At 39.2% G+C, this 144,179-nt stretch overlaps 6 protein-coding genes and 3 pseudogenes across 6 annotated transcripts in view; 6 read left to right on the top strand and 3 right to left on the bottom strand.

Moving 5' to 3' along the window:
* Positions 1 to 414: 414 nt before the first annotated feature.
* On the top strand, positions 415 to 17,899 carry LOC136702718 (uncharacterized; annotated as a pseudogene).
* An 892-nt stretch (positions 17,900 to 18,791) lies between these two features.
* Positions 18,792 to 25,910, top strand: nsl1 (NSL1 component of MIS12 kinetochore complex). The gene is made up of 6 exons (XM_066677681.1): positions 18,792 to 19,041; positions 20,351 to 20,429; positions 22,190 to 22,320; positions 24,126 to 24,180; positions 24,330 to 24,397; positions 25,194 to 25,910. Exons 1-6 carry the CDS (start codon positions 18,877 to 18,879, stop codon positions 25,437 to 25,439), a joined length of 744 nt encoding a protein of 247 aa, XP_066533778.1. The 5' UTR covers positions 18,792 to 18,876; the 3' UTR covers positions 25,440 to 25,910.
* Positions 25,911 to 29,861: 3,951 nt separating this feature from the next.
* Positions 29,862 to 34,253, top strand: batf3 (basic leucine zipper transcription factor, ATF-like 3). The gene is made up of 3 exons (XM_066677690.1): positions 29,862 to 30,051; positions 31,336 to 31,440; positions 33,054 to 34,253. Exons 1-3 carry the CDS (start codon positions 29,977 to 29,979, stop codon positions 33,222 to 33,224), a joined length of 351 nt encoding a protein of 116 aa, XP_066533787.1. The 5' UTR covers positions 29,862 to 29,976; the 3' UTR covers positions 33,225 to 34,253.
* Positions 34,254 to 48,147: 13,894 nt separating this feature from the next.
* atf3 (activating transcription factor 3) lies at positions 48,148 to 52,184 on the bottom strand. Its single transcript, XM_066677381.1, has 4 exons — positions 52,054 to 52,184; positions 50,709 to 50,952; positions 50,364 to 50,471; positions 48,148 to 49,786 (listed from the first exon to the last, which is right to left on the bottom strand). Exons 2-4 carry the CDS (start codon positions 50,949 to 50,951, stop codon positions 49,526 to 49,528), a joined length of 612 nt encoding a protein of 203 aa, XP_066533478.1. The 5' UTR covers position 50,952; positions 52,054 to 52,184; the 3' UTR covers positions 48,148 to 49,525.
* Positions 52,185 to 58,680: 6,496 nt separating this feature from the next.
* LOC136702719 (antifreeze protein Maxi-like) lies at positions 58,681 to 59,454 on the bottom strand. Its single transcript, XM_066677866.1, has one exon. The coding sequence runs from the start codon at positions 59,452 to 59,454 to the stop codon at positions 58,681 to 58,683; it is 774 nt and encodes a 257-aa protein (XP_066533963.1).
* A 23,722-nt stretch (positions 59,455 to 83,176) lies between these two features.
* LOC136702720 (zona pellucida sperm-binding protein 4-like) lies at positions 83,177 to 86,455 on the top strand (annotated as a pseudogene).
* Positions 86,456 to 93,001: 6,546 nt separating this feature from the next.
* On the bottom strand, positions 93,002 to 95,124 carry LOC136701506 (zona pellucida sperm-binding protein 4-like). Its single transcript, XM_066676074.1, is given in 10 exon segments — positions 93,002 to 93,127; positions 93,226 to 93,301; positions 93,375 to 93,423; positions 93,425 to 93,520; positions 93,587 to 93,779; positions 93,854 to 93,906; positions 93,908 to 94,009; positions 94,374 to 94,471; positions 94,565 to 94,752; positions 94,853 to 95,124. Coding segments are annotated over 10 exon segments (1,221 nt in total). The 5' UTR covers positions 95,121 to 95,124; the 3' UTR covers positions 93,002 to 93,029.
* A 30,475-nt stretch (positions 95,125 to 125,599) lies between these two features.
* Positions 125,600 to 127,747, top strand: LOC136701810 (zona pellucida sperm-binding protein 4-like; annotated as a pseudogene).
* A 14,350-nt stretch (positions 127,748 to 142,097) lies between these two features.
* The window catches only part of LOC136701784 (zona pellucida sperm-binding protein 4-like), a 2,160-nt gene continuing 78 nt past the window's right edge, over positions 142,098 to 144,179 (top strand). The window contains exons 1-8 of the mRNA XM_066676497.1: positions 142,098 to 142,389; positions 142,489 to 142,676; positions 142,770 to 142,867; positions 143,232 to 143,389; positions 143,464 to 143,656; positions 143,723 to 143,870; positions 143,944 to 144,019; positions 144,116 to 144,179. The exon at positions 144,116 to 144,179 is cut by the window's right edge and continues 78 nt beyond it. Of these exons, the coding sequence (XP_066532594.1) occupies positions 142,122 to 142,389; positions 142,489 to 142,676; positions 142,770 to 142,867; positions 143,232 to 143,389; positions 143,464 to 143,656; positions 143,723 to 143,870; positions 143,944 to 144,019; positions 144,116 to 144,179 (1,193 nt within the window). The 5' untranslated portion in view covers positions 142,098 to 142,121. The remainder of the gene's footprint in view (positions 142,390 to 142,488; positions 142,677 to 142,769; positions 142,868 to 143,231; positions 143,390 to 143,463; positions 143,657 to 143,722; positions 143,871 to 143,943; positions 144,020 to 144,115) is intronic.

Raw genomic sequence — 144,179 nt, forward strand, 5'->3', positions numbered from 1 at the left:
CGCAGCACTGAATGAGAAACCATCATGCTACTATGATATACAGAGCCACATGGGCTTGTGGGTATTTCAGGCAATAGTTGCGATGATGGCTTGATAATTGAATAAAAAGAGTTAACCATCCATACATGTCACGACTGGACAGAAAGCAGACACTTGCAGTAAGCAGTCAAAAGAGTTTATTAATCACAATCCAAAAAGGGGAAAACAAAATAAGCAAGGGTCGAATACTGGGAACAAACAGTACCTTAGAGATGAGCCAAAAGAGTAGTCAAAAAACATGTCCACAAACCAGAGAGTAATAACAAATCCAAGGGAGCAAGACAAAAACAAGAACCGAAAGACGAGAGGGAGCTAGGGAACAGGATTTCAGAATAGACACGTTACTGGATAACGCTTTGTATGCGGAAATGAATCATGGCAATACTCGGCACAGACTGGTAAGTAAGTGAGGTTTGTATCATGAGATAAACAGGTGTGCAGGGTTAGAATTCCGGTGAGTGAGAACGGTGTAGAATCATGTGACTGTCTGATGCATTCTGGGATCTGGAGTCCTGGGAGACGTGTGACAGTACCCACCCCCACCCCAAAGGCACAGGAGGCGGCCTGGAACGAGGACGACCACGACGACCACCACCAAGCTGACCAACAAGGAACAGTAACACGTGCTGATGGCTGAGATTGCCAGGGTAGAGTGGGAGTGGTATGTGATCTTCTAGGGCGACCTTTAGGACGAGGAGCGGGCTTTTCGACAACCATACCCGACCCCCGATTTTGTATGAGGGAGAATTAGACTGGTGCTTATCTGCCCGCTCTTTATACCGAGAAAGAACCTCTGAAATGTGTTAGTGTGTCTCCTTCCAAACTTCCTCGCTGAACGGAGCTAACGGAGGTTGATAACCTAGGACACACAGAAAGGAGGTGAGCCCTGTGGTAGAATTTACCATGGAGTTTTGTGCTATTTCTGCCCACACCAAATACTGAGACCAGCCCTGAGGATGCTTATGACAATAAATGCGTAAGTATTTACCTATTTCTTGATTCACTCGTTCACATTGCCCATTGCTCTGGGGATGATATCCAGAATAAGACTGACGTTTGCTCCTAAATGTTCAAAGAATGCTTTCCAAACCCAATTCTTCTCCCAAATCTTCTGGAACCCCATAATGACGGAACACATGAGTATATATGGCCTTAGCTGTATCAAAAGCGGTGGGTAGCGACGGAAATGGTATAAATTTTACCCCTCTAGAGAACCGATCAATAAATGTAAGCACAGTGGTATAACCCTCAGATATGGGCAGATCTGTGACAAAGTCCAGAGCTAAGTGAGACCAGGGACGTTCAGGAACCGGTAGGGGCATTAGTTTACTTTTTTAGTTTTTTTAGTTTATTAGCATCTTGGGGGTTTTTGACTGTGCACAGACTGAACATGACGCGATAAAGTTATGAACATCCGCCCTAGTGGATTCCCACCAATAACGAGCAAGGATAAGTTGTGTGGTGCCTCTCTCACCCGGGTGACCAGATGACACGGAAGAATGAGCCCAGGTGATTAACTTGTCTCTGAGTGGTGCCTGTACATACTTTTTGCCTTCTGGACATTCACTGGGCACTTCTTTTGATCTATTTTCATGTTCGATTTGTTCATCGAGTTCCCATCTAATAGCTGACACCGAGACAAATGGCGGTAATATGAAGTCAATGTCCTCCCTCTCTTTAAGGTCATCCTGATTTAAACGGGACAGGGTGTCAGCCTTAATGTTACTACTGCCTGGGCGGAAAGTAATGGAGAAACGAAAGCACGAAAATAGTGACCACCTGGCCTGTCGAGAATTCATTCTTTTAGCAGTATGAAGATACTCCAAATTCTTGTGATTTGTTTTCACTATGAAGGGGTGTAAAGATCCCTCCAACCAGCGTCTCCATTCACCCAAGGCTAATTTCACTGCTATCACCAATACCATAATTCCGCTCAGCGGGAGATAATTCATGAGAATAGAAAGCAATGGGAAATAACTTAGAAGAATCCCCCTTACGCTGAGATAGTACAGCACCAACACCCATTTCAGAAGCGTCTACCTCAACCACAAAGGGAAACTCTGGATCCTGATGTTTTAGAATGGGGCAGTCGTAAAAGCACTCTTAAGACGCTCAAAAGTAATTGCGCTTGAGGAGACCAATACAAACTTTGGGAATTACATTTAAGTAAGGCAGTAAGTGGTGCCGCGATGGAAGTAAAGTTCCTAATGAATCTCCTATAGAAATTTGCAAATCCTAAAAAACATTGGAGTTCTTTAATATTTCTAGGGACTAGCCAGTTTACCACAGCGTCTACCTTATGGTCATCCATAACAATCCCTGACACACTGATAACATACCCAAGTAAAGAAACTGTCTGCTGATGGAATTCACATTTTTCAACCTTGACATAAAGATCATTTTCCTGAAGGCGTTGAAGAACCATATTCACATGAGTAACATGTAGATTAATATCTGGAGAGTAAATCAATATATCATCTATGTAAGCTATCACAAATTTTCCCAACATATCCTTGAATATGTCGTTGATAAAAGACTGAAACACTGATGGGGCATTAGCGAGTCCATAACTCATGACTAAGTACTCGTAATGACCCTTAGTGGTACTTCATCACCCTCCCTAATCCGGATAAGATTATAGGCACTACAGAGGTCCAGTTTAGTAAATATTTTAGCACCTCTTAATTGTTCTAACAACACCAGAATGAGCAAATTTCATTGTGATGTCATTAAAAGCATGATAGTCAATGCATGGCCTAGGTCCTCCATCCTTCTTCTTGACAAAAAAGAACCCGGAAGCTACTGGAGACCTTGAGGGACGAATAAATCCTTGTTGTAAAGCCTCCTCAACATATTGTTCCATAGTCTTCTCCTCTTCTAGATTAAGAGGATAAATACGTGATTTAGGCAAAGGGGACCCCTCAGAAAGGTCTATGGCGCAGTCATATGTTCCATGGGAAGGTAAATTAGTGGCTTTGACTTTACTAAATACCTCTCGATACTTAGCATATTCAGGGGGAATTTGTACAGATGACTCTGAATCAGGACTCTCTATTGAAGTGGTAGAGAAATAGAAATTTGATCTAGGACTAGACAATGGGATTTACAAAAATTGGACCAGGCAGTGATCTCACGATGACGCCATGATATATAAGGGGTGTGTGTCTCTAACCAAGGTAATCCTAATATAATTTGAAAGTCTGCTTTAGGGAGCACCAGAAAAGATATCCATTCATAATGTAAAAAACTGGTTTGAAGCCGAACTGGAACTGTCTCTTGAGAAATGGGATCTCCTCCAATTGGAAAACCATCCAGGGCACGGACCTGAACTCATCTGCACAAAGGGTCCGTCTTGATGTTTAACTGGGTGACAAGGGACTGACGAATGAAATTTCCTTTCAACTCTTGGAACAACAATAGATTTTCTTTGGCAGTATACAGTGACTGGTATTAGAAAAGTTCATGATATTAGCTTTGTTGTGGGTACACTCACTGTATTAATGTGTGAAGCCTTCTCCGGGTGGTGTGTAGGACCTCACTGCGGACGTCTTTTACAATCACGTCTGAAGTGATTATAACCTCCGCAATATAAACACAATCCACCGTGTAGACGATAAAGGCGTTCCTCTTGTGAGAGTCTCAAAACATCACACTGCATAGGCTCAGTAGCAGGACTAGGGCCGGGAATGAAACTTGAGTTCATCATTGGCTTCTTAAAACCATTAACGGATTGACCCTTTACAGTAAGGTGTCCCTGACTTGAGGTCTTGGGTCATTTTTTAAGAAGTTGATCGAGACGGATGGATAGTGAAATTAGTTGTTCCAAGGTCATTCCATCATCTCTATAGGCCGATTTCGTAAGTATATCTGAGTTGAGACCATTCCGGAAAACATTTATTAGCGCTGGTTCATTCCACCCACTACCAGACGCAATAGTCCTAAATTCCAGAGCATAAGCAGCAGCAGTGCGAGACCCCTGCTTAAGGGTTAGAAGGATTTCACCACAGGATTGACCTTCATTTGCCTGATCAAACACCTCCCGGAACGTAGTCACAAACTCGGGATAAGTTTTATTCATAATATTGTCCCAAACTGCAGTGGCCCACTCGAGTGTCTTACACGAGAGACGTGAAATCAAGAAAGTTATTTTTGATTTATCATTACTGGGTGGCGAGTTTTCAAAAAATTATAGAACACTGTAACAAAAATCCACTACATTTGGCCGGATTTCCCTCAAAAACTTCAGGTTTACTGACAGGATAATGCGAAGAGACATTAACAGAGACTGAGGGAGGCTCAGGGCTAGAACTAGGAGCTGGAAAGCGAGCTGTAAGGGCATTAACGCTTTCTAACCCCTTCGAAAGGTGTCATTGCTGGTTTTGTTGTTGTTGAGCGAGAGAGTCTATAGATTGAGTCACTCTAGCTGGCATTTGCTGGTGTTGACCTAGCATTTGGCCCTGACTGCTTAAAGCCGTTCTCATGGCGTCAGAATCCGCTGTCTGCATACTGCAGCCGAGTGTTCTGTCATGACTGGACAGAAAGCAGACACTTGCGGTAAGCAGTCAAAAGAGCTTATTAATCACAACCCAAAAAGGGGAAAACAAAACAAGCAAGGTTCGAATACCAGGAACAAACAGTACTTTAGAGATGAGCCAAAAGAGTAGTCAAAAATAGGAACTAGGAAATTAAATTGACATTGTCTTCTGACATTGAAGATTTTTATTTCTGTGGTCACCTCATTTAGATATACCTCTCTCTCTCTCTCTCTGTTCATGGCAAAGTATGGAACCCTGGAAGGGACGTGGGTAAACAAAAATTAATTGAGTGAATTAAGTGAACAAATTAGTCATTCTTGCGCAGGTTTTAGCTAATTTGAACAAATGAATTTGTAATTTGTGCGCATGTTTTAGTTAATTCAAATTGAACGAAATAACTAATTAATTCACTGGGGGCGCCATAAAATCCAGCTGCCTTTTGCCAAAACTCATATAAGGTGCGAGCCGTGGTACTAATGACTGCAGTCACTGCACATGAAGTCAAATGACCTTAATAAATCCATAAAAACAAAAGATATAAGTTCAGCGTTTATCATGCTGTGTACATATGGATTATGAAGTGAGTGTACGGAAGTTTTGAAGTAAACAGCGTAAATAGCACCCCATTCTAAATTTGGGAGACCACTAAATACATGAAAGTAAACAGACCAAAGCGCTACAAAACTAAACAACTTGAGTTAAAGGTTTCTGTGGAAATTCAAACAGTGAAATTTAAGTCCAGCCACATTTAAACAACAGTTTTTCTCCTCAAACAAACTGTTCCACCTTAAACGATGCAAAGCTTCTGAACATGAACAAACCAGAGAGAACTGCAGTTGCCCACAATCATAGATATTCCTTTTAAATAAATGTTAGTGAGAATTAACTAATTTTATTGTTATTACTGCACTTTATAAAGAATCCCAAATTTTCCGGAAAAAGGATTTGTACCTAAAGCACATCCACTGTAGATACATTAATTTATTTAAAGTATTAAATTAATACTCTGGAGTAGCTCCACATGAGACTAAGGTCAGTATGCCCAGTGACAAGCACTGAATAAAGGTGTATTTCACCCCCTGCATTGGTCTGTTGAGCACTGGAAATGCAGAAATAGCCCCTGATATTCTGAGAAGGTTTTACACTCAATGGGCCTCATTCATGAAACCTTTGTAAAAAATACGAGCAAACTGCACGTGAAGTATGAAGAAATGAAGAAATTCTTGAAAACTTTCCGCCAGATTCATGAATGATGCGTAACCCCCAATTTTTTATCTGAGCAGTAAAATATTATGTGCTCATATAAAAATAAAAACAAATAACATTATTGTTCTTACATAGTGATATTCTCTGTGTTAACGTATTAATTTAAACTTTAACATCTCTCCTTGTGGCTTGAGGGATAAATGCCTGTGGATTTGTTCATGATTTGCAGAAGTTCCTTTAAATGTGTTCGCTACGAAGCCAGTTATAAAACTTCGGAAGTGCACAACAATATGCAGCGACAGGGTGTAGATTAAATGGGGAATAACGGGAATTTACATGTAATTATGGGAATAAAATGGGAATATTCAAAGCTAGGTGAGAAACGTACATATTGTTGGTAAAAAACATATTGAAGCATATTCTTGGCTATAATAATTAGATATGATACCAAAACAGATGAACAGCAATCCCAGGCACATGACACATAACTACTGAGACCACACCCCCTGCACTGTTCATTCCTCCATCACATGTACAGCATATGTGTCATTCCAGAAGTGCATACATTTCATGTCTCCAGATAAATATTTGTTATTTATCATTAAAAGAAAAACTTTTATTGAATCATTTTAAGTATTAATATTAATTATATTAAACTTTCAATAGTAATGATGTTTGATGTAAATTTTAGGCATAAGATATTAAATAAATGACTTCCGTTCTTAATTTATACAATTAACTTGAATTAACATTATATAATTAAGTCTAATTTTCAGATTTTTTGGATTAATTCCATTTATAATGTTAAAATTATATTTTGTGTTTAGTATGTAATTTCAGTAATAAATAATTGTGCTAGTCTCGCAATCACACAGCTCCAGGGACCTGGAGGTTGTGGGATTGATTCCCGCTCCAGGTGACTGTCTGTGAGGAGTTGGTGTATTTTCCCCGTGTCCACGTGGGTTTCCTCCGGGTTCCGGTTTCCTCCCAAAGTCCAAAAAACACACGTTGGATTGGCGACTCAAAAAAAGTGTCCGTAGGTGTGAGTGTGTGAGTGAATGTGTGTGTGTCTGTGTTCCCCTGTGAAGGACTGGCGCCCCCTCCAGGGTGTATTCCTGCCTTGCGCCCAATGATTCCAGGTAGGCTCTGGACCACCGCAACCCTGAATTGGATAAGCGGTTACAGATAACGAATGAATGAATGAATAATTGTGCTTTATGTCTGTCCCAATATTTTTGTCAACTCTGTTACTTCTGTTTTAAAACCACACAAAAACCTGCCAAGTTGGTGTGTTCTCCCCGTGTCCGCGTGGGTTTCCTCCGGGTGCTCCGGTTTCCTCCCACAGTCCAAAAACACACGTTGCAGGTGGATTGGCGACTCGAAAGTGTCCGTAGGTGTGAGTGTGTGAGTGAATGTGTGTGTGTCTGTGTTGCCCTGTGAAGGACTGGCGCCCCCTCCAGGGTGTATTCCTGCCTTGCGCCCAATGATTCCAGGTAGGCTCTGGACCCCCCGCGACCCTAAATTGGATAAGCGGTTACAGATAATGGATGGATGGATGGAAAAACCTGCCAAATTCTAATAAAAGTCATGTGACCTGCACCCAGTGAAGTCACTTACTTTGGTTGGAATCTTCTGAATGTCTTCTGAATGAAGTCATGCATCCATTTCCTTATTTTGTACAAAATGTTGAGTATGCGCCAATAGTAGATTAATTATTTGTCAGTAAATTTCTTTTTCAGTTTTAACAAAATTATAATCTGATGATAATTCATGAAATTTTGTTTTCAGACACGCAGCATAACAGCTGATTTGAGCTTAGCATGTGGAGTTAAAGCCCAAACAGATGAAAAATGTCAGCTCTGTTACTGTCAACTCTGTTACTGTTTATGGTTTAAAATGTTCAACAATTACAGAGTTGACAATAAGTAATAGAGTTAAATGTTCCCAGTTACATTTTAATTAAGCATTTAGTATTATTATACATTTATTATGGATTCTTAACTTTGATGTATAGTCTAGGTTTTGGTTTACCATTCCAGGTTAAGGAAACTGATACATGAGACACATGCGGTTATTATTCAAGTTCATGAAAAATCTTTCATTCAGATGTTATGGATAATATTAAATACTTGTTAAACATATTGTTTAACATATTAAACATTTTAAAAGATTTTAAAGTATTTAAGTCTTTAGTCTTTTAACTATGGTAGTCAACTCTGTTATTCATATTAACTCTGTTGCCATCAATGTCAACACTGTTTATTTAGGGTTTTGCTTTAAAAATGATAATTATATATATTTTATTGATAACAAGTCGAACAGAAGCTGTGTCACAATTATCTTTTTTATACTACATGAAATTTCTAAGCATATCATTCATTTTTAAAGCTATTTTTAGAGAAAATACACACAATCTTGGCAGCTTCTCAGTTAAATATGTAGATTCTTAATCCAGGAGGCACAGTGGCGCAGCAGGTAGTGTCACAGTCACACATTCCCGCTCCGGGTGACTGTCTGTGAGGAGTTGGTGTGTTCTCCCTGTGTCTGCGTGGGTTTCCTCCGGGTGCTCCGGTTTCCTCCCACAGTCCAAAAACACACGTTGGTAGGTGAATTGGTGACTCAAAAGTGACCGTAGGTGTGAGTGAATGTGTGTGTGTTGCCCTGTGAAGGACTGGCGCCCCCTCCAGGGTGTATTCCCGCCTTGCGCCCGATGATTCCAGGTAGGCTCTGGACCCCCCGCGACCCTAAATTGGATAAGCGGTTACAGATAATGGATGGATGGATGGATAAATAAATTTGATTTGATTTGATTTGAAGGCCCTCCATAGCAACTGATGGCCTCCCAGCCAAGTTATGTAACAGCGCATGTCTAATTCCTAAAAGTGAAAGAACACAAAGACACACAAAGCAGTGATCTGAAGATGTCCAAATGAAAACACAGAAGAAGGAGTTTGGCAAGCAGTGCTTACCTTGCTCTTTCATTGTGGCTATGGTGACCTTGGCAGCTGAGTGGGAATGCACATTCCTGATTAGATAAAAGCAGATTTATTACACAGTGGTGATGTTTTATCATTACTTTTACTACTACACATGCACAATGGAGCAAAATTTATCAATCATTTACTTAAGATATTAGATATCATTTACAGTCAAAATATTTATTAATTACAAGCTATTCATTTTTCAAAAAAAAATTTTCAGAGGTTTAGCTAAAAGACCAGCAAAAATGTCACCATCAGATAAATAGTACTTCAAGTATTTTCAGAGGTTTTCAGCCTTGAGAGAAACAAATACCAGTGACACTCTTTTTTTACATCTGAAAAAACTTCTTAGATCTTTCTGTCTGTGCTCCCACTGTGTGAACACACAGAGCAGTGTTTGGGTGTTAGGTCCCTTGCTCAAGGGCACATCACCTCCAACCTAATTTTTTTCAGTGATTACAAACCCCTTTCTGAAAGAGGTGATTTGTTAATTTTCTTGAAATTTTATATGATAAAAATACAGAAAATCTGTTTTTACTGAACATCTTCACTGTATTTTCTATATTTAAACAAATTAAATATTCAATACCTGCAGCCTATTAAAAAAAGTATGGACAGAGGCATGTTAATCACTATGTTAAATTACAGTTCCCATTAATTACATTTTATAGTAATTCAGGGACTGTTTATATGTAATGCTTTTTCCCTGTTTTCCTACTCTGTCTTTCTTCCCTTGTTTGCTATGTGCTAATGGAGCACATGGCTATGTAATGTTATGTTCTAGTCTCCTCCCTTGTCTCTGCCTTTGCCCCACCCTCTCTCCTGAAAGTTTTTCAAGCAAAAATATGTATTACACACCTATGGAGCAGGAATAAAGCAATAAGAGGAAGCCTAGAATATCAGACAGAGCCACTTAGATTTTATACTCATTTACTGACACTAGGGTTTCGTAAACACATTTGATCGTTTTCCAGTGCACAAACAGACTGTTGAGCTAGCTAATGGTGAAGAAACATCTGAATTTTAAGATTGTTTTTTAATAACAATCGTGAACATCTCCTTTAAATTACACTGGTTTTGTGAAATACCCCTGAGCTCATGTGGGTTATGTTTATCACAGTAGCATGACAGTTTCTCTTGCTGATGCGGGAAAACAGGTAGGACCTTGGAGGGCGGGACCATAAAAGCTCCGCACATAACTGGTCACTTCTCAAAGACAATATATACTACTTTAGCAATGCTGTGATAGGCAGCAGTGTTTTAGCTTTGACTGTTTCCTTAATCTATGATCACACACCCTGGACCTTTTATGACTAAGTACAGTAAATATCCTACAGATTGCTCCTTTAAAGGCCAATAACTGCTTGTTATGCTTCTGAAGAGTGAAAGTGTACCAACGATGAAAGTTAAGTCTAATCTTAAACTCAGAGTACACAGCGTTCCAAAATGTCAAAGGTGAGATAAAACAAAGACATAATGTTGTTCTACTCTCAATAAAGGTGAACCATATAAAGATATCAGCATAGTTTATCAATAATCATTATCATTGACTTATCACTGTATCTATTGACAGTCCTGTCCAAAGTTACAGTGAGAGATAATGTGAATCACACATAAAGTGTATAATTTAAAAAACTGTGGGAATGACTTCTTAAATCATTTGTTTTAACAAAGTTGATTCACCTAATTTATGCTGCAATAGAGATTCTATGTACTCATTAGGATTCTAATCTAATTACAAAAAAGATTTATCACTGTGAAAACTCTAATAGTGTTGCTGTGGAAGTGGATATGAACCTTAATGTTGCATGTCAATCCTTGGAAATCCATAACCTGTGTTTAGATGATTTTCTTTACTTACTGAATCATATTTATGGATTTGTTTTTATTGTACTTGCTAAAATTGTGCTGTATTAAACTTTATATTCCTGTTGCTCATTTTTTGCTCTGGTTATCTTAGTTGGTGTCAAATTGCCCTCATCCTAGATTAACTGAGTTGTGCAACTCTGCAGTAAACCTGTTTGGACAAACAATTATTTGGATATTCATACTTTTACATGAACCAGATCAAGAAAATGTCATTTAGACAAAGTATTATAAGTTGATTTCATGTTTTCATTTCATCTTTTGGCCTTTTAAAGGTGGTCTGGAACATAGCAGCTCCTCAATAATTTGTTATGCCTACAGCATGCACTTTTATTTATTAAAATGAAAGAAAAAAAAAGCTGAAATATTTTGATTTCCTATAAACCATCTCATTGTGGTGGTTTTTACAATTAAAAATGTAATTGACTTAGAAAAGCTAAATATTTTTTGCAAGCCCAAAAAAAAACCTATGTAAACAATGTGAACCCTTAATAATTAAGTGTTAATTAGTAATGCAGACCCACCTGTAACGGAGGGTGGATATTACATAAGTGGCCACAAATGCAATATTACAGATTTATTCAAACAAAAGAAAACCAAACCACCAAGCAAGACTAACAGAAACTCATGACAAAAGTAAAGAGCTAAAGTCTTGAAGAGAAACTGACACAGCTAAAGAATGGAAACCTGGTAACTAAGCTAATATAGAGAACAGACAGAACACAAAACAACAAGAAACTAAAGAACTGAAATAAACAAACAAGTGACTGACGAAAGAGGGCTAAATGCTAACAAACAAGCACTAGATTGAACAAACTGGATCACATTAAACTAAAAACTAACAAGAGGGAGTAAAGCAAAAAAAAAAAATACAAACTAAATAGAAGAACAAGACAAAGGTATTTAAAAGACACAAACATTAATGTACATACTGAAACATACTAGAATCAACGATACAAAATTCAGACAGATCAAAATAACAAACACTAGACCAGCCAAGAAGTTCACACAGAGACCAACAAGAGCAAGGATATAAAATGTCCAACAAAGACAGCAGTGAAACAGGGGTCTTATATTTGGGGTGGGCAATATGGCAAAAATAGATTATCACAATATTCATTCATTCATTATCTGTAACCGCTTATCCAATTCAGGGTCGCGGTGGGTCCAGAGCCTACCTGGAATCATTGGGTGCAAGGCAGGAATACACCCTGGAGAGGGCGACAGTCCTTCACAGGGCAACACAGACACACACACATTCACTCACACCTACGGACACTTTTGAGTCGCCAATCCACCTACCAACGTGTGTTTTTGGACTGTGGGAGGAAACCGTAGCACCCGGAGGAAACCCACGCAGACACGGGGAGAACACACCAACTCCTCACAGACAGTCATCTGGAGCGGGAATCGAACCCACAACCTCCAGGTCCCTGGAGCTGTGTGACTGCAAAACTACCTGTAGTATTATATATTATTTATTTATTTATTTATTTATTTGCAGGGTCTCGATCTCTATTTTATCACAAATCTTTTTCATGCTCATTATTAATAACCTCTTAACACTCCAGGTATTTTTTCTACTTTCCACCTGAAATTACATACACAAATCTTGAGGCAGTGATTACCCTGGAGACAATTTTATGAAGTAATTTTACTGAAAAGCATTCAGAATTTTGGTATCCCTGTTCTTAATTGTCCAGCAAACTCGCCTGACCTTAACCCCATAGAATGTCTATGGGGTATTGTGAAGAGGAAGATACAATACACCAGACCCAACAATGCAGAAGAGCTGAAGGCCACTATCAGAGCAACCTGGGCTGTCATATAACACCTGAGCAGTGCCACAGACTGAACGACTCCATGTCACGCCGCATTGCTGCAGTAACAATCCACTACCATTGTGGTTCCGTATTTTTGAGCTTCGAATAAGACGGGTTATTTGTTTCAGACAGAAGCTCTCCCTCAGCAGGAGTGAGGGGCAGATACTGTATGTGTTGGTTGTCCTCTGGTCCTTCATCAGTGACACAGGACACTGCCGGCTGGATGATTTTGGTTGGTGGACTATTCTCAGTCCAGCAGTGACATTACAGCTGCACTGCTGTGTCTGAACCACTTGTACCATTACAACACACACTAACACACCACCACCACGTCAGTTTCACTCCAGCGCTGAGAATGATCCACTACTAAATCACACTTGCTCTGTGAGGGTTCCTGAGCACTGAGGAACAGGGTGAGATGGGGATTAGAAAGTATGCAGGGAAACAGATGGACTACAGTATGTAATTGTAGAACTACAAAGTGCTCCTGTATGGACAGTGGAGCTGATACAATGGACGACGAGAAAATAATGTTGTGTGAAGAAAACCACGTCAGGCAACAAACACTGCTCTCGCAAAGGGGAAAACATTTCCCCGGAGGGAAATACACTTTGATGCACTTTGCGGCTGATATAAATGAAGGCCTATTACCTAAAGCTTATCGTTAATGAGCGAAAATTAATCACAATATATATGAATAGAATTGTATAACCCAGCACTAATTTATGCTATTTTTTAATAAATGTACTCTTTCTTTGTGCTTAATTTATACCCATTTCTAATTCGGGGCCAGGACACATAACTGAAGCATTTTTTTCCTGGGAGTGGGATGGAATGAACACATAGTATAAGATTTGTTCACAAATTTTGGTCATGTACTTGAGATGAATCAGCTAACTGACAAGTTAGTTAGAGGAGTGTAAATGCAAAAAAGCAAAGATTAAATGAAAAGGAGTATAACCAAAAGGAAGAGTAGTTTGACTACATAAAAGGCAGAGTATAGCTCACTGTGAATCATAAAAGTGCAATCAAATTCCCTGCTATAGGCTATGGTATTAGCAGGACTGTTTATAAATTAGACCAAAGAAATTGGATCAAGTTCCTCCATATTTATGATGTTCAGTGTCCCTTTAAACTGGTTCTAGATTAGTACTCCTCCTGAGGTGGTTTGTAAATGTTTTGATTGCACTGTGGATAAAGGTTGCCCACAGCTTTCAGCAACACAGTAAGATTTTATTCACTTATGTAAGTTAGTGATTTATACTTTGCCCTAAAGATCCTTAATTAAGGTGTGTATGTGCTGGTGATGTAGTTATACTTTTGTTTTTTGTGTTTTTGTCTATTTCGTTTACGTTCCAATGTGGCTGGGACAGACCTGGATGAAAATCAGAGAGGATTTTCTTTTTTCTTTTTTTCTTTTTTTTTTTATTATTCCAGATCCAAAGCTTCAAAATATCCTAGTATAAGTGCAGATACCTAATAAAATATAATAAAGTGGAACTGTGAAGTTGGAGTTTTTAAGTAATGTAATTTCTTGGTGCCATTAATTTGCCTTAAAATATTTAACAGTCTCTAAAAATTTGAGGATAATTTAAAATTACAATGATGTCCAGTAAATTTCTGTAAATGACAAGCCAATGCAGTAATTATACTGTAATAATGTAATACACTTGCACAATGCACTGGTTTACCAAATTTACAGTATTGTAAGGGTGTATGTGATGCCAGTATAGTACTGCTTAAATTACAGTATGAAATCTAATGCTGTAATATAATACAGTAAAATGTTGTTTTAAAAAAATACAGTTCAGCTACTGTAAATGTACAGTACTGTACTGGCATTTGTGCTGCCAGTAACTTACTATAAAATTTACAGTAGTTTAGTTAATACCATAATAAAATAATGCAATATCAAACTGTAAATTAAATTTACAGTATTTTTACTGTTAATATACAGTAGTGTGCAGGCTGTTGGAGACTGTCCAATAAACTTCAGAGTCGCCAAGCAGCTGAATAAGGGAAACTAATTCCCCACACGTTCTGCTGTTCAAACACCAGTCCAAACTTCAGTTGACATTTTATTTGACCTTTATTTTGTATCGAATCTTCAAATATCCAAACATTAAAAGAGTCAATGAATCGGTCCACAGACATCTATGACTGAAAACGGCATAAAATCCAAATTCAAGCAATTCACAAGCAAAACGTTCACAAAGGCAAAAGATACAGCATTTTAGACGATCAGCAAAAAGTAGGCTTCCCACATCACCCACTCACTACCCCTCACCTAGCCAGTGAACAGGTGATATTACAAATCATTACCGCCACCAACACCACATGACCCAGTTAGTGCGCGTCATCCCTTAGGTGCACAAACCCCCCCCCCCCCCCCCAAAATCAAACAAAAAAAAAAACAAGCCTATGCCTGTCCTCAACATCTGTGCTGCATACATACCTGGCAGAAAAGGCTTCTGGAACAATCTTGTTCCAGTCTGATTACTAATGTAATTAAACATATGGTATTACATGTGTGTAATTACACGAGAGAGAATATGTTGTTACAACTATGAAGATCCACTTGTGTTATTTCAAAAGACAAATCTGAAGTATCTATTTTCTAATACTTCCAAAAACTGTACAGGGCATAAAAACTTCCTTAAAGATAATACAAGTTCTTCAATAAAGGCCAAAATCACATTTGTTTGTTTAAGAATTTGACGATTCATTTTTAAAAAGCCATTGTTAATTACATTTTTGTTCTTTCTATCTCGCTCTGTTTTTCTGTCTATATCAGGGAGAGGGGGAGAAATGGACTGAGGGCCTCTTACCTCAGTGTCTCTTTGGCATGTTTTTACATAACAAAGAGGTGACTAGTGACCCCGTTGGCTCTCCTGAGGATCCCAAAATGTAAGTCATTGTAGCATTAGAGTGTAAAACATGGGGGGAGCGGACACAAAAAAATAGTAAAAATAATCAGAATATTGTTGCACCTGCACGTGGTTCCACTGCAGCAAAATTTTACGCTGATCTCAGAGGTGTCACTCAGTGATTTTTAACTTTTAATATCTGATATACCAATATACCAAACTTTCTGCAATGGTTATTTTATTTTTAACCGAAATTATATTGATGTTTATTTTTTTTTATCATTTACATTCCTATATTTATAGAATCGCATTTATAGTATCGCAGTCACATAGCTCCAGGAACCTGGAGGTTGTGGGTTCTAGTCCCACTCCGGGTGACTGTCTGTGAGGAGTGTGGTGTGTTCTCCCTGTATCTGCATGGGTTTCCTTCGGGTGACTGTCTGTGAGGAGTCTGGTTTGTTCTCCCTGTGTCTGCGTGGGTTTCCTCCAGGTGAATGTCTGTGAGACGTTTGGTTTGTTCTTCCCTGAACTGGATGAGGGTTACAGATAATGAATGGATGGATGTTATTTAATTGATTCTGAATTGTTATTTCTGTCTACTTTTAACTTTAGATTCATTATGATATAATTATGTTTTAGTCTTTTCATTTTGATATTTTGCTTTTAGTATTGCACATTAAATGTTACTCGGCGTGAAAACAGAAGAGATTCCCCAATGTAAACAAGCACAGTGTGAAAGATATTCCACCAAAAGTAACACTCACAAAGTACATGGCTAAACATTCCCTTTGCATTCTGACCCAAAGTAGACAACCAAAGTAGGCAACGTTGTGACATGGTACTCTAAAATGTAAACAAACTCCTGTTCTTGGCATACAATTTCATATTGCCACTGTAGACACTGTAGGTTGCAAATTAAGCTTGATAGCAATTTGAATATTGTGTGTTCACCAGCAAAGTTGCTGCAATCAGCAGCCGGTTTTCTGACCCTTCTACACAGCCTCCAGCTCTCCCTTCGAATCCTCCTAAACCTACTACTTCCTTCCTTTCTTTCACTCCTCTCACAGAAGATGAGGTATCAAATCTTCTTAGAGGCTGCCGTCCTACATCCTGTCCACTGGATCCCATTCCGACCACCCTACTGCAAACCATAGCTCCATCCATTGTGTCCGCAGCCACTCATGTAATCAATTCTTCATTAACCTCTGGAACATTTCCAAACACCTTCAAGCAAGCTCAAGTAAGACCTCTACTCAAAAAACCTTCTCTTGCTCCTTCTATAGTAGTGAACTACCGACCAGTCTCTCTCCTCCCCTTCCTGTCTAAAATCATTGAAAGAGCTGTCTTTAAGCAGGCAACAAAATTCCTCTCCCAACATAACCTTCTTGACTCAAACCAATCCGGCTTCAAGAGCGGCCTCTCAACGGAAACGGCAATTCTGTCAGTAATGGAAGCTCTTAAAGATGCCAAAGCAACAGGTCAGTCCTCAGTTCTCATTCTGCTCGAACTATCAGCAGCATCTGATACGGTCAACCACCACATCTTACTAAACAAACTTACTGACATAGGCTTCAAGAACAATGCACTCTCCTGGTTTGAGTCTTATTTCACTGGACGATCCTTCAATGTGTCATGGCTTGGACAAACATCAGCGCGACACCACCTCACCACAGGTGTACCCCAAGGCTCAGTGCTGGGTCCCCTCCTCTTTGCCCTGTACACCACCTCTCTAGGCCCAATCCTACATTCGCACGGCTTCTCCTATCACTGCTATGCAGATGACACACAGCTCTATTTATCCTTTCCTCCAGGTGACACTTCAGTGGCAACTCGAATCACTGACTGTCTCTCTGACATGGCTGAAGGAACATCACCTCCAGTTGAATTTATCCAAAACTGAACTACTGGTCCTCCCAGCCAAGCAAGCTATTCTCCACAACATCAGCATCAAGCTAGAGTCCCTATCAGTGGCTCCCACCAAGGTTGTAAGAAACCTGGGTGTCATGGTTGATGACCAACTGACCTTCGCAGATCACATTACCGCTGTAGCTCAATCGTGCCGCTTCTCCCTATTCAACATAAGGAAAATTAGGCCATACCTAACTCAACATGCAACACAGCTCCTTGTTCAGACGTTAGTAATCTCCCGTCTAGACTATTGCACCGCCCTCCTGACAGGTCTTCCGGCCTGTACTGTGAGACCGCTACAGATGATCCAGAATGCTGCAGAACGCCTGGTCTTCAACCAGCCTAAAAGAGCACATGTTACGGCCCTATTAGTTGAGCTGCATTGGCTACCCTTAGCTGCTCGCATCAAATTTAAATCACTAATGATGGCCTTCAGAGTATTCACTGGTTCTGCTCCCATCTACCTCAATAAACTCTTAAAACCATACGTTAGTGCCCGCACTCTCCGTTCCTCAAAGGAGCGCCAACTAATACGACCAACCCCCCGTACAGGTCAGTTGAGGCTATTCTCATCTCTGGTACCACGCTGGTGGAACAAGCTTCCAAGCACCATCAGAGCAAAAGGAACCCTCTCCTTGAAAACCCAGCTCTTCCGAGAGTATCTTTTGCACTGAAAGTCTTTCTTTAATGCATTTATTACTTCCTGGCATATTGCACTTAATGTAAGGTATTTTGTATAATTTGTGCTGTAGTTTGAATGTTAGATCCTCTTTTTGTAAGTCGCTTTGGATAAAAGCGTCTGCCAAATGCATAAATGTAAATGTAAATGCATAACAGAAATATATTACTATGTGCAACATAGGGCATTATAATTCATACTCTAAAAGTAAGCTTTTTACATCAGTCATGGACAAAAAATCTACATATATTAGGTTTAACATCAGAAAATTTGAGGAATGATAAATCTAAAAAAGAGAGACTGATTTAAAAAGAAAATGGTGACAATTCCTGTATTTAAAATGCATACTGACAACTGTATGTTTTATTTTTGGAAAAGCAATAAAATAATCAATGTACTTTTAAGTGTTATGTATTATACAAATAAATAAGATAATATACATATATTTTGGCTTATTATATATAGACTACTAAAGCTCACTCTAAACCTGTGAGGGGAGGAACCTTCACAACGACCCCCACTTCCGCCTGACACCCGCCACGCAAAGAGCTACCCACAAGTGTAAGGACTTCATTATTTCTTTTCATTCAGTTTTCATCCAGTGAAAACTACAATCAAGCACACTTAAAACAAGTCATTACGCAACCGTCCCTGTGCCTCTCTCACTAGCTCCCTATCCATAGTGCACTACACAATCAATAAACTATGGTCTCTACACACTAAGAGGGTTCTAAATATTAGACACGGTGTTATGAAACTTTGGTTCAACAAAGGACTCTTAGAACATCTTCTGTGTAAATGATAAAAGCCGTTATTTCATGACCTACATGGGGAATATACAGTCATTTGGGACGTGGCCTTAATAAAATAGTGAAAAAAGAAAAGCTGTCGGGAGCGGAACGGTTCCCACAGCGCTGTTTCTTCAGGCTGTATTTTGGTGTAACACTTAGTTTTGAAGATTTGGCGGTCGAAATGGAGGAGCGTCAGAAAAAGCAGGATTACAGAGTGAATGTAAAATCCAAGAAAATCGTTCTTCAGCAGCTGGCGAAATATAAAAATCTGCTTCAGAAGATGCTAGATAGTCAATCTAGACTTTCCGAGGAAGACAGGGAAAAGCTGTCCCAGGAAATGCTGAGGGTGAGTGAGACTCCAACAAATCGCAGTTTTTGTTAAAATTACACACGTGTAACGTGCACTGATATTTATATTTTATTATGGGTATGTATTCAACATATAAAACCAGTGTAATGGTAGCGTCGGGTACCTGTATTTATGATTCTTATTGCTGTCTTGTCAGAATGTGTTATTTACTTTTTCAAATTATGGACACCGTCCCAGCTCCATATTGTTTGATCTGAATTGGCTCGTGTACGGCTTTTTTGATAGGTTGTTAAGTTTCCACGTAGTAACAATTTACTGATTCTTCCTACATGAATGAAAAAAAATGTGCGAACACTTCTTATGTCAGTATAGTGTAACACCCAGCCAACGTGGTACCACAGCAATCACATAGCATAAACATTGCAACCACTTGGGACACCAGAGCAAATATCTGAAATACCTTACCAACAAACAGAAACACCGTAAACAACACAGTTGCACCCACTTAGCAACAGTCATCACCTGGAGCGCCATAGCAACCACCTTAAATATCTCTAAAAACAGCCCTTGATACCACATTGGACATAATTGATATCACCAAGAAAAACACTTGCAGCCCCCTAGAAAGCCCTTTCCAACATCATTGCACTTAGCCACACCTTGGAAACCACCTGAAATACTATAACATCTACCAAAGCCATCACCTGAAACACCTAGACAACATCTTGGGGCGTCTAAGCCCCTATATGAAATACAGTTTGATATACCATAGAAAATGCTAAACCACATACCTAAAATACTATAGCACCCACGTATCAAAAAGAGATTTACTGTAGTCATTACTTTGCAGAAGCATAGGAATAGCCTGGACCGGTCAAGCAAGACCTGGGAACCACTTAGATGAACAACCATTCCTTAATTTTTATCAGTGTTTTTATTGTGCATTCAAGGACAAGCCTGGAGTCAGCTATGAATTTCACATACTGGTATGTTACTGAACACTGCACATATTAACCAAGCGTATACTTGCTTGGATCACAAAATACTCTTCCAACTCCTCCCAAAAGTATTGGGTGGAGTGTGATCTTTACGGAAAAGTTAGTTCCACTACTATATAGCCCATTCCTGAGCTGATTTATACCCCTCTAGCTTAAGTTAATGTACAGCTGCTTCAGAGCATACTCTGATTGTACAACCTGTATAAACTGAATACCTGAGTCCGTAATGGGTGCACCAATGGGTAGTTGAATTCAGTAATAAAAAAAAAGTGATTACAATCCTTTGTACATAAAGTGTAGATGCTGTCCCATTATTCTATGACATCTGAAATGTATTGCTTTTTTAGAATTTTGAACATTTGGTGCAAGAAAACATTGCTGTTGATGGTTTATCGTGGGAAGAGGCAGCAGAAGAGAACGGTGAAGGTATGTAAACACAATGTTTTAAATCAGGTTAGTAACATTTGGGATCATGACAGTCTGGTTTAAATGTGAACATAGTTATATTGTACACTCATACAAACAAAAGCTGCACCTACTCCATGTTCAGTTTAAAGGAATATTACACTGTGCTTTTATTTTAAATGACTGATGTTGCCCAGAGCTAGTGCTCTTATAAATAATAATAATAATAATAATAATAAAATCATGTAATATTCTTCAGTAAAATTAATACACTACACAATCATATCATAAATAACATTTAGTGTATTGACACAGAGGTGTTACACATTGTGTCATTGTCACATAGCTTTTGGGTCCTGGGTTAAAACCTAACCATTGTCTGTGAGCAGCTGAAGGCTGGCACCCTGTCCAGCATGTGTGATCTGATCATGATGAAACAGTTAAAGTAGATGAATAAATGAATGAAATAGTTTATTTCACTTTTAGTCTGTCATCATAATTTCAACACTATAAAGTTTGGTCAGCAAGGGGAGCAGTGCACTCAGTATGAAGGCATCCAAGACTGTCAGTCATGCTGTTCGATCAAGAAGCACTGTGAATGTGTGATATACATTTTCCATTTGGAAAGCATCAATTACAGTGGTGTTATAGGGCTAATTGTTTATATATATATATATATATAATTTTGTTAAATGAGATAATTCCGATATTGATAAGAGGGATATAAACAGCCACAGAAAAAGTGCCAAGTACTGAAAGCAACATGACATCGGCATCAAGAAAATACCTCTTGGCTTTGTCACTATTAATATTTTTAAACTAATAATAATAATGTGCAATTATTTGTCATTGTACAAGAAAATGTGTATTCCGCATTTAATCCACACACACACACACATACATACATACATACTAGAGCTCTAGGGGCTGTGAATTCACACCCAGAGTGGCGGGCAGCCATTCCCGGTGCCCAGGGAGCAGTTGTGGATTGACTGCATTTCTCAAGGAGATTGAGGGAGGAGGACAGTGCTGTTCCAGTTTTCCTGCCAGCCATGGTATATATATATATATATATATATATATATATTGAGTGTGCATAAAAACCTGCTTTTCGTTAACATAATCATTCTTGACCAAAGTCTTGCTCAATAACAGTCCGTACAAGTTCAAAGAAATATTTATATAATTTACAATGGACAGTGAAATAATGTAGAGGAAACCCACAGTTTTAGGATTATTAGAAATTGATATCAAATTATAAGCAGAAACCCCAATGCAGCCCTAAAGAACATGTTTTGTGATACACAGTATAACGGTCAAGTTACCTGTAACGGTTTTTACTGTAGGAACTAAATCTTGAAATATTAGGAATTTACACTCAAAACTTTTTAAGCGTAATCTTAAAAAAATGTTATGATATGGAACTATTGCCTATAACAGTGCCATACATCAGTAAACACCTGCTTCAGTTTGAAAGTTTAGTTTTCATGGAAGTGATTAGATATTTTATGTATTTTACATTTGGATCTTGGATGTCCCACTCTTTCTTCTTACAGGCCGCAAGCAAGAAGGCTCATGAGTCAGAATTCCATCTTTTGATTTGATGTCAAAACAACTGCATGAATTAGGGCGTGCATCCTTTAAATATGTAAATAAGGCCCTACTAGGCTGGTGCTTGAGTTCACACACTGAATCAATTATGTTCAAGTCTCCTCTTGATTCCACATCAAATGAAAATTTAATGACGGTTAATTACTAACTATGTATTTTTGATTCTCTAGATTACGAGTTCAGTATATTGGATGATATGCTGGATGAGAATATTGTACAAACCACAAGGAAACGCAGCATTTACCCAAAAAAAATACTTCCATATGTTGTGAGGTGTTTGAAAGCTGAAAGAAAACTCATGGTTAGTTATAATGTTGTCATTAAATTATGTCTACTATTATTATGTACAAACCGGATTCCAGAAGAGTTGGGACACTAAACAAATTGTGAATAAAAACTGAATGCAATGATGTGGAGGTGCTAACATCTAATATTTTATTCAGAATAGAACACAAATCACAGATCAAAAGTTTAAACTGAAAGAATTTATCATTTGAAGGGAAAACTTCATGGCATCAACAAATCCCAAAAAAGTTGGGACAAGGCCATTTTTTACCACTGTGTGGCCCCCCCCCTTCTTACAACACTCAACAGACGTGTGGGGACAGAGGAGACCAGTTTCTCAAGTTTAGAAATAGGAATGCTCTCCCATTCATGTCTAATACAGGCCTCCAACTGTTCAATCATCTTGGGCCTTCTTTGTCGCACCTTCCTCTTTATGATGCGCCAAATGTTCTCTAAAGGTGAAAGATCTGGACTGCAGGCTGGCCATTTCAGTACCCGGATCCTTCTCCTATGTAGCCATGATGTTGTGATTGCTGCAGAATGTGGTCTGGCATTATCTTGTTGAAAAATGCAAGGTCTTCCCTGAAAGAGATGACCTCTAGATGGGAGCATATGTTGTTCTAGAACCTGAACATAGTTCTCTGCATTAATGGTGCCTTTCCAGACATGCAAGCTGCCCATGCCACAAGCACTCATGCAACCCCATACCATCAGTGATGCAGGGTTGATAATAACTTGGGTTATCCTTGTCCTCTCTGGTCCGGATGACATGGCTTCCCAGTGTTCCAGAAAGAACTTCAAATTGTGATTCATCTGACCACAGAGCAGTCTTCCATTTTGCCAAACTCCATTTTAAAAGACCCCTGGCCCAGTGCAAACGTCTGAGCTTGTGGAGCTTGCTTAGAAATGGCTTCCTCTTTGCACTGTAGAGTTTCAGCTGGCAACGGCGGATGGCACGGTGGATTGTGTTCACTGACAATGCTTTCTGGAAGTATTCCTGAGCCCATTCTGTTATTTCCTTGACAGTGGCATTCCTGTTTGAGGTGCAGTGACGTTTAAGGGCCTGGAGATCACGAGCATCCAGTAGAGTTTTACGGCCTTGACCCTTACGCACAACAATTGTTCCAGATTCTCTGAATCTTTTCATGATGTTATGCATGGTTGATGATAATGATAACTTAAAAGTCTTTTCTATTTTATGCCGGGTAAAACCATTCTGGTATTGCTGCACTATCTTTCTGTGCAACAATGGAAGAATTGGTGATCCTCTTACCATCTTGGCTTCAGAGAGACACTGACACTCTGAGAAGCTCTTTTTATACCCAATCATGATGTCAATTGACCTAATTAGTGTTAATTGGTCTTCCAGCTGTTCGTTATATGCTCAATTTCTTTTTTCCAGCCACTTATTGCTACTTGTCCCAACTTTTTGGGATTTGTTAAAACTGTGAAATTTTGAATCAACATATTCTTCCTTTAAAATGTTACATTTACTCAGATTCGACTTTTGATCTGTCATCTATGTTCTATTACGAATAAAATATTGACATTTGCTATCTCCACATCATTGCATTCAGTTTTTATTCACAATTTGTTGTTTGTCCCAACATTTTTGGAATCCGTTTGTATTTTCATGTATTATATAAACAACAGTTGTAATTTTATGTTGTTTAAACAGTGATGTTTACCTCTACCAAGCAACCACTAGATGTCATTAATGAGAATTTTTTTTGGCCATGAGAATTATTCCAAATATTTATGAAATGAAATGTCTCCTGGTGGTGTTCTAATGCATTTAATATAATTTTTTATTTGGTTTAGGGTTTGTTTGAAAATACAGTTAAGCCTCAAGTAGTGAAAAGAGACCCTGCTCAAGGTGTGTATAGTAGACATGTGCATACTCTCCACTTATAGAAATGTAATTTTTGAACAATAATGTTTTTAGTTTTAATATGCAAAATTATTAATTAATTTATTGAGAGCCCCTCTGTCATGAGCTTAAGTTCAGATTCTGTATTTTTACAGACACCATCATGAACAATGTGTCTGCAGCTGCCCCCAGGATGTTCAAAGAAGCATCAACAGTCGTTAAGGTACTAGTTAATGTTTTTGCAGACTGTTTAGCATTATTTTCTTATAATCTCTTTGAATATTTTGTGTGACTGCATCGGATTTGTAGTGTTGTATTTGACTGTAAAGGGAACACTGTAATGTTGTCAAAGGCAAATGTAAACCTTTATTTGTAACTTACAACCTATGTTTAAATATTAGAATACATTCTTGTAACAGACTTGGTTTAGGTATTTGCCACACAAATGCACATGCAATGTAAAATGAAATTTCTGAAATGTCACAGCGTACTTAGTTCTTTGCATCAATGTCATAGTTAACTGGCCATAACATTAAAGCCACCTCATTGTTTCTACTCTAATTATCTATTTCATTTTTGTTAGCCTCCTTTCACCCAGTTCTTCATGACCACACAGAGCAGGTATTATTACTTTTGGGGGGTTGAGATTCCACTGACTGTGGAAGATTTAGGATACCTGCTCTGTGATGGTCCTGTACTTTTTAAGTACAGTGTGAAAGGGGGCTTACAAAATATAAAGTGCAATCCTCAAAAAAGATAGAGGTTCTGGATTGCTCTTCTTACTGCCCAATAAATCTGCTTAATGCAGATCTTAAGCTTTTATCTAAAACCCAGGCTTAATGTCTACAATCAGTATTACAGGCAATTATATCTCCTGACCAAACAGGATTTATTAAAAACAGACACCTCTTTTTTAACTTGAAATATCTGTTTAATACGTTATATGCAAACAGACAACAATCTATAATTGTAAAATTACATCCTAAATCTTATAATAATGTTTTTTGTGTTGTATACAGTCCCTGGCGACCCTGAATCAGAGGGCCGAGGGTCTGAACCAGGTGCTGAACATGCAGCCTTCAGCTGAGACAGTGGAGGTCTACAGAGAGGTGTTTGGCAACGCTAATGGTGAAAACGGTCCAGTCAAATGTAACAGAGCACCTGTCAACAGATACACCATCAAAAGAGCTGTAGCTGAGGCAGAATACAGCATGGACTACATCCCCAAATCCAAGATCCTGACCACAGCTCTTGAAAATGACTGAATTCAGTATGTTTTTGGGTGTATTCCTTCTGCATGGGAAGGAGTGTAAACAGTGTAAAAAACAATCTTGTCTCAATAAGTACATTAGGGTTGATTTAGTTTTGCAAACTATTGTATTATTAACATATTTTCAATAGGGCTTATCATTTAGCATGTAATGACTGTCTGTAGTTTAGTTTAAGTGTATTTTTACCATCGAAAGCTTTTCCAAGCTCTGTGACTTGCGTCTAATTGGAATCTTACTGATAGTGCCTGCTCTCAATCCGCAGCTTTTCATTTTTTTTTTAATTATTTATTATTATCACATAAACTGTACTCAAGTACAGTACCCTCTAAGATTTTAGTGCCCAAAAAGGGGAGTCAAAATGTTGGGACAGGGTAAAATTACACATTGGATACATTTTAATAAATTTAAAGTAAATTATTAAAATAATTTGTCACAGTTATGGTCTCCTCTGGAATTTCTTACTGACTTCTGACTGTTGTCAGAATTACGTATTTTTGCAAAAGTTTGAATGCCCTATTTGAATACCATATTTTTCTAAGTAAAAACAAATGACCAAAATTCTTTACATGGGGACCTATTAAAATACAGCATCTGTTATTATTTTTATTGCACAGTTCATTTTAGTTCAATTTTAATGAATTGGGAAAACATTGAAATCCGTAAAATGTAATAACAATTAAGCAATGATTCATAGATTCAAATTTGCAGAAGAGTTTAAAATGTTTTTCAAAATATATTTTTTGCAGCCATTATAAATTTAAAGATTTCTGAAGTCACAGATCAATTTCACAATGTTAGGCAGAGATCAGATCTAATATGGCTTTCAGAAGCTGTTCTTGTGTCTCTTTGTCCATAATATGACATATAAATGATAGCCCGACCTGTCTACCAGATGTCCAGTGTAGCATGGGTTGCACTACTGACCAAGAGAGAATTTAGTAAGTCCTCCCCTTAAGGAGTGAAGTGGACAGTCAATGATCTTCTGGACAGTATTTATGACTTCTGAAGGGCTCTTCTATCCACTGTTGAGTAGCATGTGTACCACACAGAGGTGCAGTACCTCAGCATTAGAATAGCAGTAGTAGGACACCAGCAGCTTCTCTTGCAGGTCCTCTGAGGTTCCTATCTGAACTCCATCCTGCAAGTGTTTGGATTTGTTGCCTTATCCTCAGAAGTTCAACCACATGTTGGTGAAATGATTGGGGACACAGTCATGCATGTAGAAGGCATAGAAAAGGTGGTTTAACACATACCAGGGTGGGTGCTGGTGCTTTTAAAAAGGCTGGGAAAGGCATTATATTGATTGGTTTTGAAAGGGTTTTTGTCTCACTTGCTTACATTTCATAGTGAGCAAATAAATACTGCAGTTCAGTTCCTCTGCCAGCTAGGGGGTCTCTGTCCACAGTCACGCATTTGATGATCTTATAGTTAGTAATACGCAGGTTGCCCTTGCTGTAGGTCATTGCTCTTAAAGTGTTCGTTTATATTCCTTTTGTAGGCTTCTTTAGTGCCTGTGATGCCTATCTTCTGGTTGGCTCTAGAAGCACTCTACAAGGCTCCATCAACACATGTGAAGGCTTTATTACAGGCGATGTCCATGAGTTTAAATCCTACAAACTTTTTATAAAATGTATATAAAAAAAATAGAATGTTCCCTCAATATTTGTTAGTTCTCAAGTGTATTTGTACACTGGAAAAAATTCTGGTGTTTGTATACAGCCCTGGCCCAGTAAATGGGAAGCAAACAAGTTTCTCTTTCTGAACTGGCTCAATTGTTTTTTCTTCATCTCAGAGTCAGGAGTTTTCTCTTCACATTACCCACCCAGGCACAGCCGAGAAATGGCATTTGGATGGTTGAAGGTCCTCTGAAAGTTTTATGATTGTGATTGATGCTTTTGTGATTGGTGCTGCTTTTACCACTGCATCCTTCAATCCTGACAAAATCATCTCACAACTCACCTTTGCACATTTAAATTCCTAAACTAAATTTGTGAGTAGTAACTCCAGTACCCCTCTCCCATACTTTGCCACACTACTTAAACACTGTGGCATCCCTAGCCACTTCCTTATGGCCTTGATCATAACCCTTTCTATCCTCTCTACTTCTGTGATAGAAACATCATAAACTGTCAAAGGCCACCTAATATAAGGCAGTAAGCCAAACTGCAGACACCACGATTTCAGCTTCCTTGGCAAACATGACCTATCATTGCTATTAACAACCTTCACCAGTTCAGCTTTTAAAATGTTTCCTGTACAAGTTTTCCCTTGACAATCGACAGACTTCTGTTCTTGCTTGGTTTAACTTACAGCCTAGATATTATCTTAGATATTATTTAACTTCTACATCCACTGCCATGTGCAAAACATAGTAGTCATTTGTCATGTCATCCATGTAACCCCTAATTGGGGGAAGCCGAGTACAGTCATGCAAACTCTCCCCGCCTGCGATCCACTTAGAGGCCCTAATTTCTACATCTATTGCAGTTGTAAATGCTAATGGTGAAATAGTACATTCAGTCATTATACCTATTTCTAATTGCTGCCATAATGTAACAAATTCCCCCGTACTAAAGCAAAACTGACTATCCTAAAAGTATGCTTTAACCAGCCTAGTAACCTTATCTGGCACCTGGAAGAATTCAAAAGCTCATAAGTTTATGTGGCACTGAGCCAAAAGCAGTTCTGCGAATGATCCACCACTCAAATCACACCTGTTCTCTTGTGGTCCTGACCAGTGAAGCACAAGGTGAAAGTATGCAGAGAACCAGATGGGCTACAAATTGTAATTGTAGAACTACAAGGTGCTCCTCTATGGTCAGTGGAGCTGATAAAATGGTCAATGAGTGTAGATACATGGTGGGCTTTCCTAATCCAGTGATGTTTCAGTGTATATTTCCAGGTATATAAGCAAATGGGCTTCGAAAATGGGGTCCCAATTTTATGTCCCCTGTTGCATATGCAGTCTTGAAATGTGTTTTTCTTTTTTTTTTTTTTGGCAATGAATGATGACCTAGAGTTCTGATGATGATGAGAGGAAACTGAAAAGAAGGGAGAAGAACAGAGTGGCTGCACAAAGGAGTCGCAAAAGACAGACCCAGAGAGCTGACGAGCTGCATGAGGTGTGTTCACACTTTACACGCTTTGGTTTGCATTTTTCCTTCCACAACACCTTGCCGAGACACAAATAGCTTTATATCAGCTGCCCTGAAATCAGTGCACATATAGATTTGAGGATGGTAAAATTTGGATAAATGAAGCAACAATATGAAGGTGAGAATGTGCACAGGAAATTCACCAGTGTTAAATGTGTTAGATATTTCTAAAATGAAGGATATTAACAATCATAATAATTCTAATCATATTTGAAAGCTTTAAAGGTATATTCTTAGAATAATAATAATAAAGAATAAAAAAAAGAATAATAATTCAAAAGCTCATAAGTTTATGTGGCACTGAGCCAAAAGCATTAGCTAAATCTAGGAAAACGACATGTAAATTTCTACCCTCTTTCTTTGCTGTCTGAAACTGATGCCAGATCTGCCTTTGCATGATGTACCACTTCTTGAATTTCACTCCATTTTGATGGGCTAACCTCATTTGGCTGCTCAATTTTGCGGGAATATCCTATGGCAATTCTAGCTGCTTTGCCTTATCTTGCTCCTCAAATTACCTCTGTCCAACTTTTAAACTCACAGATTTTCACAAAATTAAAAAGGAATCCTAAAGAACGCTGCCCTAGCATGTTCCTTCTTTTTCCTCCTTTTCCTCAAGTTCTCTGCTCTTCTTAACACTGCCAGCCTACCCTTAAGCTCTTTGTTTTCCTCTTCCATTACTCGCCACAACTGCTTTCTAAGAAGACTTAACTTTAGAATTAGTTTACCTATTTCTACTTGCCATCTTGAATTCACACTGTCTTTTACCCTGTTTTTTGCAAAGTACAAAACCTTGCCATTCCATGTTCGTAAATAACTATATCTAAACTATACCTCATGTTTTGCAGAAATTAACATATAGGTTTAATATGTAATAGACATTTAACGTTACGTTTACAATACGTTTCGAATCAAATCTATTGACAACTGTAAAAGGCATAAAGATATATAACAATTACACTGTAAATATTATAAAATATTAAAATCTAAAATTCTAACCCTTGTTAAACATAACGGCCCCAAACTGACCCTCCACTGACTTCGATTATCATAACTGAATATTTAACTGAAAGGAAATAACAAAAAAATCACTCGTTCATTCTAAGAATAAGTTCTTGCAAAGACTGAGTGCACTGGGTCACAGATTCTTTCGCTCGCGATTTCGCCATCTTGCGGTTTCTGGATGTACTGCAGCCTCTAAGGCTGTGTACCACGTGACTTAAAAGAAAGTGAGTGATGGGTAGAGGAGAGTAACGGTAAACCCGGAGAATGTTAGCGAAGGGCACAAACCTTCGGACACAAAAATGCCTTTATCTCCTTTACTGATACATTTTCTTTAGTCTAAGAGTTCTAGCTCTTTCTTTTAAACTGTGGCTATGTCTCTCCCAAGAGAAGACCCTCAGTTCAGTCTCAGAGATGCTCCAACTGTGCTCCAGTGCCGCAGGAGCGAGGTAGAGTACACTCCACTCCATTTTAATTCAGTGTTTCTGCCTTATGTATTTGCTTAGAAAAACTTTTTGTTGACTTTCACTATTAAAAGTCGTCACTTCCTCAACAAGGAACACATTTTAACGGGGTATGTTAGCAAATTCAAGTGCAAATTTCTTATTTAGTCCTTATTTTTAACATATTGGGCAGAGAATAACATAAATCTCCAGGTATAAAGTATGCCATTACTTCTGTGTTGTTTGTTTCCCCCTTAATATGTTCACTGTAATTCTACATTTAAAAATAATATTTGTATTATTTATTTAACCTACATTTAACCTGCCAAGTCTGGTAGAAATAGGATAAGTATTGAGAAATTGGGGCAGCGTGAAATAATTGGCACATTTTACATTCATTCATGTTCTGTTAAGAGTAGTGTCTAGACTCATTGTCCATTTTATCAGCTCCATTGACCATAGAGGAGCACATTGTAGTTCTACAATTACAGTTTATAGTCCACCTGGTTCTCTGCATACGTACACCTTGTGCTTCACTGGTCAGGACCACTACATACCAGGTGTGATTTTGGTGATGGATCATTCTCAGCACTGCAGTGAACACCAATATGGTGGTGGTGTTAGTGTGTGTTCTGCTGATACAAGTGGATCAGACACAGCAGTGATGCTCAAGTTATTGAAAACTGTGTCCACTTCCTGCCCACTCTGTTAAACACATCTTCCTCGTTGTGCCATCTACAAGCTGTGCAGCAGTAGATGTGCGCTGATCTCTCTCTGACCTCATCCTTCCCTTCATCAGTGAACACAGGACGCTGTTGGCTGGGTATATTTGGTTGGTTGACTATTCTCAGTTTACCAGTGAAACTGATGGCTTTAAAAACTATATCAGCACTGCTGTGTATAATCCATTCATACTAGCACACACTAATACAGCACCACGTCATTGTCACTGCAGTTCTGCGAATGATCCACCACTCAAATCACACCTGTTCTCTTGTGGTCCTGACCAGTGAAGCACAAGGTGAAAGTATGCAGAGAACCAGATGGACTACAAATTGTAATTGTAGAACTACAAGGTGCTCCTCTATGGTCAGTGGAGCTGATAAAATGGTCAATGAGTGTAGATACATGGTGGGCTTTCCTAATCCAGTGATGTTTCAGTGTATATTTCCAGGTATATAAGCAAATGGGCTTCGAAAATGGGGTCCCAATTTTATGTCCCCTGTTGCATATGCAGTCTTGAAATGTGTTTTTCTTTTTTTTTTTTTTTGGCAATTAATGATGACCTAGAGTTCTGATGATGATGAGAGGAAACTGAAAAGAAGGGAGAAGAACAGAGTGGCTGCACAAAGGAGTCGCAAAAGACAGACCCAGAGAGCTGACGAGCTGCATGAGGTGTGTTCACACTTTACACGCTTTGGTTTGCATTTTTCCTTCCACAACACCTTGCCGAGACACAAATAGCTTTATATCAGCTGCCCTGAAATCAGTGCACATATAGATTTGAGGATGGTAAAATTTGGATAAATGAAGCAACAATATGAAGGTGAGAATGTGCACAGGAAATTCACCAGTGTTAAATGTGTTAGATATTTCTAAAATGAAGGATATTAACAATCATAATAATTCTAATCATATTTGAAAGCTTTAAAGGTATAGGAACATTTCTGTGAGAATTTGATCACAGCATAGGGTGAGGTCAGGTGCTAATTTTGGATGCTTTGTCACCATTACAACTTGTCCTAAAGGTACTGGTTAGACCTCAGGTCACTCCAGTCAACCCAGTTCTACGGCTCTGTAGCCCTATTTTGGGGATCTTTACGCTCCTCTAGTCTTTGCTTGGCATTGTGTGATGGCATGGTGGCTTTTGTGTGAAAATGTCATGATGAATGGACAAATATTTTCCAAATGCTCCAAAATTACAAGGAATAAAATCTTAACTTTGATATGCATTAAATAGTAATAAGGTATTTTCCTTCTCCTGTAAATTAACTTTTTTTAGAGATACATATTTTTCTTTGGACAGTGACTATATATTAGGCATGCTTTGTCATTTTCCCTCACTTAAATACAAAAAACCCTGTTTTCCATGAGATCCCAGAATGTGTGTTTATGTTATGAAATGGGCAGCATTTTAAAGTGATAGTATGGTAAAAACCTAAATGTACACAATTCTCCACACTCTCTGAGTATGATCAGCCCAGACACATTTAGTGCCCCTGGTTTATTTCTTGGGGTGATTAGGCTAATATATCTAAGATGAAATGGAAGCTTAATGGAAGCTGACTGAAACCAGTTGTTAAATATTCGTAAATAGATTTGTTTATGCGGTTTCTGAAAGTGTGTGTTATACTGTTATATTTAGAAAGTGACAAAAGTTGCACATTTCCTTTTTACTTGCTGCAATTAATATATGGGCAAAAACATGAAACGCTGAGTATTAAAACAACACTAGTAAGGTTTAGTATTTTCCTTTACATCGCTGTCCAGAAATCAAGGGGGAGGGTGGGGTGGGGTGGGTTGGTACCTTACCTTAGAATAGTCAGGATTCTGTTGGCTGCATATTTTTGGTTGTCAGTCCAGCAGTGACACTGTGGGCTTTTAAAACTCTAGCAGCCCTTCTGTGTCTGTTCCACTTGTACCTGGACAGCACACACTAACACACCAACCCCATGTCAGTTTCACTGCAGCTCTGAGAATGATCTACCACCCAAACCATACCTGCTCTGTAGGGGTTATGGCCATTAAAGAACATGGTGAAAATGGCCAAACAAGTATGCAGAGCAACAAATTGCTATAGGTTAAAATGTAGAACTAGAAAGCGCTCCTGTATAGAGTGGATCTGAGAGAATGAACAGAGAGTTTATAAACAAACAGCTAATCTGAGTATATTGTTTTTAAAAATGAGATTTTTTGCGTATGATGACAATGCACTGTAATTATTAATGGCATATGTGACTTTGTGGAGAATTGTTTTAACTGATTTGACTGTGAATATTCTCACTCAGGCCTACGAGAGTTTGGAGCAGCAGAACTGCTTGTTGAAGAAGGAGGTTCAGCTCTTGCTTGAGGAACAGAAATGCCTGGTAGAAGCCTTGCAGTTGCATGAGCCGCTGTGTACGATTCAAAACAGCAGTGTGCTCTCCATGGCAAGGTCCATTGAGCTGATCTCTCCTTAAGTTTGTAGTGAGACAAGATAACATCTGTTATTTCCTCTCCTCTTACTCTAGTACCTGAAGTTAGAACTGTTATATGCATATGTTTATGTTAATGACCAGTTTTGCCTTTTTGATTCATCGCTGTGTTTAAAATTTTTTTTTAAATTTCTTTTTCTTTGACACATATAATTTCAGTTTCACTTTGACACTGCAGGGGCCACATTGTGTCACATAGTATTTGAGCTCACGTGAAATGCATTCTTTATTACTGCTGAGCTCTAATAGACCACCTTAACCACTAACCAGTCTGTCTGGTGCACCGCTGGAGTTTACATGCTTTACTTGTGTGCCACAAGAAAGAACACTTCTGCTTTACATAGAGCGTTTGACCAGAATATCTCAACAGTGTTTTGGGACCTTGAAGTTTGACCTTGAAGTATATATTACACTATAATTCCAAATGTTTGTAGATACTTCTTACAACTGGTGAATTCTCCACTTTTAATGTACACTCACTGCTGACACACTTTATAAATAATATAATCTCTACTGCATGAAAATAAATATGAGGACATGCACAATGCACAATCTCCAGTACAAAGTGCACCAGCATGGAAACTGTGTTTATCAGAGTGAAGGCACTTTATTCAAGCTATTTGGAATGAGGTAGAGTGGCTTTGCTGATCCAAAACTCATAGTCCAGTATCCTTATTTTGTTTGAATGGTGTCAAAACCTCACAGCAGTGTTTCAAAATCTAGTGCCATATATTTCCAGTTGAATAGAGGCTGTTACAGTAACAAAAAGGAAGCAAACTTCATATACTTCATAGCAAAAGGTATGTTGGATAAGCATGTGTTCATACACTTTTGGACATATAGTGTACATTTACTTTTGAATATAATTGTGCAGAGTTCATAAATTATTAATTGATGCTTTAGGCATGTCCTTCCATGTTTCTCATGTGAAATGTGTGGGAAATTGTGTGAATGTGTTCTGTGCAGATACCATAGAATTTTAATTAGTTTTTAATAACCTGTATGTTGATTAAAGAGCCTATATTTTACATTATTGGTAGTTCCTTATTTGTCCATATTCAAATATATTCTATATTACTAATTTCTGACCTCATATAATTCCTTGTCATTTATTTGGCTGTTTTTGTAATTGTGCATTTAATACTGGTATGTCTTACAGATAAAACTAGTTTATTGTCATCACTTTCCAGTGAATTCAAAAGGGCCCTTTTTGCAGTGTGGTGTCCATATATGGACTCTTTGGAGTGGGAAGTTAACAGACCATTCTGAAACTTCTACTAAACATAGTGTCACAGCCACAACATCCAGAGCACACAGGTGCCCACAGCTATTTATTCAGTTTTGTTATTAATTATAACATCTTCATTTGACTGTGCTGCATTTTCAATGCTTTATTTAAAGATAGCCAGATCATACAGACACGCCACAATGCATCTTCATTTAAATTTGTACTGGTAAAAAGATCTTTTAGCTTTTTCCATGTAGAAATTAAAAGCCATTTTCCAATATAGCACCCCAGTATTTTGTTTCTTCACATTATCCTGACACCTAGTGGTGACACCTGGGTGCAACAGAGATTATGTGCTAAACCTATTGTAAACATTGTGAGCTGTCATTCACATTTTATTATAAATGTTTAACACAGATTAGGTGTATATACTGCCAAAATGGCAGAGGAAAATTTAATTTAATTAAATTACAGATTTGAATCATTTTGGTCTTTTACGAATCACTATGCTTGCTCCACATGTTAATTCTGGTGTGTCGGCCCTCCCACACAATGGCAATATACCCTCCTACACAGCAAATTCACCCGTGTTAAATCTACACTAATTAATGTTAACTTAACACTGAGAGTGTTAAATTATTACAATAACAGTGTTAATTTAACACTTTTGAATTTGCTGTGTAGCCCATGCATGGTTTAGCAAAAATTAAGTTGGGCTGTTATACTATATATTCTGGCAAAAATATAACAATAATAAATATATTGAAAGTGATTATTTTTGGTTGTACAAATGATGTATTGTTCCTTTACATATCTTGTCTGATGCCATTATATAGACTTACCAGAATAAGTTGTAATTAAAAAAATAGCTGTGTTGGCACCTGTTCAGAATGTTCCCTCTTTTATACTATATTTGGGAGTTGTCCTGTTCTTAGTGTATCACTTCTCCAAAAATACATGGATGTATACACTGAAAGAGTGTAGAGTAGACACTTCTTTGTTTCTCTTCCAGTTTTCTCTTCCTATTTGTAATGTGCTTGAGTGGGACACTGCTCAAACTTGCTTTCACTTTAATTCTAAGTAAAGCAGAGGTGTAGAGAGCATGGAAACTTATGGCAAAACACTGCCATTGCTTCACACACACACACACACACGCATTTCCACAGAACCCAAAACAGTTCACAAACCATTAATCTGGAAATACATGAGAATTACTCAAATAAAGATCACAGTCATAAAATCAGATAAAAATCACAATCGGGCTTTGGAATCAGCTACTATATTTCCTTCCAATGTATCTAAAACTTCTATTAATACGTTCTTTAGTCATGATACATTTTGAGATATGGCTTCATGTATATAAGAAACTTAAGTACTGTGTTATAAATTGTAACAGTGGGAAAAAATACTGTATTAATACTCCATCCATCCATTATCTGTAACCGCTTATCCAATTTAGGGTCGCGGGGGTCCAGAGCCTACCTGGAATCAAGTTTTATATTGTTACGCCCTCTAGTGGAGAAACTTAGCCAGTACTTCTGACCAACGTTTGTTAATGTATTCGGAAGGAAATTCAGTTTAGAGCCTTTGCTTTAGGCAAAAATAGAGGGACAAATGCTTCCAGAATTTCCATACCACATTATTCTACATTTATTACATTTTGTGAGAAACTGGTAAACATAATTCGTGTTTGTCTAAGAAAATAATTATATTAAAAGTACATTGAAATTCCAGTATATATATAAAACTTGATCCGTTCCGTGACGCGGTTCGTAAGTGGAAAAGTTCGTTTCTCGAGTCAAATTTCCTCATTCAATATAACGGAAAAGCGTTCCAATAAATGCGTTCCAGCCCACCCAGAAAGTGACCCTTTTTGCACTGATATATGTTTACAAAACTCTCAAATTAGTAAAAAAAAATACATGTAGCATTACTAAAAATAAAAAAGAAATACAGTGGTAAGAGTAATAAAAAAGAAATAAAAATGTTTTAAGTGGTGGTTACACATCGCTACCTTGAAGACGTGACGACTGGCTGGAGGAGTAACACAGGCACTCGGCTGTATGATGGGAGATTGGGGTGGGTGGAATAACGGAGAGTAGGTGGGTGAATGTGGGAAGAAGCGTAGATATGGCTTAATTTAGCACGAATTTCGATTTTTCATATACCAGCGGATGCTGGTCTTTCAAGGAAGGGAAGCTCAATTTCGGCCTACATCATAAAATGTGTCGGTTTATTTATACGTAAATTCTACCCTCCGTTCCTTTTCAAGAAAATGATCTGTGACCCTGTCGTACCAACAAGGCGTCTTTTCCAGGGACTTGACTGGTGTCCTTTCAATGGCCAGCAGAGCTAGGCTGCTTAAACGGCCTTGGCGCATGTGAAGTGTGTCCGCCTGTGAGTGCTTTGTGACGGTGGAGGGGCTCGGCAGCAACCGCTGGACAGAAACTGCGATAGAAGTCAGTCTCCAAACACAAGCAGCTACAAAAAACCCACCAGAAATAGAAGCTCGATCTGTCGCTAGTTGTTTTTAACAAAGTAAATGCCGCCAAGTCTCCGGTTCAACTCAGAACAGAATGAAAATGTAATGCTCCCACGGATCTTTACACCAAAGGATCGCTGATTCGCTCATTTCGCTGTCAATCAAAAAGGGATTCAGCCTCAGACAGATCATCCAATCATCATGCAGAAGCTGAGCGTCCGGGCCAGCCGAGGCCAGCCCACTCTCCCATAGACCCCCAGAGACGCTTAGCGTCCGATGGGCGGGACAAAGCCCAGCATTTATCCAATGACTCGTCTCGTTTCGCTGCACTTCGCTGCTTCGCTATTGAACTCTGTGGACGCTCAGCGTCCATGCTGTTTAAAGGACCGTTTTATTTAAAGCAAACAAATACTCAAAAGAAATAATGCAACATAAAATATTAGTTTACATTTAAAAGAAAATGTATCTCAATCCCCCCAAAAAAATAAATAAATAAAGTTCTACCCAGTTCTAGTTTTACAGTAAAGAAATCGAGGATTAATAGATGCTATTTGTTCATTCATTCATCTTCTGTAACACTTACATCCTGATGAGGACATGGTCCAGATCCCACCTAAAATCATTTGGTGCAAGGCAAAAACACACTTTGGACAGAGCAGGGTATCATAGACTCACTAAAGCCAGTCCACCAAGGATTTGGGACTGTGGGCAGAAAGTGGAGAACCATTAATTCTAGGCTAAAATAAAATGATAAAATGGTAATCTGAGCCCTGTCTATGGTAATAAATGACCCTCAATCCTTCTTTTCCGCCCTGCAGTGCAATACTAATCTACACAAGCATATGTTTGCTGACAAAACAGAATTGGCACTCAATGTTCTCCTCCAAGCAGGTTTGACCGTATAATGGTCTATATTCAAAGGGTGTGGTGGCTGGCTTCATGTAACAACTTCAAAAACAACTATGCGGCGGAATTTCTTTGTATGTCCAGATTCTTGTATTATATTAACAGTTAAGTCTCTTAACTGTTACTTTTTCCTAGAGCACTGTACAATGGTAAATATAAAAGTGAGAGCTAACTGGGAAACATTAAAAATTGTAATTTTATTTTAAAAACCATGTTTTGCTTTTAATTCTGAGCTATTAAAGTCACTGTTTAAATCTAATAATATATTCAAATTTTATATTTTATAGAAACATATTAAAAACAAAACAGTTTACCCCACTTTCTCCAGGCAAAGATACATTCATGTATTCAGCTTTGCTAAGGAACCTAGAGGAACATGCTGGGAACAATGGTGGCATTCATGATTTGAATAAAAAAAAACACTTTTTATTATATTCTGAGGATGTTTCCTCACCATTTGCTAGCTCTCAGGACTGTTCCTGTGTGTTTATCTAATCTGTTTTACGCAGCCCCACTGTCTGTAAGTGAGTAAAGAAACCAAACTCTCTTGGTCTGGTATGCTAGGCTTTCTCTTTTTTTCTGCTTATGGCAGAAAAAATAGCATTTGCAGATTTTAGACCATGGAGAGAATTCCAAATGTTGAAAGCAGGAAACAAGATGCAGATATTGCTCTATCCCTGCCCTGTATTTGTGGACTAAATAATATAGACATATTTTTGTTGTCTTGGATCACTTAAAATGGAAATGTCTTCAAATTCAAACAATTTGAGTAACAAATGAGATTCTTTGGCAATTCAAACAGTGAATAACACTTACAGACAAATTAAACTTCAGCCACTTACAAACAACATTTTTTTTTCAAATCAGTTCATATACAATCGTATATGTCCCCTTTAACTATGGACTTTATAATGAAGACATGAAGTACTTACTGAAGTACTTAATAATAATGAGAATATAAGTTCAAATGATTAGAATATTATTAAATGCTGAGTCATGGTACAGTTATTAAGTCTTAATTTAAGTAATCGTTTTAAAATGCTGAGTCATGAGTAGGTGTCAAGCCTACTATGTAATGTGATGAGAGCTAGTTTCAGTGTAGTTCTAAAAATAACCTACACAATAATATGAAAACATAAGGAAGAAAATGTGCTAAAAAAACACCCTTTGAGAATTTCCTGAAGGGCACCTGTCATGCTTTAATGGAAATTAAATCAGTTCAGAGACTCTGAAATATGCAAATTTACGTTGTTTGTCAAAAAGAGGAGAGGAATATCAGATCTCCAGTTTTCCAGATCTTCTCTGTGTAATCTGTACTGTAAAAACTGTAAAAAGCTTTCTTCCTGTACTGTGAGTTCTTGGGAAGATCTGTAGGTTATGCCCCCACGTTTCCGGCAGCCTTTTGGACCTCTAGGTACTTTTACAGGAAGTAAAATAAAGAATGTGGACCTCAGACATTTCCTGGAGCTCATCCTCAGTCAAGAAAACAAAAAGATTTCCCTCTGCTGGGAAGGATGTCGTCTAGCTGCTTTTTTAAATTATGAGAACTGGAGATGCAGGCCTAGGAATGCGATAAGATGCACGTCCTCCCTGTCAGTTAATTCAAAATGATATGTATTTTTTAAATTTTGTATAATTATTATTGTTTTTATTACTATTAATATTATATAATAATAATAATAATAATAATAATAATTATTATTATTATTATTATATATTTTGCATGCATATTTTCACCCATTTGTCTCTCCCCACTTTACCACGGTGTTAATATTCTATTTTTTACTATGTAAATTATAAGTGCATTATATTTATATATTTGAAGTATATATGAAAATCCAAAAGTGGGCTACTTTTAGCTCACATTTGTTTGCCATGGTTGGTAGCTCTGGTCTAGGTCTTTTTTGTAACATTTGGGCCAAATGAACATTTTTAATACATAGGCTATTTTTGGTTTACATACAGTGTGCAATTTCAGCTGAAAGCCAGCAGTGCCCCTTCTTTTTTTCTTTGTTAGTCCACAGCCTCATACCATCTTGGTGGATGGGTATGAACGCATCCATCACTGGGCTGTGGAGCAGTGGAACTCTGGAATGATGGAGCTCTATCCAATACCTTTGGAATAAGTTAATGCTGTGTTTTTATCTTAAAATAATGAGTCAACATCAATACCTAATCTGCTGATATACAGCTTCTGTACTGTAGCACAGTTGTTCTAATGTAGTCAAAAATGATCTAATCATATAATTATAATATTATATAATATAGTATAATTTTAAAATACTTATAGCAATAGAAACTGAAGTTGATTGATAATAAATTTGTTATCGCGGTGGGTCCAGAGACTACCTGGAATCATTGGGCGCAAGGCAGGAATACACCCTGGAGGGGGCGCCAGTCCTTCACAGGGCAACACAAACACACACACACACACATTCACCCACACCTATGGACACTTTTGAGTCGCCAGTCCACTTATCAATGTGTGTTTTGGGACTTTGGGAGGAAACCGGAGCACCTGGAGGAAACCCACACGGACAAGGAGAGAACACACCAAACTGCTCACAGACAGTCACCGGGAGCGGGACTTGAACCCACAACATCCAGGTCCCTGGAGCCGTGTGACTGCGACACTACTACTTTATTTTTTATAATTTTTATTTTATTATTTTAATTTCTTACTGTAAGCAGTGCCTCTGCTGTAAATGCCTCTCATTGCATGATACAACACACAGCAATTGACACCCCTGAGGTTTGTTAGAAAACATTACATCAGAGCGAAAGTTTCCAGTACTATAGCTGTATTTGAAACTGGAGCAGTGGTCATGTTGAGTCATATCCTTAAAGAGGGTAAAGTGCAGTTGTGGAATGACCAGCAGATAAGAGTCTTGATACAGATATGATAGTTGAATTAAATATATAATATTAATGTATTTACCTTGAAACAAACCTGAAATTATATTATATAAATGTATTTAAGGTATTGCCTTTTCAACTGTCCAATATTATTATACAGTGTGGCTGACAGGTTTTCTTTCAGCAGAATTGGTATCTTTTTCAATAAGTTTATGAACCCAGACATATTAGTCATAATTTACATAGTAAACATTTTTTCTTCCTCATTCTCACAACAGTGTTCTTTCAGTTTTATTTCTTTGACACTATTTTTCTTTCAGTTTATGTCATCACCTGACCTTCAGATATTTTCGAATAAAGGTGAATGACATGGTGGACCAGAGATAAGAACACAAGCGCATAGAATGACAAAGCAAATATATTGAAGTGGACACATTTTCGACAAGTTAACACAGTTCCCTGGGTCTAAATAAAATGCCTGTGACATACTTTGTTCAAAATTCCAGTAGGATCAAACAAAACAGCACCTTTCTTCCTGTCTAAACAGCTGTATTAAGAACTAATGGTTTACATGTCTGTCCCTTTGTATGAGAATGAGTCACAGCTCAGCTCAGTGCAAGAGCTCAGGAGTGAGGTGTAAAAACACTGGCTTTTAGCCATTTTCACTTGGTTCTCTTTCCGCTGTGACAGAGTTTTGAGCCATAGCATTCCCCCTAAAAGAAAGAAAGAAAGAAAGAAAGAAAGAAAAAAAAAAAAATATATATATATATTTTTTATGTGTGTGTATATATATATATATATATATATATACAGATGGAGAGAGAGAGAGAGAGAGAGAGAGAGAGAGAGAGAGAGAGAGAAAAAGTCAGAATTATTTTGAGATAAAGTTAGGAAAAATTAGGAAAAATTTTAAAAAGTCAGAACAATTAAAATCTCTCTGGGTTATAATCTATTATAATATATAGACAGACAGACTCATAGTTTGTGCACCATATAGTAAGTTGTGAAAGAATCAGTCAAGTGATGTGAACAAAATTATTTATTATATGCTTCCGTCTGAATTACATGACAACTAATGTCAGTTCAGCCCCTGATTGCAATGCATATGCCTTAAGTTTATCGTACGAGTCCATAAGCCATAACACGATGGAGTCTCATGGGCATCGAAGTTCCACTCCCTCTGGACTGATCATTTTCATGATTTGAAATTGTATCCTGTGAAACTAGATGTCACCAAAGGTGGGAAATGAGAAACAACCATTAATAAAATAAGCAACCTTTACTGAGGTGTCCTTACAAGTTCACTATGCAGAAACGTGCAAGTAAACCAGGAATAATTTGGGCATGGAATATTGTGGGAAAAGCAAAGCCATTATCCATCGTCGCCCAAATCCTTCTGATGGTAGGTATTGCTCTGCCCATTCCTATTGCCATACACAGTTCAACACACACAAGCATCCCAGGAGACACATGTAACAACTATATGTCCCCATACACACAAACAACCTCATAATACAGTCTGCTAGGCCTGCTGAGAGCACTCCTGTGAGCACCCTACACTGCCTAGAGTCCTGTGTCGCCACAGTATTTACTTGGAACATATATACATTAATGCTGAACACAAATACATTAAAGTAGCAATATGTAATATATCTACTGCACCAAACCTTAAAATGACCAGGATAACCAGAGATTAAGGAAACGTGCTAAGCTGAAACACTGGCATTTCTGAAATGTAAGTTCATTTTTGAGAAGTGCATGTTTCATGACCAGAACTCTTTGTGTTTTTCCTATGGTCCCAGCACTGCCCAATCACCAATAATTTTCTATAGCCCATGTTGCCAACTATGACACAGAATAGTAGACACAAACACAGCTTGTTGCAGTCATGGAAATGAGCAAGCAAATGAATATAACATTAAATTCTACCAGAAAAAAAAAGCCTCAGTATTATTCTAAAAAATATTCATGACCAAAAACTGAATAAAACAAGAGTAAATATTGGCAATGTATTTGAAAGCTGGAGATATCATAGAGAGCAGCAGGACTGCAAGACCAAGGCAGAATTGACTGATGTTTTCCTAAAAAAAAAAACTATATGATAAGTAATTTCCAAAATATATATAAATTTACAGACACATCTATGAATTAAGGTGTAAACTCCATGGTGTGAGTGCTTTAATGAAGAAAATGAGGAATAATTAGTTTTGCATAACCATCTATTTAAGATGAAGAGAACATTCAAATAAGAGCTGGAGCATAGCACCAATATTAGCTTTGTAAAAAGATCAATTTTAAGGTGATGTTCACTATTTAAATAATAATAATAATAATAATAATAATAATAATAATAATAATAATAATAATAATAATAATAATAATAATTAAATAAAACCCCCAATCAACAACAACTGCAACAACAAAAAACACTTTTTTTAAATAAAATTCGAAGCATGTTTCCTCACCATTTGCTAGCTCTCTTGTCTGTTTTGGTCCATGAAACTGGTCTAATGTGTTTTTACGAAGCCCTGCTGTTAGTAAATATGTAAAAAAAAATCTGTGTCTCAGTCTGGTATACTAGGCTTTTGCTCTCTCTCTCTCTCTCTCTCTCTCTCTCTCTCTCTCCCTCTGCTCATGGTGATGAAAAAGCACCTGGTGTTTTTTAGACAACGGGGAGAACTCTAAACTTTGAAAAGCATTGAAGTATATTGTATTGTCCATATATGCGTATGTTTCTGAATGTTTGAGACTTCATATGACCTCTGTCTTCATAGAGGATTAAATAATTAAGTTAAGGGTTAATTGGTCCTATGGTCAAAAACTCACAAGAAAAAAAATCTTCAGCTCTTTCTCTCTCAGTCCCAGAGCATGAGATAATGTAATTAAGGGCCATAAGCCTTACCTTATTTGGATAAAATTAACCCTATATAACAGGGAGAGGTGAGCTGAATGAGAGAGAGAAGAGACGAGATGACTAGAATTGGCTGAATCTCTCTGTAAGACACTGTTCTTTTGTGAAATAAAAATGTATTTACTACTTAAGACATGTCTGCGGAGAAACTTCTTTATTCATCTTCAACACACCACTCCAGAACAAAAGAAACAACAGCATGAACCAAGACAAAGATTTTGCTCTGCTTTTTGCAGGGTTATGTTGAGTGAGTAATGTTGAGTTATTTTTGCTGTTTTGGATTACTTAAGGTGGAAAAATGCATTAACAAATATGTTACTAAGCTAAATAACACTAGTTACAAATGCGCTTCAGTGGTAAATCAAACAATAACTAAAAACTTCAGCCATGTACAAACAACAGACATGTTTTTCCTCAAACATACTGTTCCATCCTAAAGGACACTGAGCTTTTAAACGTAAACAAACCTGGGACCTATTCTTGCATTTGTATTTCTATTGCTTTTTTCAATTAATACTCCTGTGTTTGCAGCTTTCGTTTGCTTCATAAATGTTGTTGTGATATGACTCAACAGACTACCGTAGGCCCAGAGAGATAAACACAACAGTATTTTGAAAGCAGACAAAAGACAAGGCCAGAAGAATATTAATAGTAACACAACACCCTGACAGGAGAACAAATATACCATGGGATTTTTTCTCCTTTACAGGTCATATGCTTTTGTTTGCTTTCAAACTGCTGCTGGGTTTGGTCCCTGCTGTGTGGGGGGAGGTACCATAAAACACATATTTGTCACACAGGAGAACATGTAACATTCCTCACAGCATTCCAGGCACTGCATACGTTTGAGGCAGAAAGCACTGAGGCTATTGAGCATGTGCAACTGTGGGCAGGTTTTCTGTCTGATGTTGAGACAGTAAAAAGTCCTGCACTAAGCGAAGAGTTTTCTTGGGCAAAATGTTGGGAACTATAGTGGAAGTTGAAGGTTATTGTCACATTTCAGCACAGTACTTACAACACACCCTTTACACTGCATCAGCTGTTATGGTGCAACATGTGGCACCACTCATTGCAGTTGCATCATAAATGTGTTTTCCTGCCATAAAAGATAAGGGGTAAATACAAGAACGATTTTACCGGAAACAAAAGGATTAATAAGATAACACGTGCAAGTGTTTTCATTGCTAGTAAAGATAAAGTGAGGAAAAAGAAATAATTTTGACTTTCTCATTATTGCAAAGCTCTTTTATTGCTTAGTTGGACATGTAAGTAAGACATGCTGTTGCACAAATATTCAGCCTTTTAACCCTTTCAAATCCAAGTCGTAGTACAGCCTAAGGCTTATAATACTGTAATTAGATGGACTACTTCACAAACTGGTTCACTGTAATAGTCATTTTTGCCTAGTTTCAGTTCTTGATCACTGAAGAAGGTTTTAAATTATGTAAGTCCCATTATTTACTGGGTTACTGGGTTCTTTATTGGTCACACTTCATTTGAAACTCATATTTAACATTAATTAAGATTGTTCCTGCCATTCTTAATAAATCTTAATTACACATTAATACATGTTTTGTCACAGTGTATAAAACTCGATCTCTTGTTTGCAAATGCACTAATAAATGCATTGTAATAACACACAATAAACACTTAGTTGAAAACCCTTCAAACATTAGAATCTACACTGCATGGTCAAATATTTGTTGACAATATTAAAAAAAAAAAAAGGTATTAATAGGGATTTTTTTTTCTTTTGGAATTTACATGAACTGCATCAGCATTGAGTGCACCATTAGGCAGTATACATATATTATAATAATAGGTTTTAACTTTTGGACATATATTGAACTTTCAAACTGTGGATGACTTGATTTCCTTCTTCAATGTTCTAGGTAATGTCAAGTGACATTTGGACATTGCTGACATCACTGTCATAACCACTGATTTAAAGGGTTTGTTTAAAGGGTTTGTTAAAAGGGTTTATTTAATCATTACTGAGTTTTACTAAATCAATTTTCAGGACAAACTCCAGTCACTGTGTTTTGGTTGCCAAAAAAGTGGAATATGAGATTAATGCAAATATACACTAGTGACCTCTTTGTTTCTACACCCATTGCCCATTTTGTCGGATCCTGCCCACAGGTGTGCTGTGAATTTCTACAGTTATAGACTATAAAGTCAGTGGAGCTGAAAAATGGACAATACATGTAGAAAAGGTCATTTTAATATCATAGCTGATTTGTGTATGTACCATACAAGATCAGTGCCAGTTCATGTAAAGACAAACAGATTTTTTGAAATGTTTAATTTTAGAGCACAACAGGTAGTGTCACTGTCACACAGCTCCAGAATCCCAGGGTTGTGTTTTCAAGACCTGCTCCAGGTGACAGTCTGTGAGGAGTTTGGTGTGTTCTCCACTTGAGTTTCTTCTGAGTGCTCCAGTTTCCTTCCACAGTCTAAAAACACAGGTTAGTCAGTGGATTGGCTACTCAAGGTATCTATAAGTGTGAGTGTGTGAGTGAATGTGTGAGTGTGTGTCGCCCTGCAAAGGATGGGCACCCCCTACAGGCTGTTGTTCCACCTTGTTCCCAGTGATTCAGGGTAGACTCCAGACCCACCACCAGAAAAAATCAAGCTTTATTCCAAGTGTATAAACCATTTTAGATTTCTTAAACAGACTTTACTACACAATGAATAAAACTCCCAGTATGTTTATTTATTTATTTATTTAAATAAAGTGATATCAGATCTGACGTTGCTGAATGGATTAGCCACAGAACTCTAACCTGTTGACAAGGAACAGATGAGTGAGGGAAACCAAAACCTCAGTTTATAGACCTGTGAAAATGTTCCCTATCCTGAGGTGATATTTTAAAATATTTTTTCGCCAGCACACTTGGGACCATTTCCAACCTGGAAATTACCAAGTAACCTTCAACATTGATAAATCCCCTGTGAATCAGAGTATGGCCAGTGTTGGGTTGGTGTTTCACTATCATTTTCCTGACTTCTGTATAGTTTCTAAAGAATTCCAAAGACTTTGTGGGTGTTGAATGATACTTTTACTAATTTTTTTTTTTATTGCATGGGAAATGAATGAGTCAGATGTAGCTGAAAATTTTCCTCCTTATTTAATAGATAACGCCTAGTGATTCGGGACAGGCATGACTGGTATGAAAAGATTATTATGCCTCTGGGCTGAAAACTGACATGTCCCCACATGTCCTCATGCATACACTTGTCCTTCTACTCATTAACATACTTGAAGACATAATCATTATTATGACAAAAACATTTATACAACAATGTTCTACCAACTGAAATTAATGTGATAGACATTATTATTATAATTTCCTGTTTAGTACTTGTATCTTTAATCTTATAAAGTACCTCTCTACAGTTCTCTTCCCCTCATCCTTGGAATTATTATATGTTTGTTAATGTGATATATTTCTTGCTACTATATATCTTGAGTTTTCTTCAATATAATAAAAGTAGTATTTATTTAAATAACAAAACTTACACGGTCTGCTTTTATTTATTGATTTCCAGCAGAAAGAAACTGCCTTAAAGTACTAGTTATTCATTTTCAGTGGGTAGAATATCAAACACTGTGTAGGTTTCAGGAAAAACAATAAGAAAGAGATAAAACTAGGCAAGAAAATAAATATATTTGCAAATATATGAAAAAAAAAAAAAGCGGGCGGCACGGCACGGTGGCGCAGCATGTAGTGTCGCAGTCACACAGCTCCAGGGGCCTGGAGGTTGTGGGTTCGATTCCCACTCCGGGTGACTGTCTGTGAGGAGTTGGTGTGTTCTCCCTGTGTCCGTGTGGGTTTCCTCCGGGTGCTCCGGTTTCCTCCCACAGTCCAAAAATACAAGTTGGTAGGTGGATTGGCGACTCAAAAGTGACCGTAGGTGTGAGTGAATGTGTGTGTGTCTGTGTTGCCCTGTGAAGGACTGGCGGCCCCTCCAGGGTGTATCCCCGCCCTGCGCCCAATGATTCCAGGTAGGCTCTGGACCCACCGCGAGCCTGAATTGGATAAGCGGTTACAGATAATGGATGGATGGTTACAGATAATGAATGAAAGAAACACAATTTTGGTGTTCTCAGAACAATGAACTGTTCATTCCAGACCCCAGACCTCAAAGTTAGTAAAAGTGTTTGAGGTTACATGGATTGGGAAAAGCAGAAATTTCAACAAACCTTTTGGGAAGAGAGAAAAAAATAGTGCTATAAATATGATGTACATAATTAGATACCAATTCCATGTAAAATGGACCTTACTACACAATGAATAAAACTCCCAGGATATGTGTTTTTTAAATAAAAATCTAACATTGCTGAATGGATTAACGACAGAACCACTTTCAGGAACAAAACTCTTTTTTTTCCATTTATTTTATTAATAAACTGTTTAAAATACAAACAAACACACAAACAAACAGAAAAACACAAATAACATACATTTGTCATTACATCACTTCAGGTTATAGTGTAAAATTATTTCAAAACCAAGCTTCAAATAAATAGTTCTGACATCTGCATGTGAATAGCTTGAAGTGGTGAAACGGCTGAATAAAATAAAATAATACCACCAAAAGCTTAGCTTAGACTGAAAATGGCAGGCAGTAGTAATGTATTCCATTACCTATCAGTATATAACTAAAACTAAAACAAACAGACAAACAAATTAGCAAAACAATTTGACGCCTGCGTCTCTTGTCACTTATGCATAAAACATTCTTCTAGTGCTCAACAGTCTGCTGTGAAACATAACTGTAAAAAGTGAGACCCCACCTTCTCTGCCATTCTGTTAGAAACTGAAATTTAGGTTTCAGTTGGGAAATGCTAGCCGCAGGTTTAAACTAGTCTCTTACCAACAACAGTCCTACTTGGGGATTTCTGTACCACAGATCTTTGCAGAGCAACATTGATATAGTTTGACAGGAGTGGTAAGACTGCAAACATCTTAAGAGCTTTCTACCAAGAAATACCTTTTAAGGTGATGGGTTTTGTGCATTAAGGTCAACACACATTTATATAATGTTTAAAAAAATACAGTAAAACATTTAAAAACACATACATCAATACAAATACATCTACACAGAGTAGGCATATTCAGGCTGTCACACTCACGGCACTGTAACAAAACACAGCTGGACTTCTGAGATGATAAGAGGAACAAGCTCAGTGGTGGAAGTTTAAAAGAAGAAACCCGCTCCTCTATGTAACTTGCTCTTTGCTCTAATCTTCAATTAACAAGCAGTTTCACCGCTAATACAAAGTCCACTTTACCTCTATTTCCTTGTTCCTTTTTTTTGCCCGAGTTTCCTGAATGCATTGTGCATGTCCTGAGAGATTAGTGTAGCAGCTTTGAGTACTGTGGCATATTACAGTGACATTTTACAAGGCAGAAGCCACACACAGCTATGGAACTACATCAACGAATTCTTACTTCATTTGCTTGAAATTACATGTCTGTCTCAGGCTGCTGGAGGATAATTCTTCTAACTTTTCCCCACATTCTCACAAACACAGTGACCTTAGTTCTGTTACATTTTTTAACAGGACTAGCAGTCCTTAAAGAGACACCAGTGAGATTACAGATATTAATTAAAAAAATTATGAAATCATGTTGCCTTGCTCACCGCCATGATTTCAGTCTTTGGTGCACATACAGAGGTTTGTCATTCAACAGTGTACAGTTTTATAAAATAGCATACAAAGTAAAAACACACCAAATGTCCTTCAAGGTTAGTGCTTTGACAGATTTCATACAGAGTTCCATCTTGAGTTGCTGGGAAGCAACCACCTTAGTACTTAGTCCCTTATAGCAGGCCCCTGAAGGACCCTGTTCCTTGGCTTAAGCTTTGCTGAAACTTGGTTAAAAGTCAGTGTCTCAGAGATGGCTGCATGTTGTAGGCACAGAGGAGGGAAGCGCTGGTCCGACCATCGTCAGATTCAGACCCTGCAGGGTTGTCTCTTTGATCTGTTGGATGAAGAGTTTCCGTTCATCCTCAGGGGTCTGGCCGTTCTGAGCCCGAACAATGCAGGTGGGTCGGTGCAGGTTGAGCATGTAGACCAACTGCTGCTTCTGGTTCTTCAGCTCCTCGATCTGGGCTTTGAGCTCAGCATTTATTGACTCCAGCTTTTCAGACTCCTGCAAGAGGAATAATTTAATTCAGGAATATTTATTGTAATCTCACCAATGCATAAAATGCATTTGGCAGTTTATTAAAGATAATGTTTTATTTTTATGACAATACACATCTGAAAATGTCTTGAAAGTATAATGAATATAAACAATGTGCAGACAAGTTTTTAGCCTCTTAAAGCCTAAATATTTGCCCAGTTTTCACTAAATCAGAACTAGAATCCCAAGCACTAGTAAATTATTTTAACATTAAAGGAACACTAGGTAACATATTTACCTTATAAATACAGCCTCATAATCATTGTGATGTTTCTCACAATGTAACTTATTTGTAACTTTTGGGCTTAGCACTGCAGAAACTACACTATGTAACTTTTAGAAGAAGGTAGGACACCATCACCACTCCCTCCCCACTGATTTCTCTACAGTGCTGTAAAAAATGAATCACACTAAGAGGAGCTCCAGGAGCAAAAAACCCAAATATTACCTAGTGTTCCTTTAAGCCCTATAGGTAGCCATAACTATCTATTGTGATCATGTATGGAAATATCAGGTAATTACATTATATATATATTTTTCTAACCTTTTGCAAACAGTCTGTTTTCTCTTTCTTCTTGTTCCGACATTTGGCAGCAGCAATTTTGTTTCTTTCCCGTCGTCTTCTCCTCCGATCAACTTCTTCAAATGTAAGCTGGGGGTGGGGTAATATAACACTTGGTTAAAAAGGCCAGGGTGGTTCTTCTATCACAAATCAGAAATTCACTTCAGGATTTTGCTCTTAGAAGGTGTCAAATAAATATCTGTCTTTCTCTAGAAACTGACTTAAACCACTTCAAATATATTATTAATTTCTTAGCAAGTATATCTAAGCAAACAAAAGTTAATGAATCAATGGAGAACACAGAGGGAGAAGAGAGTGTAAAGGTACCTCTCTCTTGACAGGGGGCTCACTAGGGGGAGCTGAACTGGAGCTGGAGGAGCTGGGCTCAATGTTCATACCACTGGCGAGCCGCTTGTTATGAATAGCGTAGCGCAGCTCCTCTTTTACTAGTGGGCTGAAGGTGGTGAAATCCTCCAGCGTGAGGGAGCCTGGGGGGGACAGACAGGGGACCAGAGCCGACGCACTGATTTCTGAGGGACCCAGGCCCAGCCCCGAGTGCTGGAGCATCATTCTGAAATAACAAAGACATAAATAAAAAAAGTTTTAGAGAGGACATTTAACACCATGGGTATTATCTTAGAGATTGCTAAAAAACATACATATAGTCTTTATTTTAAATGTTACTTCTTTACTGTTGATACAGCAAAAAGTTTATTTAATACTTTAAAATGATTTTATGGTTTTGTTTAACATTACAATAAAGAAAAATCCTTTATAACATAAAATAAAAATACAAAACGGATCTGTTGTTTGCCAAATGGTGCCCCCTCATTTATCTATAGATTCTTCATTTTACAGTTTAGATCTTTATGATTTCATCATCTCTGATGAACTGAGACAACAGATCACTGTGGCCTTTTATATTTATATAGGCTTATTAATGTTTTTCTAATTAATAATAAATGTTATTAATAATAAATAATACACTAAAGAAGAATCTTCATTTTTAAAATCATTGCAATTTAAAACGTGTAGTGGAGCCTCAGGTGATTTTGCTGTCGGTCTGATTTATCTTCTCAGGAGGCTACTGTCGTTAATCCGGTTTAGAATGTGAGACTAAACTTGGTTTACTCCATACAGCACTGTTATTGCTGATAGAAACTTAAAATATGAGCGTAGGTCATCCTTGTTGAGCTATTTGACCGTTTTAAATAGTTTTAAAACGAGGATTATGCAAAAACATTCGTCTGTTTATCCTATCTTTCATTGGTTAAAGAGCAGTCGATCTCGTTTATCTAGCTCAAACACATGCTTTAAATAAAACAGTGCTCGGTTCGAGTAGTATAAATTTTTCTTTTTAAAGCAAACTAACTAAACAGCTTTATTCCAGTTTTACTCCAGTGAACCCATGTTTCGTTTAAAGTCTTTCTGTCAGCCATACGTTTGCTTTTTACCATAATTACTTTTCGTATTTTACAAAATATGAGATAAAGCGTAAAGGAAGGAACGAGTATAACTGCTCTTTACCACACAAACTAAACATTTTTCACAGCGTGTTAAAGCAATACACGGGAGTTTGTCTGAAATTCCACCGCACTTCCCACTAACACAGATATGAACCCACATACACCACCACTCACACATACACACAAACACACGTTCAGTCACTCACCTTGTTCCCTATATGAATAGTAGAGTGGAAACTGTCTTAAACTCAAGGCTCCCCTCTTTTCTCATCAGCGTCCCTCTCTCTCTCTGTCAGCTGAGAAAGTAGAAAGTTACAGCGTCTCTCCGGCGCGTTGCATCACCCGTGTTTTATAGTAACACTCGTAGTGGCATCTTTACTAGTAAAAGGGAGGGGAGCGGGAGAGGGAGGGCTTTGAGTGACGTCATCCTATTTATAGCAGGGAGAGCGGCTTTGCCCTGCGATGATGCAATCAGGCAAACCCTCCTGACACACACACACACATCCACCATAAGAGGACAGAGTCTAACACCCCCACGATACTCCCCCTGCTCCGAGAAGGAATGTAAGTCCTAACATTTCATTGTAATGAGCAAATTAGTACGCACCGCTCTAATGATAGGGGATTTGTGGAATGTTCTGAACCGTGACCAAAAAAGTAGGACCGGCTCAGTCTCTCAATACAGAGACAGCCTCACTCTGATAAAGACACACACACACACACACACAGGGAGAGAGACACTATCATATATAAACCTGTGAAGGCGTTCAGTTTTTGACAAAATGACCCACGAAGCAGTGTGAGTATATTCTAGACCACTGAGTAACAAGAGCTTTGAAAATGAACCACAGTATAGGCCTAACGAGGGTCTTGAAGATGGAGGAAGTTTACTGAGGTAATAGCCTACGTTTGTATTGATTTGGCCCTGTTTTTAGCTGTAATTATGTGTGACTCGTCTTTAGATAGATAGATGGATGGATGGATGGATGGATGGATGGATGGATCTATCTATCTATCTATCTATCTATCTATCTATCTATCTATCTATCTATCTATCTATCTATCTATCTGCCCACACAGACAAAAATTGTAGCGTGGTCTACGTAAATGTATATAATAATGATGGCAGTGGTATTAACCAGATGTCTGAAGTGTTAAATGCCTGTAAAAGCTCCCACACAGAAAGGCATTTCTGCTGCCTCCTGCCTGAGAGTTTGTATATACTTTTGAGATAAAGGTTTTGCCAGAATTGTACTTCAGAAAACACATCCATAGCAGAAAGATACATAGACAAATTTGACCCTAAAGAAATTTTGTTGTTCAGATTTCCAGTATTAGGTTTAAACATCAGATTATACCTATAGATTCAATGTTAAAATCATGGGGTATGGGCAGCCATGAAGGAATTGTTGGAGGTATCTGAAAGGTAAATCAGTGGCTGTGGATAAGAGGGACAGGTTATTTGGAGTAGTGTAGTAAGTGATAGATTGTGCAGGTGTATCGTGGTTGGTAAATACATGGAACCTTTATCATATTGAAAATGTTATTGGTGATGTATTATGTAATGTTCACATGGAATTGGTGGCACTGATCATGCATTAACGGTGCCACAGGGGCTAAGTACAGCCTTAGTCACCAGGGAAGCTGCTGTGATTTTATAAGAAGCTGGTTAAATGATAGGTATGTGAAGTGAACTTGGAGAGGGTGGGTCTGGGACACTGGACCACACTGTTTAGCCTTCCAGAAGTGTCATGGGTTTAAATCAGTGACATAACAAAAAAGTGTCTACCTGATGACCCCTGTGAAAAGATTGCAAATTAGCAGGGTGATTAGAGTTTTGAGAATATAATCTTGTTTTCAGGGCTGTGATGGGCTCAGTCCAATCAAGTTTTTTTAGTGCAAGACTTCCAGTTAGTAATTTCACGTCATTTTAACAGAAAATATTAATCACAGTAGAAACAGATTTCACTGTTTTCAGTTGATTTTCAAATAGATTAAACATGTGGTTCTGGGGTAATACCATTTTATTTTTTTACAGGAGTGCCTCTGTTTTATTTCCATCTAGATTGGCACTGTGGGTGTTTTTCTCCCACATCCCATGAGATAATTATAAAATGAATCTCCAGAATCAGGGCTTGTCTGATATTATTCGTCCCATTCGGAATAAAATCTTAAAAATTTTGCCATATTTTTGGGAAAAAAGTGCTTGAGAGTGCCTGGGAGCTGCACCATTACGACATCTTTCAAACTTTAAGTCAGGCCCCTTATTCATGTCATCCTCTTACTTTAAAGATGAGGTAAAAACTGACCATTTCTGTCTTTCATGGAATTTTGAAAGCTCTTTCACAGCTTTTTTGGCTATAGGGTCAATGCAACTAGTGCAGTTGACAGGAAGCCTCAAACAAAAAAAGGAAATTAGAGCCATTACTTACTTCCATGTTTCAAAATAAGGTGGGTACGTTGGGCCATGTCTGTAACTCCAGTGATTAAGTGCAGAATTTTGACATCTTATCCAGTGTAATATCAGTGGTTCCATGTACCCGCAGTATAATGAAACCTTAGTCATTAATTCTTCGTTAGCACTCTTATTAAACCACCCTGAATAACTTTGTTTAATAACTTTTGTGTAGCTTTGTATAACCTTTAATTAACAAGTAGATTTTAATGTTATAGCATGCACAGTTTTGTGAATAACAAAAAGGCATCTAATTAGACCATTTAACCTATATATTTGGGCTATAATTGCAATTTTGCTTGTTAAATGTTTTCATTCATTATCTGTAACCGCTTATCCAATTCAGGGTCGCGGTGGGTTCAGAGCCTACCTGGAATCATTGGGCGCAAGGCGGGAGTACAGCCTGGAGGGGGCGCCAGTTCTTCACAGGGCAACATAGACACACACATTCACTCACACTTTTGAGTCGCCAACCCACCTACCAACATGTGTTTTTGGACTGTGAGAGGAAACCGGAGCACCCGGAGGAAACCCACGCGGACACGGGGAGAACACACCAACTCCTCACAGACAGTCACCCGGAGCGGGAATCGAACCCACAACCTCCAGGTCTCTGGAGCTGTGTGACTGCGACACTACCTGCTGCACCACCGTGCCGCTTGTTAAATGTTAAAAAACACAATATAAAATTAAACCTTGCTAATGAACGAACCTATACATTTAGAAACTAATAATAGTGTCGCAGTCACACAGCTCCAGGGATACAATAAAGCACACATTCAAGAGTTATCATAACATCTATGTGTAAAATTAATCAAAACAAAAAACCAAATGTCTGTATTTTGGAATGATTTTATATGCTAGTCATATAAATTCCTTCATTAACCTGAGGAGGGTTTCTGAGAGCACATTCCTCTACTGGTTGTGAAGTGAGAATTTCTTGTTGTGTGTTGTAGTAAGTTCCCACCTTGGTACACACTTTTAACTTAGTGTTCTAGAAGTTTGCTGTCCTCTCCCACCTACAGCTCCACACGCACCACACACACATAATCCTCTCTCTCTCTCTCTCTCTCTCTCTCTCTCTCTCTCTCTCTCTCTCTCTCTCTCTCTCTCTCTCTCTCTCTCTCTCTCTCTCTCTCTCTCTCTGTCTCTCTGTCTCGCTCTACAAATACATTGTTACCAAGGAACAATATCATAGCAATCATAACATGACATTGTCAATTTTCCATATCTTGTTAGCTCCAGGATTGAAAAGGATACCACAGAGGGCTTTATCATCTCATAAACATTGTTAATATTTTACTTATACTTTCCCCAAGTAACTGCCTAAATTGATTGACTGGTAAAGGATCAGGTGATGTTCAGGAGAGTTGAGCAATCTTTCCTTTCTGTGACCCAGAATGAGAGCTATGTGCTTGTGTATTGAGTTCCTGTTGAATATCGGTAACTTGTGAGAGAAGCAGAATCCTGAAATATCATAGGTTTCTAAAGCATGAATTTTCTGAGTACTGGACTTTGTCAAAGTATCTTCATGTTATAGTATTTCTCTGAAATATGTGAGAAATCTGACAGCAAAATCTACAGTATTTTCATTGTAAACTCAAAAAGACTATATGAAAAATATTTCAATACTAATGGATTTATTTATACAAATTTATACTTAGTAAATACATATTGTTGTTATAAGTCCTTTAAAAATTCACATGAAATTGTGGAAATGCTAAAATAATAGCAGTTAATAATGATGTTACACTGTAAAAGGAAGAACTTTATTTTTAAACAAAATGTTTTACACTAAATGACTGTCAAAATTATGAAGTATATAATAAATGTGTATTTCTTTTTCATTACCTTAGGATAAATGTCCAACATTATAGATAATAAATAACTGAGAAATTAATGAATTGCAATTTTAAACGGAAGTCTAAATGAGAATTCTAATATATTTTACTCAGTATTTCACCTTTTTTTTGGAAGCTATTGCATGAATTTATATATCTTAACAAGATATCAATTTTGTATTTTGATCATCAGTTTTTTAGATAGATATTTTCAGATATCAGATATTTTTCTGTTATTATGGACATTTAAAATTTGTTGATGATTTGAAACCTATACATTTTTTGAATAACAGCATCTCAATAGAAAAATGTAGTATAGATACATTCAAAACAAATGAGTATTTTATTCATGAAGACGGGGATTCTAAGCATTTGAATAGTAGAGGGTATATTCAATATGCTACATAACATTACATATATAGTACTTATGTATGTAGCCTTAATGTAGTAATTAAAATATGTTCTACCCTTCACGAAATGTTCCAACTAACAGGCTATATTCACATCATGGAGATTGCGTTTACTTTGTACAGACAGCTGCTTAAAGGTCTGGGGCTGTCGTGTGTCCTCAAAAAGATATTGAGCCATAAGTACAGCTGTTATTAAGTCAATACTGACCTATTAGCTATTAATACACCATGAGGTTCCAGGGTAAACTAATTCAACTTTCAATGAGCTGCTTTCATCTCAGAGTTCATGTCATTTCTTTGTATAAATAGTGAATAATGGCATTCAGTTACATCCATGTTAAATGCTCAACATAAAATGACTACAGCCCAGATTAGACAAATCATTACTTTTCATTCTCAGCACTTCAGTTACTGTATGATGTGCGTCAGATGGACAGCACAGTTTCACATTTTTTACTTTAACATTCCCTGTCTTTATATTTTTTATTACACATACTAGAAAACTTATTTAATGTACATTTTTAATGAAGAACCGTTATTTATTTTATTATTATTTTTAATTTTGTTCAGGTGCATCTCAGAAAATTTTAATATTATATCAGATCAATTTTTAATACAGAAATGTTGGCCTACTGAAATGTATGTGCAGTATATGCACTGAATTCTTGGCATGGCATAGAATCAATCAGCCTGTGGCACTGCTGAGTTGTTATGGAAGCCCAGGTTTCTTTGATGGCAGCCTTTGGCTCATCTGCATTGTTGGGTCTGGTGTCTCTCATCTTCCTATTGACAATAGCCCATAGATTCTCTATAGGGTTTAGGTCAGGCTGTTTGCTGGCCAGTCAAGCACAGTAGTACTGTGGTTATTAAACCAGGTATTGGTACTTTTGGCAGTGTGGACAGATGCCAAGTCCTGCTGGAAAATTAAATTCGCATCTCCAAAAAGCTTGTCAGAAGCTTGAAGTGCTCTAAAAATTCACAGTGGACCAACACCAGCAGATGACCTGGCTCTCCAAATCATCACTGATTCTGGAAACTTCACACTAGACTCATCTTGGATTGTGTGCCTCTCCACTCTTCCTCCAGACCCTGGGACCTTGATTTCCAAATGAAATTCAAAATTTACTATCATACAAAAACAAAGCATTGGATCACTGAGCAATAGTCTAGTCCTTTTTCTCCTTGGCCCTGGAATGATACTTCTAGTGTTGTCTCTCAGTCATGCGTTGCCTGACACAAGGGATGCGACAGTTGTAGCTCATGTCCTGGTTACGTCTTTGTGGGGTGGCTCTTGAAGCATGGACTCCAGCAACAGTTCACTCCTTGTGAATCTCCCTCAAATTTTTAAATGGCCTTTTCTTCACAATTATTTCAAGGCTGTGGTTATCCCTGTTGCTTGTGCACCTTTTTCTACCACACTATTTTCTTCCAATCATCTTTCGCATAATATGCTTGGTGTCACATCCTGGCCCAGTCCTGTTTGTTTTCCCCTCCATGTGCTCTCTCAGCACGTGGCCCTGTCTGTTATTGTTCATGTCTCCACCCTTGTACCGCATTTGTTCCGCCTCCTTGTCCTTAACCCTCGTTATCTGTTTCAGGTGTGTCTCGTCTCTTCATGTATTTAAGTTCCCTTGTGTCACTTCCTTTTATCGGTCATTTGTTTTGTGTTGTTCCAATTGCAAGTCGTGTTGTTTCCTAATTCTAGTCATGTCCACGTTCTAATACCTCGTCAGTTGTTCCTTGTTTTCGTTTTCTCATTTCATGTTGTTTTTTCGAGTCCTTTCATTTATTCAGTCGTCGTGTTTGCCCTCAAGTCCGTTTGTGTTAATAAAGTATCTGTGTTGTACCCTTCGCGTTTCCCTGACAGAATGACCGACCCATATAAGGACGCAGCTAACACAGACAATCCTTTCGCGAGGTGTGCTATTTGCCGGACACCATTCCGTACAGGCCCCAGAGATCCTGTGGGGTATGTTTTATAGGCGGCTGCAGAATGGAGTAGCTGGCTCCAGCACATGCACTACGCGGATCCTCAGCGCCTTCAAGAGGAGTCGACTCATGTACCGAGTGATTACTCCAGCGTGAATCGAAGGAGCCGGCGTAGAAGCGAGCTGGAGCGAGCTGGAGTCATCCATGGGGCACACCTCTGGGGGATCCATGGTTAAAAAAATCCCTCAGAACCCCTAAACCCTTAACAGCTTCAGTACAGGATGTCGTTGCAGGGCCCCCTGCCTCCGTGGAGGTCGTCGCAGGGCCCCCTGCTTCTGTGGATTTTGTCGCAGGGCCCCCTGCCTCCGTGGACATCGTCGCAGGGCCTCCTGCCTCCATGGATGTCGTTGCAGGGCCCCCTGCTCCCAAGGACGTTGCTGCACTCCCTTCTGACCTCCAGGAGAAGCTTGCAAGACTCTTGGCACGTCTGGAGGTCTCCATGAAGGCGGCACCCACCGCTCCTGTCTCCGTGAAGGCAGCACCCACCGCTCTTGTCTCTGTGAAGGTGGCACCCTCCGCTCCTGTCTCCGTGAAGGCGGCACCCGCTGCTCCTGTCTCCGTGAAGGCGGCACCCGCCGCTCCTGTCTCCGTGAAGGTGGCACCCGCTGCTCTTGTCCCCGAGAAAGCAGCTTCCACAGCCGCTCCTGACTCCGTGAAAGCGGCACCTGCTGCTCCTGTCCCAGCGAAGGCGGCTTCCACTGCCGCACCTGCTCCAGCGAAGGCGGCTTCCACTGCCGCACCTGCTCCAGCGAAGGCGGCTTTCACGGCCGCACCTGCTCCAGCGAAGGCGGCTTCCCCGGCCGCACCTGCTCCAGTGAAGGCGGCGTCCCCCGCCTCGTCCGTTCCTGCGAAGGCGGCGTCCCCCGCTGCTTCTGCACCCATGACTGTGGCTCCGGCTGCTTCTGCACCCATGACTGTGGCCCCGGCCGCTTCTGCACCCGTGACTTTGGCCCCGGCTGCTTCAGTTCATGTCCCTTCAGCACCCTGTCCAGTCATGTGTGCCTGCTCCTGTCCTGTCTCCGAATCTGTCCTCTGTCTTCTCACGATTCCCTTCTCTTCTTTCTAGTCCTGTCCAGTGTCCGTTTCAGTCAAGTCTCTTGTCCCCAGCTCCATTTCCTGTCTTGTCCTGAGTCTTGTGGTTTCGTTCTGCTCTCTCAACACATGGCCCTGTCTGTTATTGTTCATGTCTCTGCCCTTGTCCCGCATTTGTTCCGCCTCCTTGTCCTTAACCCTTGTTATCTGTTTCAGGTGTGTCTCGTCTCTTCATGTATTTAAGTTCCCTTGTGTCACTTCCTTTTATCGGTCATTTGTTTTGTGTTGTTCCAACTGCAAGTCGTGTTGTTTCCTAATTCTAGTCATGTCCACGTTCTAATGCCTCGTCAGTTGTTCCTTGTTTTCGTTTTCTCATTTCATATTGTTTTTTCGAGTCCTTTCATTTATTCAGTTGTCGTGTTTGCCCTCAAGTCCGTTTGTGTTAATAAAGTATCTGTGTTGTAGCATGTGCGTCCGCCTCTGTCAGTCCGCCCTTCGTGCTTCCCTGACACTTGGATACTGCAGGAGGGTGTCAGTGACTGCCTTCCTGACATCTGTCAAGTCAGTAGTCTTCCCCATGATTTTCTAACCCACTGAACGAGATTAAGGGAGCAATCTCCCTGTATGTGTGTGTGGTTGTGTGTGTGTGTGTGTTTCTAAATATGTTTATATATTAGTATATATTAATTACATACATTGACATATATATTATGGCTTTAAAAGAATAATTTCATTTTATTATTTTTTATTTCTCCTCTATTATTTATTTAAAAACTGATAAATAATTTATTAATGTTCGCAAACAAGCTGAGAAGAGACGACATTAAATACTGCATATTGTTTCTTTAACACAGCTTCTCACAATGCTGATAGGATACGTCATCCCTTCCGGGAAATAGAGAGAGAGAGAGAGAGAGAGAGAGAGAGAGAGAGAGATTCGTTCCCTTCCCTTCGAGAGGGGATGACGATGGGGGGTCTTTCGCTTTGAGACGCAGAGGACTTTCCTGTAAAGCTACAGTGACTCACCGCTCCTCGGATGTTTTACCGTTACAGAGCTTTTCTTTCATAAATACGACTCTAGAGCAGAAACTGCAAGTGTTAGTTGATAAAACAACAAACAGGAGGTGAGACTACAGTTATCAAAAATATTTTCTGAAATACTTCACTTCCAGAAACACCCGTCTAAAATTTAATATATGGTTTACTGGTATGCATTTAAAACTGCACAATACCATTAAAAACAGCTTAGGTCAGTATTAATCAGCATAACCAGTTTAGACTAGCAAGACACGCCAGCATTAATCAGCATAGTCAAGTTTATATCAGCATAAAACAGCTTAGACCCGCAATAACTATCTAACTTAAACCAGCATAAAGCAAATAAGACTACGTTCTTAAAAGAAAAGGTGATACAATATGATCTGTGAACAATACCATAGAAGAACCACTTTTGGTTCCATAAAGAACCATTTTTGCTAATATGTTTAAATGGGTAAAGAACCTTAAGATAGAGTAATGGATATTTAAAGACTAAAAGGTTCTTCAAACTTTAAAAAAAATGTCCAATCTTGTTATGAATAATGTTGGTAGTTATTTACTTTTGGGCCTAAAAATACATGGTTTCTTTGTATAATTTTCATACAGACATTTAATCAGAAACATGTTAATTAAATAGTGTATATAAATTCCCAGGTAGTTGTTTATATGTCATTTTCTTCAGTATTAAAATTGTTACATTTTATTACTTTTTAAACAAGTTTAGCATATCTGCAACTTCTGTGCTTTTGGATCCACCTGTGTCTGGATGGCAAACTGTTCAAGAGTGCATGACGTGGGCTTCAGATTGTCTATGTATGAATTGGCCATGTCATTGGGTCATTAGCAATCTCAATACTTGCAACAACAGCCCTCCAGGAGTCTAAAAGAACATTACTGGCATTCCCTCTCCCTACCAATCTGTGTAGTGCTAGTTTTTGCAGGCATCTGTTAGCTGACAGAAAAAAGTGTTAGGCAGTTAATGCTCTCCTCCAAGCAAGTGAAGCTGTCCAGAAATATATAATTAACAACAGAATGAAAACATGCTTTACACGGTTTGGAACAAGCTCATTAGTTATTTTACTTTCTCACCTTTGTAACACTGTGTGATGGGGAGACCTAGGTATTGGATGACATTTTTTGTTGAGAAAATTGGATCCCCCAGTTTTATTTAACAATGTTTAACAAGCAACAGTAAGTTGAGGGACAAAGGGATGACCCTTTAAACTACTGTAAGTAATTTCTTAAATATTGAACCTTAACAATGACATGATCCCAAAATAGCTCATAAGATTAATGTGTGAGATCTAAAGTCAGTCATTTGGGAATTGGTTTAACACTGTTGCTGGAACTGCTTGACAATTCTGCACTGAATGGTTAAGAATCTGTCTTGTAGAGTGTCTCTTTATCTAATAATTTGGACTGATAGCCAACTCTGCAGTAATCAAACTTTCATCAAAAACACAGACAAATTTTGCTGATCTAATGTTCACTTTAGTAATGAGAATAAGACTAATATATTTGAGTCAGATGGGAATCATGTCATTCAAGTGTAAAACTAGGTAAAACTGAATCCAATATGTGTGAAAAAGTCAGTTAAGTTGAGATAGGGTATTTTGATTTTCAAAAAAGAGCACAACTGAGGTAGGATTCTGGCATGGGACAGACAACCACCTGCTAATTGTTTATTGGAAAAAAAATGTTTAGTTTGTCAGTTCCTGACAGTTTATTATAATGGAAAGCCTGTTATATACTGTTCATAACAAATGACAAAACTGAAACACTTTATTGAAATGATATTCAAGTGATTTTTTACAAAACTCATGATCATGACAAGATTACATTGTAAAAGTAATGTATTTTAATATTGGTAAAAACAAGCATCAATTTTGATCAACCAGTAGCAATATATACTTGACAAAGGATAAGTGCATCGCTGGGAAGCAGAAATTTATGTAGAAAAATTTAGATTTCTGTCTGATTTAACAATGCTGAAAATAATATTATTCATGCTTCTTCCATGCTCTCTGGTGTTCAGGCTTTAAAAATCATTTTACCCTTTTTTCATGTAATGCTAAAGAAAATCAAAAAGCTATGCAGAAAGTCAGTAACAGTCAGATGTGTCCGTGTATTTGTGTTGTTATAAGACAGAACATTAAAGGCTCATGGATGACAAATGCTTCCACATATGAAGAAGAGATTATGATGAAGTACGTTAACCACTTTAAGTACATGTCTATTGGAGGCACTAATGTTCTGTACAGCTTGGCTAAAAAGAATTGTTGAAGCCGTAGCTTCTCACACACAGAAAGGGGCGTGAAACATATCACAATTCCCAAAGTGTATCCCAATTCTGTTCTAAGTTCTCTGACCCCTAGGACATTTGAGCACTTAAACTCTCATGCCCTTTTGCTCATGCTTCAACTTTGTCTACAAACGTCATCTAAGCACACTTTTGAAGATGAATATAGGGCTTAGGGCAATAATGGACATTATTGCAATTTAGAAATCCTGGCTGGACGCATTTTTTTGTGTCCCAAAAAGAGAACACGTCTGGAGAATAGAGGACCTATTTTCACTCTAGTTTAGAGAAGGGCACCTCATTATTTGGGGGATATTTGGCAACAAACAGTAAGTTTATGCAACCCAGTGCCACTTGTCACACTGTAAAATGGACAGAATAATAATTAATAAAGCAATCATGAAATCAAGTGGCCAAGTCTGAACTTTACTATATACTCCCTGGTATTTTAGATATACAAAGTATTAAGTGTTGTAATAAGGCCAGTTCATTCAGCAGTTACAGAGCCAGAGTGATGTATAATGGCATCAGGCCTCTGGAATGAAAGTTGACATTGCCTCCTCTAAATAATAGTTGGTAGTTTCCCTCTTACATTTGCACCATACACAGTGGCTCTGCTCATGGTTTATTTTTAAAGTTCCACCTCCATATCGTGCTGAAACCAATAGAGGCCAGTGACGTTGCCATCTGTTTGTTTACCACAGCCATGGTGACGGACTCCCGCCCAAGAGGATTAAATCCCAAGCATGCAGACAGACAGAGGGGGAAGCCATGGCCAGGATTCCCAATCTTTTTTGGGCCCTGACCTCATTTCCTTTAGCAGCAACACAGACAATATCTGTTGTATGTGTAAACCAGGTTCCTTTGTCAGTAGGAGTGGGAGGTACATGACATGCAAGCTATAAAGGCCTTACATAATTGAAACTTGTTTGAATTAGACTGAGCCTGCAATGTACTGAAATGCATTCCTCTGGGCTTCTCCCTCAGAGGCTTATCATTGTCCTGCTTTGCGCCTTATAGAAAGGAGTATTGCAGTTGTAAGTAAATTCCATTTATGGCTACGCAAATCCTTCTTCTGCTTTCCTCCATTTCCTGCAGATCTGAAAGCATCCTGGTCTTGTTCTCTACATATTTGGTCTTGTTCTGACACTCTGTGACTCATTTGCCTTTTGCCCATGGCAGTTTCAGACCTATTTTTTGTGTGCCCCATACTGCAAGGTCAGCAATTATTAAGTTGTGCTTTTCTCAGTTCCCTCTTGCTAATACATTTTTTTTTAAATTAAACTATGACTATATCAGGGTAGCAAGGTGACACAGCAGGTACTGTCACAATCACACAGCTCCAGGGTACTAAGGTTGGGCATTTGAGCCCTGCTTTGGGTGATTGTGAGTAGTTTGGTGTGTTCTGAATGAATGAATGAATGAATATATCATGTTTCTAAATTTGGCATGCTGCATCCCAAAATGAACAAAGTGTTGTATGCAGTCTTATGCAGCTAATTACTAATTTTCTAAGCAACACACCCTCTACAGACACTTCTGCACATTTTTTCATGTCAGGTTTCTACTTTTATTTGTATTTCACCTATCAAAAACATTATATTATGTATATCAGTTATATTTTATTTTGATTTCGGAGTATTGTAAACATAAAGATGATGTTTGTTGTTTTAATCCAATAAAATTCAGAGATGTTTTGCTCATCCTTTGCTAGCTTTCTGGTCTGTGCATACGTTGGAAAAAATTCTGGTGTTTATACACAGCCCTGGCTTGGTAAATGGGAAAGAAGTGTCTCTTTCTGAGATAACTCTCCCTGTTTGTCGCTGGCTGAGCCACATGCAATAGCCGCATGCTGAGCCACATGCAAGACATGGCATTTGGATGGTCGAGAGACGTTGTTTAAAAGAATGAAATGTTTAAAAGCATGAAAACGTATGAGGATGTTGTTCTATTCCTGGTCCATATGAGGATAATATTAACCTATTGTTGCTGTTTCAGATGTATTAAAGGGAACATTTACAATTGTGAGGAACTGCAGTTCTTTCTGGTTTGTTTAGAAAATCTGTGTATTTCTGCTGTATGTTTGAGGGAAAAAATGACAGTTGTTTGTAAATGGCTGAAGTTTAACCCATCTGTAATTTTTTCATCTTCTGTCTGAACTATTACAGAGACTCAGTTGTAATTCAAACTTGTTTAGACATGGTAGCATTGAAACCAAAGGGACAAGAAACACCTGAGAAGGATAACGAGAGGGCCAGAGCGGAGCTAAGGGTGGAGACTGGAACAAAACAAATGTACTCCTTAGCACGTGGCAGACAAAGGAAACAAGGAACAAGGCAGAACATGTGACACATTTTAATTTCTGTACATTTTATGTATTATTTTCTTTTTATTTTTATATTTATTTTAATTATTATGGAGGAAAATAATTTGATTGAGTCATTTAGTTATTTAATTTTAATTTTGGCCGGTTTGGTCCTCCATAGCAGCAGTGCCCCTCTGTGTGTGCACAACAAGTATTCTAGAATTGCCCTTGATATAATCTGTGAGTACATAGATATAGCAGAGTAAATATTATAACAGGAGATTAATTCTGTGTTTCTATATGCAATTGGTTTTACTATACATACACTTTCAAAATTCAAATAGATGCTAGTTTTGTAGTAATGATAGTAATACAATTATTAGATAGTAATAAACATTCAAAAACATGAGTGGATGATTATAATTATATTTGAGCAAAACACTGATACAGTTAATTCTTATTGGTTTTAATGGTGTGCCACAAAATCCATTCCTTCGGAGAAGTGACGAGAAACGGTCTATTGTAAAAGTGGACACATTCAGAAGGCCACTGCACTTCCTACATCATATCAGGAAAGTCATGTGACTGCTAGTAAACATGCTGATTCTCGACCTAATGCAGAATTCATACAGTAAGCTGAAGAGAGCTTTGGCCTATCTGCTTATTCATGCGAGGTGACATCATCCAGCTTTTCTGTGGTGTGACTACACCATGCGTCATAGCAACAGGAGATAAATAGTTAACACCGAGCTCTAGAGAGAACAGCTAATCAGCAGACAGAATAAAGACAGCAGGTCTCAGGAGAACACAAACACACATGCTCTCTCTCTTCAGACACCTACAGCAGAAATACTTTCTACAATGACCCACATTCTGCCCAGATCTGAACATATGTATCATCAGTTTCATTTTTTTACTTTTTATGCACATCATCTGAATACTGCAAAGTATGTGTTTATCAAATATTTTTAACTTAGCAGGATACAGATGCCCTGCCCATAATGAGAAACATTGTGAACAAGGTGAAAATAATAAAAAAATATATTTTCTGCTGATTTTATTATAACATTGTGAATGTTACACAGAGAAAGAGAGAGCATGAGAGTGAATCACCAGTTACTCACATTTTACTACGGAGTTTTGCTGATTGTGTTGATTGTAATATTCCACTCAGTCATGTGCCTGTGATGGTAAGAGAGTCAGCTGATCTTATGTCAGATTATGTCACTCTGTAACTGTAGAAGGGTTGACATTTGATGCAGGAATATTTAAGTGAGTCATCATTACAAAACCTGATATTTTCTTCATACTTTTCATAGTCAGAAATCAATCAATATTCTACCTATTAAACACCAATGATATCTCACTCCATCCTATAAGCCAAACAGTCTTGCATCCACTTAGGAGCCCAATTGGATTACAAGGTTAAGAGGTGCTCCATTTAACAGAGTACTCATCACTGTTGTATAGTATCTTGTCTGTTCATCAATCTGTACACTTTTAAAAATAAAGGTTGCTACTAAAGGTTCTTTGAATGATGCCATAGAAAAAAACACTTTTTTGTCCATAAAGAACCAAATAAAATGTTTAAATGGGTAAACGAACTTAAGATCTTGCGATGGATGGTTACACTAACACTCACTACACTTTTCACACTTGCACATCTCTTAAACCAACATGGTTCTTTATGGAAGCAAAGGTGGCTCTTCTAAGGATTTGCTCAAGAGCCCTTTGCAGCCCCTCTATTTTTAAGAGTGTATATATATGATGGGCTGTTAGTAAATGTTATATTATAAGTCATGGATCATAAAAGGCACTACATTGTGCTCAAACATTCCAGAGAACACTGTTCTCTAACTGAAGTGCCTAGGTGTTTATTATTATTATTATTATTATTATTATTATTATTTGTTTGTTGATGCCATATGCAGCTGCACTTGAGCATCCCATGTTATTTCATGGTTTTCTATGGAAACATAAAATGGTGTCTAAAACTGAAAATATGTGTCCATAATGGGTGCACCTTAATTTACTCATTAACAAAGGTGTCTAGTTTACCTCCAGTGGGAGGCATCTAGGAGGCATCCTTATCAGATGCCCGAACCACTTGGCTTCTCTCAACATAAAGGAGCAGCGAATGTACTCTGAGTACCTCCTTTATCACTGAGCTTCTCATTTGATCAAGGAAAGTATGCCCAGCAACCCGTAGGGGAAATCTAATTTTGGCTGCTTGTATCCACTCTCGTTCTTTTGGTTATAACACAGAACCCATGAGAGTGAGAGTGGGTACTTTTGGTTTGTGGATTATTCACAGGCCAGCAGTGACACTGAGGGCTTTATAAATTCTAGCAGCCCTGCTGTGTCTGATCCATTCGTACCAGAACATCACACACTAACACACCTGCTAACTGGTGGTCCTCTGGGGTCTCTGTCCATTGAAGAGTAGGGTAAAATAGGGTTAAGAAAGTATTCAATAAAAAACAGGTGGTTTGCAGTCAATATTTGGAGAACTAAAAGTGCTCTGATATGTTCAGTGAAGCTGATAAAATGAACAGTGGGTGTAGATACATGCTAGGTGTTCCTAATTCAATGATCAAGCATTAATTAACTAATTACATAATTATTTTTCTAGAACTACCAAACCGCTGCCATTTGGCAATTATACCTTTAAATCCCAAATAACTGCCATTTGGCATTTGTGAACAGCTCTTCTCACCTCCAGTGTTATGTAAATGAGGCCTTTATATTTGAAAGGAGACACTCTACTGCATTCAACACTCTTCTCTGCAGCAAGTCGGTGAACCCCCACCCACCAAAAAAGTCAACATTACCAGACATTTAGATTCAAGGTAGTTTTATTGGTATATGAACAGGAAAGAAACATTTTGCTTGGTTTCCCTGTACAATGAAATAGTAATAAAGGAAGTAAAAAAAGATAAAATAAGCATGCAACAATATGATAACAAAAGTATTCATAAATAGAAATGTAAACTATACAGAAATATAAACTATGTTCTTCATGCCACACTGTGCCATCTTTTGCCGTCTCTGTCAGCCACTCGTGTGTCTCCATGTTGTAACCTTATTTTAAGTAGTTTTTGTCTTTTGAAAAACTGCCAATAGGTAAAGATATTTTTACATAGATTTATACAAAAAACAACCCTCAGCTACTTGTAAAAAGGACATTTTTGCTTAAACTTTTTAAAACCCAAGTAAAAGAATATAATCAGGACATTTTTTCATGTTTTAAGTCAAAATATCTCACCCCATTGGCAAAGTGTTTTTCTTGACAAGTAAATATGACTCAAATTAAATTTAAATACTATTTTTGAGCAATTTTTACTTAACTGATTTTTTATTTTTATTTCTCAAGGTTTTTGTAGGTTTCACATCAAATAATACTGCATTAGATCAACAAATATAAACTAAAAAGCTTAAATAATTCTTTATTGTGTGTATTCTAAATAAACAAGTACTATTTCGTCATATTTTTGAAAGATTATAATAATAATTTTTATTATCAGCAACTGAGAAAACTGCCAAAGTACCAAAATATTTTTTATTTGTTGAGACTATTGCCCTGAACTAAACTCCTGAAAGTCTGTGCCTGCTGTGACTCTCAGAGCTTTGTCAGTCAACACAGTTCACATTATCACCCATCCCCCCGTTTTAGCACCTAGTAGTGGCTTAATGTACATAACAAAAGGTGGCCTAATGGGTTGCAAATTACCCCAGCACTGCCATTTGTCAGCCTCTGGTAGAAAAAGGGGGTATATGAAAATCCTGGTAGTTCTAGTGTTAACCGTTCAATTAATGTGTGTGTGTGTGTGTGTGTGTGTATATATAAATATATATAAATTAATTATCATTCCTCTGATAATGAGAGATAGGATCTTTATATGTTTATATGTATGTTTAGTAGTGGCAATGCATTGAAATGTAATGTCTGATTTGTTCTTCAACAGATCAGTGAATCACTCTCTTGAGCTCAGACACTAAATAAACAACATAAACCTGCACAGTCATTCTGGCTGTGTCATGTACAAATAGAAGAAATGTGATGCAATGAGCTTCTGTGTGTTTGCAATGAAGAGTTTCTGCCTCTTTCTCCAGGTCCCTAGCAGTAAACACTTACGGTAAAAAGGTTACAGGACAGCTTCACACACTTTGAATCATGTGATGAGGGGGAATTTCCTGTTTGCTAGAGCACAACAAAGCCCATACTGAGACAGTCAGGTCATGTGACTGCTCTGTCACAGTGGAAAACTCCCTCCTGTACCTCTCTTGTTTAGCTTTCTTTCTTCATATCTGAATGCAGTCATCAGCATGAGCTGTGTAGTTTCTGTTGTTTTTTTTGGCGTCACTGCACTTACACCTTCAGTGCCATTTTTATTACCACCTGACCCACAGAATGATGGGGGTGTACATGGCCTTTTATTTTTATAACTGCTTACTGTGTATATCTCACTCTGATAGTGACAAAACCACAAGCTGACTCAACCAGGGCAAAGGTAGACCTAAATATAGCACATCTTCCTTCAATTCCATGCCATCATTCTGTAATGTTGTTTATCAAGCTGAATCATTTTCTTTTTACTGAATGTTGTTAAGTAACCTTAATTGTAAATTCCTTATTATCATAAAGTACAGGGAGGGCATAACAAATAAAGAAACTCTATTTCATCATTGACCTGTTTCAGTACAGATCTGATTTCAGAAGAAATAATAACAGGTTTTATGTAATAAAAATGATCATCCTTCATCCTTTTATTTCCAAAAAGGAAATATGTGTGTGTGTTCGTGCGTGTGTGTGTGTGTGTTTGTATTCCTTGTATACCCGGCCGGCCTAGAAGAAGTATTTTCTCTGACTGACAATTTTTTATTATTTTTTTTTTATATTTTAACCTTTAATTTAACCAGGCAAGTCATTAAGAGCATATTCTTTGTTTCAGCTGCAGCCTGGCAAGCAGCAAGGGAAGAAGGGAAACGGAAAACAAATTATAAACATTTGCTTACAAATGAGTAAATTTTTTAAAAAAATTGTGTATAGTTTGCTATTATTGTATAATTATTGTATAACTTTAATGGAAAGGAATATTATCTGTCCATAAAAGCATGTGTTTGTCTGCTACGAGTGTCCTTTTTTGGAAATCAATATATGTGCACCCTAACCGACATAAACTCGTTCGTTCCCAGCTGGTAAAACCATGCTGTTCAATAAAATGTCTTCTGAGTTTTAGGGCAGCCTTAGCCTAATGGTTAGCGGACCGGGCTTGGTACCGGAAGTTTGCTGGTTTTATCCCCAGGACTGGCAGGAACATCCATGGCTGAAGTGCCCTTGGGCTATGAACTGAACCCCCAAACACTCCCCAGTGTGTGTTCACAGCCCCAAGTGCAAGAGTGTGTTTGTGTTCACTGCCACAGATGGGTTAAATGTGGGAGACACATTTCTTTGTACAATGACAAATAATAGCACATTATTATAATTATGTCACGATGTAGCTCCACACAATGGAAAAATACAAATCACTAATAATACAACCGTATCACTCCCACCACCCTGAGACTTGGGTTTCACTAAAAGTACTCTCATTCATGAAAGTTGTGCAATTTCAAATCTAGGTGTAAAATGAGTGCCTTCAAATTTCACCCAAATCCTAGGTATTTACCAACCAGTTTTATTTTCTTAGTATCTGTAATCCTGTAATAAGTGTGTTTAAATTTAAGCAATACACTTGAAGTTTAGGGATAAAATGCTTGATTTGCAGTTAAGAAATCACATAAATCAATGTTATATATATATACACACAATAATTAAGAACACATGCCTTGTATCTAGACTCATTGTCCCCATTTCACCCTGCTCTTCAAAGGTTCAGACCACAACAGTGAGTGCATGATTTGGGTAATGGATAAGAAAGTATGCAGAGAAACAGGCAGACTACAGCGTGTAATTGCAGAACTACAAAGTGCTCCTGTGTGGTCAGTGGAGCTGATAAAATAAACAATTAGTTTAGATACAAGATTCTTCATCCAATGATTGTTTAGTGTATAAAAAAATAAAAATATTGATCTGTACACATGGTGACCCAGGACAAATGTGGATAGAGTTATTTTTTACATGTTGACTGATATAAACTAAAGATGAACCTACAGCATGTTCTGTTTAAAGACATAAAAGTTTCATATGACTGAAGCCAAAATATAAACCTTTAACAAAGCTAGTGCTGTAAAAACATCTAATAAATAGCAGCCAACAGCGAAGTCTGAAATGTAGTTCACAATGTGTTAACCACTAGATCACATTGATCTCTCACAAACACTTAATTAAATTCATTACTCACACATTAAATTAACAGACATATTGCTTAGAGAACAAATAATGGGCGATAATTCACTATTCAAATGTATTAGGGAAATAATTGCATTACCCAATCACATCAGTCTACATTAAATAAATCTGTTTTGTTTATTTCATATTTTATTGTTTTCAGTTTCGTAACCTATTAACTATAAAAACAGGTCAATAGGAGAAGCATTTCACTTACTGTTTAAACACAAGGTCCGCCAATGGGCACAAACATTTGCTCTCAGGATTCACATCTCATTTTACTGCCTCAATGCTGAAACATCTGCACAGGTTATGCTGACTTTACACCCAAAGATTTTTCAAGAATTTTCACTTTCGCAGGCAAATTTTCAATGGTCAATTTGAAAATTTCAATTTTCATTCACCTGAGTCTTGCTAGAGTTGAAGCGTGCTCCCATTATCTTTATTGTTTGGTGTGAGGTGGTCCAGAGAGATGTCTTAATTATTTACTTACATTCAGCCATATTTACTGAGAAAGTATCTCATTATTTTGAAATACTATGCTAATATACTGAGATACTATCTAATTATTTTTGAGATACTAAGTCAATATACTGAGATGCTGTCTCATTTTGAGATACTAAATCAGTAAACTGAGATCTCAATATATTGATGTATCTCAAAATAATGAAATAATATCTCAATATATTGAGATAGTATCTTACATGTTAATGAAAAACAAATTGATGCATATTTTATTATATTATATGGAAACGGGCTTCCATACATTGCTGAAGAAATGTTGGATGATCAGGCACTTACAAAGATTTGTATTTTCTATTATTCTTATTCCTCATTTAACTTTAGCAGTGAGCTTCCCAAATACAATTTCACTGATCACACTGATCCTTTAGATCAGTGTCTTTTTCATGTGGAAATACTCTTAGCCAATATATGTTAAAGTTCCATTACACATACACATATGACATTTGATGCTGGTTTTTATTCACAACAACTTACAGAAGTTCTTTGTTGTTTACTTAGAAGTTTAAGTATGCCATGATATTACAATACTGTCAGATTAACATGAGTAACACGAATAGGGTTTTTTGTGGGTAAGTTTTACTTGTTTATTTAGCATGTAGGGAAATGAGCTGTTCAAAAGCCAGGGGAAGTTCATCGGCACCAGTAATGAGAACCTTTGTCTTGTGTCCTAATTCATTTGAAACAATACAGTACATGTCAAAAACTAATGACTTATTTTCCACATTACTAAGTAGATGAAAATGGCTCATGTTACTATCCAAGGTTTTTTGAAAGTTATTAAATGTATTATAAATAAGGGCTTTTTCCAAAAACAAGAAACAGTCTGCAATGTAGAATTCAAGCTTTGGGTTTTACTTTCATTGAAAAAAAGTTTTACTTATCATTATCAAACTTCATACAATTTTCTAGTGCTAGCTAATAGAAAAGTATTTACAAATTAAAAAAAATATTTTATTGAATTAAAATTTTAATTTCAAAATCAAAAAAATTAATGTATTTATTTTTAATGTGGGAAAGTTCAGTGTATTGAAGTGCTAAAATGAAAAGACCCATAGAAAGGCATCATTTTTTTTTAAACCTAGATGTCATGTTTCATGACTAAAAATGTTTTTCCTTTTTTAAATGTACCACTATGGAAATATGAGGTTTAGTCAAAACAACAGTGACATGATATTTCAGTCATCGCAGTAAATTTTACCTTTGTATAAATGAACAAAATGCTAATTGTAGCGTTTATAATTTGTGTTTATAGCGTTGACCTTATTCAAACTCCTATAATCTCTGATATTTGACTTAATGATATTAATTAAAGTTTATAATTGGCTTAAGCAATTAAACATTAATAATTAGTTGAATGTAAAATGTATAATAATAGTATATGTATAAAGTAGAATGAATAATAATCACGCTAAGTGAGTACTTCAGGATTTTCAGGAAAATTAATGAACAAAACTGCACACACTGATTTCAAATAATGAAAGTTTTATTAACAAAGAGAAGGATATTTACTTAACATAGCGTGATCTTGAAATCTCACGGCATCAAAGCAGGGGAAGCCGATTCGACTGCGGCGATACGCTAGGCACTCTAGCTTGTGACTAATGTGTTGCTAACTGAGGTTTAATTAATACAAAATTTATTAAGAAATTTGATTCAATTTTCAGCTCTGGACATGCGTAAGTTTAGCTTACTTTTCGTCGATTGTCTCCACTCGTTGCGTACAAAGGCTCTCTGAGGTCCTGGGAGTGATGGCGTCTTGTTTGATTTCGCGGTCTCGGAAGTCAGCGTGGAGGTTTTCTTCGTCGGTTGAGTCGCCTCGGCGTACTCGGAGCGTGATGACGCTGGCGGCAGGATCCTCTGGCTCAGTGTCGTGAGTAGGAGGGTTCGATCATATGGACGTTTGGACGAAAGTTTCGCTGGTTACTGCGGATCCAGAACTGAAAATCGATTCAATAAGCTTACTTATTCTACGACTTTCTGGTATCTCGGTGGTGTTTTCTTACTCTGGCCACGAATAAGTTCACCGGCTTTGATCAGTCGTGAGATTAAACTTAGATTGGGCGATAAAACATAAACAAGGTTAAAAGAAAAGAAAATATTCAAATCGCTCGACGCATTATTAAAGCTTCATACTTTCAGCTAATTCAAGACGTCTCTTGTGAGCTTTTGATGAAGTCTTTAAGATTTTTCTTTGTTTCGTCGGCGTGAAGAAGAGAGCGTCTCGCTTTAGAGAGGTTTGGACTGGAAGCGATGTTTTCTGCTGATCTTTTTTGTTGTTTCGAAGCTTCTCGGAGTTCCTCTTGAACTTCTCGAATTGTTGAACTCCTTCTCCTTCTTCTGTGTGCTCTGCTTGTATTTTCTGTGTCCAGTTCGTCTCTTCGTTCTCTCTGTGTCGAGAGCTCTGTGTTTTTCAAAGCCAGCGCGGTCACGCCCTAATGGGAGGCGTTCTTTTCTGATTGGACGCGAGTTCAGGCTCACGTGACTGACTTCATGAGACAGGAAAGGGGGAGAGAGTAGGAGGGGGTTTGAATCAGTGATTCACAGAGACTGAACATAATTTTCGCGTATTGAAATTCCTTATACATTTTAGTAACATATAACAATGAGTATACTGGATTATTAATATCAAACATTTACATAAGATTTCATCTTGGGGTACGTTGTGTTTACGTCCCATTTACAATGATACGTTAGAAAAACATTAATCCGTTTTCTCTAGTCAGAGACAGAACTTTTTTTCATGATAGAAACAATCAGCAATATCACAAGAGAGAAGGGGGTGTTGGGGCCATGTGTCACTTGAAAGTGTTCTTCTCCAGTCTTTGATGTTAGATCTTATGTGTGTGCGGGCTGTGGTGTTTTTGCACCCCTGTGGTTCGTGGAATGTTGGATTCAGACGAAAGGTCCCCTTCAGACTGGAAAAGTTTTAGTCCGAAACTTTTCATTTCTTCATTTTTCATTTTAATTTTTCATCCGTTATTCATATTCAGTCCATACTCCACTACATAATATAGCAAGTCAAACTTGTAAATGGTTCTTAAGAATATTGTCTTAACATTAATTAAATTGTTTTTATTTACTTTCTGTAGCTAACCATAAGTTACCATAAGTGCACTGTGCACTGTTTCTCTTGTGTGCAATGGGTTAAGAAATGTTTCTTCATTAGCTGAAATATTTTAAAAGCAGCATTGTTTTTAAAGATAAAAGAAAGCGCTGTATTGAAGCGGTGTATTCAATTTTAGCACTACTGAGGCAGCAATAGGATTTGTGATAATATCTAATAGAATAAATATTCAAATAACTGCCCACAAAAAAATAAATGACAATATCAAGACCATTTTAAACAACAGTTTACTATTTTATTTACAAAAGCAATTCATGTTGTTTGCCCTGTGAAGGACTGGCGCCCCCTCCAGGGTGTATTACTTCCTTGCGCCCAGTGATTCCCGGTAGGCTCTGGACCCACCTTGACCATGAAAGTGGATAAGCGGTTACAGATAATGAATGAATGAATTCATGTTGTTTTTCTCTTCATATTCATTATTAAATATAAAGGTTCTTCAAAATCGTCTTTGAGCTTTGCCATAGAACAACCACTTTTAATTCCATAAAGAAACATTTTTGCTAATACATAAATGGGTAAAGAACCTTAAGATCGAGTGATGGATTTTCAAACATTTAAAGGGTTCTTCACATTCACACATCTCTTACACAAAGTTGGTTCTTTATGGAAACATCACTCAAAGAACACTTTGTAGCCCTTTTGTTATATGAGGTTTCCCCAAATATGCAAATATGTTTGAAAGGCATATTTCATTTTTTTACCGTAATCAGGTTAAGGTAAGTTTATATATTATGGAGCCCAGAGAGTAATTTATTGCTTATTTTATAAATGTATTATTCATTTTTAAACTGTTATCTGTTAACAGTCTTAATTTAAACATTCATACTGAAGGTTTTTGTAAGCCCACTTTTGGAAACAATAAGTGAAATCAATAGATTCTGGTAACTGTGAAAGAGCCCTTAACTCCTCAACTTCTCCAGGTCTCTCATATTTGTAAGGTGCCTTTCCCATTATCTCTTTGGGATCTCTCCAAAGATGTTTAATGCGATTTAAATCTGGATTCATTCCTGACAAATACAGAACTTCACAGTACTTGACCAGCCCAATATATATATATATTTCTTTTAATCCTTTAGTTTTCTGTATACAGAACCATAATACTGTTTGCCAAAAAGTAAATTGTTTTTTTGTGACTTGCTCAGGTAAGCTCTGACAAACTCCACACTTTCAAGTTCTGAAATTTGCAGGGGTGCCAGAAATTTTAGCTATGGCTGTGTGGAATGAGAAATAACTTAAGCAAATTATAATGTTCAAGTTTTGACATATGATATTTTGTGATCATTTTGTATTATTGTTACATGAAGAAATCTTTGTATCTCCATTTTTGTCCTATTAACTTTTATATTCATTCATTGTCTGAAACCGCTTATTCAGTTCAGGGTCGCAGTGGGTCCAGAGCCTACCTTGAATCACTGCGTGCACGGTGGGAAGGGGCGCCAGTCCCTCCCTGGACATGGAGATAACACACCAACCTCCTCACAGACAGTCACCCAGAGCATGACTTGAACCCACAACTTCCAGGTCCCTGGAGCTGTGTGACTGCAACACTACCTGCTAGATTTCTTGGAATAAAATCATTTTCCATGAACATGAAAGATAAGTAATGAAAATATATTTATTTTGAGAAAGTCTTTTTATTCTTGACAGCAGCATTATTTTGTGGTTTAATTTTTTGAGAATGTGTAGATGTATCTTGTTTAACCATTTTCTGTTGGAGAATAGATTACAGATTAAACATTTTTATCAAACGCTACATTCTCATGGGAGACTCCTGTTGAACACTTCTGGTAATAATTGTGTGACTCGTTTTATGAACTGAAACATGTCCGCTTTAAAATAGAACAGATGAAGTAACCTCAGGCTTAGCACTTTACTGGGAAAACTTTTAGAATATTTTGCTATTAAATTTATCCTACCCTAGATATGTGGTTAAATTTAAGTTCATAAAAATAATAATGTAACCCCTGGTATAACTTGTTTCAATTTAATGAAGACAATATTATTATTTATTTAAGCAAGATTATAGAGTGTCATTTATGTTTTTATAATATTTCATGAAATGTTATTAAATGAAATATATTCAGTGAGTGGTGGCACAGTGGTGCAGCAGGTAATGTCACAGTCACACAGCTCCAGGGACCTGGAGGTTGTGGGTTTGAGTCCTGCTCCAGGTGACTGGTCTGTGAGGAGTGTGGTGTGTTCTCCCTGTGTCCGCGTGGGTTTCCTCCAGGTGACTGTCTGTGAGGAGTGTGGTGTGTTCTCCCTGTGTCCATGTGGGTTTCCTCCAGGTGACTGGTCTGTGAAGAGTGTGGTGTGTTCTCCCTGTGTCCGTGTGGGTTTGCTCCGGTTTCTGGAGTTTAGTTTAGTTTACTTTCTAAATAGTGTATTACAACCTCAACATTTTTTGTAAAATGAAATTAAAACCTGTTTGTGATTTATTAATTCTACTGAACAGGACTTCAGCTGCTTAAAACTTTGTGCTCACCATTGTCTTCATGATGCACCAGAGGAAATTTAGACAGAAGGCAAGCTGGTCAAGCACATATTTTTCTGTGCTTGACTGGCTTGCTGTTGTAGCATGCACACACTGAGGTCGGCCACTACAAGAAGAAATACAATCTGAAACTCCTCTGCAAGGAGAAAGCCATGTATAAAAACATCACCGGACTTCTGTGGGCCTAAACTTACCTCAGATGGTCCAAAAACTTTGCCTTTTGCAAAATACTTCTGAGCCCAGGTAGATAACATAATGGCATGAAGTCTCTTGCAGTGTCATCAAATCAAATCAAATCAAATTTATTTATATAGCGCTTTTCACAACTGATGTTGTCACAAAGCAGCTTCACAGAATTCCAGTAAGACAAGATTTGACATGAAATGTAAAGACAAATGTAAAACCCTCAAGTGAGCAAGCCAGGGGCGACAGTGGCAAGGAAAAACTCCCCCAGCTGAGGAAGAAACCTTGGGAGGAACCAAGGCTCACAAGGGGTGACCCATCCTCCTCTGGTCAATCTACTGGTGATGATAGTTAGTAGTCCATGAGAACTTCAGTGTAGGGACAGCTTCAAGGCACTTGGTGGTTGCTGGAGCGTGGGCAGCTGGTCTGAAGCGTGGAGGAGGATCTCGACAGTCATCCATCAGTGTCCAGACAGACAGGTGGGCAGTCGTTTACTCGGAAAGATGTAAAGGGATGGAATTAGTTTTGAACTGTTTTGTGTTTGTAAAGTAGAAAATATGAAAATTTCCAGAGTGTGGCTAATGACTCCGGCAGATCTGACTATGACAGCATTAACTAAAAGGAGAGAACCAGGAGGACACACAGACACGGGAGCATCCTGAAACACTGGCATCCCTCCGCTCCACCATCAACAAACCTGAGTGATCGCGAGAAGCGGCGGGATGACAGCACCAGCGTCTCAGTATACTATAATTCCCTGTGTCCATGGACCCCCCGGATCTGCCGCCTTTATCTATGGGGGAGCATTAGCTACCAAATGATAAACTAAACAAATGAGTTTTTAGCCTACATTTGAAGATTGCGACTGTGTCTGAGTCCCGAACATTTTCTGGAAGATCATTCCAGAGTTGGGGGGCTTTATAAGAAAAGGCTCTTCCCCCAGCTAAGGCCTTCTGAATTCTGGGAACATTTAAAAATCCAGTATTCTGTGATCTGAGTGAACGTGGAGGCTCATAATAGGAAATTGTATCTTGAAGATATTCAGGAGCAAGCCCATGTAGAGCTTTATATGTTAATAACAAAATTTTGTAGTCAATGCGGAATTTAACAGGCAGCCAATGAAGTGATGATAAAACTGGGCTGATATGTTCAAATTTTCTAGTTTTAGTGAGGACCCTAGCTGCAGCATTTTGAACTAGTTGAAGTTTTCTTAAATTGCTGCTGGTGCATCCTGACAGTAGTGCGTTACAGTAGTCAAGCCTTGAAGTAATAAAGGCATGTACTAATGTTTCTGCGTCCTGGAGGGATAAGGCATTTCTAATCTTAGCAATATTGCGAAGATGTAAAAATGCTGTCCTAGTGATACTACCTATGTGTTGATCAAATGATAAATCCGGGTCAATTATGACACCAAGATTTTTTGCTGCTGAACCAGGTTTAACTGGAAAGTTAGCTAGATTTAAAATTAAATCTGATAATTTATTTCTTGTCACTTTTGGACCCAAAAGCAGGACCTCTGTTTTGTTGCTGTTTAGAAGGAGGAAGTTACGCAACATCCAGCCTTTCACGTCTTTTACACAGTCCTCTATTTTCTTTAATCTGTGTTTGTCATCGGGCTTGGCTGAAATATACAATTGTGTGTCGTCTGCGTAACAGTGAAAGTTAATGTCATGGTTTCTTATAACTGTGCCTAGCGGTAACATGTATAATGTAAATAATAATGGTCCTAAAATAGAGCCTTGTGGAATTCCAAATCTTACTTTAGAATAATTTGAATTTAGATTGTTTACTTTTACGAATTGATAACGTTCCGTTAAGTAAGATTTGAACCATAATAGGGCTGTCCCTGTGATTCCAACCATGTTTTCTAACCTTTCTATGAGAATATTGTGGTCTATTGTATCGAAGGCTGCGCTTAGGTCAAGAAGCACCAACAGGGATACGTGGCCTTGATCAGAGGCAAGAGGCAAGAGTCATCTGAGAGCTCAAAGGTCATGCATATTCAGCAGTAGTGTTCGGGCTTGCCCTACACGGATTACAATTTCTCAGGATTTCCTGACTCTTTCACAATACTATGTACAGTAGGTGATGAAAGGCCTAAACATTTTGCAATTTTGAAATAAAAATTCTTTTTGAACTGTTTGACAATTGGCAAAAAGGGGTGAGCCAAAATGCCCTATTTGTTGCACAGTCAGGGTTTTGGTGGATGCTTATTTTATATTAATAGTATTAGAAAAATGGTGTAACCTGAGGATTCTTTAAACATTTTCCTCTCATTTTATTTACTGTCTATTGGAAAGAGTTGGTGGCATCAAATTCTAAATATTTTTTTCTGAAACCACTGGAAATAATTTCTTTTTTATTTTTATTAGTGCCATTTAGTTTTAAGAGAATGAATAAAAGATATTCATATTTGTATGGCATTTTACAAAATGGCCACATTCATTTGGAAAATGGTTTGTATTCTCTTGCACTAAAAAGTATCATGCCTAATCATGCATATTTTGACACTGTCAGTGTCAACAAAAAATAAAAATAAAAGATATTTCCTATTTTTTTAAGGAAATGTGTTTCATATGTATTTTTTTCTGACGCAGAACACTTATGACTGCAAAATGTACACAAATGTTTTTTAAAGCCAATTTTCAAATCTCATCACATCATCAAGGTGTAATAATGCCATAATAGGTCTGAAGCTGTATAGAATCTGTATTACAGCTGTATCATACAGACCATTTTAGTTTTCTAATACCTTTGCTCATGATTCATATGTCTTAATATGCTGTTTTGCACAGAACATGCTACAATACTTTCACTGCAATTGTTTACTGCAAGGGAGCAGGTCTTCGGTTGATGTCTGCTGCCCTCTTGTGGAAATCTTTGGAAGCTTTTTTTCCCTTTAATATTTGGTGAAGATTATAATTAAGTGTCTTCAAACGTTTTCATGCTGGGGCCCATATGCATAGGTCGAGCTTTTCCTCAGATATCTGTATAATAATTATTATATAATACTACTACTACGAATAATAATATTGACAATGATAACATTTCAATGCAGTCTTGGATCAGATTGTCTTCCTGCAAATACCTTTAGTAAAATATAAGAAACAATAGAATTTCTCTTAAAATGATTTGAAGCAGCAGAATTCAGTTCCTCTTTATTAGACAGTTAAGCTCAGTACACACTTGAAAATATTTTATTACTGTACCTCTTGAGTATTTTGTACTACTTTATGTTTTAACTTGTTTTAAACATAAAACAAGTTAATGTTATGTTTTAACAGCTTTATACAGTGGTAGAATTTTGTGATGAATCTCAAATTGCTCCAAGCTCCCTACAAAGTGCACCATATAAGAACAAAAACAGTAAAAATAAGTAAATATGCACAGCAGGTAGTAATCCTGCTCCAGGTGACTGTCTGTGAGGAGTATGATGTGTTCTTCCCGTGTCCATGTGGGTTTCCTCCGGGTGCTCCGGTTTCCTCCCACAGTCCAAAAACACACATTCAGTGATTCCAGGTAGGCTCCAGACACACCAAAACCCTGAATTGGATAAGTGGTTACAGAGCATGAATGAATGAATGAATGAAAATAAATAAACAAATAAATAAAAAGCCTAGATAATAAACAGAATACTGGGATTCAGGACTATTTGTTTCATACTGATATAGAATGCAAAATTTGAGTCTATATTAATGCTTTATTAATCTAATGTTATGGTCATTACTTAAATATAGTGCACCCCAAAGGGTGAATTAAAGGTTCAGCCATTTTGTAAACACATTTAGGGTTGTGGTTGGCCATTTTATTTAGGGCTGTAACCACAAAACTTTTTGCTAAATTTCTAACCAAAATCTGCATATTTACATACATGTTGCATAATATATTTATTTTGTTCTCATATGCTGCATGCTGTAATTACCCACTCTGTTTTCTATTTGAGTTGGTGAAAGGCAATTCAATTTTGCAGAAGGCAGATTCATGACAACAATGGAGTCTTGACTACAAAGAACTGGAACACAATCCTTATTCAAAACAAATGACCCCCTATTCACTATTCCCTACATTACTCACGATATAGTGCACTATAATGGGGAACTCATTCATTCATTCATTATCTGTAACCGCCTTTCCAGTTCAGGGTCGCGGTGGGTCCAGAGCCTACCTGGAATCATTGGGTGCAAGGCAGGAATACACCCTGGAGGGGGCACCAGTCCTTCACAGGGCAACACATACACTCACACATTCACTCACACACTCACACCTACGGACAATTTGGAGTCACCAATCCACCTACCAACTTGTGTTTTTGGACCATCGCATAAACATTATGGGTGATTTCCCAGACAGGGATTAAGCTATGTCCTGGACGGCACAAGAATTTGAATTGTGATTTTCCATTAAAAGAAGGATATAGTTCAGAACTAGGCTTAATCCCTGTCTGGAAATACCCTCATAAATGAGTCCAACTACACACATGAGCCTACAAAGTACCTAATAAATATATTGCTTATCAGCTATTTTGTTTGTAGTAAGGGATCCATGGATCTGCCACTTACACTTGTAACAGGTCTGTGAAGATGTTGCCATTACTGCTGTACACCTTCCTAGATAGTTGTCCTGGAGAAAGTTGTTTATGCTCAACTGAAATTATTTTTGGATGAGCATAATATTCTGGAGGTTTTTCAGTCTGGTTTTAAAACCTTGCATAGTACAGAGTCAGCGTTGCTCAGGGTTTTCAATGATATTCTCCTGGCCAATGATTCTGGGGACCATGCAATTCATATCCTGCTGGATCTAACTGCTGCTTTTGCCACAGTGGATCACAACATTTTAGTTTCCCGCTTGCAGCATCTAGTCGGCATTTGTGGTAGTGCTTTGGAATGGTTTAGGTCCTATCTAATGGACAGAACTTTGTGTTCCTTTGTGAACCTTGAGTTTTGCTGGTTCAGAATCCTCCTCAGCTCCCCTATCATATGGAGTTCCACAGGGCTCAATCTTAGGACCCCTCCTTTTCTCACTTTATCTGCTTCCATTGGGCTCTATCTTGAGAAAACATGGTATTGTATTCCACTGTTATGCTGACGACAGCCAGATATATGTCCCTTTAAAGAAGAAAGATGCTTTCTCGATTAAACCACTGTTGTTATGTCTCAATGACATTAAAGACTGGATGGCTTTAAACTTTTTACATTTTAACCAAAACAGAAGTCATGGTGTTTGGGCCCTGTGAAGCCCCTCCAGTTGATTTGGGCCCCTTGACTTTGTATGTGAAGCCAACTATCTTAAATTTAGATTTTAAGATGGACAGTGATTTTAAATTGGACCGCCAAATAGGCACAGTAGTTAGGTCCAGCTTTTTCCACCTGAGGCAGCTGGCAAAGGTGAAGCCATTTCTCTCACACGAGCACTTTCAAACAGTAATCCATGGCTTCATCACATCCCAGCTGGATTACTGCAATGCCCTGTATTTTGGAGTCAGCCAGTCTTCCCTCAGACGTCTCCAATTGGTACAAAATGCTGCTGCCCGACTTTTAACGGGCTCGTGTAAGAGGGAACATATAACTCCCATTCTGGCTTCTCTCCACTGGTTGCCTGTGCATTTTAGAGTACATTTTAAGATCCTCTTATTTGTTTTGAAATCTTTAAATGGACTCGCCCCACCTTACCTCACTGAGCTGCTACATCCCCACGTCTCTGCTCGGTGCCTCAGGTCAGCTGATCAGCTGCTCCTGGAGGTGCCAAGGTCAAAACGTAAGCTCAGAGGAGATAAAGCCTTTTCAATTGCTGCGCCGAAACTGTGCCGAAATCTTAAAACCCACTTTTATTCCTTGGCTTTCAACCCAGCATGAGACGTTTGTTTTGTTTTATTAGTTATGTTTTTATTTAAGTTATTTATTTTTCCTTATTGGTTATTTTATTTTATAAACATCTTTTGTACAGCACTTTGTTTTAGCTGTTGGTGTTTTTTAAAGTGCTCTATAAATAAAGTTGAGTTGAGTTGAGTTTAGTTGAGATAAATAACCAAATCAAACATGCGATGCTTTTATGGTTATCCACAAGCTATATCTGTTGTACTAACTGTGGTGCATTGTGGGATTGTTTGAGTGCACTTTTCAAACACTACAAAATAGTGCAATCTATAGTGACTAGGGTGTTGTTTTGGACACACAAACAGTTTATTGCTAATTAAGCAGGAGGGGGAGTTTTTCACTAATTGGAGCGAAGACAAAATAAAAGGTCTGACTCAGAACAGATGATTATGTCTTAGATAAAACAGCTTGGACACAATAGCAGCCGGAGGCGTTGGGGTCTCCGTAGGTAGTGGGCGTTTAGTGCATTAGTGTCCGAGTTAACTGGCATTTGTCAGATTATTTTGTAATTTAACTTTTTTTCCGGTGGTTTACCAATGTAGTCTGAAAACAGCACAGCAGCTCAGATATCTCAGTTTCCTTCAGCAGATACTACTATGACCAATAGTACTAAACATCCAGTGGTAACCTTTGACAAATGCATGGTGCCTAGTGTAGACAATTCTTTGTGGGGAACCTAGCATAGATGCTGCTCACTATGTTGCTGTTGTGATGGACACAACTGCTACTATGGGAATGCTGGTAAGTTTAGTTGATATTTAACATTAATTTAAAAGTAGCTAAAAAGGCCATGCATGACACTATGTCCTTTGTCCTTTATTGTTTCTTTATTGTCCCCCCGATCCCCCAACACATTAATTTGTCCATTAGCCAAACACACCCATGCGAGATATTTGTGCCAAAACTGCTTGCAAAACTCAGGGATCAGGTGCACCAATCTGAGAGGTTGCGCACATTACCCGGGGTGCTTGTGCACAAGCCATTGAGCATAAATGTCAGAGCTGGATATTGTTTGCAAGTTAAGTTTCACAATTGAGATGTGTTTTTTGTGCAAATCTGATTCCATAGAAATCTTGCCAAAATTATACAGTTGATAGCCAAGGGGTCCCTCTGTTTAATGACAGTCCAATGGTTTTAGCATCAAACTCAAGTGGAATTGGGTATTAAATATTTGGTAAAGAAAAATTAAACTTGTTTCTACATGTACAGCAGTTTTACAATTCGAAGCCAATTAGTGTTAAATCTGTTTGCCTCTAACATGCTTTGAAATAAAATATTCATAATGACTTATTCATTTTAGTCCATTTTAATGTTGCATGCATTTAATGATGTAGTAACAGACATTACTGCACAAACGTGGGTTTCTGATTCTCACAGCAGATGCTGTGGCCTCTGCAATGAAACACCATAATGCCACTCCTATTTGAATTTGAATCATGGCTGGTTTGACCCCACTAAAAGAACAGTACTTTATGGAGAATTAAAACAATATTAGCTACAACTGCAGTCGTGTGTTAAAGTTACAGAACTTGCAAATATTTAAAAGAAAAAAAAAACTACCTTCATAAACATTACACTGCTGCGTGAATGTAGACATTAATTTACTGTTCATTTTCCCTCAGCGTGAAGCAGCCTCGTTATCCAGTAAAGGCGATTAAATGGAAAAAGCAGATGTGATGGAATCTTTTCTGTGCTATCCATGTACCCATACTTTTCCTTTAGGTCCTAGATTCAGATTCACATTTTGAAGGTTATTTTAAGTTGTTTCCTAAAGCTGAAATGTTTAACTGGAAATTCTCAAATGGAATAATATCAACTGAAATATAAGTATGAAAAATAAATTAATATGAAAATTTTACATACAAAATGTAAGACATAGTAATTAAGTAAGCTTTAATTCAATTTTTTTCAATCAACCCTGTTTCATTTCAAATACTTTTCAGTAAAATACTTCCATAGTAAGGCTCCTGTGTATTGATATTTACTTCTATGGCTTCTACAATAACCTTTTCATTCTCAACCGAATAAGTCACCTATACCTCATACTACAGTGATGCTGACTACCCTGTGACTAAGGTTCTGAGGGAGCCTGTGTTTGTGGAAGTGTGCATGTTGGGGAGAACTGATCCCAATATTGCCCTGGTCTTGGGGCACTTCTGGGCAACATCTTCCCCTGACCCCTTCAGCCATCCTCAGTGGGATCTTCTGGTAGATGGGTGAGTTGGACACAGACCTGCTACTTTGTGTAGTGCTCTAGTACAGGCTGATACTGACTTGTGTCCTCTTTAGGTGCCCCTACCAAGGAGATCGTTACCTGACCACACCAATTCCAGTTGATGGGTCACCTGGTCTCCAGTTCCCTAGCCATTACAAACGCTTTATCCTCAAGATGTTCACGTTTGTGGATCCTGCCTCTATGGCACCTTTGCAAGAGACTTTGCAAACAGTGTCCTTTGCTGAGTGGTTTGTTCTTTTCAAGAACAGTGTACATCTGCATGTCAGCCAACTGCTGCTCATGCTTGTGCCGAGCTGTACCAGACAAGTATGTTTTTATTTTTGTGTGACTAACAAAATTTCATGTTCACGTTCCCCCGCCGCTTTCCAACAGGAAGAGATGTGTCTGCAGCATAAAGGACTTCTCGAGTTACTGTAGTAGTGTCCAGTGGAGAAGTATGTTATGTTAAGCCCAGATCTGTCCCCTCAGCTTAAGTGAAGTGCCATGCCTAATAAAATAAAGATCTTGATTTTGAGTGCTGTGTGAAGATTTCTTTCTAGCAACTGAATATTTAATTGGAATTATGTGGCTGGTGTGAATGGTACATGATCTATATACTGATTCCCACAGAAGGATGGAGGTTTGCCAGTTGGGTGTCATGTAAACTTCCCTGCAACCAAAATGTTAGTACATGCACTACTGCTTGTCATGATGCATAATGAGTAACAATTATTTGGTTTCCTTGGATGAAGTGCTGGTTAAAATGATACTCTGCTGTAGTCCCAGTTAAAAATGTATGACTTTGTTCATATCCCTGTACTCTCCCCAGTCTTTGAGTATGCATCCGAGTGTTGATGTGGCTGTTAATATAAGGCTTAACTTAAAATTGAATCCAGCTGTAGTGTCCTAATGTCATGCTCCTTAAACTCATAGTTATGTGTTTTGCCAGTGTCATTAATTTATATATATATAGAGTGCTTTTTTTTTTTTTACATCTGATGATGTCACAAAGTAGCTTTACAGAATTAAAGCAAATCAGAAAGCCCCATGTGAGCAACCCAGAGGTGACAGTGGCAGGGAAAAACTCCCTTAAGGCTGGAGGAAGAAACCTTGGGAGGAACCAAGACTCACAAGGAGTACCTATCCTCCTCCTAATCCATCCATTACCTGTAACCGCTTATCCAATATGGGTCGCGGGGGGTCCAGAGCCTACCTGGAATCATCGGGCGCAAGGCGGGAATACACCCTGGAGGGGATGCCAGTCCTTCACAGGGCAACAGACACACACACATTCACTCACACTTACGGACATTTTCGAGTCGCCAATCCACCTGCAACGTGTGTTTTTGGACTGTGGGAGGAAACCGGAGCACCCGGAGGAAACCCACCGGACACGGGGAGAACACACCAACTCCTCACAGACAGTCACCCGGAGCTGGAATCGAACCCACAACCTCCAGGCCCCTGGAGCTGTGTGACTGCGACACTACCTGCTGCGCCACCATGCCGCCCCTCCTCCTAATCAAACTACTGAAAGAAAAGAACAGTATCACTAGTTAAGTCTCTTTATGCTATAGTGCAGTTATTAGAGTAATGATGGAAGTAGTGGGGATTGAGCGGAGGGGACACATCTGTGCTTAACATAACACACCACTTGATGTGACCAGAACTGCATAGTATACATGGATGTATAGAGAGCCAATCACAATGCAACTGGCAGAATCCTGACAGTGAGGCCAGATTTGTGCACAGAAAGTATCAGACTCTCAACTCAAGATATAGGTGGAACGTCTGTGGCAGAGAATACTAATCCACCTGTAGCAGGATTTGTTATAATTAATTATTTTATTGTGATTGACCACTGAACATTTCTTGGGCCCCAAATTGATCCTGACCACAAAGTGAGAATTCCATACAATAATTCATACACAAATAACCAAGGATTGTTTTTATACAACACAGCTGTTTAATTGCATGTAATATCAAATATTGAATATTGTACATACATACATATATTAAAATGGATTACAGCCATACACGAGGAGAGCTAAAGCCTGCCATGGATGACTCTCATTCTTTGGGAAAAAAAGTCTATCTTATGTGTTTACTATCAGAGAAAACAGGTTGAACTTCCATGATGTAAAAAGAGGGTGTTAGAATGCTTTGTCACTCTCATATTACACTCACTAAAGCTGTTTTTATTTTTCATTCAGAGCAAAGAAGCCCAACTGACATAGGGTGTCGAGATTCTTCATTTCATGATGAGAACATGGTTTGTAGAAGCACTGGTTGCTCATTCAGTTTTGGCTGGATAAAAACATGAGAAAATATATTATATTCCTCCCACAGTCCAAAAACAGGTGGATTGGCAACTCAGAAGTGTCCGTAGGTGTGAGTGTGTGAGTGAATGTGTGAGTGTGTGTATTGCTCTGTGAAGGACTGGCGCCCCCTCCAGGGTGTATTCCCGCCTTGCACCCAATGATTCCAGGTGGGCTCTGGACCCACCGCGACCCTGAACTGGATAAGCAGTTACAGATAATGAATGAATGAATGAATATAAAATATATTATACCATATTTATTTATTTATTTATATCTTTTTTTTCATATACTTAAGAAACACTTTAGGGACTGCAGTATATTAAATAGGGTTTTTCAAGGCTTATGTGAATTCCTGGCTTACAAGCAGTAAAGTATGGTTTTATATTGCAAATGCAAATTTTACAAAATAGCCATAATTACAGAGAGCTCATTTGAATATATTTTATCTGCAAAATTATGCAGTAAACATTTACTAAAAATTTTATTCAACCTAGAATCACTGGACGCAAGGCAGGAAAATCCCATGGATCGGGTGCCAGTCCTTTGCACAATGACACACACTCACACATTCGCACCTATGGAAATTTTTGAGTCACCAATCCACTAGTCTTCCATTGCCAGACTTTCTAGGGAGAGTCTGGTGCCTTTCACCACTTAATGTGGCTAGAACTGCCTACTACTGCAGGAAACAATATTTGTCTGCTATTTTGGCATGATGTTTAGAAAGGGGCATTTCACTTTGGACCAGGACAAAACATTACACAGAAGTGTGTATACGTGGATGTACAGAGAGCCATTCAGAATGCAACTGGCAGAATCCTGACAGTGAGGCCAGGTTTGTGCATGGAAAGTATCAAACTCTCAACGCAACATATGGGTGGAACATCTGTGGCAGAGACTACCAATCCACCTGTAGCAGGATATGCTTTAATTAATTATTATTAGTTATTTAATTATCATTGACCACTGAACCTGTCTTGGGCCCCAAATTGAATCTGACCTCAAAGTAAGAATGCCATAAAATAGTTCATGCACAAATTTATAACCAAGATTTGTTTTTATCAACACAGCTGTGGATTGTTAATTACATGTAATATCAAATATTGAATATTGATTATACATACATATAATAAAATAGATTACAGCCATACATGAGGAAGGAAGGAGATTAATACACAAGTGATTTTCTCTATGATAACTAAAATGTGCAAAGCTTTCTGAAAACATTTTGTTGCAGCAGTCATCAGCCCTTCCTCTTCTTTCTATGGCTTTGGTCAGAGACACAGCCATATTCGGGTGATCATTCTGCAGGAGCCTGTGGCCTCTCCATCGCTGAATCTTTGTCCTTTGGCAAACCACGGGCATGTCTGTTCTTAAGCTCTTGTTCCACACTTTAAGGATTCAGAGATTAGAAGTTTCTCCTATGCAGTGCTAATCTTTCACAATGGAAGTCCACATTTTACCATTGGTAAATTTCTTGTCTTATTTCTGTTCTCTGTCAATTTATGACTCAATTCATAGTGTGATTTCTAAATTTACAAATCAGGCAGCTACTGACCCACAGATCCCAGCTATTCACACCAGCAATGCTTTTATTGGCATTTCTAGACCAAAATTTAAAATATTAGACAAACAATAAATAGCATATTATTAAATCGAGTTTGTCTGTCATCCGGTGTGGCTGATATAGAACAAAACATAGCCACAGAAGAAAGATTAGAGGCCTTTGACCCACTTCCACAGCTAGAACTGGAGAAAATCATCTCCTTGTCAAACTATACAACCTGCACACTTGACCCAATACAGCCTATTCAGAGAGGTTTTACCAGCTATAATCTCCTTCTAACAATAATAAAAATGACTCCTTCTAACAATAATAATGTCAAAAAGTCTGCTTCTAACAATAATAAATTCATCCCTTATCCTGGGTTAGGGTTAAATCATTTAAACTTGTAGTTATTGTAGTTTAGGATGGATCCAGATCAAGAAATGAAAAATTAAGAATTTGACTCTCCATTCTCTCTTATATAAAAGGAGAAGATGGGACCTGCATTCCAAAGACTACGCACCCCCACGCACACACACACCTAAATCTGATAGCCAGAAGGCTAAGCAGAACACTTTTTAGTGATCCCCAGGATGACACTGAGTGGTCCTCTTCAAACTTTATGATGACCAGATGACTAATAAACCAAAAGATCACTCACCAGAGCCTTGGGAACAGGAAAATAAACTTACTCAGGGGGAAGACCCCCCCTAGCATTTTTATCATGCTCAGTGTCGGACTGTCAAACAGCTTATCTTATCGCAAAATCAGCAGATGGCCCGGGACTGGCTAATGGTGACCTCTCCCTCAAAACAGAGTATCTTATGTTTCTGCTGAAACTAAGCATGTATTATGCAATATGTTATTAATGTTATCCTCTGTTATTCTCAGGTGACTGTTTACTAACTAATTGAGTGATGTGAATGAATGTTTTAATCACGAAGAAAGATTCCTTTCTCAATGTGTCCCATAAGTGATCTCCAGTTCTCTGGAACTTGAGACGGTCACGTGGACTCCCCAAACCCAGGAACCAATCAGAGGACAGAGACTTCCCAAGGGGGCGTGACCGCGCCACCTATGAAAAAGGAGTCTCTCTCTCTCTGCTCTCTCGCCCTTACTCTCTCTTACGCCCTTGTTTTCTTGACGCTCTTGTCTTTTGTTTTCTCGTCTTTTGGTTTGTCTCTACGCTGACGAAGCCGACTCTTCCAAAAGACTCTTAAAAGAAGACAGATCTTTATGTGAACTAACAGGGGACGCCTTGTGTCAGTAAGCATTGCAATACAGAATTTAAATGATTAAAAATGTCGATTAATTGTCAGTAATCTTAAACTTTCAACTTTTATTTTAAGTTCGTTTTTGTAGCCCAATCCAATTTTAATTTTACGACTGATCAAGGCAGGTGAAACTTATTTTGGCCAGAATAAGAGCCACCGCTGAAATTAGTTGGAAATTTGAAATTAGCATTAGTTATTTACTTCGGATTACTGCTTCTGAGGATCGGAGGAAAACAGCACGTTTCCTTGCAACGTTCTCCCTCACTCCGGGAAAAGCTAGCCAGGTCAGTAGTTCTCTGTGAAGGGAATCCCCCGACTGACGTCACACCGTCTAAGGACGCAAAAGTGACTGACACATCCCGGAAGAATCTCCTCCCTCACAAGCATACCTTCAGATGTGACAAGTCAAGAACCGGAAGGACGGAGATTGAAATCTGCTGGATCCATCGGCTTGGTTATAATAAGACAAGAGTAAGCAAGCAAGTAAATTCCTCATTCGCAGAAGCTGATGCCAAATTAAGTCTCTTGATAAATTTATACACTAATTAAATTATTTAGCAACACTTAGTATTCACAAGTCATATAGCCTAGCTAATTATTAAATTCGAACTGGTTTCACCTGCATTGATTCTGTGACATTTTGATGATTTTGCTATGTTTATCAACTTATTATCATTCCTCTTAAAGTATTTCCATTATTTGAAATAATACAGTGTGTGGAGTTTGTTCCTGAGAGTCTGAGAATCCTGAGAACTCATTCCTAGCATTGACAGTATTTCAATCTCTGATAAAGTATTATTGTCATCTAAATTCAGGAATAATAAGGATAATCACCATTAAACATACCTAACTCAAATACTGTTACTATGCTACATTATTAAATCCATCAAGAAATCAAATTGCAGTTTGCTACTGTCAGGATGCTCCAGCAGAAACAATGGCTTCCAGCTGAATTCCGTAGTGATTACAAAAGTCTTTTACTGACGTATAAATCCTTGAAGGTTCTTGCCCCTGAACACCTGCAAGAACTCATCTCACATTATGAACAACCATGATTAGCAACACTGAATGATGCGTCAAGCACTGTTATGACCCCAGACTGATGCCACTATCACCATTATCGCATTAATCCCCATTACTTCCATCATTCCTCTAATAGCTGCACTTTACTATAATGAGACCTAACCGATGAATTGGTTCTTTTTTCACTAGTTTGATCAGGAGGATGGGTACTCTTTATGGGTCCTGGTTCCTCCCAAGGTTCCTTCCTCCAGCCTAAAGGAAGTTTTTTCCCCGTGACACTGACCTCTGGGTTGCTTGCATGGAGCTTTCTGATTTGCATTGTTACCTGTCTTGATACTAAATCTGTAAAGCTGCTTTGTGATATTAGCTGTATTTAAAAAAAAAAAAAAAAAAAAAAAAAAAAAAAAAAAAACTCAAAAGCACTCTAAATTGATGACACTAGCAAAACCCATGAGTATGAGTTTAAGGAACATGACATTAGGACACTACAGCTGGATTCAATTTTAAATTAAGCCTTATGTTAACAGCCACATCAACACTCAGATAAATACTCAAGCACTGGGGAGAATAGAGATATGAACAAAGTCATACATTTCTAACTGGGACTACAGCAGATGGAGGATAGCAAAGTATAGTTTTAGCCAGCCCTTCCCCCATGGAAGCCAAATAATTGTTACTCATTATGCATCATGACAAGCAATAGCACATGTACTAACGTTTTGTTGCGGGGAAGCTTACATGACACCCACCTGGTAAACCTCCATCCTTCTGTGGGAAGGAGTATATAGAGCATGTACCATTCACACCAGCCACATAATTCCAATTAAATATTCAGTTGCTAGAAAGAAATCTTCACACAGCACTCAAAATCAAGATCTTTATTTCATGAGGCATGGCACTTCACTTAAGTTGAGGGGACAGATCTGGGCTTATAACACACTTCTCCACTGGACACTACTACAGTAACTCGAGAAGTCCTTTCTGCTGCAGACACATCTCTCCCTGTTGGGGTGGAGGAAGTGTTCACATGAAATTCATTTAGTCATGCCAGACAGAAAAAAAAAACAAATACATTCCTAAAGATAATGTGTTCAACTTACTTTGTCTGGTACAGCTCGGCACACAAGATTGAGCAGCAGTTGGCTGACATACAGATGTGCTGCAGTGGATATACACCTGAAAAAGAGCAAACCACTCAGTAAAGGACACCTCGTTTCCCTGTACAATTTGAATAATCCAAAAGTGTTACCGTCTGTTGCAGAGGTGCCATAGAGGCAGGATCCACAAACGTGAACATCGAGGACAAAGCGCTTGTAATGGCTAGGGAACTGGAGACCAGGTGACCCATCAACTGGAATTGGCATGGTCAGGTAACGATCACCCTGGTAGGGGCACCTAAAGAGGACACAAGCCAGTATCAGCCTGTACTAGAGCACTACACAAAGTAGCAGTACAACTCACCCATCTACCAGAAGATCCCACTGAGGATGGCTGAAGGGGTCAGGGGAAGATGTTGCCCAGCAGTGTCCCAAGATCAGGGCAATATTGGGATCAGTTCTCCCCAACATGCGCACTTCCACAAACACAGGCTCCCTCAGAACCTTAGTCACAGGGTAGTCAGCATCACTGTAGTATGAGGTATAGGCTACTTGTTCTGTTGAGAAAGAAGGTAATTGGAGAAACCAGAGAAAAGTAAAATACATCCATGCCAATACACAGGAGCCTTACCTAGTGGACAGCCCTTGACAGTACATTGACCATTGCCCAGTCTTAATTCTACTCAGGGGTCCAGAAGCAACTACAGGTAGAGGAGGGTCATTGGAAGAAAGCTGAACAGACAATGCCTCAACAGCTGTAGTAGAATACCTGCACTGGAAATAAAGCCTTGAAAATAGAAACAAGAGGTTAGCAATAACCCACAGACCAGTAGTGTACCATTTCATTTACAAGGGACAATGAGATGCCTGATCTGTTCAGGGTACATGTTCTAGGTGAAAATAAATAAAATAATCCAGACACTTGTTCCACTCTTCTTTGTGGATAGTACACGTTTAAGAATTTGGAACTAGACCAATCCAAACAAGCAGAAGCACACCTGATTCAACAAATGTAATTCAATGGGCTTGGTCTTAAGAGCACTGCTGCATTGCTCAAATTACATATTGACAACAACCACCCCTCAGGAGACTGCTACCAAAGCCTCCATCCACAAACAAATAATTGCCAAGAAGCAGGTGGTTCTACTCACTCAAAATGGCTGTCTCTTGTGATTGCTCCAAGTGGTCCTAGTCCAACTTCATAGGAGGAGGACATTTTGTTCTCATAGACCACATAGTCACCTAGCACCTGGAGGAAGGAGACAAGTGGATACACAACCATGGCATATTCCCCACATGTACAAGACCCAGCTACCTGAAACTAAAATGCTCCAATACAAACCACTGCTATTGTGCCACAAGCAGTCACAGGAAACTGGTAAATAGCAAAGCTTGCAGTATAATCCACAGCACTGCAGGAGCCATTACTTCCTCCCAATAGGCTGATTGAATCCAGGCTCAGTCTGGGCAGTGTTGTATCCCTGGCCACCACCAGTACAAACTGGCCATCTACTGTGCACTGGACAGTCACTAGGGACAAGAAAAAAAAAACAGCCATCAACAGAATTCAGGAATACCTCAAGCAACAGGATTCAGCCACAGTATCAGAAGATTGCCTAAACCAACTTACCAGTGTTCCCATAGTAGCAGTTGTGTCCATCAAAACAGCAGTTTATTGCAGCACAGTGAGCAGCATCTATGCTAGGTTCTCCACAAGGAACCCTGAAAACATTATCCACTCTACATTTATCAATGCTGACCACTGGCTTAGTACCACTAGTAAGAGGAATAGCTGCTGAAGGAATCTGAGGCTGCTTCACAGACTGTGGACCCCATTGGTAAACTGCAGCAAAGCTTACGTGACCATATAGGATGCCAAACACTACACTAAACCACATTATTGCTGCTATCCCAAAGGAATAACAAGTTGTCCTTATTCAGAGCTTTTATTTTGTTTTCCTGCCAATTTGTCAAAAGCCCAACCTCCTAATTAATTAACAGGAAATTGTGTTCCAGCCTGGTGAATCCATGATCCTGAGAAATTCTGTGATGAGTCTGTTGGGGGTCATGAGTAGACACAAATTCTGTCATTATTCTGCCGGCTGCTAATTTTGCCTTTCATCAGCTGAAGTAAAATACAAAAGGTACGAGCTGTCGGGTTATGAGAACTAAATATATTTAAAATGCAGAAACCACTATAAATAAATTATACATTTGGTTAGAACCTCAGCAACAATCTTTGTGATTATAATTCAGAATAAAATGGCTAATCACGGTTCTAAAACTGTTCACAAAATGGCCGAACCTCAAGTAATTTATGATGCAATAAAACTCAGCATATCATGTATCTAAAATAAAAATAATGCATTTTCTATCTAGCATTGAACAACATATTCCTAAATCTGACTTTGCAGTTTTTTAGGCATATTGTTCACACTTTGAGTGCAGGATCCAATATTTTAGGTCTTTCATAGTGCACTTTGTACAAAGATTCTGAGCCATTTGAGATTTAGCAATTAAATTCAAGGACTGTGATCTATGTTTTATACGATGGAGTTTGAGGGCCACGACATTTAAAAAAATTAAGAAATTCAGAGAACAATGTCAGATTTCTGAGAATATTCTCTGAATAATCCTGAAAAAAATCTCAGAATAATTCTGAGTATATTCTCGAAATAATTCAGAGAATAATCTCAGAATAATTCACTGCACTTATAATGGGGCAGACACAGTGTAATTGTCAGAGAATCAGTGTAACTATGGTATAGATTTCAGGAATAAACAATCAGTATTTTTCCACATCAGGACCAGATAGTGATTAGTATTTAAACCCTGAATCGTTGCACGAACCCATGGCATGTAGTTTCACAGGATACAATGATTCCGAAAATTATGGATCCAGAGCGAGTGTAACTCCGGCGCCCACGAGGCTCCATCGAGTTACAGCTCGTACAATAAACTAAAGCCTTATGCATCATGGTCAGAGGATGCACTGACAGGGTCGTCATGTTGTGTGGATGTGTTTAATAAATAATTCTCACTTCACTTACTGCTTCTTTCACAACTCACTCATGGTGCACGGACTATTATTTGGTCTGTGTACATATTATGGAAAAATTATAACCCAAACAGTGATTCGCTAAATTTTCTGATAATATTCTCTGAATTATACAGACTTTTTTATTAAAATATTCTGAGATTTTTCTCAGAATTATTCAGAGATTTTTTTCTCCGAATTATTTCAAGAATATTCTCAGAATTCTAACTTTATTCTCTGAATTTTTTTTGTTTTTTTCAACACCATGGCCCTAAAACTCATTCGTAGTTTTAGTTGGTTCAAAGTTCAATGGAGAAAAGAATAGTCCTTGATTTAAAAAAAAAAAAAAAAAATATATATATATATATATATGGAGAAGCCCATGTTAGAGCTAAAGCCTGGGAAAGGCTATCTTATGTGTTTACTATCAGAGAAAACAGGTTGAACTTCCATGACGTACAAAAAGAGTGTTAGAATACTTTGTCACTCTCATATCACACACACTAAAGCTTTTTTTATGTTTCATTCAGAGCAAAGAAGCCCAACTGACATAGGGTGTCGAGATTCTTAATATCATGATGAGAACATGGTTTGTAGAAACACTGGTTGCTCATTCAGATTTTGCTGTGGATAAAAACATGAGAAAATATATTATATTCCTCCCACAGTCCAAAAACACACGTTGGCAGGTGGATTGGCAACTCAAAAGTGTCCGTAGGTGTGAGTGAATGTGTGAGTGTGTGTATTGCCCTGTGAAGGACTGGCGCCCTCTCGTGGGTGTATTCTCACTTTGCACCCAATGATTCCAGGTGGGCTCTGGACCCACCGCGACCCTGAACTGGATAAGCAGTTACAGAAAATGAATGAATGAATAAACGAATGAATGAATGAAAAATATATTATGCGATATTTATTCATTTGTTCATTTATATCCTCTGCTTTTTTTTTGGGGAATTTCTTGAGGCAACAGCTGTAAACTTATTTGAAGCAGATTCACCCTGACACGAATCCCTAATTCTCCTCTGCAGTGCAAAACTTTCACAATGGAAGTCCACGTTTTACCATTGGCAAATTTCTCGTCTTATTTCTGTTCTCTATCACTTTATGACTCAATTCATAGTGTGATTTCTAAACTTACAAACAATCAGGCAGCTACGGGCCCACAGATCCCAGCTCTTCACACCAGCAATGCTTTTATTGGCATTTTTAAGACCAAAACTGAAAATATTAGAAAAACAATAAACACCATAATATGAAATCCTGTTTGTCTGTCATCCGTTGTGGCTGATATAGAACAAAACATAGCTACAGAAGAAAGATTAGAGGCCTTTAAACCACTTCCACAGCTAGAACTGGAGAAAATCATCTCCCTGTCAGACTATACAACCTGCACACTTGACCCAATACTGCCTATTCAGAGAAGTTTAACCAGCTATAATCAGTTTCCTTCTAACAATAATAAATTCATCCCTTAGCCTGGGTTAGGGTTAAATCATATAAACTAATAGTTATTAAACCCATGATCAAGAAAACTAATCTTGATCCTTATCCAATTACAGACCTATTTCTAACCTGCCTTTTGTTTCTAAGATCTTAGAAAAGGTCGTGGCCCAACAACTTTACTCATACCTGTATAAAAATAATATTTATGAGAATTTTCAGTTTGGTTTTAGGCCACACCATAGCACTGAGATGGCTCTAGTTAAGATAACAAATGACTTTCTTCTCACCTCTGATCAAGGCTGTGCATGCATGCTGGTGCAACTTGACCTCAGTGCAGCTTTTGATACAATTGATCATACTGTCCTGCATGAAAGACTACAGAACATGGTAGGAATCACAGGAACATGTCTTGTCATGGTTTAAGTCTTAATTTACAGATCGCTATCAGTTCTTAAAAATAAATAATTTCTCCTCTAACCACACAAAAATTGTGATGAGATTTGGAATCTCATTTTAGGACCTTTATCATTCATATTATACATGATGCCACTGGGCAGAGTTATTAGCAGGCATGGCATTACCATCCACATTTATGCTGATGATACACAGTTATACATATCAGCCAAACCAGATGACAAACCAACACTTAAGAAAACGGAGACTGTATAAAAATGTGAAGCACTGGATGTCGTACAACCCTTCTAATAAACAGTGACAAAACAGAGGTTCTCCTTTTATGTCCAAAACATGCTATACATAAGGCATCGCACTTAATACTACATTTTGCTGATATCCCATATACTTCCAAGTTCATCAGTTAAAAATCTGGGTGTCATTTGATCAGCATATAGGAAATATTGCAAAAGCAGATTTCCTAAATCTTTGCAATATCTCAATATTAAGTAATGCCTTATCCCTGCCAGATGCAGAAAAAATAATACATGCTTTTGTGTCGAGATTAGCTTATTGCAGTGCGCTACTGTCAGGATGCTCCAGCAGAAACATAATGGCTTCCAGCTGAATTCCGTATTGATTACGAAAGTCTTTAACTGACGTATAAATCCTTGAATGTTCTTGCCCCTGAACACCTGCAAGAACTCATCACACATTATGAACAACCATGATAAGCAACACTGGATGATGCTTCAAGCACTGTTATGACCCCAGACTGACGCCACTATCACCATTATTGCATTAATCCCCATTACTTCCATTATTACTCTAATACCTGCACTTTACTATAATGAGACTTAACTGGTGAATTGTTTTTTTTCTTTCAGTAGTTTGATCAGGAGGAGGATGGGTACTCCTTGTGGTCTTGGTTCCTCCCAAGGTTTCTTCCTCCAGCCTAAAGGGAGTTTTTCCCTGCCACTGTCACCTCTGGGTTGCTTGCATGGAGCTTTCTGATTTGCATTGTTAACTGTTCTGATACTAAATTTGTAAAGCTGCTTTGTGACATTAGTTTTAAACAAAATAATAAAATAAATCAAAAGCACTCTATATAAATTGATGACACTGGCAAAACCTATGAGTATGAGTTTAAGGAACATGACATTAGGACACTACAGCTGGATTCAATTTTAAATTAAGCCTTATGTTAACAGCCTCAGATGCATACTCAAGCACTGGGGAGAGTACAGGGATATGAAAAAAGTCATTCATTTCTTTTGTCAATTATATATTTATTGAATTTCGCAAGAATACAAGCATATAAAAAAAACAACAAATGAAAAAAATAATATATATATATATATATATATATATATATATATATATATATATATATAAAATTTATCACCCAACAATTTCCAAACTGATAACCAGATTTCACGAAATGTTTGATGTCTGTTATGGATTTCAAAAGTGAGCTTTTCTAGAGGGAGAAAATCTGAGATTTGTGACAGCCACATTTTAAATAAAGGAACATCTGGTGAAATCCACAACAACAAGATACATTTTTTTGCTAAGTATGTTAAAGTCCCTAACAAATATGCCTGGTTTTCATTTAAACACAGGGCTATAAAACTTGGTGACATATTGAAGTTCTTGTCCAAAATTTATTTAAAGGCTTGATGAACTTCTCTCCAAAATAATTGAATTTTTGTACATTTCCGCAACATATGCATAAGTGTACCTTCGCTAACATTGCATTTAGGGCAGAGTGAGGTTACATTGTTAAACATCTTATGAAGATGCATTGGGGTAAGTTATGATCTATAGAAAATTTTAAAATTCTGCTCTTGTATATTAATAGAGGTACATTTAAGAAAATATTTTCTTATACATATTGTTCCATGCATCATCATCAAATTTAATGTCTGTATCCCTTTCCCAGACATGTTTTAAAGAATTATTGCTTGAATTGATGGCAGTAGACAGAGTAGAATATATGAAAGAAATTTTACACCGGAAGCCATCTCGTTTAACAAAGAACTTCTCCACATCTGTTAGAACCATACGGAGTTTGTGTTCCCTAGATAGAGAGTCTACAAAATGACGCAACTGCAGATACTTATAAAAACCTGAATTTGGAACTGTAAACTGTGCTCTTAACTGCTCAAACGTCATCAATTACGCAGTCCTAGAGTTCTAAGCTGGTAAGGAATATCCGGGTTAAAGGAAATTGGAGAGTACAATGAGATGTGATTTGGGATTTTCAAATATCGTCTGATGTCCCTCCAAGCCAGAAGTGTGTTATAAATAATATATTTATCCTTTATAATATAAATATTTTTCTAATGAACTGACAAACGGAAGAGATTCAACTCAAATAGTTTACAAAAATAGGCCTCAGTTTCAACCCATCTAGATTTGGACCTGTCTAAGAACCATGATGTCATATGTTTAATTTGCGCAGACCAGTAGTAAAGTTGGAAATTCGGAAGAGAAGCACCTCCCAGTACTTTTGGTTTAGTAAGTTTTGAAAACTTCATTCGAGGTTTCTTTCTGTTCCAGATATAGTCTGTTATAATAGTGTTTATGTTCTTAAAATATTTGATGAAATATAGCAAGGAAGAGTTTGAAAATAATAATTAAGTCAGGGTAGAACATTAATTTTTATAATATTAATTCGGCCAAAGAATGAATTCGGAAGAGAAGACCAGACACGTAAATCCTGTTCTATTTTGCCCCAAAGTGATGGATAATTGGCAGCAAATAAATGATCAAGCTTAGGTGTAATAAATACACCAAGATATCTAAATCCCTCATCAGAGATTTGGAAAGGGGATGATTGCCGTATACCGGCATCCTGTGGTATGTTAATGGGTAAGGCCAATGATTTGCTAAGATTAATTTTATAACCAGAAACCATACTATAATCAGATATTAAATCAAGAACAACATTAACAGAAACTTCTGGATTATATAAATACAAAAGAACATCATCTGCATAGAGAGAAATAGAGAGAAATTGGTCTCCACCAATCTTGATACCAGAAAGAAGTTTATTACATCTGATTGACTGAGCTAGGGGTTCTATTACCAGAGAGAAAAGAAGAGGAGAGAGCGGACATCCTTGACGACAACCCCTGCCTACTGGAAACATTTTAGAGAGAAAACTCTTAGTACTAAATACTGCAGTGGAGGAAGAGTAAAGTGATTTGATGAAACTAATAAAAAACGATCCCATGTTGACTTTCTCCAATACAACAAATAAAAAATTCCAATGAACCATGTCAAACGCTTTTTCAGCATCGAGAGAAACAATCATAGCAGGGGCTGTGTTTCTACTGCGATAATCTGTAATATTAAGAGCTCGGCGCACATTATCCGATCCATATATTGATCTCACAAAGTCCGTTTGATCGGGATGTATCAACTGTGGCAACAAATCATCAAGTCTACGAGTGTCACGCCCCCGTCTCGTTTAGTCTGTTTTCCTTTCTCAGCACATGGCTTTGTTTTGTTTATGTTCATACCCCGCCTTTGTTCCGCCTCCTCGTCTTTTCCCTTGTGATCCGTTTCAGGTGTTTCTCGTTTGTTATCGTATTTAAGTCCCCTTCCCTCACTTCCTGGTGTCGTTAATTGTTCCTAGTTTCTTGTACCTTGCTCCTTGTTTCGCGTTCGTTGTTCTTTGGATTGTTCTTTGTATGTTCGCCTTGTTCTTAGTGTCTCTTGCTCGTTTCTCTTGCTCGTTTCCCTTGCCCGTTTCATGCCCCAGTCGTGTTGTGTTTGTTTCGTTTAGTTTTGTTAATAAAGTCTGTGTTCTTAGCGTTTGCGTCCGCCCTCCGTCAGTCCGCACCCCGCAGCCCTTACAGAATGAACGACCCTTATCATGACGCAGCTAACACGGACAAAACACCGGATAAAGCCATGAAGGTGGCAGAAGATTTACTAGCCGCAAGGGTGGGTGACCAACCTGCTATCTTGCAGTCATATCTGGGCGTCCCAGCAGAATTTGAAGGAGGTGCCAGCAACAAAGGTTTTATATTCCAATGTAAAAACTATTTTGAATATTTAACCTGTCCTCCTCCTCCTAATGTTCATGAAATCTCTCCTTAGAGGAGAGGCGTTACGGTGGGCTGAAGCCGTAATTAAGGAGAGAACCCAGGACATTAATGTAGAGAAATTTTTTGAATTGTTTACTAAGAGATTCTCCAGTTCTGTTCCCGAGGATTACCCCCTCAGGTCCGGGGAAATTTTTGGGGGGGGGTTGAGGGTTGGGGCTGTTAGCCTCAAATCACTGGACATGGGAGATGAGGCTAACAGGGGCGCATCTCCGGGGAAACTACGGTCAAAGAAGTCCCTCGAGAGTGCGCCCATCAGTACCCCGAAACCCGCTAAATCTACAACTCGTGCTAGGCGAGCAGCACGAGCCCCTGCCTCGGTGGAAGTCTCAGCTCCTGTCTTCGTGAGCGCGGCGCCTACGGCCGCTCCTGTCTTCGTAAGAGCGACGCCCGCCTCTTCTGCCTCAGTGGACGACGTCGCAGATTCCTCTGCCTCCGTGAACGTCGTCGCACATCCTTCTGCCTCCGTGGACGACGTCGCAGCTTCTTCTGCCTCCGTGGACGACGTCGCAGTTCCGCCTGCCTCCGTGGACGGCGTCGCTGCAGGGCCTCCTGCCTCCGTGGACGTCGTCGCTGCAGGGCCACCTACCTGCAAGGGTTCCAGCTCCCAAGCACCTCTCTGCACTCCCTCCTGACCTCCAAGAGAGGCTTACAAGCCTCATGGCGCGTCTGGAGGTCTCCGTGAGCACGGCTCCCTCGGCCGCTCCTCTGCTCGTGAGAGCGGCGCAGCCAGCCGCTCCTCTGCTCGTGAAAGCGGCGCAGCCAGCCGCCCCTCTGCTCGTGAAAGCGGCGCAGCCAGCCGCCCCTCTGCTCGTGAAAGCGGCACAGCCAGCCGCCCCTCTGCTCGTGAAAGCGGCGCAGCCAGCCGCCCCTCTGCTCATGAAAGCGGCGCAGCCAGCCGCCCCTCTGCTCGTGAAAGCGGCGCAGCCAGCCGCTCCAGCCCCAGAGAAGGCGGCTTCTACGGCCGTTTCTGCCCCCGAGACTGTGGCTACGGCCGTTTCTGCCCCCGAGACTGTGGGTAGGGCTGCTCCCGGTCATACCCGTAGGACGGCCCCAAGGACTTCGGGGCCGATCCCCAGAACTGTGCCCAGGCTGGTTCCTCGGACTGCCCCACAGACATTCGCCAGTCCTGGGCACCCCCATGTTATTTTGGTTCCCCTGTCTGTCCCTGTCGTAGTTCCTGTCTCTGTGCTTGTCCCTGTACCCTTGTCTGCGTCGGTTTTGATTCCTGTCCCTGTCACGGTGTTCGTCTCTGTCCCTGTAAACGTTCTGGTCCCTGTTCCCCTGCCAAGTCCTGTCCAATCTCCTGTCTCTAGTTCTGTCCTGTCCCCAGTTATGTCCCCTGTTTCGTCACCAGTCTTTGCTCCTGTCCATTCCCAGCACCCAACCCCAGTCCAATCTTCTGTCTCGGGTTCTGTCCAGTCCCCAGTTATGTCCCCTGTTTCGTCACCAGTCTTTGATCCTGTCCATTCCCAGCACTCAGTCCAGTTTATGTTTCAGTCCCATGTCTCTGCTCCTGTTCTGTCTCTGTCCCCGTTTCAACCCTCTGTCCTGCCTCATGTCCAGTCCCAGTTACCTGTCCCGTCTCCTGTCCAGTCCCCTTTGCAACCCTCTGTCCTGTCTCATGTCCCGTCCTTGTTCCCTTCCAGTGTTAAGCATCCCGTCCAGTCTCATGTAAACACTCCCCTTCAGTGTAGTCCTTTCCAGTCCCAGGTCCCATCCCCTGTTAATTCAGTCTTCTGTCCCCGCTCAAGTTCTGTCCCCAGTCTGTTCTCTTCGATTCAGTGCTTTGCCACCCGTCTTTAGTTCTTTCGTGTCTCTGTTTCTAGATTCTTCACGGGTTTCTCCCCTTTGTCAGTCTTCTGTTTTGTCCAAAGTCTAGTTTCTTGTCTCCAGCCCCACGGTTCCTTGTCTTAGTCTCTTGTTTTCCGTGCTCCCTCCTGCGCCAGCTTCTGGGGGGTCTAGGTTACGCGCCCCGGGAGTTGCGCGTTCAGGAGGGGGCATCTGTCACGCCCCCGTCTCGTTTAGTCTGTTTTCCTTTCACAGCACATGGCTTTGTTTTGTTTATGTTCATGCCCCGCCTTTGTTCCGCCTCCTCGTCTTTTCCCTTGTGATCCGTTTCAGGTGTTTCTCGTTTGTTATCGTATTTAAGTCCCCTTCCCTCACTTCCTGGTGTCTTTCATTGTTCCTAGTTTCTTGTACCTTGCTCCTTGTTTCGCGTTCGTTGTTCTTTGGATTGTTCTTTGTATGTTCGCCTTGTTCTTAGTGTCTCTTGCTCGTTTCTCTAGCTCGTTTCCCTTGCCCGTTTCATGCCCCAGTCGTGTTGTGTTTATTTCGTTAATAAAGTCTGTGTTCTTAGCGTTTGCGTCCGCGCTCTGTCAGTCCGCACCCCGCAGCCCTTACAACGAGCTAGTACCTTAGCAATGATTTTAAAATCCACATTCAATAAACTTATTGGTCTATAAGAAGAACATTCTAGTGGATCTTTACCTTTTTTAGAAGCAAACAGATAGAGACAGTTTTCCACGAATCTGGTATAGTATTATGTTCATATAAATGTTGAAGGACAGGCATAAGAATAGGTGATAATTCAGGCCAAAATTTTTTATAAAACTCTATAGGGTATCCGTCCAATTCAGGGGCTTTACCAGAAGGCATGGACTGGATCGCCTCCCAGACCTCTTCTTCAGTAAATGGAACATTAAGCATTCTATCGGCCTCTTTATTTGATAGGCTAACAATCTACTCGGTCTATTCCCATATTCATAATATTTCTGCTTAGATGAGAAGAGATTTTTCTTTATGTAATCTGTGTAATGAAGAAGAATTGAAGAAATTTTGCTCTTGCTTTAACCGACTGATACCAATTATTTTGGTTGGGTAATTGTTTATGTTGCTGTTCTAAATGGAGTATCTCATCTTCCAGAGCTTGCCTAATTTTCTCACGTGATTTTTTAATAAAAGAGCGCTGACAAATTAAATGGCCACGAATGGTTGCCTTGGCAGCATCCCACAATATGCATGAGGATACTGGAGAGAGTTGATCTTCTGGCCAATAATTTGTAATGGAACTCCAAATTGTTTCACAGAAAGCAGTATTATTCAGCAACGATGAGTTATATTTTCAGATTTTGGTCTTTGAAAACATTACAGAAAAATTAAGATTAAATAAACAGGGTTATGGTCAGAAAACAATATGGGACCAATATGACAAGTCATTACTGTAGGTATTTAACGAACAGGCATAAAAATATAATCTAGTCTTGAATATGATTGGTGCGGGTTAGAATAAAATGTATAATCTTTGATCAAAGGGTGCCGTTCTCTCCATATATTAACCAAGCCAATGTCATTGCAGAGATTTTTGAGAGTTTTAGAACATTTGCGGTTTGGTGGTGGGGTAAATGAAGATCTATCTAATATATTATGAAGAACGCAATTAAATTAAGTCCCCGGCCAATAGTCCAAAACCTTTGCAATGTTGATTAAACAATAAAACAAGATTAGACATAAAATGGGGGCAGTCGTCATTAGGAGCATAAACATTCATTATGGTAATAGACTGTCCAAGAATTGTGCCTGCAATTAAAATAAAGCGACCTTCAGGATCCCGTATTTCAAAATCAAGAATGAACGGGATATTTTTATTTATAAGGATAGCTACGCCCTGAACTAAAAGAAGAAAAGTAGACTTGTGAAGGACATCACAGCCGTCCGGCCCTGTATCGTTGGGATGGGCTTCATCCGAGCCGTCTAGGATCCGTAGTTCTCTCTGAGAACATTGAGGTGGTTCTGCGCCGGAACTGACTGGTCATTCCCAGTCACATCAGTCAGGTAGGTGGAATGGATAGCGAGCAGGTAAGTAATATTAAAATTCCTAATGTTCCTCCTGACAATCTCTCTACTGCTAGTATGATGAGTAGCATGTCCATATCACCCACTCTGATTAATGCTAATACATTTTTCAGCAATGAGACTGTGTCTGTTCCCCGCAATGCTTGTTATCACAAACGTCCAAAAAACAGTTTTAACAACCTAATTAGAATTAACACCAAGGCACTGCAGCGAACGCAATATTTCAGCACTTCCAGCATTAAATTAGGGCTTTTAAATATATGATCTCTAACATGCAAAGCATTCACTGTCTGTGATATTATTACTGATAACAAACTCTATGCATTATGTCTCTGCAAAACATGGGCTAAACCCAATGAATACATTGCCCTAAATGAGTCCACTCCCCCTGGCTTCAGCTATTACAGTTGCCCACGAACATCTGGTCTTGGTGGTGGTGTAGCCACAATTTATGACCCTACCATTGACACAACAAAAAAATCTAGTTATGATACTAAATCCTTTGAAGTACTTACTCTTAAAGTCACTGCAACAAAAAGGCAGCACTCGTTTATGCTCATCACAATCTATCGTCCTCCTGGCCCTTATACAGGATTTCTTTGTGAATTTGGTGATTTTCTCTCAAGTGTAGTTATCGTTTCAGAAAAGGCTTTAATTGTTTGTGATTTCAATATTCACTTTGAGAAGGACCATGATCCACTTAAAATTGCATTTGAATCAATTTTGGATGCGCTAGGGTTCACTCAGAATGTTACTGGGCCCACTCATCAATGCAAACACACATTGGACCTAGTGTTAACACGGGGCATTGAGATAAAGAATCTATCCAATCTCTCGCTACAGGAGACCATCTCTGATCACCATCTAATCACATATGAAATTGCGTTAAACTTTGATATTTGTCCACAACCACGCTATATTAGAAAGCGCACTATAACATCGTCAACAGTTAGTGATTTTATCAACAACCTTCCAGACCTTACCACCATTTCTTTTCCAACTCACCCAAATGACCTTGAGCTCATTACAAACAACCTACAATACTTATTGTGTACAAACCTAGACAGTGTTGCACCAGTCAAGACCAAACAATTTAGAGAGAAAAGGCTTGCTCCATGGTACAGTGACAGCATGCGTGCATTAAAACTGGCTGCTCGTAACCATGAACGTAAATGGAGACACACAAAACTAGAATGTTTCCGAATTGCATGGCAGCACAGCCTCACCGACTACAAACATGCCTTATCTAAAGCCAAATCACAGTACATCTCTTCCCTTATAGAAAACAACAAAGACAACCCTAGATTCCTTTTTAGCACTGTATCAAATCTAATTGGCAACAAAAAGGAAATCAACCCCATTGTCCCTTCTGATTCCTGTAGCAACGACTTTATGAGGTTTTTTAATGAAAAAATTGATTGCATTCGCCTCAAAATCCAAAATCAGTCCAAAGTCACATCGGCTTTTGTTGATGAACCCCCCGCCAGCTCTGAGGTGCACTTAGACTACTTGAATTCTGTCAATGAAAACGACTTGCTTAGTTTAATTAGCTCATCTAAATCAACTTCATGCTTACTGGATCCTGTACCAACACAATTATTTAAACAAATTTGACCTAAAGTCATTAGACCATTGCTCACAATAATAAACTCATCCCTCAACATTGGATATGTACCAAAACCTCTGAAACTAGCGGTAATCAAACCAATTATTAAAAAACCCAATCTTGACCCTCTTGTACTTGCAAACTACAGGCCAATATCAAACCTCCCTTTTATTGCTAAGATTCTAGAAAAAGTCGTGTCACAGCAGTTGTGCTCTTATCTACAAAACAATGACATTCATGACATTTTTCAGTCTGGATTTAGACCAAATCACAGCACAGAAACGGCTCTAACAAGAGTAACTAATGACTTACTCCTTTCACATGATAAGGGCTATATCTCTATTCTGGTGCTGCTTGACCTTAGTGCAGCATTTGATACCATAGATCATGTGATGCTTCTTGATAGGCTGGAAAATCTGGTAGGAATAAAAGGATCTGCCCTCTCTTGGTTCAGATCTTATTTATCCGATCGTTATCAATTTGTTTATCTGAATAATAAATCCTCTAATCATACTTTAGTTAAATATGGTGTTCCACAAGTATCAGTGCTTGGCCCTGTATTGTTCACACTCTACATGCTGCCACTGGGTAGACTAATCCGTAAGCATGGGATTCAATTCCACTGTTGAATGCTGATGACACACAACTGTATATATCAGCCAAACCTAATGATGTTGCTTGTCTACATAAAATAACAGAATGTCTAACTGAAATTAAAGACTGGATGATGCAAAATTTTCTCATGTTAAATTCTGATAAAACTGAAGTCTTGTTACTAGGTACAGATACTCAGATACATTCACTCAGAAATTCTGCCATCAATCTTGATAATTCAGCAGTAAAACACAATGCCATCATTAAAAACTTAGGGGTAGCCTTTGATTCGACTCTCACATTTGATACCCACATATCCAATACAGTCAAAACCGCCTTCTTCCACCTACGCAATATTGCCAAAATTCGGCATATTTTATCATTAAAAATGCAGAGAAACTAGTGCATGCTTTTATAACTTCACGTCTAGACTACTGCAATGTGCTCCTGGCAGGGAGCTCGTGCAAAGCGTTACACAAGCTTCAGTTAGTTCAAAATGCAGCAGCCAGGGTGCTCACTAGAGCTAGAAAATTCGAACATATCACCCCAGTTCTCTCGTCCCTACACTGGCTAACTGTAAAATTTCGCATTGACTATAAAATACTCCTCTTAGCTTATAAATCTCTAAATGGTTTAGGCCCGCAGTATCTTACTGAACTTCTCATACCTTATCGCCCGTCACGTACACTTCGTTCACAGGATGCCCATCTACTCTTTGTTCCTCGCATTAAGAAAAACACAGCAGGAGGAAGAGCCTTTTCTCACAAAGCTCCTCAACTCTGGAATAGCCTTCCGGTTACTGTTCGGGGCTCAGACACACTCTCAATCTTTAAATCTAGATTAAAAACCTACCTTTTCAAACAAGCTTTTGGTTAATCACTCACTTTGAGGTTACTCCTTCTCTATTGGTGTTCGGGCTGGTTTTCATATTATCACTGTTCTGTATTAACCCTGTCATATCACCATAGCTACAGCATTTTTAGTTAGCTTTCTAGTAACCGCCAACACGCTGTCTGTCGCTGGGTTCTCTTGCCTGACCCGTGGAAGCTTGCCTGACCCGTGGAAGCAGGACAAATTTGCCCGTTCTTTACCATGACCCTACTAACCTCTGTATTTTTATTTGTTCCCTTTGTCTGGCTTTCTTTCTCCTGTCTCTCTCATGCTTTGAGATGTCCTGCTGCTCTCCAGGTGTTGCCCTGATTCAGCCCCTGTGTATCCTGTACAAGATCCTGGCCTTGTCTCATCTACACTATCATGCCTGGCCATGTTGTTTTATCTCAGATTAACTCTGCACCTAATTTTAACTCACACAGAATCCCTGATCACCTCCTCCTTCATCAGACTCATACATCACTAATATCATCATCTTCATCATTTTCTTTTCCGCTTCTCCATCATCACTAATATACTACATTTATATTACTATAACCCCTTCATCTGTCATCATTTCACTTTTACTTCTGTTCTCTGTTGTGTCTCCGGTGTCGACCCGAGGAGGATGGGTTCCCCGTATGAGTCTTGGTTCCTTCCAAGGTTTCTTCCTCGTGTGCTGAGGGAGTTTTTCCTTGCCACTGTTGCCCCTGGCTTGCTCATAGGAGGCTTGGACCCGGATCTCTGTAAAGCTGCTTTGTGACGACTTTTTGTTGTGAAAAGCGCTATATAAATAAAATTTGATTGATTGATTGACTTGACCTACCCAATCACCTTTAAGTTTTACATGTTCACTGTCAGTAGGATGTGTTTCTTGAAGTAGCCCTATCGATAACTCTTTTTTTTAGAGATGTTAAGATTTTTTTCCTTTTTACAACAATACCCTTTACATTCAGTGTAACCAATTTTAATGTATCACTCATCATAAATACAATCTAGAAATTATCTTAAGATTATGGTATGCAAAACAATTGTATTGTGCAGAAAGAAATCTAACAAATACGTAATAAAACAAAGTATAACAGACAACAGGAACATCCCTTTACCCTCTCTCCAAGCCCCGTCCCCAACTGACGGAGCAATAGAATCAAATCTGACTAATCACCAAAATGAAACATAAAAGATTATCACAATTAAGCCAGTAGGGCCATCCAAGAGAACATGCACTCCATAAACGAAGTCGTGAGCCATGAAAAGACACCTCATGTTTAACCGCTGCCCTCAGAACAGCCTCCCTATCCGGACACCACAGAAAACATAAGAGAATGCTCCTTTGTGGGGAACCTGATGCCGGAGCAAGAGAGCGATGAGCACGCTCTATACCAAGGAGGTGAAAATCATGCAGGAGACCAACCCAGATAGGAAGCATTTTTTGAAGATACTGAGTAAATGGTATGGACCCCTCAGCTTTCTGGGGTAGACAATGACTTTTAGATTCTTTCGCCGGCCTCTATTTTCCAAGTCATCGATCTTAGCTTGGAGCTGACCAATGGTCAACTCCAAGGATATGAGCAACGCGGTTTGTTGGTGATTAGTGTCCTCGCCAGCCAAAATTCTGTTTTCAGAATTTTCGTCAAGCCTACTTTCAGTTTGTTGGACTCATTGAGTCAGGCTGGTGATAGTACCTTCCACAGATGAGATTGATGTAACAATGGTGTTCAATCGCCCATCTAAGATGTCCAGCCATGAGATTTAATCTCAGCAAGGATCAAATCTGTGTTAGGCGAGGTGATATTTGCATGGCTGCTAATTTTAGCAGCTGGTTCGCAGGGTGCCTGCATTTCTTTTTCTTGGTTCTTTGTGGGCAAGTTGATGCAAAGATTGGAGGGTTTTTATCATTTTGGGAGTCCGACATGTTTCAAAAGTAAGTCAAGTTATCTAATGGAGAAACAAAGTATTATTGTAAAACATTCATGAGCAGAGAAATGGTTCAAGTGGCCATATCCTGCTGGGTCATGTGACAACCCCCCCCCCCTCAGTCATACATTTCTAACTGGGATTGAGGATAGCAGAGTACCACTTTAACCAGCACTTCAGCCAAATAATTGTTAGTCATGATGCATCATGACAAGCAGTAGTGCTAACATTTTGGTTGCAGGGGAGATTACATGACACCCACCTGGTAAACCTCCCTCCTTCTGTGGGAATCGGTATATGGAGCATGTACCGTTCACACCAGCCACATAATTCCAATTAAATATTCAGTTGCTAGAAAGAAATCTTCACACAGCACTCAAAATCAAGATCTTTATTTCATGAGGCATGGCACTTCACTTAAGTTGAGGGGACAGATCTGGGCTTAACATAACACACTTCTCCACTGGACACTACTACATTAACTCGAGAAGTCCTTTCTGCTGCAGACACATCTCTCCCTGTTGGGGTGGAGGAAGTGTTCACATGAAATTCATTTAGTCATGCCAGACAGAAAAAACAAGTCCTTAAAAACAAAAATGTGTTCAACTTACTTTGTCTGGTACAGCTCAGCACACAAGATGGAGCAGCAGTTGGCTGACATACAGATGTGCTGCAGTGGATTTACGCCTGAAAAAGAGCAAACCACTCCAGTAAAGGACACCTCATTTCCCTGTACAATTTGAATAATCCAAAAAAGCTTTTTTTTATTATTTATTGTTTTTTTACAACTAATGTCACAAAGCAGCTTTACAGAATTAGTATCAGAACAGGTAACAATGCAAATCCAAGCCCCATGCGAGCAAGATAGTTGCAAGGAAAAACTTCCTTGAGGCTGGAGGAAGAAACCTTGGGAGGAACCAGGGCTCACAAGGGGTACCCCTCCTCCATCTGATCAAACAACTGAAAGAAAACAACAGTTATTAGAATAATGATGGAAATAATAGGGACAAATACAATAATGGTGATTAGTGGCATTGGTCTGGGGTCACAAGTGCTTGCAGTGTCATTCACTGTCGCTAATCCCAGTCTATTTCTCCTTCTGTGTAATTGATGGTGGTGGGTAATGGTGAGGGGTCTAAGGCTGGCAGCAGTAGATGGAGGTGAGCTGCTGGTCTGGTGTGGGCTGCTGGAGAACCCAGCAGACAACATTCCATCAATGAGCTGTTGTTTTCTTGGAAAACATTAAAGAGGAGTTAATTTAATTGAGTGCAATAGAAAAGCAAATGTAAATATTTCCATTAGTGTAATAATGGAAACCCAGCAGGACTGACTAGAGGGAGGGAAACCATAGGGAACAAACAGTAGATCATCCTAAAACATTGGCATGCATTCGTTTCACCATCGTCAAACAAGTGATACCATGATTCCTCATGTCCGTGAGTTCCTGAAACAAAAACTTAAATTATGATAGGTCTGTTCTTGTGATTCCTACCATGTTCTGTACTCTTTCTAGCAGCATAGTATGATCATGTTATCTTAACTTGAGCTGTCTCAGTGCTATGGTGTGGCCTAAAAACTAATTAAAAATTTTTATGAATATTATTTTTATACAGGAACGAGTAAATTTGCTGGGCCATGACCTTTTCTAAGATCTTAGAAACAAAAGGCAGGTTAGAAATAGGTCTGTAATCGGATAAGGATCAAGATTAGTTTTCTTCATCATGGGTTTAATAACTACTAGTTTATATGATTTAACCCTAACCCAGGCTAAGGGATGAATTTATTATTGTTAGAAGGAGACTGATTATAGCTGATTATAGCTTCTCTGAATAGGCAGTATTGGGTCAAGTGTGCAGGTTGTATAGTTTGACAAGGAGATGATCTTCTCCAGTTCTAGCTGTGGAAGTGGATCAAAGGCTTCTATTCTATTCTAAGGCTTCTGTAGCTATGTTTTGTCCTATATCAGCCACACCGGATGACAAACAAACTGGATTTAATAATATGCTATATATTGTTCATCTAATATTTTCAATTTAGTTCTTGAAATGCCAATAAACGCATTGCTGGTGTGAATAGCTGGGATCTGTGGGTCCGTAGCTGCCTGATTGTAAGTTTAGAAATTACACTATAAATTGAGTCATAAAGTGACAGAGAACTGAAAGAAGAAAAGAAGTTTACCAATGGTAAAACGTGGACTTCCACTGTAAAAGGTTAGCACTGCAGAGGAGAATTAGGGAGTTGCATCAGGGTGAATCTGCTTCAGATAAGTTTAATTGAAATTTCCAGACCACATTTTATTTATATTTTTATCTAAACAAATTAGGAAGCGATATTCTAATCCAGTGATGTTTGATACCATGCCCAGGGCATAAAAGAAACTTCCAATCTCTGAACCTTTAAATTGTGGAACAAGAACTTAAGGACAGACATGCCCATGGCTTGCCAAAGGACAAAGATTCAGCGATGGAGAGGCCACAGTCTCCTGCAGAATGGTCACCTTAATATGGCTGTGTCTCTGACCAAAGCCATAGGAAGAAGAGGAAGGACTGATGACTGCTGTAACAAAATGTTTTAAGAAAGCTTTGCACATTTTAGTTATCATAGAGAAAATCCCTTTTGTATTAATCTCCTTCCTTCCTCGTGTATGGCTGTAATCCATTTTATTATATGTATGTATAATCAATATTCAATATTTGAAATTACATGCAATTAACAATCAACAGCTGTGTTGATAAAAACAAACCTTGGTTATTTATTTGTGCATGATCTATTGTATGGAATTCTCACTTTGTGGTCAGATTCAATTTGGGGCCCAAGAACTGTTCAGTCATTAATAATAATTAAATAATTAATAATAACTAATTACAGCAAATCCTGCTACAGGTGGATTGGTAGTCTCTGCCACAGACGTTCCACCCATATGTTGAGTTGAGAGTCTGGTACTTTTCATGCACAAACCTAGCCACATTAAGTGGTGAAAGGCACCAGACTCTCCCTAGAAAGTCTGGCAATGCAAGACTAGTGGATTGGTGACTCAAAAGTGTCCATATGTACGAATGTGTGAGTGTATGTCATTGTGCAAAGGACTGGCACCTGCTCCATGGGATATTCCTGCCTTGTGTCAAGTGATTCTAGGTTAAATTTAATTTTAATAAATGTGTACTGCATAATTTTGCGGATAAAATATATTCAATTGAGCTCTCTGTAATTATGACTATTTTGTAAAATTTGCATTTGCAATATAAAACCATACTGTACTGCTTGTAAGCCAGGATGTCACGCCCTTTTCCTGTCATGTTTGTTTTCCCTGCCATGTGCTCTTGCACATGTCTCCGCCCTAGTTCCTCATTTGTTCCTCCTCCACGTCAGTGTCCCTGTCAGTGTCATTTGTAATCCTGCCCCCTCGTTATCATTCTCAGTTGTCCTTGTTTGTTTATAATACCCTTTGTCTCTGTGAATGTTTGTTGGACATTTGTTTTTACTGTTGTCATGTTGTTTCCTCAGTGTAGTCTGTCTATATCTGCTGTTCCTCACTTCGTTTGCTCCCTAGTCTTTGTCTCGTCTGTTCCTGGGTTTGCTTCTCTTTCCTTTGTCAGTCTGGTCTGTCTGTTTCCTTCCTTGTGTCTCTCATTGTCTGTCAGTACCATTTAGTCTGTTTAGTTCTCCATGTTGTAGTGGAAATAGTTATGCACACGTGGCGGTGGCATAAGCACTACATAGTGGAGTCAATGATAATTAATTATTATTAATGAATTATGCTCATTGACCCACCATGGGTTCTTGACTCTGAAATTGAATCTGAACTAGAATTTATAATTCCATACAAGAAAGGTGCACACACCAACAAATAACCAAGGATTGGTTTTATCACACAACTGGTTTATTAAATCAAATCAAATCAAATCAAATTTATTTATATAGCGCTTTTCACAACTGATGTTGTCACAAAGCAGCTTCACAGAATTCCAGTAAGACAAAGATTCGACATGAAATGTAAAAACATATGTAAAACCCTCAAGTGAGCAAGCCAGGGGCGACAGTGGCAAGGAAAAACTCCCCCAGCTGAGGAAGAAACCTTGGGAGGAACCAAGGCTCACAAGGGGTGACCCATTCTCCTCTGGTCAATCTTCTGGTGATGATAGTTAGTAGTCCATGAGAACTTCAGTGTAGGGACAGCTTCAAGGCACTGGTTGCTGGAGCGTGGACAGCTGGTCTGAAGCGTGGAGGAGGGTCTAGACAGTCATCCATCAGTGTCCAGACAGACAGGTGGGCAGGTGTTTACTCAGAAAGATGTAAAGGGATGGAATTAGTTTTGAACTGTTTTGTGTTTGTAAAGTAGAAAATATGAAAATTTCCAGAGTGTGGCTAACGACTCCAGCAGATCTGACTATGACAGCTTTAACTAAAAGGAGAGAACCAGGAGGACACACAGACACGGGAGCATCCTGAAACACTGGCATCCCTCCGCTCCACGGTCAACAAACCTGAGTGATCGCAAGAAGCGGCGGGACGACAGCACCAGCGTCTCGGTTTACTGTAATTCCCTGTGTCCATGGACCCCCCGGATCTGCTGCCTTTATCTATGGGGGAGCATTAGCTACCAAAAGATAAACTAAACAAATGTGTTTTTAGCCTAGATTTGAAGATTGCGACTGTGTCTGAGTCCCGAACATTTTCTGGAAGATCATTCCAGAGTCTGGGGCTTTATAAGAAAAGGCTCTTCCCCCAGCTGAGGCCTTCTGAATTCTGGGAACAATTAAAAATCCAGTATTCTGTTATCTGAGTGAACGTGGAGGCTCATAATAGGAAATTGTATCTTGAAGATATTCAGGAGCAAGCCCATGTAGAGCTTTATATGTTAATAACAAAATTTTGTAGTCAATGCGGAATTTAACAGGCAGCCAATGAAGTGATGATAAAACTGGGCTGATATGTTCAAATTTTGTAGTTTTAGTGAGGACCCTAGCTGCAGCATTTTGAACTAGTTGAAGTTTTCTTAAATTGCTGTTGGTGCATCCTGACAGTAGTGCGTTACAGTAGTCAAGCCTTGAAGTAATAAAGGCATGTACTAATGTTTCTGCGTTCTGGAGGGATAAGGCATTTCTAATCTTAGCAATATTGCGAAGATGTAAAAAAGCTGTCCTAGTGATACTACCTATGTGTTGATCAAATGATAAATCCAGGTCAATTATGACACCAAGATTTTTTGCTGCTGAACCAGGTTTAACTGGAAAGTCAGCTAGATTTAAAATTAAATCTGATAATTTATTTCTTGCCACATTTGGACACAAAAGCAGGACCTTTGTTTTGTTGCTGTTTAGAAGGAGGAAGTTACGCAACATCCAGCCTTTCACGTCTTTTACACAGTCCTCTATTTTCTTTAATCTGTGTTTGTCATCGGGCTTGGCTGAAATATACAATTGTGTGTCGTCTGCGTAACAGTGAAAGTTAATGTCATGGTTTCTTATAACTGTGCCTATCGGTAACATGTATAATGTAAATAATAATGGTCCTAAAATAGAGCCTTGTGGAATTCCAAATCTTACTTTAGAATAATTTGAATTTAGATTGTTTACTTTTACGAATTGATAACGTTCCGTTAAGTAAGATTTGAACCATAATAGGGCTGTCCCTGTGATTCCAACCATGTTTTCTAACCTTTCTATGAGAATATTGTGGTCTATTGTATCGAAGGCTGCGCTTAGGTCAAGAAGCACCAACAGGGATACGTGGCCTTGATCAGAGGCAAGAAGAAGATCATTTGTTATCTTGACTAGAGCTGTTTCTGTACTATGATGTTGCCTGAATCCAGATTGGAATTTTTCATAAATATGATTCTTATGTAGATATGAACTAAGTTGTTGGGCCACAGCTCTTTCTAAGATCTTGGACAGAAATGGCAAATTAGAAATAGGCCTATAATTAGACAGTGTACTAGCATCAAGATTTGGTTTCTTGATCATAGGTTTAATAACTGCTAGTTTAAAAGCTTTGGGTACATGGCCCAGACTAAGGGATGAGTTTACTATAGTTAAAAGAGGATCAATAATAGCTGGTAGTACTTCTTTGAGCAACTTTGTGGTAATTGCATCAAGTGTGCAAGTTGTACAGTTTGCGGAGGAGATAATCTTCTCTAGTTCTAATTGTGGGAGTGGGTAAAAGGTTTCAAGTCTTTCTTTTACAGTTATATTATGTTTTATATCATTCACATCGGGTGGCAGACAGAATGGATTTGATCCTGTGGCTTGAGTTTGTTGTCTAATATTCTCAATTTTATTATTAAAAAAGTCCATAAAATCTTTACTGGTGAGAGTTGCTGGAATTAGCTGTTCAGAACCTGCTTGATTTTTTGTAATTCTAGAAAACACACTAAACAGTGCTCTCAGATTATTTTTATTATGGGAGATCAGCGAGGCCAGATATGCTGAGCGAGCTTTAGTGAGGGCATTTCTATACTCTATAAAGCTGTCCTTCCAGGCAGAATGGAACACTTCAAGCTTGGTTGATCGCCATTTCTGCTCTAGTTTTCGTAATGTTTGTTTTAAAGTACGGGTCTTATCATTATACCATGGTGCGAGCTTTTTCTGTCTTATACTTTTATGTTTAAGTGGTGCTACCTTTTCTAAAGTAGATCGACAGGTATTTTCTAGGTAATCAGTTAGTACATCTAGGTCCATTGGGTCTGATGGAGTTGGAACTGGGGTCGATAGTTCTGGTAGGTTTTCTATAAATTGTAGGGCGGTAGATGGTTTTATTATACGCCTTGTAGAAATTATTATACGCCTTGTGTGAATTATTACAAATAATATCAAATAATGAATATTGATTACACATACATATAATGAAATGGATTACCGCGATACATGAGGAAACATGGAGATTAGTATATGAGGGAATTTCTCTATGATAATTACCCTAAATTCTAGAAAAGGCTATGTTTATCCCAGCAAGCTTTCAGTACCAACCCTGAGCCATGAAAGACATGAGACCATGTGACCTTACGTATCCATGGAGAGGGCTGGAGACAGCTGGGAGTATGTCGCTGACGCGCTGTGCTTCCCGGCACGACTTCCTATAGAATTGCAGACGCGGGCCGCGTGGTTTGCTGCCGTGGGGTCTTCTTTTCTCTCGAGACTTTCAGACACAGCAACATTTCAGTCGGAGCTGGTGGCGGTCTGAAGTTCTCTGTGGGGATTCTCCGTCATCGCTGATCCGCTGCTTTGTTAGAGACAGTCCCTGTCGGTCTCTCCTTGGCAGGTAGTCCTCATCTCAGTAGGTCATTCTGAGGGTGCGTCTGGCCGTCTTCGTTGTTGCTGGTCCGGAGGCGTTGTCAGAGGTCTCCTTCATGCTCTGGGTGTGGCATTGAATTCTTGCTGGAATAACTACAGCACTGTTTACTATAGTTTTCTATCTGGACCATGCTTTAGGGGCCCAAGAATGTTTAAGGAAGCCATGAGTCTGACGCCTGCAGAGGAGCCTGCAGAGTCATTTCAAAACCTTGAGAAAGGCTAAAAGAGAAAACGCCCTAAGTGTCTGGAGCCTTGAAGTGAAGAGGCAGAGAAGGAAGGGCAGAGAAGTTGGTGCCACTGGTTTTAACCAGAGTTTAGAAGACCCGCCTTTAATACTGATTGAATAAGATTGGAGACTCTCTTGCTCCTGAATGGCTGTGTGTCTCTCTGCTTTTCTGCATTTGAGAAGTTCCATGATCCTCAAGACCCGGTCGTAAACTTTCCTTGAAAGGACCTATAGTGTCAGGTTTATGACTCTCTGACACAGACTTTCAGGCACCAATTTGGGCCCAGTTCTTTCTGAAAAGCCTATCTCAAATTCCAGTCTTGCTTGGTGTGTCTCTTGGTGTTGGTTCCTGTGCCTGCAGATTCCACAGCTGCTCCCGTTCCTGTGATGGCGGCGAACCCCGCCACTCCTGTTCCCGTGATGGCGGCAAACCCCGCCGCTCCTGTTCCTGGGAAGGCGGCAAACCCAGCCACTCTTGTCCCAGAGAAGGCGGCATCCGCCGCTCCTGTTCCCATGAAGGTGGCCAACCAGGCCGCTCCTGTTTTCGCGAAGGCGGCATTCTCTGCTCCAGTTCCTGTACCAGGGGCTTCCTCAGCCGCTCCTGTTCCTGCGCCGGTGGCATTCCCCACCACTTCTGCTCCTGTGACTGTGGCTTTGGCTGCTTCTGTTCCTGTGACTGTGGCCCTGGCCACTTCGGTTCATGTCCCTAAATCGGCCCCAAGGACTTCCAGGCCGATTCCTAGAACTGTGCCCAGACTGGCATCCCGGACATTACCTCAGACTTTTGTGGGCTTGCTTCTCTTTCCTTTGTCAGTCTGGTCTGTCTGTTTCCTTTCTTGCTCTCGCATTGTCTGTCAATACCATTTAGTCTGTTTAGTTCTGTGTCCAAGTTTAGTCTGTTTAGCTACCTTTGTCTAGGTATTTGTCAGTTCCCTTGTCTCTCTTCCTCTTGTTGGACATTCCATATTTGCTTGTCTGTTTCTCAATTCGATTCACATCCCTGGTCTCTCTGTTTCTTCCATGTGCTTTGTGAGTTTGTTTGGTTTGTCTATTTGTATTACTCTGTTTAGTTCTGTGTTCTAGTTCAGCCTCTGTAGCTCTGTCAGTTTAGCTGTCCAGTTCCCTGTTTGTCCAGTTTTCTCTTTCTGTCCATGTCTCAGTCTGGGACTTTCTTTATGTAAGGTTCCTGTCATGTTGTCCTAGTTTGTCTATCTGTTTTCTAATCTTTTGTTTAATTTAAGTCACTGTTTAAGCAAGTGCGTCCGCCTCAGTCAGTCTGCCCCGCAATCCTGACACAGGAATGCACTTAAAGCATGATATGCCCTACTTACAAAATACTTTAGTGACTGTAGTATATTAAGTATATGGGGAAACAAGATATAAACAAATATGGTATAATATATATATTTTATGTTTTTATCCATGGCCAAAACTGAACGAGCAACTAGTGCTTCTACAAACCATGTTCTCATCATGAAATGAAGAGTCTTGACACCCAATGTAAGTTGGGCTTCATTGTGCTGAATGAAAAATAAAAACAGCTTTAGTGTGTGTGTGATATGAGAGTGACAAAGCATTCTAACACCCTCTTTTTACATCATGGAAGTTCGACCTGTTTTCTCTGATAGTAAACACCTAAGATAGTCTTTCCTAAAGTGATTAAGAATGAGAGTCATTCATGGCAGACTTTAGCTCTAACATGGGCTTCTCCATATCTATATGGCCAAATTATTAAGAATAGATGATTAAACATGTTTAAAACTGTTTTCAAATCTCTAAATGGTGTAGATCATATACCACATATCTTTTTTAAAGTATTTAGAATATATATTTTAGTCAAGTACTGTTTTTTTCTCCATTGAACTTTGATCAACTAAAACTATGACTGAGTTTTAGGGCCACAGTGTTGAAAAAAACAAAATAAATTCAGAGAATAAATGTCACGCCCTCGTCTCGTCTCGTGTTTTCCTGTTCTCAGCACATGGCTTTGTTTTGTTGTTGTTCCTAGCTCCGCCCTGGTTCCACCCTAGCCCCACCTTAGTCCTGCCTCTGTCTCGTTATTGTCTTCAGGTGTTTCTCGTTTGTTATTGTATTTAAGTCCCCTTCCCTCACTTCCTGGTGTCGTTCATTGTTACTTGTTTCGTTCAAGTTGTTCCTTGTTCCTTAAGCCGTGTTGTTCCTTGTTTCGTTTGCCCTGTTCTTCGTATGCTTCTTCGTATTGTTTGTTTCGTTTCTTGTGCTCGTTCCTCTTGCTCGTTTCACGCCCGTTTCATGTCCCAGTCGTGTTGTGTTTGTTTTGTTAATTCCCTGTGAATAAAGTCTGTGTTATTAGCGTTTGCGTCCGCCCTCCTTCAGTCCGCACCCCTCATCCCTTATCGGCCCTTACAATAAAGTCAGAATTCTGAGAATATTCTCGGAATAATTCTGAGAAAAATCTTGGAATAATTCTGAGAACATTCTCAGAATATTTCAGTAAAAAAGTCTGTATAATTCAGAGAATATAATCAGAAAATTTTGTGAATCACTGTTTGGGATATAATTTTTCCATAATATGTACACAGACAAAATAATAGTCTTGAGTTGTGAAAGAAGCAGTCAGTGAAGTGAGAATTATTTATTAAACACATCCACACAACATGACGACCCTGTCAGTGCATGCCCTGACCGCAATGCATAAGGCTTTAGTTTATTATACGAGCCTCGTGGGCACCGGAGTTACACTCACTCTGGATCCATAATTTTCGGAATCATTAATTGTATCCTGTGAAACTACATGCCATGTGTCCGTGCACCGATTCAGGGTTTAAATACCAATCACTATGTGGTCCTGATGTGGAAAAAATGTTTTTATTCCTGAAATCTATACCATAGTTACACCGTTTCTCTGACAATTACACTGTGTCTGCCCCTTTATAAGTGCAGTGAATTATTCAGAGATTATTCTCAGAATTGATCTTAGATTTTTTTCAGGATTATTCAGATAATATTCTCAGAAATCTGACATTGTTCTCTGAATTTGCCGTGGCCTTCAAACTCCATCATATAAAACATAGATCACAGTCCTTGAATGTAATGGCTAAATCTCAAATGGCTCAGAATCTTTGTACAAAGTGCACTATGAAAGACCTGAAATATTGGATCCTGCACTCAAAGTGTGAACAATATGCTTAAAAAACTGCAAAGTCAGATTTAGGAATATGTTGTTCAATGCTAGATAGAAAATGCATTATTTTTATTGTAGATTGTCACATCCTGGCACTTTCCTGTTTGTTTTCCTCTTCCATGTGGCTCTGTCTGTTTGTTGTCATTCCTAGCTCCGCCCTCGTTTCACTCTAACCTCCGCCTCTTTTGTCATTGTCCCTCGTTATCTGTGTCAGGTGTGTCTAGTTAAGTTCGTTTATTTAAGCCCTCTTCCCTCACTTCCTGTTATCGGTCATTTTGTTTCATTGTGTTTGTGTTTGGTTTTGTTCATGTGTTGTTCTCTTGCTCGTTCTGTTTCCCAAACGTTTTCGTAGTCTTCGTTTCTTGTTGTCTCCTGCCTGTTTCATGCCCCAGTCTAGTAGTGTTATTTCGTGTTTCTACTCTAGTTCGTTTGTTTTGTTATCTCTCTATTAAATTCTGTGTTGTAGCGAGTGTGTCCGCCTCCCTTAAAATCTACTCCTCACACCCCCGTGACAGAATGACCGATCAAAATAAGGACACAGCTAGCATGGACTACCCATTTAGGAGAGGTGTAATTCGCCGGACTCCGTTCCGCACAGGCCCCAAAGATCCCGTGGAGGAGGCGTTAAGAGCGGCCTCGGAATGGAGCCAACGGCTGCAGCTCATCTCCGGTGCGGTTCCTTTTCCCCGAACAGAAGACTCGATTCATGAATCGAGTAATTGCTCCAGCGGGAATCGACGGAGCCGGAGGAGAAAGCAGGCTGGAGTCTCCCCTTCGCTGGAGGATTATCCCCTCAGGTCCGGGGAAATTCTTGGGGGGGGGGTTATGTGTAGGGGCTGTTAGCCTCTTACCTCAGGACAACGCAGGTAAGGCTAACAGGGGCGCATCTCTGGGGGAATCCCTCAAGAGTGCGCCCATCAGACCCCCTAAACCCGATAAACCCTCAACTCGTGCTCGGCGAGCAGCACGAGCACCTGCCTCGTTGGACGCCTCAGCTCCAGTTTCCGAGAGCACGGCGCCAACAGCTGCTCCAGTCTTCGTAAGCGCAGCTCCTCCAGCCGCGCCTGTCTCCTTGAGCGCAACGCCTACGGCCGCGCCTGTCTCCTTGAGCGCAACGCCTACGGCCGCGCCTGTCTCCTTGAGCGCAACGCCTACGGCCGCGCCTGTCTCCTTGAGCGCAACGCCTACGGCCGTGCCTGTCTCCTTGAGCGCAACGTCTACGGCCGTGCCTGTCTCCTTGAGCGCAACGCCTACGGCCGCGTCTGTCTCCATGAGCGCAGCGCCTACGGCCGCGTCTGTCTCCCTGAGCGCAGTGCCTACGGCCGCGCCTGTCTTCCTCAGCGCGGCGCTTCCGGCCGCGCCTGTCTCCATGGACGACGTCGCAGATTCCTCTGTTTCCATGGACGTCGTCGCTAAGACCCCAGTTCCTAAGCACCGCTCTGCGCTCACTCCTGACCTCCAGGAGAAGCTTACAGGCCTCATGGCACGCCTGGAGCTCTCCTTGAAGGCGGCGTCCGCCTCTCCTGTCTTCGAAAGAGCGACGCCCGCCTCTTCTGTTTCCGTGGACGACGTCGCAGCTTCTGCCTCCGTGAACGTCGTCGCACATCTTTCTGCCTCCGTGGATGACGTCGCACATTCTTCTGCCTCCGTGGATGACGTCGCAGATCCCTCTGCCTCCGTGGACGTCGTTGCAGATTCTTCTGCCTTCGTGGACGACGTCGCAGATTCCTCTGCCTCCGTGGACGTCGTGGCACTTTCTCCAGTCTCCGTGGACGACGTCGCAGATTCCTCTGCCTCCGTGGACGTCATCGCAATTTCTCCAGTCTCCGTGGACGACGTCGCAGATTCATCTGCCTCCGTGGACGTCGTCACAGTTTCTCCTGTCCCCGTGAACGTCGGCGCACATTCTTTTGTCACCTTGGACGACATCGTAGGGTCCCCTGCCTCCGTGAACGACGTCGTCGCAGTTCCGTCTGCCTCCGTGAACGACGTCGTCGCAGTTCCGTCTGCCTCCGTGAACGACGTCGTCGCAGTTCCGTCTGCCTCCGTGAACGACGTCGTCGCAGTTCCGTCTGCCTCCGTGAACGACGTCGTTGCAGTTCCGCCTGCCTCAGTGGACGTCGTCGCAGTTCTGCCTGTCTCCGTGGACGTCACTGCAGGTTCCCCTGTCTCCGTGGACGTCACTGCAGGTTCCCCTGTCTCCGTGGACGTCACTGCAGGTTCCCCTGTCTCCGTGGACGTCACTGCAGGTTCCCCTGTCTCCGTGAACGTCACTGCAGGTTTTGTGAGTACGGCTCCTTCAGCTGCTCCTATCTCTGTGACTTTGGCTTCGGCCGTTTCTGCTCATGAGACTGTGGCTACGGCGATTTCTAATCCAGTGACTGTGGCTCCGGCCATTTCTGAACCTGTGACTGTGGCTCCGGCCCCAAGGACTTCGAGGCCAATCCCCAGAACTGTACCCAGGCTGGCACCTTGGACAGTCCCTTGGACTTTTGCCAGTCCTGGGTACCCTGCAGTTGTATTTGTTCCTGTATCTGTCCCTGTTCTGGTTCCTGTCTCTGTCCTTGTCCCTGTGCCCGTGTCAGCCTTGGTCTCCGTTCCAGTCCCTGTCACTGTATTCATGCCAGTCTCTGTTAATCTCTTGGTTCCTGTTCCCCTGCCTAGTCCAGTCCAGTACACTGTTAAACCCTTTGTCCAGTCTCATGTCCAATTCCCTGTTAGTCCTCTCCAGTCACAAATTAAACCCTCTGTCCAGACCCATGTCCAGTTCCCAGTCCCATCACCTGTCTTGTCACGTGTATCTGCTCCTGTTCCGTCTCAGTCCCCATTTAGTGTTCAATCAAAGGTCCAGTCACGTGTGTTTTCTCCTGTCTTCTCTCGTTTCCCTTCTCCATCCTGAGTCTTTTCTAGTTTCGTTTTTTGTCTTGTTCTTCTGGCCCCCTCCTGCGCCTGCTCCTGGAGAGTATAGTTTTTCGCGCTCCGGGAGTTGGGGGGGGGGGCGTCTGTCACATCCTGGCACTTTCCTGTTTGTTTTTCTCTTCCATGTGGCTCTGTCTGTTTGTTGTCATTCCTAGCTCTGCCCTCGTTTCACTCTAACCTCCGCCTCTTTTGTCATTGTCCCTCGTTATCTGTGTCAGGTGTGTCTAGTTAAGTTTGTTTATTTAAGCCCTCTTCCCTCACTTCCTGTTATCGGTCATTTTGTTTCATTGTGTTTGTGTTTGGTTTTGTTCATGTGTTGTTCTCTTGCTCGTTCTGTTTCCCAAACGTTTTCGTAGTCTTCGTTTCTTGTTGTCTCCTGCCTGTTTCATGCCCCAGTCTAGTAGTGTTATTTCGTGTTTCTACTCTAGTTCGTTTGTTTTGTTATCTCTCTATTAAATTCTGTGTTGTAGCGAGTGTGTCCGCCTCCCTTAAAATCTACTCCTCACACCCCCGTGACATAGATACATGCCATTCTGAGTTTTATTGGGTCATAAATTACTTGAGGTTCGGCCATTTTGTGAACACTTTTAGAACCGTGATTAGCCATTTTATTCTGAATTATAATCACAAAGATTTTTGCTGAGGTTCTAACCAAATGTATAATTTATTTATAGCGGTTTCTGCATTTTAAATATATTTAGTTCTCATAACCCGACAGCTCGTACCTTTTGTATTTTACTTCAGCTGATGAAAGGCAAAATTAGCAGCCGGCAGAATAATGACAGAATTTGTCTACTCATGACCCCCAACAGACTCATCACAGAATTTCTCAGGATCATGGATTTACCAGGCTGGAACACAATTTCCTGTTAATTAGGAGGTTGGGCTTTTGACAAATTGGCAGGAAAACAAAATAAAAGCTCTGAATGAGGACAACTTGTTATTCCTTTGGGATAGCAGCAATAATGTGGTTTAGTGTAGTGTTTGGCATCCTATATGGTCATGTAAGCTTTGCTGCAGTTTACCAATGGGGTCCACAGTCTGTGAAGCAGCCTCAGATTCCTTCAGCAGCTATTCCTCTTACTAGTGGTACTAAGCCAGTGGTGAGCATTGATAAATGTAGAGTGGATAATGTTTTCGGGGTTCCTTGTGGAGAACCTAGCATAGATGCTGCTCACTGTGCTGCAATAAACTGCTGTTTTGATGGACACAACTGCTACTATGGGAACACTGGTAAGTTGGTTTAGGCAATCTTCTGATACTGTGGCTGAATCCTGTTGCTTGAGGTATTCCTGAATTCTGTTGATGGCTGTTTTTTTTCTTGTTCCTAGTGACTGTCCAGTGCACAGTAGATGGCCAGTTTGTACTGGTGGTGGCCAGGGATACAACACTGCCCAGACTGAGCCTGGATTCAATCAGCCTATTGGGAGGAAGTAATGGCTCCTGCAGTGCTGTGGATTATACTGCAAGCTTTGCTATTTACCAGTTTCCTGTGACTGCTTGTGGCACAATAGCAGTGGTTTGTATTGGAACATTTCAGTTTCAGGTAGCTGGGTCTTGTACATGTGGGGAATATGCCATGATTGTGTATCCACTTGTCTCCTTCTTCCAGGTGCTAGGTGACTATGTGGTCTATGAGAACAAAATGTCCTCCTCCTATGAAGTTGGACTAGGACCACTTGGAGCAATCACAAGAGACAGCCATTTTGAGTGAGTAGAACCACCTGCTTCTTGGCAATTATTTGTTTGTGGATGGAGGCTTTGGTAGCAGTCTCCTGAGGGGTGGTTGTTGTCAATATATAATTTGAGCAATGCAGCAGTGCTCTTAAGACCAAGCCCATTGAATTACATTTGTTGAATCAGGTGTGCTTCTGCTTGTTTGGATTGGTCTAGTTCCAAATTCTTAAACGTGTACTATCCACAAAGAAGAGTGGAACAAGTGTCTGGATTATTTTATTTATTTTCACCTAGAACATGTACCCTGAACAGATCAGGCATCTCATTGTCCCTTGTAAATGAAATGGTACACTACTGGTCTGTGGGTTATTGCTAACCTCTTGTTTCTATTTTCAAGGCTTTACTTCCAGTGCAGGTATTCTACTACAGCTGTTGAGGCATTGTCTGTTCAGCTTTCTTCCAATGATCCTCTTCTACCTGTAGTTGCTTCTGGACCCCTCAGAGTAGAATTAAGACTGGGCAATGGTCAATGTACTGTCAAGGGCTGTCCACTAGGTAAGGCTCCTGTGTATTGGCATGGATGTATTTTACTTTTCTCTGGTTTCTCCAATTACCTTCTTTCTCAACAGAACAAGTAGCCTATACCTCATACTAGTGATGCTGACTACCCTGTGACTAAGGTTCTGAGGGAGCCTGTGTTTGTGGAAGTGCGCATGTTGGGGAGAACTGATCCCAATATTGCCCTGATCTTGGGACACTGCTGGGCAACATCTTCCCCTGACCCCTTCAGCCATCCTCAGTGGGATCTTCTGGTAGATGGGTGAGTTGTACTGCTACTTTGTGGAGTGCTCTAGTACAGGCTGATACTGATTTGTGTCCTCTTTAGGTGCCCCTACCAGGGTGATCGTTACCTGACCATGCCAATTCCAGTTGATGGGTCACCTGGTCTCCAGTTCCCTAGCCATTACAAGCGCTTTGTCCTCAAGATGTTCACGTTTGTGGATCCTGCCTCTATGGCACCTCTGCAACAGACGGTAACACTTTTGGATTATTCAAATTGTACAGGGAAACGAGGTGTCCTTTACTGAGTGGTTTGCTCTTTTTCAGGTGTATATCCACTGCAGCACATCTGTATGTCAGCCAACTGCTGCTCAATCTTGTGTGCCGAGCTGTACCAGACAAAGTAAGTTGAACACATTATCTTTAGGAATGTATTTGTTTTTTTTCTGTCTGGCATGACTAAATGAATTTCATGTGAACACTTCCTCCACCCCAACAGGGAGAGATGTGTCTGCAGCAGAAAGGACTTCTCGAGTTACTGTAGTAGTGTCCAGTGGAGAAGTGTGTTATGTTAAGCCCAGATCTGTCCCCTCAACTTAAGTGAAGTGCCATGCCTCATGAAATAAAGATCTTGATTTTGAGTGCTGTGTGAAGATTTCTTTCTAGCAACTGAATATTTAATTGGAATTATGTGACTGGTACATGCTCCATATACTGATTCCCACAGAAGGAGGGAGGTTTACCAGGTGGGTGTCATGTAATCTCCCCTGCAACCAAAATGTTAGTACATGCACTACTGCTTGTCATGATGCATCATGACTAACAATTATTTGGCTGAAGTGCTGGTTAAAGTGGTACTCTGCTATCCTCAATCCCAGTTAGAAATGTATGACTGGGGGGGTTGTCACATGACCCAGCAGGATATGGCCACTTGAACCATTTCTCTGCTCATAAATGTTTTACAATAATACTTTGTTTCTCCATTAGATAACTTGACTTACTTTTGAAACATGTCGGACTCCCAAAATGATAAAAACCCTCCAATCTTTGCATCAACTTGCCCACAAAGAACCAAGAAAAAGAAATGCAGGCACCCTGCGAACCAGCTGCTAAAATTAGCAGCCATGCAAATATCACCTCGCCTAACACAGATTTGATCCTTGCTGAGATTAAATCTCATGGCTGGACATCTTAGATGGGCGATTGAACACCATTGTTACATCAATCTCATCTGTGGAAGGTACTATCACCAGCCTGACTCAATGAGTCCAACAAACTGAAAGTAGGCTTGACGAAAATTCTGAAAACAGAATTTTGGCTGGCGAGGACACTAATCACCAACAAACCGCGTTGCTCATATCCTTGGAGTTGACCATTGGTCAGCTCCAAGCTAAGATCGATGACTTGGAAAATAGAGGCCGGCGAAAGAATCTAAAAGTCATTGTCTACCCCAGAAAGCTGAGGGGTCCATACCATTTACTCAGTATCTTCAAAAAATGCTTCCTATCTGGGTTGGTCTCCTGCATGATTTTCACCTCCTTGGTATAGAGCGTGCTCATCGCTCTCTTGCTCCGGCATCAGGTTCCCCACAAAGGAGCATTCTCTTATGTTTTCTGTGGTGTCCGGATAGGGAGGCTTTTCTGAGGGCAGCGGTTAAACATGAGGTGTCTTTTCACGGCTCACGACTTCGTTTATGGAGTGCATGTTCTCTTGGATGGCCCTACTGGCTTAATTGTGATAATCTTTTATGTTTCATTTTGGTGATTAGTCAGATTTGATTCTATTGCTCCGTCAGTTGGGGACGGGGCTTGGAGAGAGGGTAAAGGGATGTTCCTGTTGTCTGTTATACTTTGTTTTATTACGTATTTGTTAGATTTCTTTCTGCACAATACAATTGTTTTGCATACCATAATCTTAAGATAATTTCTAGATTGTATTTATGATGAGTGATACATTAAAATTGGTTACACTGAATGTAAAGGGTATTGTTGTAAAAAGGAAAAAAATCTTAACATCTCTAAAAAAAAGAGTTATCGATAGGGCTACTTCAAGAAACACATCCTACTGACAGTGAACATGTAAAACTTAAAGGTGATTGGGTAGGTCAAGTCAATCAATCAATCAAATTTTATTTATATAGCGCTTTTCACAACAAAAAGTCGTCACAAAGCAGCTTTACAGAGATCCGGGTCCAAGCCTCCTATGAGCAAGCCAGGGGCAACAGTGGCAAGGAAAAACTCCCTCAGCACACGAGGAAGAAACCTTGGAAGGAACCAAGACTCATACGGGGAACCCATCCTCCTCGGGTCGACACCGGAGACACAACAGAGAACAGAAGTAAAAGTGAAATGATGACAGATGAAGGGGTTATAGTAATATAAATGTAGTATATTAGTGATGATGGAGAAGCGGAAAAGAAAATGATGAAGATGATGATATTAGTGATGTATGAGTCTGATGAAGGAGGAGGTGATCAGGGATTCTGTGTGAGTTAAAATTAGGTGCAGAGTTAATCTGAGATAAAACAACATGGCCAGGCATGATAGTGTAGATGAGACAAGGCCAGGATCTTGTACAGGATACACAGGGGCTGAATCAGGGCAACACCTGGAGAGCAGCAGGACATCTCAAAGCATGAGAGAGACAGGAGAAAGAAAGCCAGACAAAGGGAACAAATAAAAATACAGAGGTTAGTAGGGTCATGGTAAAGAACGGGCAAATTTGTCCTGCTTCCACGGGTCAGGCAAGCTTCCACGGGTCAGGCAAGAGAACCCAGCGACAGACAGCGTGTTGGCGGTTACTAGAAAGCTAACTAAAAATGCTGTAGCTATGGTGATATGACAGGGTTAATACAGAACAGTGATAATATGAAAACCAGCCCGAACACCAATAGAGAAGGAGTAACCTCAAAGTGAGTGATTAACCAAAAGCTTGTTTGAAAAGGTAGGTTTTTAATCTAGATTTAAAGATTGAGAGTGTGTCTGAGCCCCGAACAGTAACCGGAAGGCTATTCCAGAGTTGAGGAGCTTTGTGAGAAAAGGCTCTTCCTCCTGCTGTGTTTTTCTTAATGCGAGGAACAAAGAGTAGATGGGCATCCTGTGAACGAAGTGTACGTGACGGGCGATAAGGTATGAGAAGTTCAGTAAGATACTGCGGGCCTAAACCATTTAGAGATTTATAAGCTAAGAGGAGTATTTTATAGTCAATGCGAAATTTTACAGTTAGCCAGTGTAGGGACGAGAGAACTGGGGTGATATGTTCGAATTTTCTAGCTCTAGTGAGCACCCTGGCTGCTGCATTTTGAACTAACTGAAGCTTGTGTAACGCTTTGCACGAGCTCCCTGCCAGGAGCACATTGCAGTAGTCTAGACGTGAAGTTATAAAAGCATGCACTAGTTTCTCTGCATTTTTAATGATAAAATATGCCGAATTTTGGCAATATTGCGTAGGTGGAAGAAGGCGGTTTTGACTGTATTGGATATGTGGGTATCAAATGTGAGAGTCGAATCAAAGGCTACCCCTAAGTTTTTAATGATGGCATTGTGTTTTACTGCTGAATTATCAAGATTGATGGCAGAATTTCTGAGTGAATGTATCTGAGTATCTGTACCTAGTAACAAGACTTCAGTTTTATCAGAATTTAACATGAGAAAATTTTGCATCATCCAGTCTTTAATTTCAGTTAGACATTCTGTTATTTTATGTAGACAAGCAACATCATTAGGTTTGGCTGATATATACAGTTGTGTGTCATCAGCATTCAACAGTGGAATTGAATCCCATGCTTACGGATTAGTCTACCCAGTGGCAGCATGTAGAGTGTGAACAATACAGGGCCAAGCACTGATACTTGTGGAACACCATATTTAACTAAAGTATGATTAGAGGATTTATTATTCAGATAAACAAATTGATAACGATCGGATAAATAAGATCTGAACCAAGAGAGGGCAGATCCTTTTATTCCTACCAGATTTTCCAGCCTATCAAGAAGCATCACATGATCTATGGTATCAAATGCTGCACTAAGGTCAAGCAGCACCAGAATAGAGATATAGCCCTTATCATGTGAAAGGAGTAAGTCATTAGTTACTCTTGTTAGAGCCGTTTCTGTGCTGTGATTTGGTCTAAATCCAGACTGAAAAATGTCATGAATGTCATTGTTTTGTAGATAAGAGCACAACTGCTGTGACACAACTTTTTCTAGAATCTTAGCAATAAAAGGGAGGTTTGATATTGGCCTGTAGTTTGCGAGTACAAGAGGGTCAAGATTGGGTTTTTTAATAATTGGTTTGATTACCGCTAGTTTCAGAGGTTTTGGTACATATCCAATGTTGAGGGATGAGTTTATTATTGTGAGCAATGGTCTAATGACTTTAGGTCAAATTTGTTTAAATAATTGTGTTGGTACAGGATCCAGTAAGCATGAAGTTGATTTAGATGAGCTAATTAAACTAAGCAAGTCATTTTCATCGACAGAATTCAAGTAGTCTAAGTGCACCTCAGAGCTGGCGGGGGGTTCATCAACAAAAGCCGATGTGACTTTGGACTGATTTTGGATTTTGAGGCGAATGCAATCAATTGTTTCATTAAAAAACCTCATAAAGTCGTTGCTACAGAAATAAGAAGGGACAATGGGGTTGATTTCCTTTTTGTTGCCAATTAGATTTGATACAGTGCTAAAAAGGAATCTAGGGTTGTCTTTGTTGTTTTCTATAAGGGAAGAGATGTACTGTGATTTGGCTTTAGATAAGGCATGTTTGTAGTCGGTGAGGCTGTGCTGCCATGCAATTCGGAAACATTCTAGTTTTGTGTGTCTCCATTTACGTTCATGGTTACGAGCAGCCAGTTTTAATGCACGCATGCTGTCACTGTACCATGGAGCAAGCCTTTTCTCTCTAAATTGTTTGGTCTTGACTGGTGCAACACTATCTAGGTTTGTACACAATAAGTATTGTAGGTTGTTTGTAATGAGCTCAAGGTCATTTGGGTGAGTTGGAAAAGAAATGGTGGTAAGGTCTGGAAGGTTGTTGATAAAATCACTAACTGTTGAGGATGTTATAGTGCGCTTTCTAATATAGCGTGGTTGTGGACAAATATCAAAGTTTAACGCAATTTCATATGTGATTAGATGGTGATCAGAGATGGTCTCCTGTAGCGAGAGATTGGATAGATTCTTTATCTCAATGCCCCGTGTTAACACTAGGTCCAATGTGTGTTTGCATTGATGAGTGGGCCCAGTAACATTCTGAGTGAACCCTAGCGCATCCAAAATTGATTCAAATGCAATTTTAAGTGGATCATGGTCCTTCTCAAAGTGAATATTGAAATCACAAACAATTAAGGCCTTTTCTGAAACGGTAACTACACTTGAGAGAAAATCACCAAATTCACAAAGAAATCCTGTATAAGGGCCAGGAGGACGATAGATTGTGATGAGCATAAACGAGTGCTGCCTTTTTGTTGCAGTGACTTTAAGAGTAAGTACTTCAAAGGATTTAGTATCATAACTAGATTTTTTTGTTGTGTCAGTCATAAATTGTGGCTACACCACCACAAAGACCAGATGTTCGTGGGCAACTGTAATAGCTGAAGCCAGGGGGAGTGGACTCATTTAGGGCAATGTATTCATTGGGTTTAGCCCATGTTTTGCAGAGACATAATGCATAGAGTTTGTTATCAGTAATAATATTCACAGACAGTGAATGCTTTGCATGTTAGAGAGCATATATTTAAAAGCCCTAATTTAATGCTGGAAGTGCTGAAATATTGCGTTCGCTGCAGTGCCTTGGTGTTAATTCTAATTAGGTTGTTAAAACTGTTTTTTGGACGTTTGTGATAACAAGCTTTGCGGGGAACAGACACAGTCTCAATGCTGAAAAATGTATTAGCATTAATCAGAGTGGGTGATATGGACATGCTACTCATCATACTAGCAGTAGAGAGATTGTCAGGAGGAACATTAGGAATTTTAATATTACTTACCTGCTCGCTATCCATTCCACCTACCTGACTGATGTGACTGGGAATGACCAGTCAGTTCCGGCGCAGAACCACCTCAATGTTCTCAGAGAGAACTACGGATCCTAGACGGCTCGGATGAAGCCCATCCCAACGATACAGGGCCGGACGGGTGTGATGTCCTTCACAAGTCTACTTTTCTTCTTTTAGTTCAGGGCGTAGCTATTCTTATAAATAAAAATATCCCGTTCATTCTTGATTTTGAAATACGGGATCCCGAAGGTCGCTTTATTTTAATTGCAGGCACAATTCTTGGACAGTCTATTACCATAATGAATGTTTATGCTCCTAATGACGACTGCCCCCATTTTATGTCTAATCTTGTTTTATTGTTTAATCAACATTGCAAAGGTTTTGGACTATTGGCCGGGGACTTAATTTAATTGCGTTCTTCATAATATATTATGAAGATAGATCTTCATTTACCCCACCACCAAACCGCAAATGTTCTAAAACTCTCAAAAATCTCTGCAATGACATTGGCTTGGTTAATATATGGAGAGAACGGCACCCTTTGATCAAAGATTATACATTTTATTCTAACCCGCACCAATCATATTCAAGACTAGATTATATTTTTATGCCTGTTCGTTAAATACCTACAGTAATGACTTGTCATATTGGTCCCATATTGTTTTCTGACCATAACCCTGTTTATTTAATCTTAATTTTTCTGTAATGTTTTCAAAGACCAAAATCTGAAAATATAACTCATCGTTGCTGAATAATACTGCTTTCTGTGAAACAATTTGGAGTTCCATTAAAAATTATTGGTCAGAAGATCAACTCTCTCCAGTATCCTCATGCATATTGTGGGATGCTGCCAAGGCAACCATTCGTGGCCATTTAATTTGTCAGCGCTCTTTTATTAAAAAATCACGTGAGAAAATTAGGCAAGCTCTGGAAGATGAGATACTCCATTTAGAACAGCAACATAAACAATTACCCAACCAAAATAATTGGTATCAATTGGTTAAAGCAAGAGCAAAATTTCTTCAATTCTTCTTCATTACACAGATTACATAAAGAAAAATCTCTTCTCATCTAAGCAGAAATATTATGAATATGGGAATAGACCGAGTAGATTGTTAGCCTATCAAATAAAGAGGCCGATAGAATGCTTAATGCTCCATTTACTGAAGAAGAGGTCTGGGAGGCGATCCAGTCCATGCCTTCTGGTAAGGCCCCTGAATTGGACGGATACCCTATAGAGTTTTATAAAAAATTTTGGCCTGAATTATCACCTATTCTTATGCCTGTCCTTCAACATTTATATGAACATAATACTATACCAGATTCGTGGAAAACTGTCTCTATCTGTTTGCTTCTAAAAAAAGGTAAAGATCCACTAGAATGTTCTTCTTATAGACCAATAAGTTTATTGAATGTGGATTTTAAAATCATTGCTAAGGTACTAGCTCGTAGACTTGATGATTTGTTGCCACAGTTGATACATCCCGATCAAACGGGCTTTGTGAGATCAAGATATGGATCGGATAATGTGCGCCGAGCTCTTAATATTACAGATTATCGCAGTAGAAACACAGCCCCTGCTATGATTGTTTCTCTCGATGCTGAAAAAGCGTTTGACATGGTTCATTGGGATTTTTTATTTGTTGTATTGGAGAAAATCAACCTGGGATCGTTTTTTATTAGTTTCATCAAATCACTTTACTCTTCCTCCACTGCAGTATTTAGTACTAAGAGTTTTCTCTCTAAAATGTTTCCAGTAGGCAGGGGTTGTCGTCAAGGATGTCCGCTCTCTCCTCTTCTTTTCTCTCTGGTAATAGAACCCCTAGCTCAGTCAATCAGATGTAATAAACTTCTTTCTGGTATCAAGATTGGTGGAGACCAATTTCTCTCTATTTCTCTCTATGCAGATGATGTTCTTTTGTATTTATATAATCCAGAAGTTTCTGTTAACGTTGTTCTTGATTTAATATCTGATTATAGTATGGTTTCTGGTTATAAAATTAATCTTAGCAAATCATTGGCCTTATCCATTAACATACCACAGGATGCCGGTATACGGCAATCATCCCCTTTCCAAATCTCTGATGAGGGATTTAGATATCTTGGTGTATTTATTACACCTAAGCTTGATCATTTATTTGCTGCCAATTATCCATCACTTTGGGGCAAAATAGAACAGGATTTACGTGTCTGGTCTTCTCTTCCGAATTCATTCTTTGGCCGAATTAATATTATAAAAATTAATGTTCTACCCTGACTTAATTATTATTTTCAAACTCTTCCTTGCTATATTTCATCAAATATTTTAAGAACATAAACACTATTATAACAGACTATATCTGGAACAGAAAGAAACCTCGAATGAAGTTTTCAAAACTTACTAAACCAAAAGAACTGGGAGGTGCTTCCCTTCCGAATTTCCAACTTTACTACTGGTCTGCGCAAATTAAACATATGACATCATGGTTCTTAGACAGGTCCAAATCTAGATGGGTTGAAACTGAGGCCTATTTTTGTAAACTATTTGAGTTAAAATCTCTTCCGTTTGTCAGTTCATTAGAAAAATATTTATATTATAAAGGATAAATATATTATTTATAACACACTTCTGGCTTGGAGGGACATCAGACGATATTTGAAAATCCCAAATCACATCTCATTGTACTCTCCAATTTCCTTTAACCCGGATATTCCTTACCAGCTTAGAACTCTAGGACTGCGTAATTGATGACGTTTGAGCAGTTAAGAGCACAGTTTACAGTTCCAAATTCAGGTTTTTATAAGTATCTGCAGTTGCGTCATTTTGTAGACTCTCTATCTAGGGAACACAAACTCCGTATGGTTCTAACAGATGTGGAGAAGTTCTTTGTTAAACGAGATGGCTTCCGGTGTAAAATTTCTTTCATATATTCTACTCTGTCTACTGCCATCAATTCAAGCAATAATTCTTTAAAACATGTCTGGGAAAGGGATACAGACATTAAATTTGATGATGATGCATGGAACAATATGTATAAAAAAATATTTTCTTAAATGTACCTCTATTAATATACAAGAGCAGAATTTTAAAATTTTCTATAGATCATAACTTACCCCAATGCATCTTCATAAGATGTTTAACAATGTAACCTCACTCTGCCCTAAATGCAATGTTAGCGAAGGTACACTTATGCATATGTTGCGGAAATGTACAAAAATTCAATTATTTTGGAGAGAAGTTCATCAAGACATTAAATAAATTTTGGACAAGAACTTCAATATGTCACCAAGTTTTATAGTCCTGTGTTTAAATGAAAACCAGGCATATTTGTTAGGGACTTTAACATACTTAGCAAAAAAATGTATCTTGTTGTTGTGGATTTCACCAGATGTTCCTTTATTTAAAATGTGGCTGTCACAAATCTCAGATTTCTCCCTCTAGAAAAGCTCACTTTTGAAATCCATAACAGACATCAAACATTTTGTGAAATCTGGTTATCAGTTTGGAAATTGTTGGGTGATAAATTATATATATATATATATATATAATATTATTTTTTTCATTTGTTGTGTTTTTTTTATATGCTTGTATTCTTGCAAAATTCAATAAATATATAATTGACAAAAGAAATGTATGACTTTTTTCATATCCCTGTACTCTCCCCAGTGCTTGAGTATGCATCTGAGGCTGTTAACATGAGGCTTAATTTAAAATTGAATCCAGCTGTAGTGTCCTAATGTCATGTTCCTTAAACTCATACTCAATTTCTCAAAATCAATTTATATAGAGTGCTTTTGATTTATTTTATTATTTTGTTTAAAACTAATGTCACAAAGCAGCTTTACAAATTTAGTATCAGAACAGTTAACAATGCAAATCAGAAAGCTCCATGCAAGCAACCCAGAGGTGACAGTGGCAGGGAAAAACTCCCTTTAGGCTGGAGGAAGAAACCTTGGGAGGAACCAAGACCACAAGGAGTACCCATCCTCCTCCTGATCAAACTACTGAAAGAAAAAAAACAATTCACCAGTTAAGTCTCATTATAGTAAAGTGCAGGTATTAGAGTAATGATGGAAGTAATGGGGATTAATGCAATAATGGTGATAGTGGCGTCAGTCTGGGGTCATAACAGTGCTTGAAGCATCATCCAGTGTTGCTTATCATGGTTGTTCATAATGTGTGATGAGTTCTTGCAGGTGTTCAGGGGCAAGAACATTCAAGGATTTATACGTTAGTTAAAGACTTTCGTAATCAATACGGAATTCAGCTGGAAGCCATTATGTTTCTGCTGGAACATCCTGACAGTAGCGCACTGCAATAAGCTAATCTCGACACAAAAGCATGTATTATTTTTTCTGCATCTGGCAGGGATAAGGCATTACTTAATATTGAGATATTGCAAAGATGTAGGAAATCTGCTTTTGCAATATTTCCTATATGCTGATCAAATGACACCCAGATTTTTAACTGATGAACTTGGAAGTATATGGGACATCAGCATAATGTAGTATTAAGTGCGATGCCTTATGTATAGCATGTTTTGGACATAAAAGGAGAACCTCTGTTTTGTCACTGTTTATTAGAAGGGTTGTACGACATCCAGTGCTTCACATTTTTATACAGTCTCCGTTTTCTTAAGTGTTGGTTTGTCATCTGGTTTGGCTGATATGTGTATCATCAGCATAAATGTGGATGGTAATGCCATGCCTGCTAATAACTCTGCCCAGTGGCATCATGTATAATATGAATGATAAAGGTCCTAAAATGAGATTCCAAATCTCATCACAATTTTTGTGTGGTTAGAGGAGAAATTATTTATTTTTAAGAACTGATAGCGATCTGTAAATTAAGACTTAAACCATGATAAGACTGTTCCTGTGATTCCTACCATGTTCTGTAGTCTTTCTAGCAGGACAGTATGATCAATTGTATCAAAAGCTGCACTGAGGTCAAGTTGCACCAGCATGCATGCGCAGCCTTGATCAGAGGTGAGAAGAAAGTCATTTGTTATCTTAACTAGAGCCATCTCAGTGCTATGGTGTGGCCTAAAACCAAATTGAAAATTCTCATAAATATTATTTTTATACAGGTATGAGTAAAGTTGTTGGGCCACGACCTTTTCTAATATCTTAGAAACAAAAGCCAGGTTAGAAATAGGTCTGTAATTGGATAAGGATCAAGATTAGTTTTCTTGATCATGGGTTTAATAACTATTAGTTTATATGATTTAACCCTAACCCAGGCTAAGGGATGAATTTATTATTGTTAGAAGGAGACTGATTATAGCTGGTTAAACTTCTCTGAATAGGCAGTATTGGGTCAAGTGTGCAGGTTGTATAGTCTGACAGGGAGATGATTTTCTCCAGTTCTAGCTGTGGAAGTGGATCAAAGGCCTCTAATCTTTCTTCTGTAGCTATGTTTTGTTCTATATCAGCCACAACGGATGACAGACAAACAGGATTTCATATTATGGTGTTTATTGTTTTTCTAATATTTTCAGTTTTGGTCTTAAAAATGCCAATAAAAGCATTGCTGGTGTGAAGGGCTGGGATCTGTGGGCCCGTAGCTGCCTGATTGTTTGTAAGTTTAGAAATCACACTATGAATTGAGTCATAAAGTGACAGAGAACAGAAATAAGACGAGAAATTTGCCAATGGTAAAACGTGGACTTCCATTGTGAAGGTTTTGCACTGCAGAGGAGAATTAGGGATTCGTGTCAGGGTGAATCTGCTTCAAATACGTTTACAGCTGTTGCCTCAAGAAATTCCAGCCCAATTTTTATTTCTATGTTTATCTAAACAAATTAGGAAGCTTTAGTCTAGTCCAGTGATGTCCGACACCACGCCCAGGGCATAAAAGAAACTTCCAATCTCTGAATCCTTAAAGTGTGAAACAAGAGCTTAAGGACAGACATTCCCATGGTTTGCCAAAGGACAAAGATTCAGCGATGGAGAGGCCACAGTCTCCTGCAGAATGGTCACCCGAATATGGCTGTGTCTCTGACCAAAGCCATTGGAAGAAGAGGAAGGGCTGATGACTGCTGCAACAAAATGTTTTCAGAAAGCTTTGCGCATTTTAGTTATCATAGAGAAAATCCCTTTTGTATTAATCTCCTTCCTTCCTCATGTATGGCTGTAATCCATTTTATTATATGTATGTATAATTAATATTCAATATTTGATATTACAGGCAATTAAACAGCTGTGTTGATAAAACCAATCCTTGGTTATTTATTTGTGCATGGAGTATTGTATGAAATTCTCCCTTTGTGGTCAGATTCAATTTGGGGCCCAAGAAATGTTCAGTGGTCAATCATAATTAAATAACTAATAATAATTAATTATAGCAAATCACGCTACAGGTGGATTGGTAGTCTCTCCCACAGACGTTCCACCCATATGTTGAGTTGAAAGTCTGATACTTTTCGTGCACAAACCTGGCCTCTGTCAGGATTCTGCCAGTTGCATTCTGATTGGCTCTCTGTACATCCACGTATACACACTTCCATGTACTCTTTTGTATTGGTATTGGTCCGAAGTGAAATACCCCTTTGTAAACATCATGTCAAAATTGTAGCCAAAATCGTTTCCTGCAGTAGTAGGCAGTTCTAGCCACATTAAGTGGTGAAAGGCACCAGACTCTCCCTGGAAAGTATGGCAATGCAAGACTAGTGGATTGGTGACTCAAAAGTGTCCATATGTGCAAATGTGTGAGGGTATGTCATTGTGCAAAGGACTGACACCTGCTCCATGGGATTTTCCTGCCTTGCGTCCAGTGATTCTAGGTTGAATAAAATTTTTAGTGAATGTGTACTGCATAATTTTGCAGATAAAATATATTCAATTGAGCTCTCTGTAATTATGGCTATTTTGTAAAATTTGCATTTGCAATATAGAACCATACTGTACTGCTTGTAAGCCAGGAATGCACTTAAGCCTTGAAAAACCCTATTTAATATACTGCAGACCCTAAATTATTTCTTAAGTATATTGCAAAAAAAAAAAAAAGCAGAGGATATAAATGAACAAATAAATAAATATCACATAATATATTTTTCATTCATTCATTCGTTCATTCATTCATTCATTTTTTGTAACTGCTTATCCAGTTCAGGGTCGCGGTGGGTCCAGAGCCCACCTGGAATCATTGGGTGCAAAGTGAGAATACACCCACGAGAGGGCACCAGTCCTTCACAGGGCAATACACACACTCACACATTCACTCACACCTACGGACACTTTTGAGTTGCCAATCCACCTGCCAACGTGTGTTTTTGGACTGTGGGAGGAATATAATATATTTTCTCATGTTTATATCCACAGCAAAATCTGAATGAGCAACCAGTGTTTCTACAAACCATGTTCTCATCATGATATTAAGAATCTCGACACCCTATGTCAGTTGGGCTTCTTTGCTCTGAATGAAACATAAAAAAAGCTTTAGTGTGTGTGATATGAGAGTGACAAAGCATTCTAACACCCTTTTTGTACGTCATGGAAGTTCAACCTGTTTTCTCTGATAGTAAACACATAAGATAGCCTTTCCCAAAGTGATTAAGAATGAGAGTCATTCATGGCAGGCTTTAGCTCTAACATGGGCTTCTCCATATATATATATATATATATGAACCAACTAAAACTACGAATGAGTTTTAGGGCCATGGTGTTGAAAAAAACAAAAAAATTTCAGAGAATAAAGTCAGAATTCTGAGAATATTCTTGAAATAATTCGGAGAAAAAAATCTCAGAATATTTTAATAAAAAAGTCTGTATAATTCAGAGAATATTATCAGAAAATTTAGCGAATCACTGTTTGGGTTATAATTTTTCCATAATATGTACACAGACCAAATAATAGTCCGTGCACCATGAGTGAGTTGTGAAAGAAGCAGTAAGTGAAGTGAGAATTATTTATTAAACACATCCACACAACATGACGACCCTGTCAGTGCATCCCCTGACCATGATGCATAAGGCTTTAGTTTATTGTACGAGCTGTAACTCGATGGAGCCTCGTGGGCGCCGGAGTTACACTCGCTCTGGATCCATAATTTTCGGAATCATTGTATCCTGTGAAACTACATGCCATGGGTTCGTGCACCGATTCAGGGTTTAAATACTAATCACTATCTGGTCCTGATGTGGAAAAATACTGAGTGTTTATTCCTGAAATCTATACCATAGTTACACTGATTCTCTGACAATTACACTGTGTCTGCCCCATTATAAGTGCAGTGAATTATTTTGAGATTATTCTCTGAATTATTTCGAGAATATACGCAGAATTATTCTGAGATTTTTTTCAGGATTATTCAGAGAATATTCTCAGAAATCTGACATTGTTCTCTGAATTTCTTAATTTTTTTAAATGTCGTGGCCCTCAAACTCCATCATATAAAACATAGATCACAGTCCTTGAATTTAATGGCTAAATCTCAAATGGCTCAGAATCTTTGTACAAAGTGCACTATGAAAGACCTAAAATATTGGATCCTGCACTCAAAGTGTGAACAATATGCCTAAAAAACTGCAAAGTCAGATTTAGGAAAATGTTGTTCAATGCTAGATAGAAAATGCATTATTTTTATTTTAGATACATGATATGCTGAGTTTTATTGCGTCATAAATTACTTGAGGTTCGGCCATTTTGTGAACACTTTTAGAACCGTCATTAGCCATTTTATTCTGAATTATAATCACAAAGATTTTGCTGAGGTTCTAACCAAATGTATAATTTATTTATAGTGGTTTCTGCATTTTAAATATATTTAGTTCTCATAACCCGACAGCTCGTACCTTTTGTATTTTACTTCAGCTGATGAAAGGCAAAATTAGCAGCCGGCAGAATAATGACAGAATTTGTTTCTACTCATGACCCCCAACAGACTCATCACAGAATTTCTCAGGATCATGGATTCACCAGGCTGGAACACAATTTCCTGTTAATTAATTAGGAGGTTGGGCTTTTGACAAATTGGCAGGAAAACAAAATAAAAGCTCTGAATAAGGACAACTTGTTATTCCTTTGGGATAGCAGCAATAATGTGGTTTAGTGTAGTGTTTGGCATCCTATATGGTCACGTAAGCGTTGCTGCAGTTTACCAATGGGGTCCACAGTCTGTGAAGCAGCCTCAGATTCCTTCAGCAGCTATTCCTCTTACTAGTGGTACTAAGCCAGTGGTCAGCATTGATAAATGTAGAGTGGATAATGTTTTCAGGGTTCCTTGTGGCGAACCTAGCATAGATGCTGCTCACTGTGCTGCAATAAACTGCTGTTTTGATGGACACAACTGCTACTATGGGAACACTGGTAAGTTGGTTTAGGCAATCTTCTGATACTGTGGCTGAATCCTGTTGCTTGAGGTATTCCTGAATTCTGTTGATGGCTGTTTTTTTTTCTTGTCCCTAGTGACTGTCCAGTGCACAGTAGATGGCCAGTTTGTACTGGTGGTGGCCAGGGATACAACACTGCCCAGACTGAGCCTGGATTCAATCAGCCTATTGGGAGGAAGTAATGGCTCCTGCAGTGCTGTGGATTATACTGCAAGCTTTGCTATTTACCAGTTTCCTGTGACTGCTTGTGGCACAATAGCAGTGGTTTGTATTGGAGCATTTCAGTTTCAGTTAGCTGGGTCTTGTACATGTGGGGAATATGCCATGGTTGTGTATCCACTTGTCTCCTTCCTCCAGGTGCTAGGTGACTATGTGGTCTATGAGAACAAAATGTCCTCCTCCTATGAAGTTGGAGTAGGACCACTTGGAGCAATCACAAGAGACAGCCATTTTGAGTGAGTAGAACCACCTGCTTCTTGGCAATTATTTGTTTGTGGATGGAGGCTTTGGTAGCAGTCTCCTGAGGGGTGGTTGTTGTCAATATATAATTTGAGCAATGCAGCAGTGCTCTTAAGACCAAGCCCATTGAATTACATTTGTTGAATCAGGTGTGCTTCTGCCTGTTTGAATTGGTCTAGTTCCAAATTCTTAAACGTGTACTATCCACAAAGAAGAGTGGAACAAGTGTCTGGATTATTTTATTTATTTTCACCTAGAACATGTACCCTGAACAGATCAGGCATCTCATTGTCCCTTGTAAATGAAATGGTACACTACTGGTCTGTGGGTTATTGCTAACCTCTTGTTTCTATTTTCAAGGCTTTACTTCCAGTGCAGGTATTCTACTACAGCTGTTGAGGCATTGTCTGTTCAGCTTTCTTCCAATGATCCTCCTCTACCTGTAGTTGCTTCTGGACCCCTCAGAGTAGAATTAAGACTGGGCAATGGTCAATGTACTGTCAAGGGCTGTCCACTAGGTAAGGCTCCTGTGTATTGGCATGGATGTATTTTACTTTTCTCTGGTTTCTCCAATTACCTTCTTTCTCAACAGAACAAGTAGCCTATACCTCATACTACAGTGATGCTGACTACCCTGTGACTAAGGTTCTGAGGGAGCCTGTGTTTGTGGAAGTGCGCATGTTGGGGAGAACTGATCCCAATATTGCCCTGATCTTGGGACACTGCTGGGCAACATCTTCCCCTGACCCCTTCAGCCATCCTCAGTGGGATCTTCTGGTAGATGGGTGAGTTGTACTGCTACTTTGTGTAGTGCTCTAGTACAGGCTGATACTGGCTTGTGTCCTCTTTAGGTGCCCCTACCAGGGTGATCGGTACCTGACCATGCCAATTCCAGTTGATGGGTTACCTGGTCTCCAGTTCCCTAGCCATTACAAGCGCTTTGTCCTCAAGATGTTCACGTTTGTGGATCCTGCCTCTATGGCACCTCTGCAACAGACGGTAACACTTTTGGGTTATTCAAATTGTACAGGGAAACGAGGTGTCCTTTACTGAGTGGTTTGCTCTTTTTCAGGTGTATATCCACTGCAGCACATCTGTATGTCAGCCAACTGCTGCTCAATCTTGTGTGCCGAGCTGTACCAGACAAAGTAAGTTGAACACATTATCTTTAGGAATGTATTTGTTTTTTTTCTGTCTGGCATGACTAAATGAATTTCATGTGAACACTTCCTCCACCCCAACAGGGAGAGATGTGTCTGCAGCAGAAAGGACTTCTCGAGTTACTGTAGTAGTGTCCAGTGGAGAAGT

This window comes from Hoplias malabaricus, chromosome 7 (genome assembly GCF_029633855.1).
Source record: "Hoplias malabaricus isolate fHopMal1 chromosome 7, fHopMal1.hap1, whole genome shotgun sequence".
Lineage (NCBI taxonomy): Eukaryota > Metazoa > Chordata > Actinopteri > Characiformes > Erythrinidae > Hoplias > Hoplias malabaricus.

Coding starts and splice junctions, on each gene's coding strand:
- nsl1 (XM_066677681.1), top strand. CDS start 18,877: ATGGAGGAGCGTCAGAAAAAGCAGGATTACAGAGTGAATGTAAAATCC. Junction 19,042..20,350: donor TGTCCCAGGAAATGCTGAGG/GTGAGTGAGACT, acceptor TTGCTTTTTTAG/AATTTTGAACATTTGGTGCA. Junction 24,398..25,193: donor AAGCATCAACAGTCGTTAAG/GTACTAGTTAAT, acceptor TGTTGTATACAG/TCCCTGGCGACCCTGAATCA.
- batf3 (XM_066677690.1), top strand. CDS start 29,977: ATGTCTCTCCCAAGAGAAGACCCTCAGTTCAGTCTCAGAGATGCTCCA. Junction 30,052..31,335: donor TCCAGTGCCGCAGGAGCGAG/GTAGAGTACACT, acceptor ATGATGACCTAG/AGTTCTGATGATGATGAGAG. Junction 31,441..33,053: donor GAGCTGACGAGCTGCATGAG/GTGTGTTCACAC, acceptor ATTCTCACTCAG/GCCTACGAGAGTTTGGAGCA.
- atf3 (XM_066677381.1), bottom strand. CDS start 50,951: ATGATGCTCCAGCACTCGGGGCTGGGCCTGGGTCCCTCAGAAATCAGT. Junction 50,472..50,708: donor AGCCCCCTGTCAAGAGAGAG/GTACCTTTACAC, acceptor CCCCACCCCCAG/CTTACATTTGAAGAAGTTGA. Junction 49,787..50,363: donor AAACAGACTGTTTGCAAAAG/GTTAGAAAAATA, acceptor TTCCTCTTGCAG/GAGTCTGAAAAGCTGGAGTC.
- LOC136702719 (XM_066677866.1), bottom strand. CDS start 59,454: ATGGGTGCAGAAGCAGCCGGAGCCACAGTCATGGGTGCAGAAGCAGCG.